This window comes from Bicyclus anynana, chromosome 20 (genome assembly GCF_947172395.1).
Source record: "Bicyclus anynana chromosome 20, ilBicAnyn1.1, whole genome shotgun sequence".
In the NCBI taxonomy this organism is placed as follows: domain Eukaryota; kingdom Metazoa; phylum Arthropoda; class Insecta; order Lepidoptera; family Nymphalidae; genus Bicyclus; species Bicyclus anynana.
In genome coordinates, this window is record NC_069102.1 from 3,782,220 (window position 1) to 3,884,049 (window position 101,830).

Here is a 101,830-nt window from a genome sequence, read left to right on the forward strand (position 1 = left end):
AATAACTTTCGTTGTTTAAAATGTGACTAAATGAAATTAAGACAATTATGCACATATGACTCCATCAGTTTTGATGCACTAGTGCCCTATCTCTAGTATAAAATATCGTTGCATAAACATAGATACTAGCGTGGTGGACTATTAGCCTAAACCCTCTAATTCTGAAAAGAGACTTGTGGTCAACAGTGAGCTGAATATGGGTTGTCAATGATGATAGTTATACATTACAGATCTAGAAGTATTAAGTGTGGTAATGCAAAAATAAATGCGATTCCTGTTGATAGTTGTAGAGATTAGCGCATTCAAACAAACAAACAAAACCATTTATTAAAACTACTATGTGTAATATGCTCCCGACCGACTTTTTTTTTTTTTTTTTTCGGTCACGGCGGCTAATCTCATGGTGAGATTAGCCATGTACGCAGGAGATATTATAGTGCACAAGTGTATGCGTAAGCACAGGTGCACTCTCTCTTCCCTCACTCCCGAAATCCGATGGGACGGCAGACCGACACGACCGGTGAGAGATCAGGCGCAGGACCGACGGCTATACGTGCTCTCCGAGGCACGGGGGTGTACTAACTCCGCCAACTTCCCAACTCTAGGCTGCTATTAAGATTTTCCTTGTAAAAAAAATCCCAATTTGTTTTTGTTGGCCTGACCCGGGATTCGAACCCTGGACCTCATTGTCCGTAGCCGAACTGGCTAACCACGGGACCAATGAGGCAGTTATGTTATACTATGTGTACATACTCTACGTATCAAAAAATCGTATTACGGTCCTGTGAAAATATCTTTGTAAAAAAAGTAAAACGTTCCTATTTGTGATGTTATGTTTTGTGTTCATCTGAGCGTCCTCTAGCGATTTCTGAAAGCTTTTACATGCAACAGCAATTAAAAAAAATAAAACGACTGGTCTTCACAAATTCCATGAATTGCTTACGCGAGGTAGATATAGAAAAGGACGTAACTTACATCCTGAATACACCACGAAACTAAACGGTAAAAAACACAGCCGAACGTAGAACCTCTTCCTTTTTGGAAGTCGGTTAATAAAAATATTCTTGTCTGGCATAAAATCTACATTAACGCGAGTGAAGTCGGAGGCAAAATCTATATATGAATTAAAAAGTAAATACATACAAATAATACAATTACAAGTTCTGTAATATAAGCATAAAGATGTGACGTAGGTGATTATTGAGTGTATAATTGTGTACTATAGAGATTTAGTGTTAGGTATTAAGTACATGATTCTGTACTAAATAATATAAAAACCCTAAAGCTTTAGTTCTGTACTATAGAGAATTCGTGTTAGGTATTAAGTGCATAATTCTGTACTACATAACGTAAAAATGCTAAAGCTAACGCTTTAGTTCTGTACTATAAAAAATATTGGTAGGTATTAAGTGCATAATTCTGTACTACATAACGTAAAAACTCTAAAGCTAACGCTTTATTTCTGTACTATAGAGATTTAGTGTTAGGTATTAAGTGCATAATTCTGTACTACATAACGTAAAAATGCTAAAGTTAACGCTTTAATTCTATATTATAGAGATTTGGTTTTAGGTATTAAGTGCATAATTCTGTACTACATAACATAAAAACGCTAAAGCTAACGCTTTAATTCTATATTATAGAGATTTAGTTTTAGGTATTAAGTACATAATTCTGTACTACATAATATAAAAACGCTAAAGCTAACGCTTTAATTCTATATTATGGAGATTTACTTTTAGGTATTAATTGCATAATTATGTACTACATAACGTAAAAACGCTAAAGCTAACGCTTTAGTTCTGTACTATAGAGATTTAGTGTTAGGTATTAAGTGCATAATTCTGTACTACACAACATAAAACCGCTAAAGCTAACGTTTAAGTTCTGTATTATAGAGATTTAGTGTTAGGTATTAGGTGCATAATTCTGTACTACATAACATAAAAACGCTAAAGCTAACGTTTAAGTTCTGTATTATAGAGATTTAATGTTAGGTATTAGGTGCATAATTCTGTACTAAATAACATAAAAATGCTAAAGCTAACGCTTTAGTTCTGTACTATATTATGTTTAGTGGTAGGTATTAAGTGCGTGATTACTGGTAAGTGTAGGTATTAAGTGCATAATTAAGCCCGAACGCCACCCCAAGTGTATTAAAGTCGGATTTTCTTGTGCCTGTGGGAATGATCTATAATGAAAAACGTAGCTGCATCGATGCCTGAGCTGGTTTTTTCATTAAAGCCCATTTTTCCCGCATCGTGAATACTGATCGGAACTAATCTGTGCCTACAATCTCGGGATCAGTACGGAGCAATACTTATATTTGTACGTATAATACCTGTATATTAATATTTTATACAGGTAAAGTATATTGTGAATTTGTGAGGTTGTTAGTAGGGTTGCCAACATTTTATAAAATATAGTATTTTTAAAATTTAGCTTTAAAAAATATACTACACTTTAAGAAAATAAAGTACCTATTTTACGGATTATGTGTTACAATACGTCTATTTTCATAAAACCTATATCAATTTGGATTAGTTGCATTTTTGGCTAAGTGTGTATATGCTATTATACATGCAATTTTTAAAATATTGAAAACCAAAAGCTCGTTTCTTTATCGTTTGCTTAAAGCACGAAACTCGATAATACATTGCATAGGATGTAATTATTCATATTTGTGATTTTTTTATTTGTTAAAATTTCATAGTTAACCATAAAAAGTAAATTACACGGACAACCACAATAATCACGAAGGTTCGAAGTTGGTCCATCTGCGAATAAACCTAAAATAACTTAATCTATAAAATTTTTTTATGGTTACAACTTACAACAATTCAAGACCATTTAATGAGTAATCAATAATAATTATATTAATAAGTTAATTAAAATGAATTATAATTAAAAATATTACTTAACGATATTAAGAAGATAATAAGATAAGAAGAACGATATTCATTAAATAATAAAAATTATTACATTGTAAATAAAAATGTCGACATCACCGTTCCATTTAAGGTGTTCCAAATTGAGACAATGAGTAATAAAATTCAAATGACTGTCAGCGAAAGAATAACGTGGCAAATATTCACAGCTTATTTGGCGACATGGCCAATGTCACAGGGACGCTTGGCCAGTCATCTCAGTCAGTCAGTCAGTCGGCAGCTTTTAGTCGCTCCAAGACGCGCTTGCGGGGCCCTTAGCTTACCCTTCAGTTTCAGTCGCGTTCGTTATTTCAGTAGAGTGAGACGCATTCTCGATTCCTGATAACCTAGTATGATAATTGATAAGGAATGATAAACTTTCATAACTAATGTGTTTTGAGTGTAATCATCGAGTTTCTCGCGTTTACCGTGTTTATGGACTTAAAGTTTCACTTTTTCGTAGAGTTTGGGTAAGTGAAAATGTTTGTATGTTTTTCGAAAAAGTTTTCTTTGTGGCGTATTTGAAAGTTTCATTTCAGCAGCTTTGTTTCCTTTTTGTTTAATATTTATGAGGTTACATGGAAGTTTTACTCTGAAAGTTAATTATGATTAATATTGTTTTTTAGCCGACTGCGGATTTGTTTGTTTTTCTTCAGATATGATTTATGCATAATAGCTATTTTTTTTTAGTTTATATTTAACGCAAGATTTATTTAAATATCTAGTTTTTTTTTGTGCTGTGCTTTTCCACCCAGAATGTACTTTGTCTCTATTATCAAAATCTCAGATTTTCCAAATTTGAATACAAACATGTTATATTAAAATAAACATTTATGCATTATATTAATATTTTAGAATAAAATAATATAAATTTCAATATTTTAATATGAATTTTATTCTACAAAATACGTATTGAAAAAGCCTAACCTTAATGCAACACAAACCACAGTTGGTTTTACAGATGATTAGATAATCTTTATTTCTGATTAGATTTTGTATTGCGTTTTAATGCAATCTTATATTTCGTATCTTCTTTTAATATCTATTTTAAAAAGATATGAAATATAAGATTGCATTAAAACGCAATACAAAATCTAATCAGAATTAAAGATACCTACTAATATTATAAAGAAAAGTTTGTGTTGTTGTATAAATAACTAACGACGAACTTTTTATTACAATTTAGCACAGCTGTAGCTTCGACAGACAGGGATTCGTTCAGAAATTAAGACTAATGTCCTGTAAGAGTGGTCCTGAACCAATACCCAACAGCTAAACTATTTTTAAAAGAAAGAGGCTATCAATATCCCTGGGTAGTATTAGCCATAGACAGTAGGTAATTTACTATTATCGTCGTTGTGGTTATCAACCCATATTCGGCTCACTGCTGAGCTCGAGTCTCCTCTCAGAACGAGAGGGGTTAGGCCAATAGTCCACCACGCAGGCCCAATGCGGATCGGCAGCAGAGAGTTAGGAAAATTCTCTGGTATGCAGGTTTCCACACGAAGTTTTCCTTCACCGTTTGAGACACGTGATATTTAATTTTTTAAAATGCACACGACAGAAAAGTTAAAGGTGCATGCCCCAGACCGGATTCGAACCACCACCCTCCGGAATTAGTCAGAGGTCATATCCACTAGGCTATTACGTATCTCTATAATTTATTATAGCCGTCTAATATTGAAAAACTTCACATAAAATATACGCGGTAGGCGTATCTAACTGACGATAAGTAGTAATGTAAATATTTATCAGGGATTTTTTGGGACGAATTAATTTGTATGCCGTTGACATTAGCTTGTAATCTATACTAATAATATAAAGAGGTAATGTTCTGAGAAGCTTCAGTACCTCAGTGGTACCTACAGGTGATATGAGAAATAGGCTCTTAATATTAATATTTTTGTTTTTTTTGGCACCGCCTTCAAACCGGTCATAGGGGCGATGTTATTTTTCGCTTTTTTCGCGTAATATTTGAAGTCGGTTAAATTTTATTGTTAAAATTGACTGTAAACTGTAAACACCACAGTATGGGCAATTTCGTTCACTTATTTCAGTTATTTTGATTTTCACACAAAATTACTAAACCAATTTTCGTGAAAATTAAATAGAACCAATTTGGAAGTAGACTCTTTGTAACAATAAAATAATTTTCAAAATTGGTTATTAAATGACGAAGTTATAAGGTAACAAAATACGAAAAACATACGCGTCGAATTCAGAACCTCCTCCTTTTTTTGAAGTCGGTTAATAAAGAGGGAAAGTTTTGAGAAACCTCAATAGCTCAATGATAGAGGCTGGATTTGTCACTGACAGTTCGTGGTTCGAATTCTGACTATTGACCCATTCTTAAATACAGTCGTTCTGATTGGGAATACTGGACATATTTAAACGAAAGACATGGTAAATATTCTTTATTAAAAACGTTTGTTAGTTCGTACAGAGTAATCTCTGGATCCAATTAACCGATTTTAAGCCCAAGCCAAGTAATGTAGGCGATATTTTATCCGGAACGGGAACTCCACGGGTGAAACCGCGCGCTGTCTACGCGGGCGAAACGCGATGTAATTTTTGAATGGAAAATAGTCACTTCAAATTATTTTTTTTTTAAAAGAAAGTTTACATTTACACCAAGACTGCCACTGAGAAACTCCTTGACATGATGAAATTTGAAAACTCCTTGACCTCCTCCTGTCAATATCAGTGTAAAAAATCTTAGACGTTAGAGTTTGGTTAATGAAAGTAGAGACTGAAATCGCCCGTCAAAGGAGGATGGCGAAAGTGGGAGTCACACTCAGAAGTGTTGTACACTCATACATTTGTATTAATTAAAACTATTATTTTATAAGATCCTTGTAAAAAAAATATTGAGATTTTACTAAACGGGAATCCAGATTACTTCTGTACTTAGCATAGTAAAATTGTTCAACATGTTGCCTACGACCGAAACGCCTTGTCGTATTTATAAAGCAATCACGCAGTTGAATGTCGGCGGCTGTGTTTTTTAGCATAAAATTCACATGTATTCGTCTGCATAGATAGGTTAAATTCTAATTTCAAGGTATATCCTTTTTCTCCCTGCTTTTGAAGATTGGTTACCATTTGTTTTGTTCTTAGTTTAATCACGATTAACAACTATTAATGAGTTTCCATTATGTACGTTACTTCTATCTGCTAGTCCCAAAATACACGTAACCTCGCCAAATCGCCTCGCCTTTAAATTATCATATAAATAAACTATAAAACATGCGTTTTCATAATTTGTTTACTTAATATACTTTTTGTTTGTGAGGCGGTGCGTGTCGGATCCCTGGTGGCTCTAATGAGCTATGACCTTAAGTCTCATCTTCTTGGCTTTCTCCTCAATCTTCACTGTTCATATTTTCAATTCCAGCTGATGATGATGATGGTGATGATGATGATGATGATGAAATAACAGATGGTGATGATAATATTACGAATATTGATGTATGATATCGAATATTATTACGTGCAAATGTATAGAGGTATTTTCTCTTACATTGGACTCGACGTTTTCATCCCTCGAGCTTAATCTTTCAAGTGATTAAGGAAAAAATATAGATACAGCTTTTCTCCTCGAGACTTGTCGTTTCACATTATTGTAATGTCTCTTTAATTTGTTGATGTAGGTACTAAATTGACATCAGAATATTGTATACTTGTTTATTATATGTACTTGTTTTTTTTTTTTTTATTCTTTACAAGTTAGCCCTTGACTACAATCTCACCTGATGGTAAGTGATGATGCAGTCTAAGATGGAAGCGGGCTAACTTGTTAGGAGGAGGATGAAAATCCACACCCCTTTCGGTTTCTACACGACATCGTACCGGAACGCTAAATCGCTTGGCGGTACGTCTTTGCCGGTAGGGTGGTAACTAGCCACGGCCGAAGCCTCCCACCAGCCAGACCTGAACAAATTAAGAAAATCTCAATCTGCCCAGCCGGGGATCGAACCCAGGACCTTCGTCTTGTAAATCCACCGCGCATACCACTGCGCCACGGAGGCCGTCAAAAATACCTGTTATGCAATTACGGTCATAAAAAAGGCTGTGAAGAGAAAAGAAATGACATGGTCAAGATTCGATCACCCTAGCAGTCATTGTGTCAATCTATCATTATAATAAAACTGATCGAATTCTGTACATTTATTCGCAATTTGGGATTTTACTTATTACCATTTGTAAAACCAAACGTTACCGTGGCATAACTGACGCCAGCGCCATCTAGAATCTATTCTTATAATACGAATTCTGTACATTTTGTACATTGAAGATATTTTGAACATTTTTGCTGGGAGGCATTATATAATCGATACTGAAGCTAAAAATATTTTTTTTGGCTTTTTGTCTGTCTGTCTGTCCGTGTTTTTTTTGTTATTCGGGCATCACACTGAAACTACTGAATGAATTCAAATCAAACTTGGCACGGTTTAAGACATTAATACGGAAAAGGTTATAGGATACTTTTTATTGCGAAAATAAAACAAGAAGGGGGTGAAATAGCGGTTGAAAGTTTGTATGGAAAGTCCTTTATTTTTAGAGTTACAGTTTTAAAAAATTGTTCATAAATCATAAAAAAATACGAAATATAATGGGATTCAAACATTTTTAAAATTCAAACTATAAAGTGGTGATATAGGGCTTGAAAGTTTACATTGATTTCGAATTCGCGGGCGTCCGCTAGTCGATAATATGGTCTATTGAGAAAACATACGAGTATAGTACCAAATCACATTCGCATTTATAGGTAACTAGCGAACGTCCATGACTTCTTCCGCGTGAAACCCTACCCTTACCGTAACCCTACCCTAAGTACCTATCGCTAGTTACCACCCTACCGGCAAAGACGTACCGCCAAGCGATTTAGCGCTCCGGTACGATGTCGTGTAGATACCAAAAAGGGGTGTGGATTTTCATCCTCCTCCTAACAAGTTAGCCCGCTTTCATCTTAGACTGCATCAACACTTACCATCAGGTGAGATTGTATAGTCAAGGGCTAACTTGTAAAGAATAAAAAAAAATATATAAATGTGAACATCATAGGTGAAAACATGTATTGCCTGACCTGGAATCGTATTTGTACTTGTATATGAGAAGGAGTTTCTCATTATATACGTATAATGCTTACTCTAGTTAAAACTTTCTGCATGCCACAGAGTACATTCACTTATCTGGTAAGCTATTGGAAATCTATTGTTATAATGTTGTTTTGTTAATATTTCCGTTTAACTGTAACTAAATATGTATTCAGCTATCATCTTATCTGCAATATATACAGGTGCATATTAACCAGGCAGTATATTAATCATTGTACAAACTAGGTAAAGTTTGTATAATGATAATAATCATTTACCTAAGTCTAGAATGCAATTCTTTAAATGTCTGTTTATATTCTTACAAAGTGATAGCCCAAAGGACCTCTGCCTTCGGTTCGAAGGGCGTAGGTTCGAATCCGGTCTAAGGCATGTACCTCCAAGTTTTCAGTTATGTGCATTTTAAGAAATTAAATATCATGTAACGGTAAAGAAAAAAACCGTGAGGAAACCTGCATATGAGGATTTTCTTAATTCTCTAAGTGTGTGAAGTCTGCCGATCCACATTGGGCCAGCGTAGTGGACTATTAGTCTAACCCCTCTCACTCTGAGAGGAGGCACGTGCTCAATAGTGAGCCAAATATGGGTTGTTAATGAATTAAGATATTGTTACAATACTCGTTTACAATTCCGAGTGTAAATTTTTCTACAATAACAAAATACACATTATGTTTGTATTTTGTTTTGCTCTTGTTCATTTGGAGGCCCATCAGGAGAGAAAAAACAAATATCCTGAGAAACCCAATTTTTTTTTCGTTACAAGGTAGGCCCTTGACTACAATCTCACCTGATGGTAAGTTAGGAGTAGGATTAAAATTCACACCCCTTTCGGTTTCTACACGACGTTTCTTTCATTTGGTTTCGGAGAATGAGGGCCTTGCTTCGGGTGAACCATGAAATAATGAACTTTTTTGTCCAAAAAGCTCAAGTTTAGACTATCACTTAAATATAAGAAAGTGGTGAAAACGGCACTAAAGCTTGCAAACCGAGACGGCCTCTGTGGCGCAGTGGCATGCGTGGTGAATTTAAAAGACGGAGGTCCTAGGTTTGATTCCCGGCTGAGCCGATTGAGGTTTTATTAATTGGTCCAGGTCTGGCTGGAGGGAGGCTTCGGTTGTGGCTAGTTACCACCCCACTACCACCTAGTGTAGAAACTGAAAGAGGTGTGGATTTTCATCCTCCTCCCAACAAGTTAGCCCGCTTCCATCTTAGATTGCATCCACTTACTATCAGGTGAGAATGTAGTCAAGAGCTAATCTGTATAGAAATAATAAAAAAAATCATATTTCTTCCACTTCCTATAGGTATTGATCAAATATAATACCTCCATCATTTGATGATATTATTTATATTTTACAATAATTTTGCTTTCTAATAAATATTCATACTTCGCAGATTAGTTAATTTGTCAATAATCTGTTTTATACAAAACCGCACTGAATTGCCTGTTTATTCACTTGAAATTATTGCAGGATTTTGTTTTATCCACGCACGGGCGTTCAAATAAATTTAACTATGTAAATAAACATTTTGAATACATACTCACGTTTTATGCGGTTTTAGTATTATTAGCGGGTAGTCGCTAAACTACAATATATTAACACCCTAACTTATTAACATATCATAAAAGTAAGGCCTCGACTCCACTAGCATTTTCTCGCTCCCGTCCGTAAAAAAAACTTTCGTACGAATGAGGGTAAGCCTATCGCGAGGTCCTGGGTTTGGTTCCTATCCTTTGGACTATTGTCATTTCCACTCCCATCAGGCTTTTCGTTTAGTTGAAGTGGAACTGTTTTTTTTGAAAAAAAATTCAAGATGATCTTTGTCGTCATAAATTTGGCAAATTTTAACAGCATGGTAATTTGATGTTTAAATTTACCTGCACTAAATTACCTTTAATAAGGAAAAACCAGTTTGATTAAGTTTAGCACGACTGTCTGATGCAATCACTCTCTAATAAACGGAAAATGTATAAATAAATATATCTGGTTGTTGTGAGTTAGTAGCAACGATATATTTTATACTATAAGTGTTTTTCAGATAGCATGGGTACGGTGACAGTTGTCATATGACGTTCATAATACGTAGGTACTATTATCGTGAATCGCGACAAACTTTCAAGAGTGAAACGGACTGTCACCCGCACGATGCTACGTGAACTGTAGTGTAGAATCACTGAAAAAGTGATCTTAATTTAGCTACTCTACTGAGCGCACAATTTTGCGACCCCTGCTTACGATCGTGGACCCCCATTTTTTGTCACGCCCAACGTAGACCCCCGTGGAGTTTCCCGTGGACCCCGTGCCCCGTAGGTCCACTTGAGACACTTTGGGAATCACTGGTCTAAATAACAACAAGCCATAATAAGATATTTCTATAAGCATGCATTTAATAAAAGCTTTGAATTTATAGTGAGAACCAAAACCATTACTCTAATTAAATGCGGTTTTTAATTATGGGTACGGCTTTGATTGGTCCATTTTCTTAGAAAGATGGTTATCATCTATCTAAGAAATTGGACCTGGTGACAACTCTCCAAGGAGCGCCGCAGTAAAAATGAATATCTGTGCAAAACCAAACACACATACACAAGACTTAGCAGACTCAGAAGTTGTTCACAAACAGTATAAAAACCATTGTCGAACAATGTTTATGATTTACAATATTTGTCAGGACCACTTAATTAACAAATCAAACTGTAACCAAAATAAGACCCTAGAATGGCCGAAAATTACCTTGAGTGGAGTCACGCACTTGTAAACGTTGTGTGTAGGGTTTAAGACGTCTTTGATAGTTAACCAACACTGCCCTTTTCCACTCAAGTCACTCTCGCATCCTATCCCAAGTAACCCATAAAGAATTACACAATAAGTAATGTGGGCGGCTCGAACGCCACGAGCACATTGAAGCCCCGTTACCGCCTACTGATCGCTTCCCCTCTCTAAATCCCTACTCTTTACGAAACAAGCCGCGGCACCTGACGTCATATCCGTCTCATACTACTATTTCCGACACAAGTTAATCGGTATCAACCCATATTCGGTCCACTGCAGAGCTCGAGTTTCCTCTCAGAGTGAGAGGGGTTAGGCCAATAGTCCACCACGTTGGCTCAATGCGGGTTGGCAGACTTCACATACGCAGAGAATTAAGAAAGTTTTCTGGTATGCAGGTTTCCTCACGATGTTTTCTTTCACCGTTTGAGACACGTGATATTTTAATTTCTTAACACCCTCCGGAATCGGAGGCATATCCACTGAGCTATCACGGCTCACATAAGTTAATAAAACGATTAAAAGCATACATAACAAGTCTTAGCATTTATATTGGATAACTCGGAGAAATGCGAGAAAATGTGTGCGATTTTATTTTAAATCAGTCCTTAGTTGGTATGATATTTCACGCTCTCGCGAACGTGGAGTTGTTTATTATGGAATATGAAATACTAATATCAAAGGGAAATGGATTTTTAGTGGCTCGTTTTAAATTCACAAATTCTGTTTGGCATATTTTTGTTTCCAAAGGTTTTTACATTGGCTTTAGAATTATAGAGCGGCAAATATGTGGATGTACTTGGCTTCAACAAGGTCAGTTAACGTGATATGTAGGTTTTTTTGTTCCAAGTTAGCCCTTGAATACAATCTCACCTAATGGTAAGTGATGATGCAATCTAAGATGGAAATGGATTAACTTGTTAGGCGTAGGATGAAAATCCACACCCATTTCGGTTTCTACACGATACCGGAACGAAATACGTACAGCCAAGCGATTTAGCGTTCCGGTACGATCTCGTGTATAAACCGAAAGGATTGTAGATCCTCAAACAACTCCTAAAAAGTTAGCCCGCTTCCATATTAGATTGCATCATCATTTACCAGATGAGGTTGTAGTCATGGACTTACTTCTAAACAATAAAAAGAAGGTCATGCTAAAGTCACGAGGGTAAATCACCACCAACTTCCCATATTTAATATATTTTGGATGGGTGGCCATGAAAGTGACATTATTTCTTTTTTCGTGACATTTATCTATCAGTTGCTTGTCTGTGGACATCTGTCAGTTGACAATATCTGAGAGAGCTTGCGGTAGATTTCAAGTTTATTCAGTTGAACGCTTTAGCTGGATCTAGTCAGTTTAGCAGTGAGTGAAGGAATTGGGTGAGCCAGTTATCCGTATACTGAGGCCATTACAACAATAACATTGCATTATTAGTTACTTGGCTGGGAGCCAACACGAGCGGGGATGGGCCCTTTAATCCAACTACTAGCGATTGCCAGTCCGTGATCCTGCTCGTGCTTGATTCTCTACTCTACAATAGTTAATCCTAGTTTACATCTGATAGTATCAGCGCTATACTTGATCTATATTGTAGTTAGAGGGTAGAACTGTATTAGTAAGTTAAGCGGTCGTTCCGGTAATGTTCGATAGTGTTACTTTGTGTATCTGCCATCCTTGACACGTACAGCTTAGAACCGGCTCTGAGGCTAAGGCTTCTCCGTTATCATAAATGGAGTTTAGTATGTTCTCCGTTATATATTTATTTATTTATTTAGATTTATACTCGTAGATAGAAAAATTGCTGAAGTTTTATTCGCAAACCAAAGGAATATACCCAGTGAGTATTTAAGTGGACATTCAAATACCATTCGAATACGAGTAGGTCACAATGCAGCTACAATTTCTTTTCAATATGTTACATACTTCACGAGTACTCAAGCACTTTAACCCTTACGAGTGGGTAAGTGATTCTTTGTTGAAACCGTTTGGTAGGAATACTGACAAGGGTTAAGACGGCTGACGGAACAGTGACCTCACTTACTTAGTTGTAACCTTTTTAAGAATATAATGGGAAACATAGTATTAATGAGGGTACAGGTATTTTGCCTGACGCCTCTTTGATAGCCTCACTACGAGTAACCTAATTTTTCCTGTTTTTGTGCCGGTAGTAGCCCAGTGGATACGAACTGCCTCCGATTCCGGAGAGTGTGGGTTTGAATCCTGGGGCGTGCAACTGCAACTTTTCAGTTGTGTTCATTTTAAGAAATTAAATATCACGTGTCTCAAACGGTGAAGGAAACCATCGTAAGGAAACCTGCATACCGGAGAATTTTTTTAAATCTCTGCGTGTGTGTAGTCTGCCAGTAGACTATTGGTCTAACCCCTCTTATTCTGAGAAGAGACTTGCGCTCAGCAGTGAGCCGAATATGGGTTGATAATGAATATACAACATTTTTCTTTTAATATTTCTGATTTCGTTAATTTAATGCTCTTTAAAAGTAATTCGCACTTTGCTTAAAAAATAATACTCATAATTGATAATTAAATTATTTTGAAGGTAAATAAACGAGGCAGGGACCAGTGGAATGGCTTTATTATCAGTAACATCATACCTGATATTACAAATGTCACGCATTCACACCATGCCACTGAAAATATCTACCTATTTATTTACTTATTGAAACGACATTTATTTCTGTGAGTTCGAATCATTTTCTTACAAACATTTCAGTTTACTTATTCACTGCTAAAGTGCTAAGTGCTAACCGAATGGAATTCTCGGCTTTAGAGTGGAGGTGTTGAGGCTAAAAAGTTGATTAAAAAAGGGCAATTACAGTAATATTTATCACCAAACAAGTCGTGGAATATCGTAGATCTGTGATCAATTAAGTAAAGCTCCGAAGTCACAATGATTAAGTCTAAAATCCCCACAATAGGATCGCAATGCAATTAGAACGGAATGAGGGAGATAACACTAAGAAAACTGCAATTGTATTGGGTCTACATTTACTCCCTATTGCTTGGGCTATTACTGTGTACTACCGAGTTTATTTTGGTTTAATGTAAAATAGTATTTTTTAAAATAACCACTTGTTTCCGGTCCTTGGGGAAAATGTCTGGGGTTTTGGTTGCTTTGCTTTGGTTTAGAAGGATTTTGATTTTCTGCCACCTGCGCCGTTCTACCACAGGACTGCTAGGCATCACATAGATCTGCATCGCTACGTTGTCGATATTTGTAAGATTAGTTACTGAACTATGGTCGTAAGGATAGATCTGGTCTGCGGCGTAGGATGAGTTATAGAAGGTCAAGTCAGAATGTGTTTGATGAAACAATGACTTTAATAAAGTACAGTGAAATTTAAGGAGTATTATTAGTGAGGAGTATTAGTACTAAGCGGTTTAGTTCCCCTTTTCTTTTATGCACTGCAAAGTTGTGGAATGCTCTTCCAGCTTCCGTTTTTCCCACCACCTACAATATGGGTACATACCTACAATATATCTTCAAGTCAAGAGTGATTCGGCATCTTCTAGGCAAGCGCGTTTCACCACAGGCTGTATCATCACTTACCATTAACGTGATTGCAGATAAGCGCTTGCTCCAAGGTTGGTGGTTGACAGTGATATTTGACTCTGAATTCTAAAAAGTATTACTGTCAAATGTAAATGTTTTAAGAACGGGTTTTAACTTCTCCGAGAGATAGCACCACTACATTTTAGTTCCTGGCTGCTAATGAGAATTTCTTAAAAGAAAAATAAAAGCAACAACTATCCAGACTATTATGAACCTGATACGAGTAGGTAGGTAGTATTATATTGTCCTAACATATTATAATAATGTCTTCGCCGACTCTCCAAGAATTTTCCGATAGTTAAGAGAGAGAGAGAACCTTCAAACTATGTGACATGCAAAACTTGCCGACGGAAATGATTGAAGTTACGCCATATCTAGGTACGTGTTTTGTTTTAGAAGGATTTGAATTTGTGGAATTCAGTTTTTAACAAATCCCGCAAGAACCATGGATTTTTCCGGGATGAAATTAGCCTATGTGTTAATTCAGAGTAAAATCTATTTCCATTTCAAATTTCAGCCAAATTGCTTCAGTAGCCGCAGCCTAAAAGAGGAACTAGCATACTTACACACTTACATACAAACTTTCGCCTTTATAATATTAGTGTGATGTGATTAATTATAAGTGTGATGGGACCATTTTCTGGGTTATGCCACACATCACAACGTCTCCAGTAGGTACATCAGGTCAGCCAGGACAATACCCTGCGATGTGTGGCATAACCCAGAAAATGGTCCCAGCTCAGCATAATGCTACGTGACCATTTGAATTAGGACAAGTAGCGCTGATTTTCAGTTGGAACCACAGATTGGGTAACGCCACGAAAACAGCCACGAACACAGTCGTATAAACTAAACTAATACCTACACAAACATTGAACTAAAAAATAAACTTAATAATAAATAACCAAAAGGAACCAAAATGAGTTAAACTGTAGACCTAAAACAATACGTGACTGTCGACATTTTTAATATACACACACACACATGCTAAATTACTGTTTTCTAATAGCAATAGCCTCTGTGAGGACGGACATGGGGAAACTATAAGGGTTCCTTGTTGACTACAGAACCCTAAAAATGGTAGATGTGCAAATACGAGTGCATTTTATAAAAGTGAGTTTTTTTTGCGGTTTTACGCAGAACGAATTTTGATGAGAATTTATAGTTACTTATTTAAGACTAATCCAATCCTAACCAATTATCGTTATTTTACATTTCGTGTGCAATTTCGTACCGTAATACTGGAGAATTAGGGTTAATTAGTGCCCAGGCTAAATCGCAAATTGACCGAGATACATAAGCTGAGGATAAAAGTTAGTAGAAGTACTTTTGCTTTCCACCAATGTCAGTAGTCAGCTAACTAACTTTATTGCTGATAGATTTTCTATCAAAGCCAAAGTTTATTTATTTCAATTAGGCTTAGTTTTCAAGGACTTTTCATCCGTCATCAGTTAATGGTGATAATTAATTAAATAATTCGAAAACTTAAAAATAAAGTTGGAACAAGGTTTCCAAATTTATTTTAAAGGGAGCAAATAACAGATGAGGGTGCATATTTTTTATGTCGGATCTCGTATATACTATTATACTATTATAAACATGTGTCTGCTTTCCTAAAGCTCTTTCAGTTTCACACCAAGATATTTTCAAAATCAATTAATAATCAAAATCACCGCAAAAAGTGAACCGAATTAGGCTCCACTGAGCGCATTTAGCACACATACTTATTATAGCTTAGCAAATTCGTTCGTAATACGCCCGATGGTCCGCGGGGGCCGGGAGGGGGTCCTTCGCAGTCCTTCTCCCCCCGTCGCCCGCATATCATGGGAGTATGTTCAACAAACTTGTCAAGCTATAGCCACATTTGCTCGCCTCTTGGTGTCATAGTGACAAATGTAATAGTATAAAATCTTCGGTTTCACACACATACGATTAAACACTTGTCTGCACACCTTACTGCTACAACTAAACCTAAACAGTCTTCCTAAAATAGAATATCTTTATACTTATTATTTGACAGTGTTGATACTGTATATAATTTTAACATCAGCTGTTAATGTATTTTTTTACAGAGAAAATGGACAGGTTTTCCTCGGTCCAATGAATTTAGAAATGAAAAAATATCCTTAATATGGAAAATAAACATGATAACAATTTGCCAAAGCAATTTCCACGGTCCAATGATTCTGTTTAGTGCCATTCGAACGAAAACTGATTCTTTTCGTTGTTATTTTTAGTTATCCAAACATATAACATTTTGTTAATGTTACTTTTTATGTACAAAAGTAATGAATATGATATTTTCTGTTCATTATATCATATAATTTTTTCAGATCATTGATTCTATTTTCGGACATAATAATCTTATAGTCTCAGAGCCTGGCTGGCTAGACCTTCATTTCATAGAACCTGAAAATTTCCCAGCTTATGTTCCATAATATGTTGTTTTCACATTTTCTTACTATAATAGAAATCAGGTCATCAATCGTCAGATATATATAGATAGCATTGCGGTAGGTAACTCGTTTTTAGAGACATTTAAAGTTAATCAACTGACTTCAAAAAACCGGACAAGTGCGAGTTGAACTCTCGTTACGAGGGTTCCGGACGAGGGTTAAACTATCATGTTTTTGAAAAATGACCTGAAATTGTACCTAATTATATAATTTTAAGGCTAAATCTAAATCTTCGATCTCGTATTATTATAATATGTAGTAGTATTTTTTTGACGGCCTCCGTGGCGCAGTGGTATGCGCGGTGGATTTACAAGACGGAGGTCCTGGGTTCGATCCCCGGCTGGGCAGAATGAGATTTTCTTAATTTGTCCAGGTCTGGCTGGTGGGAGGCTTCGGCCGTGGCTAGTTACCACCCTACCGGCAAAAACGTACCGCCAAGCGATTCAGCGTTCCGGTACGATGCCGTGTAGAAACCGAAAAAGGAGTGTGGATTTTCATCCTCCTCCTAACAAGTTAGCCCGCTTCCATCTTAGACTGCATCATCACTTACCATCAGGTGAGATTGTAGTCAAGGGCTAACTTGTAAAGAATAAAAAAAAAAAAAAAAAAAAAATTTAAGGAATTTAAATTTAACATTAGGTTAATTGATGAATACGTTTTATAATAATATGCAAAAGTATCCTGTAATGAACCTATAAGTATATATTTAATTATAAAATATATTTGAAACCATATTAACTAGCTATTTCATTTGAAATGCAGTTCACACAAAGCAGTTTACATTTTTTTTAAATTTCCATCTTGATCAAATCATCATTGCATCAAAAGTGAACACAATTTTCGTCGTTTTTTTAAATAACTTGGAAATTATTTATTTTAAAATTATAATCGGTTTTAGCGGTTTAGCCCTAAAAAGATAAACAGACTGTAAAGACAAAATAACTCACTTTCAGTAAAAATTGCATAATTCATACTAGTATTATAATAATATAATACTAGTATGAATTATGCAATTTTTACTGTTCGAATGGTATACTTCCAGTAGGTATACTTCCAGATTGGCTCCATGAAAAGTTCACGATAATGGGTACAGTAGTTTAGTTTGAAATAAAAATAACTGAATTAATTCCATGCAAGCGCGAAGTGTTTTTTTTTATTCTGTACAAGAACTAGAATCTCACCTGATGGATGGTGCAATCTAAGATGGAAGCGGGCTAACTTGTTAAGAGGAGGATGATGAATCCACACCCCTTTCGGTTTCTACACGACATCGTACCGGAACGCTAAATCGCTTGGCGGTCTATGTCGGTAGGGTGGTAACTAGCCTCAGCCGAAGCCTCCCACCAGCCAAAACATATATGCGTGGTATATACAGAAACTAAACCAGTCCTAACGAACCTCGTCTCTAACGTACTATAGGTTTGTGTTGACTATGAATTTCAGACAAAATGTCAATAGAAACCACGTCTTTGTATCTGATAGATCTAATAAAAGGCATTCACAGGGACCGCCACGTGCCTGTTTCTTACACAGGAGAAATGTAGGCTTCAGTGGTAATTGAAAATTCAATACGACAGCGTTGTTCGGAAAACCTGTTACAATAGGAATAGGCTAGGGATAGGGGTAAGTGGTTTAGTGAAACAAAAGGAAAACTTAACATGCTGAAAACACCTTATAATATCATAATAATACTCCGAAAAAGAGTCTAAAAATGTTTGCTTAGATTTTGCTTCTAATATTTATTTATGTTCCTGTTTTATTACGACTTTATTTTCTAGAAAAATCAATATAGACTGTTTGTTCACTTCAATTGTGATTTGTGTGTGATTGTGTTTCCTTCAAGACATGGGGTTTACTGTAATCTGGTAAATTTTCTTCGGGAATAAACTACAGAAAGAAAATAATGCTAGACATAGTCAGAGGCGTCTCTAGCTCACGTAGCGCTCGCAATCATCACTATAACGCCTTCCAGTACCTACGAGTTAGAGTGCTCAGCACAAAATGAAATGAAACTGTCTTTGTAGCAAACAAACACCTTGTAGGTACCTTTTTGCCTCTCTTTGCTAAAACTAGGCACATTTATTTAAGAACCAGATGTATATTTACGTAAGGTTACGATAAGTTATACCGCGCCCGGGCCCGCCATTAAATCCCGCGCAGCGAGTGGCACTCGGCCGCCCCTGAGATTTCGGCGCCCTTCTGCAATGCACCCCCTACACCATAGGTAAAGATCATCATCTCTCATAGTCTCTGGACATAGTCCTCAACCCACCGACGGAATTGCAGACTGTGACTATTTTAAGGTTGCATAAAAAAGTACTGTCAAGTATTGTACAAGTTTTGGGCCGTAAAAAACTATTCCGCGAGCGCGAGGACACATATGTCGGAAAAATAGTCAATAAGTGTCACAACCCATTAAAAAGTTTGGTGCTATCTGTTAATGTACGTCGGACCCAATAACGTGTCCCATTTATTTTCGCTCCATAGTTTCATTTGGGTTCGCATTTAGTTAGGGTTGCCATTGTTTATGCGAAAAAGGTTAATTGTTGTTAAAGTAGAAAAGTATCTTTTAAATGAGTAATGAATGTAATGTGATGTATGTAAACTATGCTGCAGAACCTCGTGGTTTGACCGGTTGACTTGCGTAGTTCCCCTACACATGGGAAAATGGAAAAAATATAACCTATGCTACTCCCTGATAATGTAGCTATGTGTAAAATCGGTCTCGTAGTTTTAAGTTTCTTCGTTACTTAAAAAAATACAAAATTATCCTCTTTATAATATTAGTGTAGATCATTTAGATATACGAGTAGTATATATAAAATTTAAATAACAAAATATTTTTTAATTTAACTATTAGCAGTTTTCAGCAAATTTTAGTTATCACTGAATTGTTCTCTCTAAAAATGCTGCTCATTAAATTTTATACACATTAATAATTGTTAGATTGTACGTACGTCGTACATTATAATTATCATGTAAAATAATATATCCAGAACTCTGGTGTCTAAACTATTTGGGCATATTAAAACCAAAATTCTAGTATTAGAAGCACCAAAACACAACAGCTCTTCTTATGTCTGGCTAAATCTTAAAAATATGCATATTATATTTCCAGTATTGTACTGATTCAGTCAAGCCAATGTTAGGGTATACCGATTAAAAATATTACAATAAAAAAAAATACAGTGTGGCAACCCTAGCTGTAAAGGAAATTTACTGGAATACCCAGAATGGCAGTTTTGTGTTTGTTTAGCTTAACAAGTACCTACACAAGTAAACACACGGAACTTAGGTAAACTAAAGTACCTAATTACAGTTTGACAGCAAAAATTAGTGCAAGTTAATTAACACGACTATCTAACCAGGTTAGTCGATTTAGGTTAGTGAAATGAAATAAAGTCTGTTAGAGATATAAACATTATCATCCTGAATCTGAGCTGATGTGGCAATCAGCGAGGCACATAGTTCGAAGAGCCGACGAACGTTGGGGTCCTAAAGTGCTGGAATGGCGACCCCGCACTACAAAGCGCAGTGTTGGTCCAGGTGAACTGACGATATCAAGCGAATCGCAGGGATTCGCTGGATGCAGGCGGCTCAGTATCGTGATGTTTGGAAGTCCCTACAGAAGGCCTATGTCCTGCAGTGGACGTCCATCGGCTGATATGATGATAATGATGATTCTGAGTCTGCCAACCCGTATTAGAACAGTAGGATGGGTCCAAGCTCCATGAGATCTTTTAGTTGGTAGTTTAAAAATACTGTAATAATGATTAATTTTATTGTTTTTGACTTTCGATTTGCTGCTTACAGCGGTAGTGTACTTTCTTGAAAGACCTTTGTCTTGAGGAGCTACTACTACTAAAATCACAGTCTGTATGAAACTCATTTAAAAATAGCAAGAATTTGCTTTGAGGGCAATATCAGAGTGAAGAGAACAGAAAAAAAGACTCGAGCTTTCGTTTTTTAATTAGGTCCAAGCAATTGCTACAAATCAGTAGAATCAAAATTGTTAGTCGCGTAGATTGTTATTTTTTTTTGTTATGCGTAAAGCTCGCGCTTGACTACGATCTCACCTGATGGTAAGTGTCGATGTAGCATTAGACGACGCGCTCGCTTACAAGTGTATGTTTGAAAGATAGACAAGTTGTAAGAATCAGAAAAAACAAACTTCGAGAGGCATTCCAGACCTTAGCCATGACCATGAGTAAGTTAAAAGTAGCTTATATACCTTAACCAGGTATCAGGTTCATATATGAGGTTTAATTTAGGATTTATTAACCATTATATTCTAAATCTGGCTTAAAGCTTTTGTTCTAGTTAAAAGGACCGCACTTTGCGGTCAACCCAAAGAGCAAGAGGCGGAATTTGTGATTAAGAATGTTGGAAACAAAGAAGGAATTTATATTAAAGCTTAATTTAAATCTAGCACTGCTTATTTATATCTGCATGCGAATTCACTAACTTTAACGTATCTAAGTTAGTTGACATTACACTACATATAAATACATTAAAGGGACTGTTACACATGCTCTAAAAAGCACCCTAAACGTGCTATTAAGTATGCTCCATACGAGTATGCTTAACATCAGTTTACATTTGCTAGCAATAAGCATGCTATTTTTAAGTATGCTCTTGAATAAGCATGCTCAAAGCAAACATTTTATTTATACATGCTAATTTGTATCTATCGCTCTCTATATATAGTATCGTGTTAGACAGGAAGAGATGAAGGTGAAAAGAATACAGAAAAGCAATGCTGATCGACTAGCATACTCAATAAGCAAACCTGTTTAGACGCGCTAAAAGCACGCTCCCTTCCATCCATGCAGCAAATAGCATGCTCATAAATCGCACGACTTTGATTATATATATAATATGGGGATAATATATAGCGTTGATTCTTGAGCAAGCTCGAAATAAGCATGCTCATTATAAGCAATGCTGCGATACACATGCTAATAAGTAGCAACTGCTCAATAGTAGCATCCTTTCGTGTTTGAAATGAGCATGTGTGACAGTAGCTTAAGATTCTATGTAACAAATGTCATCCAGTGCCTACTTACAACCTGCCGTGGATATCATACAGTAGTTAGATGTCATTTCTCACTTTATTTGATTTTTGTTATATTAGGTTGTTAAAAACGACCAAATTAGTGAATGTCATGGCCATATGCCAAAGTTTCAAAGGCCATGGTTTCTGACAGTTATCGTCTAATTAGGCTCTAAGGAATTATAGGAAGTGAATTTACTATAACATGTAAAAAAATTATATATACCAATATGAATGTAGCATAAGAACATTAGGTACGGACTTATATTTATCTAGATCCCGCATGTCGTCAGACTGCGCGAAAGTATTGCCAATTAAGCGTGTATTTGCTGCGCACTTATTTCAGATCGCGTTCGCGTTTTTTGTACGATATTTAAGAAGGCCCAGACACAAACGGAACGGTTGACGAAATACAGGCAACCCGCATCGTAACGTATCTAATTGTAAAGATGTACCTATTGTTCCCGAGGGTAGAAAAATAACTTAAATCTCAAATGCAACTTTTATAGAACTATTCAGTGTTTCTGGTATAAGTTGGGCGAAGCGGGAAACTTTAACAATATATTCGTGGATACTACAGCCGAGCTATTGTTAGGTTATATTAAAGTTTCCATCAACCAAGGCTTCCGTTTTGCAAACTTTCCAGATCCTGAATTCATGACGTAGGTACCTACTACAGCCTTTCTTGATGAGTACTGTTTAATAACAAATAAATTAGAAATGAAGGTAGGAAACACATGTCATTTCATAATTTATTTATATTATAGGACTCAAAAGTGATTACAAATATAAGAAAACTAACGTCGAACAAAGGTTAGTATTCACAACACTTTGCGGGACATCTTAATTAAAAAATTAAACTGTAACCAAAATAAGACCCTAGAATGGCAGAGAATGACCTTGAGTGATGTTACGTACTTGTGAACGATGTGTGTAGGGTTAAAGGTACCTTTGACTGTTAACAAACACTCCCCTTTTCCATTCAAGTCACTCTCCCCGCCTATCCCAAGTAGCCTATAAAGAATTACACAACAACAGGACGGCTCGAACGCTACGAGCACACTGAAGCCAACAAGAGATCGAGCGACGTCATGCCCGTCACAGACTACTATTTCCTACACTATTTATTAAAAACATGTAAATTTAAAAGCGGCTTTATTTTGTCACTAAATTTTAAATTAATTATGGTTTGTTTATAAAATGTTTTATAAAATATATTAACCATATCTAATTGTTCTAAGCTTATTAATCAAATTTATTTTCTTTAATTTAAGAACAAGTTAATTATAATTATTATTAGGTGTGAAATGACTAGTGATTTATACCCTCATTTTTAATTTGTTTGTTGGTAAACAGTACTCATCAAGAATACCTATAAGCAGCAAATCTGTCTTCGTCAAGTATTCCTCATTATGTCCTCATTCGCAAAAGAAAAATGTAATTCGATATGTACAAAACCACGGATAACTGCTAGTTAAATAAATGATAAGACGAATCTAACAATACGGTATTTTTACGAGCAATTTACTGTGTGCCAGTTATGATTACATCCGGAGATATTTCCGACAAAGCAATACACGAAAAGATTTTTTTTGTACAAACCAGATAGTTCTACGTACGACGAAAATGATGTTATTTATTTAACCTTTCGAACGAATATTTTTAGGATATCATTTTGGTATCACAATAGGTAGTTTTCATCAATGGACTGCGTGACACGTGCAGGGTTAGAACTTTTTGCAAATCCCACAGGAACCATGGATGTTTCTGGGATAAAAAGAAGCCTGTACGTTGCTCAATAACCTTCTCAGTTCCCGTTTAAATCGGTAATACCGTTTCAGAGATTTGCCCAGGCAAACAGACACAGGCAAAAATTTCAAGAAGTGTTTTTGGAGTTTACTCACACGACATATTAATGTAAACACTTGCCATCGCGTCATGACACGACACGTGGCGTCACGTCAGCCAAATGTAAATCCGCCAAGTACTATACTCAATATACGTCACTATATTATATACACTTACATTTTTGTAGTCAAGTGCTAACTTGTAAAGAATAAAAAAAAATACACTACTATAATACTACACTACAGTATAATAATACACTACAATAATAATATTATGTATATAAAATTCAGTAAATAAAGGCTTTTATTATTATTTATTATTATTATATATACTCTGTGATGTAGTCGACCTGGGAATTATAAACTTGCTTAAGCGTTTCCTATGTTCTGTGTGTTTGTAAAATATGAGTAAGTCTTTATTGTAACATCGATGTAAAATTAGAATTATTTTTTTATTCATATCGATGTTTATTTGTGTCCGCGAAAAATTTTATAACTATCAAATCAAAAGAAGAATGATGTGAATTGGAAATATGCATATTAAGATGGAATATGTTTCATGTACTATATTATATAATGATTTATTTATTTTGCTATCATCCGCGAAAATTCGGCGAACCCATGCGACAACGTCACCCAGGTCCGACAAAATACTCTCTACGTACGTTTCACCCCGAAACCGGAGCATCCTCAGGAGATGTTGACTCTACAACGTGCAATTGCAAAGTGTCGTTTTCGACCTTTGCTTCGTCTTTTATAGACCAAAAAGTAGGTGGGGCAAGAGGTGGGCGTTGCCAAGATACTCATAATATAAGCGATTTATCGTGCATCGCATTCAAACATTTTTATTAATGGTGACTTCGATAACTCTATTTGTTCATTTAATAGGGTAATTCCTGACTTATTATGTTTTATTATTTCTAATTGTTCCAAAACGCATAGTCGTAGGCCTTTATTGCAAGTGTGTAAAATGTCATACATATGATTATCTGCCAGCTTATGACCAGTATCTAGGAGATGCTTTGCAAAGTGCGACCTTTGTGGACGGTCATTTCGAACAGCGGATATGTGTTCCTTGTAACGTGTATCAAAATTCCGACCGGTTTGACCAATATATGTTGCATTACATTCAGAACATTGCAATTTATATACTCCCGATTTATGTTGCTTTTCTAGTTTATCTTTACCATTGCAAATATTTTTAAGAGAGTTATTTGTTCTGAAAGCCACATTTATATCATGCTTTCTAAGTGTTTTTGCAATACGTTCCGACACTGGACCAAAGTATGTTAGACTAGCTTTAAATTTTTTAGGTTTTTCTAATGGAATGCCATAAAGTTCTTTTCTAATCAACACCAACTGTTTCTTATTGATTATTCTATTCACAATATTCGGGTTGTATCCATACGAAATGGCCATGCGATATATTATATTTAATTCCTTGTTATACTGATCCCTAGTTAGAGGAATGGACATCAGTCTATGAACATAACTATGGAAAGCTGCTAATTTATGTTGCCATGGATGACAAGATGAAGCTGGTATGGTTATATCTGTATAAGTTGGCTTACGATAAATCCCAAAGTGATGTCTATTATTAACTCTAGTGATTGTTACATCAAGGAAATTTAAAGAATTATTCTGTTCTATTTCTAATTTAAATTTAATTTTTGGGTGCAAATTGTTTAATTTATCTACAAAGACATCCAATTGTCTGTCCGTTCCAGTCCAGCAAATAATTATATCGTCTACATATCGATAGTAATATAAAATGTGATTATTTTTAACAATATTTTTATTTTCAAAGTCATCCATAAATATGTCAGCCATTAAGGGACTCAAAGGTGATCCCATAGCTAGCCCTTCATTTTGCTGATAGTAATCATTATTAAATCTAAAATAATTTTGTTCCATACATATATGTGTTAACTCAATCAACTCTGCCATTTCAGTAGGATGCGTTTTATTTATTTCTAACAATTTATTTAAAATGTCCAGTGTTTCGTTTACTGGAACATTAGTAAATAAGCTATCGACATCTAATGATATTAATTTACAACAGTTAGGTAAATCTATATCCTTGATTTTGGTGACTAGTTCAACAGTGTTTTTAAGTGCAAATACTGGCCGAAAAGAGGTTTTTAGTTTAATTATATTATTTAATTGCTTTGCTAGTTCATATGCTGGCGCTCCAATATAGGAGACAACTGGACGCATTGGGATGTTATCCTTGTGAATTTTAGGTAAGCCATACAAAAGTGGGGCATGAGTATTCATTACAATAGCCTTTTGTTTAGATGTACATTTGGGGAATATAAATTCTGATTTATTTATAGCTAGTCTAACTATTGCAGCAAACTTTTTAGTTGGATCTGTTGATAATTGATGGAATTCGTCTCCAAGAAGTAAATCTTTTACTTTATCCACATACTCGTCCCGTTTCATTATTATAACTGTATTACCTTTATCAGCTTTAGAAATTACAATATTATCTCGTGCAATAGTGCTCTGTAACGATTTCAATATTTTCATGTCCTGATTAGGTATTGTGAGAGTGTGAGTGTTGTTTATATCGTGCGCTATAATATTTTTAACAATGTCCCCTTTCTTATGAAGTGTTATAGCTAATTCTGTATCTACTGCTAGTGTTTCAAGCGATTTTTTAGAGTTTACAGTTGGGATATTGAATTTTAAACCTTTCTCTAAAAGTGTCATCTCATGCTTTGAAAAAACCGTATCAGTAAGATTTTTAACACGAGGATAGAAATCGTGATCAGTGTTGTCAGTAACTGCATTGTCATCTATTACTAGTTGGGATCTAGAGTTACTAGTTTGTAAGAATTGTAATTTCTTTTGCTGAGTAATGTATTTTTTGTGGCATTCTATTGAGGCAAAATCCCTTGCTTTGCTATCTAACAGATCAAATTCTACGTTATGTAATTTGTATGTGAGTTCAGAGTACAATATTTTTAAATGTAGCTTCAAATTATCTCTAATTGTGAACCAACTACGTGATTCTTCATTAAGCCAAATTTTTTGAGCTTTTTTAATTGCAATATCGGCTGATCGGCTATGCATATTAGTTGAAATATTAATATATTTTGGTACTAAATTTAATTGTTTACATTGTTGATTAAACCAAACATTTTGGACTGCAAGTCGATGTAATTTGGTTAATTTTATATAGAGTCGTGCCTGCGTGGTTAAGCTAACCTCTTTTAAATATTGGATAGAAGCAGGCGTTACTTTGCGGAAGTTCATCATGATTATATAATGATTTATTTATTTTGCTATCATCCGCGAAAATTCGGCGAACCCATGCGACAACGTCACCCAGGTCCGACAAAATACTCTCTACGTACGTTTCACCCCGAAACCGGAGCATCCTCAGGAGATGTTGACTCTACAACGTGCAATTGCAAAGTGTCGTTTTCGACCTTTGCTTCGTCTTTTATAGACCAAAAAGTAGGTGGGGCAAGAGGTGGGCGTTGCCAAGATACTCATAATATAAGCGATTTATCGTGCATCGCATTCAAACATTTTTATTAATGGTGACTTCGATAACTCTATTTGTTCATTTAATAGGGTATGCGTTTTGGAACAATTAGAAATAATAAAACATAATAAGTCAGGAATTACCCTATTAAATGAACAAATAGAGTTATCGAAGTCACCATTAATAAAAATGTTTGAATGCGATGCACGATAAATCGCTTATATTATGAGTATCTTGGCAACGCCCACCTCTTGCCCCACCTACTTTTTGGTCTATAAAAGACGAAGCAAAGGTCGAAAACGACACTTTGCAATTGCACGTTGTAGAGTCAACATCTCCTGAGGATGCTCCGGTTTCGGGGTGAAACGTACGTAGAGAGTATTTTGTCGGACCTGGGTGACGTTGTCGCATGGGTTCGCCGAATTTTCGCGGATGATAGCAAAATAAATAAATCATTATATAATCATGATGAACTTCCGCAAAGTAACGCCTGCTTCTATCCAATATTTAAAAGAGGTTAGCTTAACCACGCAGGCACGACTCTATATAAAATTAACCAAATTACATCGACTTGCAGTCCAAAATGTTTGGTTTAATCAACAATGTAAACAATTAAATTTAGTACCAAAATATATTAATATTTCAACTAATATGCATAGCCGATCAGCCGATATTGCAATTAAAAAAGCTCAAAAAATTTGGCTTAATGAAGAATCACGTAGTTGGTTCACAATTAGAGATAATTTGAAGCTACATTTAAAAATATTGTACTCTGAACTCACATACAAATTACATAACGTAGAATTTGATCTGTTAGATAGCAAAGCAAGGGATTTTGCCTCAATAGAATGCCACAAAAAATACATTACTCAGCAAAAGAAATTACAATTCTTACAAACTAGTAACTCTAGATCCCAACTAGTAATAGATGACAATGCAGTTACTGACAACACTGATCACGATTTCTATCCTCGTGTTAAAAATCTTACTGATACGGTTTTTTCAAAGCATGAGATGACACTTTTAGAGAAAGGTTTAAAATTCAATATCCCAACTGTAAACTCTAAAAAATCGCTTGAAACACTAGCAGTAGATACAGAATTAGCTATAACACTTCATAAGAAAGGGGACATTGTTAAAAATATTATAGCGCACGATATAAACAACACTCACACTCTCACAATACCTAATCAGGACATGAAAATATTGAAATCGTTACAGAGCACTATTGCACGAGATAATATTGTAATTTCTAAAGCTGATAAAGGTAATACAGTTATAATAATGAAACGGGACGAGTATGTGGATAAAGTAAAAGATTTACTTCTTGGAGACGAATTCCATCAATTATCAACAGATCCAACTAAAAAGTTTGCTGCAATAGTTAGACTAGCTATAAATAAATCAGAATTTATATTCCCCAAATGTACATCTAAACAAAAGGCTATTGTAATGAATACTCATGCCCCACTTTTGTATGGCTTACCTAAAATTCACAAGGATAACATCCCAATGCGTCCAGTTGTCTCCTATATTGGAGCGCCAGCATATGAACTAGCAAAGCAATTAAATAATATAATTAAACTAAAAACCTCTTTTCGGCCAGTATTTGCACTTAAAAACACTGTTGAACTAGTCACCAAAATCAAGGATATAGATTTACCTAACTGTTGTAAATTAATATCATTAGATGTCGATAGCTTATTTACTAATGTTCCAGTAAACGAAACACTGGACATTTTAAATAAATTGTTAGAAATAAATAAAACGCATCCTACTGAAATGGCAGAGTTGATTGAGTTAACACATATATGTATGGAACAAAATTATTTTAGATTTAATAATGATTACTATCAGCAAAATGAAGGGCTAGCTATGGGATCACCTTTGAGTCCCTTAATGGCTGACATATTTATGGATGACTTTGAAAATAAAAATATTGTTAAAAATAATCACATTTTATATTACTATCGATATGTAGACGATATAATTATTTGCTGGACTGGAACGGACAGACAATTGGATGTCTTTGTAGATAAATTAAACAATTTGCACCCAAAAATTAAATTTAAATTAGAAATAGAACAGAATAATTCTTTAAATTTCCTTGATGTAACAATCACTAGAGTTAATAATAGACATCACTTTGGGATTTATCGTAAGCCAACTTATACAGATATAACCATACCAGCTTCATCTTGTCATCCATGGCAACATAAATTAGCAGCTTTCCATAGTTATGTTCATAGACTGATGTCCATTCCTCTAACTAGGGATCAGTATAACAAGGAATTAAATATAATATATCGCATGGCCATTTCGAATGGATACAACCCGAATATTGTGAATAGAATAATCAATAAGAAACAGTTGGTGTTGATTAGAAAAGAACTTTATGGCATTCCATTAGAAAAACCTAAAAAATTTAAAGCTAGTCTAACATACTTTGGTCCAGTGTCGGAACGTATTGCAAAAACACTTAGAAAGCATGATATAAATGTGGCTTTCAGAACAAATAACTCTCTTAAAAATATTTGCAATGGTAAAGATAAACTAGAAAAGCAACATAAATCGGGAGTATATAAATTGCAATGTTCTGAATGTAATGCAACATATATTGGTCAAACCGGTCGGAATTTTGATACACGTTACAAGGAACACATATCCGCTGTTCGAAATGACCGTCCACAAAGGTCGCACTTTGCAAAGCATCTCCTAGATACTGGTCATAAGCTGGCAGATAATCATATGTATGACATTTTACACACTTGCAATAAAGGCCTACGACTATGCGTTTTGGAACAATTAGAAATAATAAAACATAATAAGTCAGGAATTACCCTATTAAATGAACAAATAGAGTTATCGAAGTCACCATTAATAAAAATGTTTGAATGCGATGCACGATAAATCGCTTATATTATGAGTATCTTGGCAACGCCCACCTCTTGCCCCACCTACTTTTTGGTCTATAAAAGACGAAGCAAAGGTCGAAAACGACACTTTGCAATTGCACGTTGTAGAGTCAACATCTCCTGAGGATGCTCCGGTTTCGGGGTGAAACGTACGTAGAGAGTATTTTGTCGGACCTGGGTGACGTTGTCGCATGGGTTCGCCGAATTTTCGCGGATGATAGCAAAATAAATAAATCATTATATAATCATGATGAACTTCCGCAAAGTAACGCCTGCTTCTATCCAATATCATGTACTATAATCATATTTTCATTAATTATCATGGAAAGGAAAACAAGTCTAAAAATAGTCTTTTATGACGTGTTTTAATTATGTTGCCTCGTGAAGAATAAAGACCTAGTCACGTGGCTCCAGAGGTTCTAAGGAGTTTTATATTTAGATTGAGTAAACTATAGCGATATATCGATATTTGTAATGCTGGTTTAAGTATAAATTGATTTGATTTGATCAACCCATAATCGGCTCACTGCTGAGCTCGAGTCTCCTCTCAGAATGAGAGGGGTTAGGCTAATAGTCCACCACGCTGGCCCAATGCGGATTGGCAGATTTCACATACACAGAGAATTACGAAAATTCTTTGGTATGCAGGTTTCCTCACGATGTTTTTCCTTCACCGTTAGAAACACGTGATATTTAATTTCTTGCACACAACTGAAAAGTTGGAGGTGCATGCCCCGGACCGTAATCGAACCCACGCCTTCCGGAATCGGAGGCAGAGGTCATATCCACTGGGCTATCACGACTTAAAACTATAGTGATATATCGATATTTGTAATGCTGGTTTAAGTATAAATTGATTTTAATTCATAAAATTTATCTCAATCAAAATTGGAGATTGACCGCTAATTTGTAAATAGTCAAACCGGTTAACTACTAGAACTAAACTTTTGTTTAAAAAACCTTCTATCTCCACCTTTTAAGGACCCTTTTCACGAAAATATTAACATTCATTAAATGCAATCACGTTAAAATGTAGGTACATAAAAATCTTTTAAAAGCAAGATTCGTGTTAGAGAAAAAAGTTCTTTATTACATTAATAATGTCTCCTTTTACGTAAGCTCGCAGCTTTAGTGCTAAACGAGATAATAATATTGTGTTACTAGAATATATTGTTAGCAACGCTTCTACGAATAAGTAAGTAACATACTGGGTAGTTAATTTATTAAAATGTCTATGTTTTTAATACAAAATTATATCCTTAATTTGCTGCAAACTAGTTGACTAACCAGCTTTGTAAGCAAATATGTTGATGAAAAAATGGTTAAGTACCAATTCAATGTAGTGGGTAGAGTGTCATCACGTCAAAATCGAATATCTTTGAACTTCAAATGGCAACCATTTGTCTATTTGTCATCGATTCAGGAATTCGTTTTTATTTTATAAAAATAAAAATTTTAATAAAAAAAATTCAACCGACTTTCAACTCAAAAAATAACTTTAACTAAAAAGCAAAAAATAACATCCTACCTATGTGCTACCTTCTGATCAGTTTGAAGGCGGTGCCAAGCCAGTGATGTTTTAATTAAACACGTTTAAACTACAAAATTTCTGTGGTTCTTTCAGAAACAGCTTTAATTAAAACACGACACTGGCTTGGCACCGCCTTCAAACGGATCAGAAGGTAGCACATAGGTAAGATGTTATTTTTTGCTTTTTAGTTAAAGTTATTTTTTGAGTTGAAAGTCGGTTGAATTTTTTTTATTAAAATTTTTATTTTTTTATTTTTAGTGTTAGCATACCTACTGCGTGTGTACAGTCACAACCTATTTAAGTGGAAAGTTCTTATCAATACAAAATTATCAAGTCCAAACACAAGGTAGCTACTGTGAACCGTCGAGGAGTTCTCTTCACTGTCCCTCGTCTTCATCATCAGACCCTTAATACAGCCACAATCCATCTAGGTGGAAAGTTCTCATCAATACAAATTTATCAAGTCCAAACACAAGGTAGCTACTGTGAACCGTCGAGGAGTTCTCTTCACTGATCCTCGTCTTCATCATCAGACCCTTAATACAGTCACAATCCATATAGGTGGAAAGTACTCATGAATACAAATTAATCAAGCCCAAACAAAAGGTGACTGCTGTAAATCCTTGACGAGTTCCATCGTCTGTGTTTCGGCTCCATCATCAGACCAACTCCAAACCTTCATAAAATTGTAGTGGTTTAAAATACCTTATGGAAACACTAACAAACGCACTAGCCGTCTCTACAACTTTCGAAAGTTCCCCTCAATTTCTCCAGGATGCCATCATCATATCCTGACATGAAAAAAATGGGACCACCCTGGAAATAAACCCTTTAAAACAAAAAAAGAATTTTTAAAATCGGTCCATAATTGACGGAATTATCGCTGGACATACATAAAAAAAAAAAAAAAAAAAACATACATACAGCCGAACGTAGAACCTCCTCCTTTTTGGAAGTCGGTTAAAAAAACTGTTAAAATATTAAAAAAAACGTAGAAGTAGTCTACGGTCCTCTACAACTGTCTACGGCGTAGCAAAACTTACTATCTCGAGCTTAGAGCGTCAAATCGGGTAAACAAGTGTAATAGAAAAATTTTCCACCTCTTATTGCCCTTGTGTGTGTTAATGTATAAATGGATGCTTCTTACTATAGCTTGGCAACTTCGTACGTAACACTCCCGATGGTCCGCGCAGGCCGGGGGGCATGTAGCGATGAATGAAAAACGCACAACTGATGCACCTCACTTCCCCGCACGCACGATTTCACACCCGCGCAGTCTTTCCCCCCGTCGCCCGCATATCATGGGAGTGTCATCAACGAACTTGCCAGACTATATGTATTTAAAATAATTATTTAACCGTTTTTGAACATAACAGTGTTGAGGTTGTTAAAATACATTATATAAAAGCGAAAGGTCAGAAAACTCATCCTAAAATCTCCGAAAACATTTTATGTAGATATATGAAATTTGGCAGGAAGGTAGTTTATAATAACGGACTTTGCGACAGTGCCGGATTAAGGAAGTTCAAGGGCGAACGAAGTCGCGGGGGTCCGCTAATCTAAAGAACATAGGTAAATTCAGTCCAAATCGTAGGTAATTTAGTGTGCCCATTTTATATTTTCTCGCTTCTCGCTACCTTTTCCCTGTGAAGTCTAATGTAAATTAATTATTGTTTACTAGCAGACGCCCGTGATACCGTTCCCATAAAATTCCGTTTTTCACAAATCGTGGCAATTGGCATTTTTTTGGGATAATTTTTCTTTTACATATATTCAACACACACAAATGAAATAATTAAGAAAACTTTTTGTTTCCACGAAGTTACCCTAAGATTTGGGTAACTTTTTTCTCAACTCGCTTAAGTGGGTGGAATATGAAACTTTGACAATGCAGATACAAATTATTTTTAAGTACCATCAAACTTTTACAAGCAAAACTGCGCTGAATTCCGCCAACTTTTAGTAACAAAATTTTATATTCGAAAATCTACTTCTCACCCTAAATTTGGTAGGTATAAATATTTCTATATATGTATTTTCATAGGCTATTCTTGGGACTCCTAACATTTTTTTTTAATCTTTAATTTAAGAAACTGAGTCCATTTTGGACTATGCCGTTCCGTAAGGCCGCCTTTGTAACAATGCTAAACTTATAATTTAATTAATTTGCTTAAAATTTTATAACCGTGGTGGTTCCTGTCCCCAAAAACAAAACCGGTGACCTTTCTAGCCTCAAAAACTACAGACCGATTTCATTAGGAACTATTGTTGGAAAAATACTGGAGAGATTGATATATTCTGATGTAAATCAGAATATAAAGATTGATGATGCACAGTTTGGTTTTCGTCCTGGTCTTTCGACAGATTCTGCGATTTTTAGCCTCAAGTCAACGGTCAGCTACTATACAAATAGAGACACATCAATCTATGCATGTTTTTTAGATCTTAGCCGAGCTTTTGACCTGGTTAACTATCAGTTACTATGGCAAAAACTTATTAGGTCCAACGTACCGAAGAAAACCGTAGATTTGTTGAGATACTGGTACGAGAACCAAACAAATGTTGTGAAATGGGGCGACGCTACCTCTAATAATTTCAGATTAGAGTGTGGCGTGCGTCAAGGTGGGCTGACATCTCGGACCTTTTTAGTCTGTATGTCAATGACCTGATTGAGGAACTCAGAAGTGCTAAAGTAGGCTGTCACATAGGCACAACATGTGTAAATAACTTAAGTTATGCTGATGATATGGTACTTCTGAGTCCCTCAATCAGGGGACTTAGACACTTGCTGAACATCTGTGAACGGTATGCGAGGGATCACGGTCTTAAGTATAATGTCAAGAAAACACAGATATTGGTATTTCGGGCAGGTAAAGGTCCGGAAAATGTGCCTTCAGTGCTTCTAGATGGAACTCCTATAGAAAGGGTGAACAAATTCAGGTACTTGGGGCATATTTTAACTGAGGATTTGCGCTATAATGACGACATCGAGCGTGAACGCAGGGCTTTGGCTGTTCGGTGTAACATGCTCGCTCGCCGGTTTGCGAGGTGCAGTCCCGAAGCGAAGCTGACGCTGTTCAGAGCATACTGTCAATGCTTTTACACCAGTCAGCTTTGGGTTAATTGCACCTCAAGGGCACGTAGCAGCATCAGAGTGCAGTATAATAACGCATACCGCATTCTGATGAGACTGCCCAAGTACTGTAGCGCATCGGGTATGTTTGCCGACGCCAAAATACAAGACTATTTTGCGATCGTCAGATCGCGAATTGCGGCTTTTTGGGCCCGTATCCGGAATTCTCGTAATGAAATCCTCAGTGTATGCTCTGAGTGCCCTGAAAACCCTATCTTAAAGTATTGGCTTATCGTGCATCGCGATAGGAACAAGAATTGAAAAAAAAAAAATGTTTGCTTTCATAGAGAAATGATATATTGTAAATACCTAATTAATTAATATTTATATTATTAGGTACTTTATTATAAATTTATTATTTAATTATTATTTCTATATTATCTGTGTATTTTAAATGGGTGTATAACCTGAAATAAAGAATTATTATTATTATTATTATTATTATTTACTAGCGCCCTGGCCTCCTCTGACTGAGGATGTTCCAGTGCACTATTACAGCCGCCCATCTCTCTTTTAAAATAATAATGTTTTTTGTTAAAAATTCCACACTGTACATTTCCACACATACTGTAAGGACCCTCGTCCTTACTATAAGATATGCTAATCACTGGCTCATTCCTACACTGGTATGGCAAGCAGACCGCACACGACCACCCCGGTCAAGCGCCAGTGTCCAGTGTTGCCAGTTGGGTCTTGTGAGAAGTTACCAGAAATATTAAAAATTAATCTTTTTGTGTAAAAAATAACCTTTCATATTTTTTACTGGAAATATATTAAGAGTTGATAGAATAGTATGTTACTTGTATTGGCTTACAGAAACATCGACGACTTTTTGAGCACTTTCCCGCATTTTATTGATTTATTCATTTTGATATACATATAAGAGAAGTTAATAAAAATTTTAGTCCAGTAATAGTATGGTTGTTCATAAAGGTCTGCTGTGGTCCTACCGCCGACAAAGCATAGCAACATGACACATTCTGAAACGACGGGTCCGTTTCACTTATAAGAAAGTTTATTCTAAAAATTCCGTAAAAAACACACCTAAAAGTAATTTTTTTATTAGTATAACCTAAAAGTAACCAATGCAGTCAAAAAGTCACCTAAAAGGCAACACTGAGACTGCCCCATTGCCCCCACTACCAATGTACATGAGATAGTGTATGAAGTATTGTAGGTATCTATTTAGTATATACAAACACTACACATACCTAATTGGTATACAGTGACTTATTTACTAGGATACCCTGTCACGTGGAAATCATTTCTCCCATTACATGACTACATGCTACTTAAGAGCAGAAATAACATAAGCTACGACTATGCTTACTTTGAAGCTATAACTATAACCTTTTTTGTAATATTTGCCCAAATTGAGCCAAGTTTCATATGAATTCTTATAGTAGTTTCGGAGTAATACAATTTAAAAAATTGCTTATTTTAAACTTCTTTTGTGTGCTTTTTTAATAGGTTGGCTATTAGTAGGCTAATGTAGGTACTTGATAAAAATTAATGATATTTTTAATAAAACGAGCAATAAAACACAAGCAACAAAACTGGTAGGGTATAACAAAAGAATGGACCAACAAACCTCCTGCAATATGCAGAATCGTAATTTGCATGATTTTATGAGATCAAAACTGTAAACAGAATACGGTCCTCAAATTATGCAAACTCAATACCTCACAGCGCTCGGTCATATAGCGATATGTGTATTGTGAAAATATGTTTAATTATATCGTTTGTACTTAGTGTCTACAGTAGTTAAAAACTTTGTACACTTTAATAGTTTTACACTGTTGTACCGACATACACAGTTTTATAATGTTACCTAATGTACACCGCCCACATTATCTACTTAGCCCCCATTCGCACGTATGTTTTTTTTTATAACGGATGTTAAAAAAGCCATCAAATACAACAAATGCATTTCTAAGTATACAGGATGTGGCGTAAATTATGGATAGATTTTATTTTATTTATTCAAGTTTCGTCTTGAGAAAAATCACTTACTAATTTTGCTACAGTTACTACAAATTTTAGATTTTTTGCATTAATTTTTTTTTATAATACAGATAAAGAATTGTGCTATTGGTAATGATAAGGGATTTCCAGTTTGTTACTGTAGTTTTGAACATATGTTCACATGACAGCGTTTTAGAAACACGACGCTTTTTTATCGAGCAGCGTTGCATTTTCAATTTTGGGCGTTGGAAATTGACTTCATACTATATATACACTATGCCCGCCATTGCTAGGTTTTAACACATCGCTTTTTAACTCTCGTGTGAATGAGCCCTTATACGCGGGGGAGGTAAAATATCGCCCACACGTTGTCGGGGCGTTCGAGCGGAAATATCGTCTTCCATTATGTCATCCAACATGTTGCTTCTTAATTAAGGCGACATGTAATAATTTACCGCTAAACCAAAGGTGTTATATTTAAGATTTCTCAACTTATACGGTGAGATGATTTACTTTGAGGTGAACAACTAGGTGTCTGTTACAATGGGCTCTTTGTCATTTTATAGCTGAAAGTTTAGCCCATAATCCTACAATAGGTATGTATCTAAAGTAGGCCGATAATATGAAGGTTGGATTATGGTTTATTTGAGAGGTAGCAGCTAAACTGTTGGCTATGTTTCTAGCAATTAGCTCAAACATTACCCCAAGTTAACCACCAACCACCAAAAGTTTCTTTTTAACACGCTTATATTAGCTTCACTTGTAACGAACTATGTATGTAAGAAAATCTTGGAATCTTAATTTGATCCACTTCCCGGTCTTCCATTAGGATGAAATTTTGCACACGCTCTAATAATGACTTGTTAAGAAACGTCATTGCAAACCCAATATGGCGGCCTCCCCAAGAGAAGACTGGCTGTTTGAAATCCACCCCATGATATGGCTATAAAATGATAGGGTTTGCTATCAGGAATACGAAAAAAATAGTCACGTGACTTAAATCGATATGGCGGACGTTCAAGATGGCGGACAGGCTATTTTAAAGGGTTAAAGACATGCACGCTGTCATTAGGGTAGGGATACTTCAATAGGGATATTTCAATAGATTTTTCTTTCTTTCTTAGTTTATGTAACGATAATAAACATTGTGATTGTAAAAAAACACTGTTGAGTACTTTTATACCGGCTCTTCAGCAGCAGAATTTGCTTTCTGAACTAAACTAGATGTTTTAAAAGTGCTTGTAAACTAAGCTTACTTGAAATAAAACAATCTTTATTCTGATTTTGATTATGCGAACTAAATTTTTAAATAACATAATGTAAAAAATAATCTACAAAGCAGCCAAACCTGATGGTAGAAAATGTATTGTCTATAAACAGAGCATCACTTTTAAAATTCAATCGATAACTTTAAATCTTCAGCCGCCCTCCCTCAGATTAAGTCATAATTAACCTTGCACGTCATTCCATTGTTTCGAAGCGCCTCCTACTTAATCCTACTTGAAATGTTTTTAATTTGAGGATTACGGTGAACCAAAAGTCTTTTTAACTTTCTTAAGCAGTTTTATTTTATTAAAGCTGCTGACGAGGCAGTTGATGTTTACTGCCTCGTATTCCAGTATTTATCTTATGTGGATTTTGATTTCGAGGTTTTAGGTTCGACTCCTGAGTCGTGCTTTAGTAGATTTTTCTTTCATCTTGAGATATTTTCGGTAAAAATTGTCATCCTGGTGTTGGGAAGTCGGTGGTGTAACTTCCCCGTACCTTGGTCACTTCACTTTTAGTCTGGTCATTATCGTTAGCTGAGAGCCGTGATAGCCCAGTGGATATGACCTCTGCCTCGGTTTCCGGAGAGTATGGGTTCGAATTCCGTCCGGAGTATGCACTCCAACTTTTCAGTTGTGTGCATTTTAGGAAATTAAATGTCACGTGTCTCAAACGGTGCAGGAAAAACCTCGTGAGGAAACCTGCATACCAGAGAATTTTCTTAATTCTCTGCGTGTGTGAAGTCTGCCAATCCGCATTGGGCCAGCGTGGTGGACTATTGTCCTAACCCCTCTCATTCTGAGAGGAGACTCGAGCTCAGCAGTGAGCCGAATATGGGTTGATGACGACGAAATGTCACGTGTCTCAAACGGTGAAGGAAAAACCTCGTGAGGAAACCTGCATACCAGAGAATTTTCTTAATTCTCTGCGTGTGTAACGTCTGTCAATCACGGATATGATGACAAAGAAGTTTAATTTAAGTTCATATACTAATATATTTATCAACACCCATATTACCATAATACTCAGGTGTCTAGATTTTTTTTGGTGGTAGGCTTTATGGCAGGAACACCAAACGTCTAGAAGGTAGGAGGAGTTTTTAGCCGGTAAGAGTCCGGCACTACCCATGTGTCCATGAGGATTTTCCCCCCTACGAAAAAAAAGGTGTCTAGATTTTCTTGAAGTGTACCTAATTAATAAAATAAACTTATTTGTTGTTGAAAATTCTGATTCACCTTACTAATTAGTTTATAAATCTAGTTACCTTAAGTAGGTAGAGCGTGGGAAGATAACTTAATAAAGTTCAACGTAGAGTATATTTTGAAGTGCAAAAAGTATTTCTTAATTATAATAGATACCTACTCCTGTAGAAGTAGGTAGATGTATCAACATATCAATAAAACTGACGGAAGCCCGCGACGTCATCTGCGTGGAATTTAGTTTTTCACAAATACCGCAGAAACCATGGATTTTACCGGGATGAAAATAGGCTATATGTTAAACCAGAGTAAAATCTACTTCTATTCCAAATTTCACCAAAGTCGCTTCAGTAACCGCAGCACAAAGGAGATTTTCCATCATCATATATTTTATCCTCATGGGGGTTGAATTTATCAAAATCCTTTCTTAACGAATGCCTGCGTCATAACATCTACCTGCATGCCAAATTTCAGCTCGATCCGTCCAGTGGTTTGGGCTGTGCGATAGATCACTATGTCAGTCAGTCAGTCAGTCAGTCAGTCAGTCAGTCAGTCGCCCTTGAGTTATATATATTTAGATACACGCGATTTTAAAATAACTGTTTTCTCAAGTCAAAATAGTTTATTTATCACACACATACAAAATAAAGATCATATAAAATGAATGGTGGTTAGGTTAGGTTGCTTCACCACGCTGCTTCACCACAAGCAGCGTGGTGAAGCAGCGTCATGCGTCTCCTTGACATCCCCATATAAAAACTTTTTCATAATTTGTGTGTATATTATTATTAATTAATATATATACACACTAATCACACTGGAAGAATTGAAGATTGAGCAACATATAAGCTACATTTTTTCCGAATAGTCCATGTTCCTGCGGATTTTATGAAAAACAGAAAGTCACTGCCATCTGTAAATTTAAATACTAAATATTTTGTATTTACGATTTTACCTGTACTGTTAAAGTATTTTTTAAGAACTTGCCTTTTCCTTTTGAGAGATTTGAAACATTAAAGGCTTCCTTTAGAATTCCACCGTGTAGAGACTTATTTTGTGAACATATCCTTCACATCCTTTGATACAAAACGTATATTACGAATTTTTAAGCTACGGACTCCTACATATATAATAATGTTAATAGGCATACCTGCTCCACCTTTAATAATTGAAACGATTTTCTGTAAACGGTGACTTTTTATCTGGAATATTATGGCCTTACCTTTTTTATTTGACGGCCTCCGTGGCGCATTGGTATGCGCTGTGGATTTACAAAACGGAGGTCCTGGGTTCGATCCCCGGCTGGGCAGATTGAGATTTTCTAAATTGGTCCCAGGTCTGGCTGAGGGCAGGCTTCGGCCGTGGCTAATTACCACCCTACCGGCAAAGACGTACCGCCAAGCGATTTAGCGTTCCGGTACGATGCCGTGTAGAAACCGAAAGGGGTGTGGATTTTCATCCTCCTCCTAACAAGTTAGCCCGCTTCCATCTAAGACTACATCATCACTTACCATCAGGTGAGATTGTAGTCAAGGGCTATCTTGTAAAGAATTAAAAAAATATATACCTAGATGTGAAAATGTATAAGAAAATGAAATAACTTTTCTGTTATTAACAGTAGGTTTATACTATAACTGTGACTGTGAAAATTCTCCATCATTTGTTAAAAAAAAAGCCTTAATAGCTCAACGGTAAGTGCGGTCGGACTCATCACCGAGGGGTGGTGATTCGATCCCCGCCCCGTTGGTCTATTGTCGTACCCACTCCTAGCACAGTTTTACCCGACTAGTTGGAGGGAAATGAGAATATTGGTCATATTATAAAAGATATGGCATATATTCTTTTATAAAAAAAACCTATATCCTTTCGGAGTCTAACCCTTTAACAGTATAGGTAGCTAATCACGCTTATTTAATTTTAAAAGCCAGTGTTTCGAATCAGCATATATATAATTTGAATTTGAATTTAAAATTAAAATAGTTCCGGTTTCCGTTTTAATACGGGGTTATAATATAGTCTATAATACTCACAAAAATCAGCTTTCTACAAATAAAAGAATCTTCAAAATCAGTTCAGTAAATGCAAATATTACGCGTAAACACACAGACTACCTCTTTAGTATTCGTAGAGTCGTTATAGCCCCTGCCTTCGATTCGGAGGGCGTAAGTAATAGGTTCGAATCCGGTCCGGGGCATGTACCTATAAATTTTCAGTTATGTGCATTTTAAGAAATTAAAATCAAATATCGTGAGGAAACCTGCATACCTGAGATTTTTTTTTATCCTCTACGTGTGTGAAGTCTGCTAATCCGCATTGGACTATTAGCCTAACCTCTCTCATTCTGAGAGGATACTCATGCTGAACAGTGAGCCAAAAATGGATTGCTATTGTTGAATATTCGTAAATGTATTTAAATGTATTGTGTACTTTGTAATCTGCTCTTTTGTGTAGGCTTACAATAATTTCAAATTTCTGATGGAATCAAAGACAGATTATAGAGCCTTAATCTACTTTAATTTAATCAAAAACTTCGATTGAAAATAATTTGAATCGTTCGGGCGACAAAGCAATTCATTCTCTGAAATGTTCATGATTTTATTTTGGCCTTAATCACAAATAACTTTTTGTAGGATTTTAAAAATACCTACTAAGATTTTTATTAATTGTACCTATTATTGGGAGAAAATGCGTCAAAAAGCAAAAAGTTATTTTTATTTTTTTTTATTCTTAACAAGTTAGCCCTTGACTACAATCTCACCTGATGGTAAGTGATGATGCAATCTAAGATGGAAGCGGGCTAACTTGTCAGGAGGAGGATGAAAACCCACACTCCTTTCGGTTTCTACACGCCATCGTACCGGAACGCTAAACCGCTTGGCGGTACGTCTTTGTCGGTTGGCTTGTAACTAACCACGGCTAAAGTCTCCCACCAGCCAGACCTGGACCAATTGAGAAAACTTAAATCGGCACAGCTGGAGATCGAACCCAGGACCTCCGTCTTGTAAATGAAATAACAATAAATAGGTATTTATAAGTAATAAGTAAGTATATAGAATTTATACATCCACATGCTCTTTATTATGTAGATAACTGAAATATATGTTTTGATGATAGAGATTTGCCTTTCAGTGTATTCCCGTATGTATTCAGCAAATTCTGATATTTGATTGCGGTCATTGGAATTGGAATGAGACACGGAAATTGACAAAGTAATCACTTTAATTATACGAAATCTCAAGCTTTAACCCTCAGGGCACACAATCTATATGTATGCAGGTTTGTATAAAACGTAGATAGGTATGATAATTACATTCCTATTATACATAATAAGAAATTAAATATCACGTGTCTCAAACGGTGAAGGAAAACATCGGGAGGAAACCTGCACACCAGAGAATTTCTTAATTCTCTGCTTGTATGAAGTCTGCCAATCCGCATTGGGCCAGCGTGGTGGACTATTGGCCTAACCCCTTTCATTCTGAAAGGAGACTCGAGCTCAGCAGTTAGCCGTATATAGGTTGATAACGACAATACATAGTAATTAAATATCCATATGTAAATACTAATACTAGCTGGCTACGCTACCCTTACCCCTCATCATCATCATCATAATCTGCCGATGGACGTCCACTGCAGGACATAGGCCTTTTGTAGGGACTTCCAAACATCATGATACTGAGCCACCTGCGTCCAGCGAATCCCTGCGATTCGCTTGATGTCGACAGTCCACCTGGTGGGGTGTCGATCAACACCGCGCTTACTAGTGCCATTCCAGCACTTTGGGACCCCAACGTCCATCGGCTCATCGAACTATGTGCCCCGCTCATTGCCACTTCAGCTTCGCAACTCATTGAGCTATGTCAGTGACTTTGGTTCTTCTGCGGATCTCCTCAGTCTGATTCAATCACGAAGAGATACTCCTAACATAGCTCGTTCCATCGCCCGCTGTGTGACTCTGAGCCTTCTTATGAGGCCTATAGCTAGCGACCAAGTCTCGGAACCATAGGTCATCACTGACAACACGCACTGTTCGAAGACTTTTGTCTTCAGCCCACTACCTCTGCCTCTCTACCTCACCCCTACCCCTACCTCTACCTTATTCCTACCCTACACTTATTTAGAATATAAGTACCTATATAAATATATGTATTTAGAACAACGCGAGTCTTTTTATAAATCTCTTTGTAAGAATGGTAATACCAGATTGAACGAGATGCTACGTGCGAGTAGTTGGATAGTAATCTCTTCCGTGGCTTGAAAATGACAAGCTACACAAACAAGCCACGCTCCTACATTAGCATAAAACGACCTAAATAACAGCGCAGTGCAAGAAATACATGATAGCTTTACAAAACTAGTTGTTGCCCACGACATCATTTGCCTATTAGTTAGGTAAAGTCGTTTGATAACATAAAAATCTTGAAGATTCGCAAGAGGATCTAGAAGATTGAGAAGAGGTTTTTATCCGACTATGGCGAAGCCAAAAGGAAGGGTATTGATTTTGGCAGTCTATGTATGTATTTTTAGACAGTTTTTTCCTATGGTTATTTCAAAAAAGGTTTTAATAACACGCCACTGGTTTGACATTGTCTCCAAATTAGAAGGTAGCACTTACGATGTTATTTTTTAATTATATTACTTAACTTTGTCTTGTTTTTTGGGTGCTTATACCCGAATCTGTGCTTACGTTTTTCTTTTCCACACTGGTTGTCTGTAAGAGATCGCTCATTAGCGATAAGGCCGCCGTTTCTACATTAGTTTCTAAGTCTTATTATAAGTTATTGTTTATTTTTGTTTTAAGTGTACAATAAAGTATATTTGTTCTTCTTCTTCTACTTTTTAGTTTACACTAAAAAGTACACTTTTAATGGACTTCCATTATTTTTATTAGAACCAAGCGCTTCAATCTTAGAATCCTTAGTCTGTAGCCATGTGGCACGTTGATTCTCTTTCTACAATCGAAAGCGCTTCGAAAACTAAAAAATGACTGGGAAAGACATTCGTTATTGACAGGTCACGTGAAGTTATCGATCGAATCAATCATTCCCATACATTATTTTTTGGTTATCGAAGCGTTAGCGTTTGTAGAAAGAAAATCGACTAGCCACAAGGCTACCCTTCTCTTTCTTGGTATTCAATACACGCGACAAACAACAATATTGCAGTCTTAAAAAAATCGGTTGTTTGTAAAGGTATACTAGCTGACGATAGTTAAACGTGACAATACTGATGAAATTTCATTTTTTAAAAGAAAATGTTTGCTTTTCTAAAATACTGTGTAATAATCTTCATATACCAGAATAAAGTTGGCAATCCATCGAATTATAAGACGTTGTCACGTCAAAAAAGAACTATTGATATTTTATACAAAGTCTGGTACAATATTGATTGAATAGTAAAACTTAGTACTTTTCTCTTAGCTTGGCGTTGAATACAACAAAACATCTTCAGTTTCTATTCAAATAAACGGCGTGGGCGTTGCTTCTCTTGTTTTGCTAAAGGTTGTTTATTCATTGTCTGAATATAAAGATTAAATTTAAACTCAACTGTTTGACCTGTTCTCTTTATCTTCCGGAAATTTGGGAAACTTAACTTGTTAATGTAACTTCAGCCATTTTGGTCAAATAATTTATTTTAAGGAAAACGAAGCACCTTCTTTTTTTGTGAATTATAAAAATCTTGGTTTGAACATGCTTTGCAATAATTAAAACCCCATACAAAATGAATCAGTGACATTGGAGAAAATACATAACTACGGATTGTATAGCTATTGAATTTTGTTTTTATAGATAAATAGGTACTTATATAAAATTCATGCTATTTAAAAAAAATATCGCACACTTGCGATTGACATCTCGGGCTGTGGATTCGATAACTGAAAAATATTGGAGTGATTAACATCTTTCCTATTGTCTGGAAGGTTTATATGTATATGTTATGCTCAAGGATTGAAAACGTTCTGTGAGCGAAAAAATAGCTCACAACACAACACAAGCGTTGTGGTTACACTAATCCACATTCATTCATTCACACGAAATTCGTGTTATGACTCTAAAGAAAACGCGCACGACGCGTTGTGACAATCACAGAGAGACCAAATAGCGAAATTTGTGTCGTGGCTGACATGTTATTCGATCTCAAAGCGTTGTGGCAATGAAGAAAAGCCACGACGCGTAGAGATCGAACAGCAAGTCGGCCACGACACGTTTTCGCTACTTTCGAAGTAAGCAAGGGTTTATCAATACAGTATTTTTGCAGTAAACAGTGCAAGTGTCGCTCCAAGAATATAATATGCAACTCAAAATGCTACAGTAGTTCCTGCAAAAATAAATAGCAATCAAATACATTTGCCCCTATTATCCTATCAAAAACCCCGTGGGCGAAGGCCGGGGTATAATTAAGCGCGCGGCCGGAGGCTCGAATTCTCCACGATTCCATCATCAGATTTGTACATGATGATTATGGAACCACTTCAAATGAAAACAAAATAATCATCCAAATCGGTTCAGGCATCTTCGAGTAATCGATGAACATTCACAAAATAAAAGATTTCGACGAATTCACTACCTTCTTCTTTTTTAAAGTCGGTTAACAATGACACAAATTTTAACCTTTTTCAACCCTTTCACATTCTAACGATAGTCAATGTATCTATTACCTTAAACAAAATTTGAGAAATGACAAACATTCATAAAAAAAATTCAACCCTTATTTTGTAGGTATAATTTACGCTATGTTACTTTAGGCCCTAATGGCTGAATTGTGTATTCATTTGAGTATTAATAACACATATTGTACAACTGTTTCATAATCTGTTTCAGCTTATTACTTCTGTAACGATTTCGAAAACTTCGAAATATCTTATTCAAGTGAGTAAGTAAAGTCTAACTAAGAGAGTACTCAATGTGAACTCAATGTGAATGTGAACATTGTTCTAAGCTCGACTAGATAAATTGTAATTACAACTTGTACGAGTGCGAAAGTTTCTAAAGACTCCCCAAACAGTAGGAGCACTTATCGTCACCAATAACAGTTAAGTACTGCCAGCTCTTCATGTCGGCAAACAAACTTTGCTTTGACTACGTTAGCTTTATTTTGTTAAGCCGTGTCTACATTTGCATCGTTCATCTGATCGTGAATTCGTATCGTCGAGGCGTATAATCATTACCATTATGAGTCTATGTGAATGGCGCGTTATAAGGCCGGGCCTCCCTCTTTATAGGAGAGGGGATTTGGAGCTTAAACCTAATACAGTTCCAGTGTGAGTTGGCTACCTTCATTTTTTTTTTTTAAATAATGTTTGACATATTTTTTATAATATGATCAATATTCCCATTCCCCTCCAACTAGTCGGGAAAGACTGTGCTAGGAGTGGGTACGACAATAGACCAACGGGGTGAGGAATGAACCACTAGCCCTCGGTGATGAGTCCAACCGCTTTACCGTTGAGCTATTGAGGCTTTAAAATTGATAATATTTGATTCTTAAACGATTACCCTGAGATGCTAATGACAGGACCGACGTACTCTTTGAAGTATGGAATGGGTGTACGAAAATTACTTAACATTATCCAATCAGTAAACATCACTTATCGGTAACAATAACAGTTTTATGCTACCAGCTGGCAAAATGTTGACAAAACAAACTTTGCTTTGATTAAGTTAGCTTTGTAACTGAAAGGTGTCCACAATGAGATACTCTCTCACCGTATCTATTGTATATACAAAGTTTTATAATAATGTACAAAGAATGATAATAATGTACAAAGAATGATACGGTGATATAGTCTAGTATCATTAGTCTAGTATCGATCCGGGGATCATTTTTACAATTTATTACTATTGTCGTTATTTTGTCAAATTAATTTTCCATGAGCAGCTTCATCTTAATGAGACTTCAGAGAATTTGATAGATATCATTTGTAAAAATGCTCCCCGAATCCTGGACTAATACGGATCCGGTGAACGTATCGTGAAAACGATACAAATATGGACCCGGCTTTACATAAAACGCTTGTTGCCTCAAGGCTCAATCTTTTTGTTACACTGTAATAAAGTATAGGTTAGAAGTTGTTTACGAGCAGTGACAATGAAATTAAACCGCAACAAAGAAGGAACGTTATTAATTTATGGCATAAAAAATGTAATCACAGTTGAAAAAAATATTAACTCTTGTCGTTATTTTGTTATCATATTCCGTAGAAATACAATACCTACTAAGATATTCTTTTTAATATAAACATGGAACCGACTTCAAGGACGTATTCCAGTTATTTTGATTTTAACACAAAAATACAAAACTGATTTTCATGAAAATGAAATGGGACCAATCTGGAAGTATACTTTTTCAAACATAAAAATATTTTTCAAAAATTGGTTATAAAATGACGAAATTATGTAAACATTAAAAAAACATACGCGTCGAATGTTTTTTTTTTGTAAAGTTAAGGTTCTCAATGGAATAATTTAGTAAATATCTTAAAAATAAATCTACTTATTTGTAATAGAGCTTGTCTGGATGTGTATTCAATGTGATGCTTATTTCTGGTGCAAGTGGAAGTACTGCTAGGCTATGCTCTAACGATATTTTTATAACTCGCAAGTGCGAGTTTCGAATTCACCTTCTATCTCTCTCTGTTTAACACGATACAAGAGAATGAGAAAGGTAGCGGTGAATTCGAAACTCGCACTTGCGAGTTATACAAAACATCGTTAGAGAATAGCCGTGCTGTGTTACGGATACTGAAGGGTATAGTTACCCGAGTACACAGGCATTTATGAAGCTTAACAGTTTTACACCTACTCATAATATGTGGGTTGTATACAGGTTGGGCACAAAGCAACGTAAATAAAGACGTATTTCTAGCGAGTGAAATGAAAAGACATTTTAGAAGCAAATGTACTCCAACGATATTTTATATATACTCAGAGGCACAATTATGCGCCCAATTTAATATGACGCGAGTAATTAAAGTGGGCGGGTAATTGTGCCTCTGAGTATAATATTTATATCGTGGATGTGCTCCAACTAAGACTTGTGCCCCTTTTATTCTGTCATGATTTTATTTATATTAATACTATAGACGCCCACTACTTCGTTTTTGTGAATATCAATGTAAACTTTCAACCCCTACTTCAGCCCCTTCTATTTATTATATATATTTATATTTATATCTTCTATTTATTTCTTCTATTTATAATATATATTTATATTTTTGCATGTTTTATTAATAAATATTTCAATAACTTTACATAAATATAAATCAAAACATAAACGATTTATATTTAAAAAAAAATTAACCCTTTCAACCAATTCTTAAATGACATTTCTATTGGTGAAAGAGTTTCAAATCTTTCCAGTAGTTTTGAGTTTATCCGTTACACACTAAAATACATTTTTTTTCTTTTTATGATACCTACTAGTGAATGATTTGTCAAAGAAATTACGTGACTTAACTTTCTACCGCTTCTCTTGGTAAAGAAAATAAATTATACCTAAATGCCTTTAAATATAATCGAATATTCAACAAAATCCCGAATTCAGAGCAAATTCAACCTTAAAGATTGAGTTAAAGGTTTAATTAGCAAATGCGACTACTCGAATTGAGTGCCAAGAAGTTGTGTTTGGCACTCATTAAGGAGGGGACGTATTTTGGTCGCTGATTGTGCATCCACTTTTTAATAGGAGATCGATGGTCACATTATATAATGGCGATAATATCGAGAATGTTATTTCGCTGAAACGAAAATAAGAAAACGATGTTTTGAAGCGTACGCGCGCTACAAATTCACCCCACAGATCTCTTAAATTCGTTCGTTCACCGAGTAATTAATTCACTTTGTGTTTTGTTCATTTTTACAATGCGCATTGATCGCTGATTTTGAGGATAGGATATCGAAAATTTATGGCCAATGTCCTAAAATAGATTTCCTAAAGGAATCTCTGCTACGGCGGTCATTTTCACTGGAATCTGGCTCACAAGTTGGACGGGTAGGTAATCCGACATGACAGGAGAGAGATCAGAGATACGGCCGAGGCCTTACTAGCTGTCCGGGCCAGAGATGTAACATCGCCAACTTTGTGAAACCAACTACTGACAAGTTGAGCTGCCGTTAGATCAAGAATGGAAACAGGAATAAATTTACTTTGGTTTATGTAAATCATATATGATAAGCAGACTCAGACAATAAGACCCTAAAATGACAGAGAATGACCTTGAGTGAAGTCACGCACTTGTGAACGTTGTTTGTAGGGTTAAAGGTACCTTTGACTGTTTGAAGGTAACAAACACTCCCCTTTTCCAATTACACAACAAGAGATGTGGACGGCTCGAATGCCACGAGCATACTGAAGTCGTCCGTACTGCAAGTCGTTGCAACGCGGCGATAACAATAATAATATCATTATCATCATCACAGTCGCAGGGATTCGCTGGAGCCGGCGGCTCAGCCCCTGTAGACAAGTGGCACGTCGATTCTCTTTCAACGATCGCAAACGCTTCGAAAACTAGAAAAATGTATGGGAATGACATTAGCTATCGACAGGTCTCAACGTGATCAAGATCTGTCATTCCCATACATTTTTCTAGGCAATGAAGAAAAGCCATGACAGGTATGGAATATTATTTCATTACGATCATTGAATTACTATGTACTACGCAGTACATAGTAATTCAATGATTACGACGTACACTACTTTCCGATATGGTGCGCCGAGATAGAATAGCATGTCAGCCACGACACGAATTTCGCTATTTGGTCTTTCTGTGATTGCCACAACGCGTCGTGCGCGTTTTCATTAGAGTCATAACACGAATTTCGCCATGTGGATGTTTTACTGTGACCACAACGCGTTGTGAGCTATTTTTCCGCTCACTGAGCGTTTTCGATCTTTGAGCGTAACATATATATACTTTTTACACTTCCTAACGAGTCAACACAAGTCGACGTTGTAGACGATATTTAGGTATTATGTGATTAAATAACTTTCGTTGTTTATTAAGCCACTAAATGAAATTAAGACAAATCTACATCTATCTATATACTAATGTATAAAGCTGTAGAGTTTGTTTGATTGAACGCGCTAATCTCAGGAACTACTGGTCCGATTTAAAAATTTCTTTCAGTGTTAGACAGCCCATTTATCGAAGAAGGTTATATGCTATATATTATCCCCGTTTTCCTACGGGAACGGGAACTACGCGGGTAAAATCGCGCGGCGTCAGCTAGTTATGCATATTTGTCCGCCTCAGTTTTTAAGCGCTAATATCTCCAGCATAAAATATCGTTAGTTTAACCCCCATGTTATTCGTCGCTATCGGTAATTGACGCTTGTAAATTACAAGTACATACTCTTAAGCGACATGTTGATAAAACACACAATAATTTGCTGTTTCTACGTAAGTTTCTCACACTCTGCAAACACTTCGGAACACTTATAGGCGTTAATAACTAATTAAACACTTAAGTAACTAAACTGGTTTGATATTACACTTGAGAGTATCCACTTAACTTGATTATTTTCTCGTGATGTTTTTATAATTATCTTCATTACGAGTACTTCGTCTAAAAATGCTTAAAAAGAAAAAAACATGGAAGCAATTTAGATTTATGTCCGAAGATTATGAAAAACGTATTTTTTTTTATTCTTTATAAGTTAGCACTTGACTACAATCTCACCCGATGGTAAGTGATGTTATAATCTAAGATGGACGCGGGCTAGCTAGCTAGGTGCCACCAACGAAAAAATCTAAATTTTTGACCTAAATGGCACATGTGAACGAGACTATAGATTTAACGAGTTATGTCACAATTTCTAGAGCAGTTTTAATTAATAATGTGAACGTGTTGTTTAACAAAGGTTATATTTTATTTGTACCCTCATACATCTGTGTATCACGTACCTACATATTATGCTCTTTGATCTTTGACGTACCCTACCTCTATGTTTTAGAAAGCAGAATTTTTTGCTCTCATTTGTTGAAAAGCTTTACTTATTAATATTCTTTGAAGTTTTACTTACCCTAGTGAAATAAAACACTACAGCAAATATGATACAAAGCAAGTTTGTACAGTCATGCTGTAAGATCTGTGATTTGTGAATACCAAGAATAATCGTCAAGAAATCGGCACCTTTAAAAAATATATCACGTGATATTTTACCACTAGTGGATGACCGCGTCTTCGTTTGCCCTTAGACTTCTTTAATCCGGCCCTATCGCGTTCTTCGTTCTTATACACTGTTACTTTAATAAGTGTTAACTTTTAAGTTTAATCTGAGCATTTTAGAATTTAAACTATCGGGAGTGTTATTCATATTAATAACACGGCTAAACCTCACGTGAAATTAGGTCGGGGTATGCCCGACTAGTTTCGAATCCAAACAAGTTAGGGTCGTGCCGCGTTGCAAGAACCAGCTCATGCCTAAAGCCCTGTATGGGTTTCGAACCCATACTAGTCGGGCATACTCCGACCTAATTTCACGTGAGTTTATCTGAGCAAGTGGTGACTTGTCTTTGATAATGTAATTGATGTAGCTGTTTATCCCGCTGGTGTCTGAGAGTAGTGTGATACGGATGGTTTGGGCGCATCATTCGTCTTCGTCAATATAAAGCTATAAATAACCGCTTTTGGTAGTTCAACTTATACGTGTTAGCTTTTATTTGTAACCATTTCCAAAAAGGAGTTGTATTCGACTGTATGTAACTATGATTTTATTTTGCGAGTGTTAATCTATATACTAATATTATAAAGACGTAAATTACTTACTGGATCGAGTGAAACGATTTTTTCAATTATTTTACCATTAGAAAGCCACATAAATAAAGTGGCTTTCTTGTGGCGTATATAACGTGGCGTTCTTGTTAAAAAAAATTTGGAAAAATGGCGTCTAATAAACAGTTTTTTGACAATATCTCGTTTCCGACTAATTTTACGATCAAAATAGTTATATAATAAATAAAACAAGAGAAAGTTTCCTAAAATTTAACTCCCAGAAAACTTTTCAGGTAAAACTACCAAATGATTTTATTACTAGGTACTTAGCTCGAAAAGAAACATTCACTTATCAGTTTATTAGATAAAAGTATTTTATATCAATGATAACAATATATTACAAGTAGGTTGCCTAAAAATCTCTTGTGGGGGGTCGACCAACACTGCGTTTTGTAGTGCGGGGTCGCGATTCCAGCACTTTGGGACACCAACGTCCATCGGCTCTTCGAACTATGTGCCCCGTCCATTGCCACTTCAGGCTCGCTGCTCGTTGAGCTATGTTCGATTACGCAGAGATACTCCGAGCATTTATTTTTTTTTTTTTAATGCAGATAGGCTCGCGTTTGACTATGATCTAACCTGATGGTAAGTGTAAATACAGTCTAAGATGGGACACGCTTGCCTAGAAGGTGCATATTCACTTTTGTTTTGAAGCATAGCTCGTTCCATCACCCGCTGTGTGACTGTGCGCCTTATTATGGCCCATAGTGAGCGACCAAGTCTCGGAACTATAGGTCATCACTGGCAGCATGCACTGTTTGAAGACTTTTGTTTTCAGGCGCTTTGGAATTTCGGACATCAAGCGAGTCGCAGTGATTCGCTGGACCCAGGCGGCTCAGGATCGTGATGTTTGGAAGTTCCTATAAAAGGCCTATGTCCTGCAGTGGACGTCCATCGGCTGATATGATGACGATGATGATGATAAACAACCTTATTGATAATGTTTTTAACATAGATACTTACTTTTATGAGTATACTAGCGGACGCCCGCGACTTCGTCCGCGTGCAATAAAATTTTTCATAAATCCCGCGGGAACCATGGATTTTTTCCGGGATGAAAAGTAGCCTATGTATTTATCCAGAGTAAAATCTATTTCCATTTCAAATTTCAGCCAAATCGCGTAAAAGAGGAACAAATATACTTGCACACTTAGACGCTTACACACTTACACACAAACTTTCGCCTTTATAATATTAGTGTGACAGATACAAATATTTTTCGTTCGTTTTTCTAATTAAAAAGAATACCTATAAAAGTATAATCCATAATCCTAACATACAATATCCGTATCTTACTAACAATCTATTCTTGTTAATTACACAGTAGTCAGAAGTACTATTATGCAATAAAGAAAATTTAGCAAAATATGAAATTTATTATTAATACAGGAAAATTATAAACGGAAATTCTTTGATGTTAAATGAGTGGCATATTTTTTTTGATATTATTTGTTTTGCAGAGTAGACAGCTTGGCGTGTGGCCAGAGCAATCAAATTGCGTTTTTATAGGCCGCCATTCGGTACTATCAAGTGATATTCGATGGACCCATTAATGGGTTTGCTTCATTTTAATATTCCTTGTCGTCGTCTCAATACCAAATTAATGATTTCATAGCGGTTTGCTACTTCAGCAAATCCAAGAATGCTATAGGGTATAGAATGCTACTATTATTCTAATGGGGATGATGACTAGGTTTGAATATACTGAGTTTTTGAGGCATTCGGGTCAATAAGGTCATATTAACTTATAATTATCGTACGTATTACTTTAAAAAACAAAGATTATCTGGATGATTGCAAAATAAATAAGATTATAAAATTTCGAAATCTATAATAAATCTTTTATTAGAAGAAAATTCATAGATTTTTAGTTTCCTTACATTAAACTTGACATTTTTCAATAATTAAACTATAAACATAAGTGCACAAATAACAAAGATTTCTAATTTCGTTTGAACACCCATACAAATCTAATGATCCTTAATTATTTTAGTCATTAATTTGTGCACTTTATTTTTTAGGGATCCGTGGCATTGCCGCAAATATGACCCTTTATATTTCTGTAGCTCCGAAAGTAATAATCGCAGATATCCTGTTACTTTTACAAAATTGCTTTACTATTGGCATACTTTTAATTTATATAAAATTAAAAAGAAACTGTAATCCCTATTAACAAACATAGGGTTTGTTAATAGTAGTAAATTAATACATAGTACTAATTGTAATTTGTCACTCATTATAACTCATGTATAATAAAACCAAGTTATTTAATTTCAGTCATAATTAGTTATACCTAAATTATTAATAGATAGAGTGGTTAAGAATTTTTCGATAGATATTTTCAAACTAATGTATATTATTATATATTAAATAATTTGTATTCCTAAATCTGTTGTTAATTTTTATTGAGATTTTGTTCATTATTATACCTAGGTCATTCTATCAAATAATTAGTTTCAATTCCACCTCTTTGGGTTATATCATAAGACAAATATCTTTAAAAGTACATTTTATTTTCAGATTTCTGGCGCCGGCACCTAATGGACCAATTGATTTCACATTACGACATATTGTCCAACTGAAGGCACCGCAAGATGTCGAACAAATCGCAAACTCTAATGGAAATATTCCAAGAAATCCTAGCGGCTTCTGGAAACTCATCGGACAGTAAGAGTATAAACGAGACGAGAATCTTAACAGCTCTCAAGGAGCAGGCGTTTAAGGAAAGGAAAGAAAACATCGGCTCAGTACTCGTCAAGGTGGTGAGCGACGCTCAGAGCAAACTCAATCTCACTATCAAACCGGAGGCCTGTAACTATTGTGAAGGGGACTTCAGAGATGTGGTTGAGGCGTACAACGGTATACACGGATATGTCAGTCTTATGGTACGTACCTTCTTTATAATTATTATTATTATCAGATATTCTCTCATTTACTTATTTCTACTTTTTTTTTAATTTTTAAAATGTTATACATGTTACGGTCAGCCATGACACGAATTTCGCTATTTGATCTTTCTGTGATTGTCACAACGCGTCGTGTGGGTTTTCATTAGAGTTTTACTGTGACCACAACGCGTTGTGAGCTATTTTTCCACTTGCTGAGCATTTTCGATCTTTGAGCGTAACATATTTAAAATACAAAATATAACATATTTAAAATACAAAATATATAAAATACTATTAAAAACAAACGGGACATTTGGGTGCCCAAGCAACCGGCGGTCAGGGCTCCAGAGTGAGGAACCTCCTCACAATACGCGCCGTCTCAAGAATCACTGTCTTCTTTATCCGACTCTTGATCCAACAGTTAAGCAAAAGCTTCTTAAGGTGTTGGTCGAAGCTTTTCGCCATTAGACCATTGACTGAAACAACTATCGGAACAATAATAGTTGATTATCGTAACAATAATAGTTGTCAGCCTATTTTATTATTATTAACCCTTTTAATAATTATATTTTATGATATTACTAAAGCGAGGATTATTTAATATGTCAATCTAAAGAAAAGACGTGAAAAAAGTTGAAAAATGGAAATGTTATTTTTAAATATTAACTATTAAGAGAGTTTTTACTAATAACTAGAATAATCCTGGCTAAAGTCTCGACTTCTTCGAGTTTAATAAAAACAAGAACTTAATTTGTAAAATGGAATACGACAATCATTTCGGCAGAATGAGTGCAGTAGAGATTACTTTTTATAATTGAACTATTTTCATCAAGACTTTAACTTTAATTACAATAGTTTCTTCTTTTATTCAATACTAGCAGACGCATCCTGGTTTCCCACCCGTTCCCGTGGGAGTATGGGCATAAAGCCTAGATGCTAATTAGTGAAGATAATAAAAAATCTAACAATGAAGGAATTATTAAAATCGGTCGAGTTGTTTTCAATTAAATCTTAACAAAAAATCGGTTATCGGTTTAGTCGGTTTACTGACGATAGTTGAACGTGACGTAATAAGAAAATACTGATGTAATAGTTGCATTTTTCAAAAGAAAATGTTCGTTTTTCTAAAATAGGTACTGTTTAATAATCTTCATAGACTAGAATATACTTTATTTCTTGTAAAAATAGGCAACCCTAGAGCGAGGGAACGACGTATGACGTAAATTTTTTCGAGTGTGCAGTCGGCTCCATCGAATTATAAGACGTTAATACAAAAAAATAAATCTGAACTCTTTTCAATATTAGTTTAAATTTAGATCATTTGAATCTCTATTTTAGTAATAAACATAGTATCAAAAGCAGTCAATAAAAGCAAATTAAAAGTACGCTTTGTAGCTTTGCAATATCACGGTAGACTGTTAGTCAACAGTCACCTATATTTATCAAAGCGAGACAATGTTACATGTGTCCGTGCTGTGGTGTCAAATAGACCCACGCTTTTATAATTTCCTGCCCTTTCAACTGTTTAAAGCGTGGCCTACGAGTTACCGCATGGATGCGTAAACAGAATGATCGACTGCATAAGTAGACGCGTTTTTACGAAGGCAAAGTATAATACGCAATTGACATTTCGTTATAATTGCCAGTAGTCAAAATTGAGCTATTTACATTTAAAAATAATAAACTAGAATATAGAAATCTTTTCAAAATACATAATACTAAAATACGAATGTTTTATGAAAAGGTAAAATAAATTAGCCGTGATAGCCCAGTGGGTTCGACCTCTGTCTCCGATTCCGGAGGGTGTGGGGCATGCACCTCCAACTTTTTAGTTGTGTGCATTTAAAAAAAATAAATATCACGTGTCTCAAACGGTGAAGGAAAACATCGTGAGGAAAACCTGCACACGCAGAGAATTTATTAATTATTTGCGTGTGTGAAGTCTGCCAATCCGCATTGGGCCAGCGTGGTGGATTATTGGCCTAACCCCTCTCATCCTGAGAGGATACTCGAGCTCAACAGTGAGCCGTAAGGGTTGATAACGGACGACGACGACTGTTATGATCTTTGTATTAATGATGATATTACTTTCGATTCGGGAAAGCATACTTTGCAGAGATGAATCGATAAGAAACTCTACAGTAGCTCTTGTCAAAAAATGTTGGTTACAAATTGTTTTTTTCCAATATCGACTTATCTCACGATTAGCTCAAAAGTGAATGATCGACTGCATAAGTACCCGCGTTTTTACGAAGGAAAAATATGATAAGCAATTGACATTTCGTTATAATTGCCAGTAGTCAAATTGAGCTATTCACATTTAAAAATAATAAAGTAGAATATAAAAATCTTTTCAAAATACATAATACTAAAATATGAAAAATAAATAATATTATTTTGTACAAATTTTAAGATTTTTGTAAGTCATTGAGATATCTACTAATACTTTAAACTATAATTTGATTACAAAACACAACAACACGTAGAAAATTTAACTTATTTCTTCCAAAATATAGTTCTTCCATAACTTATTTTTACAAGCTAACATATGAAACTAATATTAGAGAGAGAAAATATTTATATTTTTGTATGAACTTAAAAACTACTGGACCAATTAGAAAAATTCTTTTACCAATCGAAAGCTACATTATCAGGGAGTAACGTAGTCTATATTTTATCCCCGTATTCCCACGGGAATGGGAACTACGCGAGTGAAACCACGAGGTTTTGCTAGTCTACACCAATTTTAATTTGAAATCGTTATGAAGCAAAAATGTACAATGAAGATTACAAGATTTTCATTTCTTTCTTTGATTTTTATTATACTTGGTTCGTATTGAACTGAACTACCATTTCAGGAGTACATTTCCGAATTTCTGGATTACGTGCTTGGAAACTGGTTTGTCGGATTAGAAGTTTTCAGTAGTCGAGAGTACCTAGTAGCAAAACGGTCATTGACCTGCATTTCAATTTATACGTGAAATTTCTTTTCGAATAAAAGCTGGGCCTGGTTATTCATAGTATACTGGTGTAGGTATTTTACAGGGAGTATTTTCCAATAGAATACGACCAATGCTGTCGTATATGTATTTGTCAGCGAGTGAGTTATTTGATCGGTAACCAAATTTACGTTAATTATTGTGATAATTACAATAGGTTTTCAAGTAATTGGGATTTAATTATTTACTGTTTAAATAAATAAGACTGTAAAAGATTGATAACGTGACTCTTGTCCAATAGCATTGCGTCCAAAACGGTGCGTGGCCGATACGCTTGACAGGTAAATTTCCTTATTTGCCTGTGAATGGTCTGAACTGTGAATTCGCCTGTGGTTTTTATTATGTTGACGCTCTTTATTAGGCGCATTGCTGTCAATTTACTATTATATCCAAACAAAAGAATGAAACAAATAAAAAAGTGTGTCAGCTCCGTCGCACGAATGGAGTTTACTCTTTTCAATAGCAACGCCTGAAAAGTGAAAGGTGCGCAACCGAGGTGCAGCGCTGCGTGCGGATTTTTCTCATACCGGGCACCTTATATATAAAAAATCGATTCTTAAGGAGTAAACTCCAATAAACTCCAAAAAAGAAAAAAAAAGAAAAGAAAAATCAGAGCATCCTTAGTACATAACGTTACTTACTCATAATAGTTTTATAATTATATACATTTTACATACTTTACTGAATTTATTAACATCAAATATCTTACTTGAAAACCAAAGATTTTATTATAGTATTAGGTATGTCATTAGCACATCGAAACTGAAGCGAACAAAAGTAGTAAATTGTATTAATTTCTTTATATTCCTGACCAAGATTCCATTATTCTATTCTATTTAAAATATTTGAATATAAAACTATACTTCTCAAATTTTAACCTATTTGCGATCGATGTGGATGTTCTGAGGTTCTCTGTCTACGCTCCTCGACTTCAGTGACTTCTGTGGTAGAGGTAGCTTGAGCGGTCAGCGCCGACATATATACATAAATGTATAATGTAAGTAAAAACAAAACTGTGCATGTGTGCGCTCAATGGAGTAGCTAATTTCGATTCACTAGCGCTGATTTTGTTGGCACGTAACATTTTTAATAGTATACAATATTTGTTAAAACTAATAAACTTAATGTAGGAACGTTTTACGTTACGGTACGTACGTTAATTAATAAGGACATCATAGGTAGATTGATGACGATCCACGAGTGATACGAGTATGTGTCGTAATGACAAATGACGGCCATTCATCACTTTCAATGCTGTTTTATGTTGCAAATTGGTTGCAAATGATAAACTTCTAATGCATTATGCAAATGTAAACTATAATCAAGAGACAAGAAACTTGTTTTAGCAGAATCAAAGGTGACTACAAACATAAGAAAACTAATGTCGAACAAAGGTTATGATTCACAACATTTGTCAGGACAACTAAATTAACAAATCAAACTGTAACCAAAATAAGACCCTAGAATTACAGAGAATGAAGTCACGCACTTGTGAACGATGTGTGTAGGGTTAAAGGCGCCTTTGACAGATATCTAACACTCCTTTTTTCCACTCAAGTGACTCTTCCCGCTTATCCCAAATAACCCATAAAGAATTACACAACAAGAGATGTGAACGGCTCGAGCGCCACGAGCACACTGAAGCCGTCCGTACCGCAAGTCGTTGCAACGGATCGATAACATTTTTACGTTGAATGAAATGTGGTGATAAAAAGAGAATATAGAGCAGATTTATACATTATTATTTTTATTTTTTCGACATTTATTTTTAATCATCTATAACACTATAACAAAGCCGTACATAAATAATAATTAGTCGTAATTCATCATTTTGTAACTGAGAAATTCCATTCACTCGCGTAGTCACCTGTACCGCTCAGAAGTGACGGCATAGTGCTCAGAGTTATTTTCTGATATAGTAACAGCCTCCTAAGCGTCATTCACGTTGGTTCATTACAGGTAAAATTTATTCAAGGGCATGTAGTCTATTAGTAATAAAACATACTTGCAAATAAATGATTTGATTTGATAAATATAGATAAAAGTTATTATTTTATACCTATGTTGCGAATTTATTCCGTGCTTTTACAAAATCCGTAAGATTTAACTAAAACAACGTAGATCACAGATTAATATTTAATAGGCAGATGGAGCGTACGGAACACGACGGTGTCGTAGCCGCTCCAAATATAAAATCAAAAACGGATACATTCTGAAGTCAATACGACACGAAGCGTCGCATGGCGTCGTAAAATGGCGTCTTATTTTTTTAAATATTTTAAAAACTGTTCACAAAAAATTAAGAAATATGATGAAAAGAGTATTGGTTTATTGGTAATTATTATTGATTATTATATTAATTTACGTAATTGTTGTTAGTGTTAAATTTTGTTAATACAAATTATTAAAGAAGTTTCTTTAAGCGGATGTCAAGGAGACGCGTGACGATGAGGGTTTTTATTTGTTTCACCGGCTTCGCCACGCTGCTTGTAAAGACTCACTCTGTATCATCTTTACTCTGTGGCGTAGATAAATCAATTATTTTATAAGAGCAACAACTGTGAAATTACGGAGGCGACGCCGCGTCGATTTCACGGCCGGTCGGTTTTTCAATAAAATTATTAATAGATTCGACGTGAATGGAGATTAACTACCTACCTAGCATTTTGTTCAGGTAGTTCTTCAAATTATTATTTCTATCTATACTTCTATACTAATATTATAAAGAGGGAAACTTTGTTTGTATGTTTGTTTGATTGTGATGAATAGGCTCAAAAACTACTGGACCACTTTTAAAAATTCTTTTACCATTCGAAAGCTACACTATCCACAAGTAACATAGGCTAACTTTTATTAAGAAAAAAATAAGTTTCCGTAAGATATTTGGGTTTTCCGGACACAAGGTGTAGAAAATCAACCAGAAAAGTTACTTATTTTGCGTACGTTGCCTAAATTATAAAAGATAGAACCATAAAATGTTCTAATTAATTGTAGATCTAATAAATATCTACAAAAGGGTAGACAGGGGTAGGGTAGGGATAGCGTGGGGTAGGATAGGGGTAGTTGAAAGTTTACATAGTTTCACGCGGACGAAGTCGCGGGCGTCCGCTAGTTAGAGATATAAACATATGACGACCTAATAAGGTTGTTAAAGGATATATGATGACTGTTAGGAAACTAACAAATAGGTTTTATTAAGACCTACTTCCTATAAGTATGACACTGCTACAATGTGGGTTTGCTTTTATAATGTTTGCACCATGAAAATTCATTCAGTAGTTTTTGCGAGAAGATGCACAGACACGGCAGAGGACTTGCGACAAATCATACATATTCCATACTTGCTGGAGCCATTCCAGCACCTTGGGACCCCGACGTCCATCGGCTCTTCGAACTATGTGACCTGCCCATTACCACTTCAGCTTCTTGATTTGCTGAGCTATGTCAGTGACTTTGGTTCGTCTGCGGATCTCCTCAATTCTGATTCGATCACGCATAGAAACTTCAAGCATAGCTCGCTCCATCGATTCAGTAGATCCAAAGATTACCCCATACAACACCACAAATCTTTATAATATTAGTATAGAAGAATCTATAGGTACATTGTTTACACGAATATGACAAAAAGCAAGCCTTTGTTCCTTGTCATAGAATCCTGCACGTCCGCTTCCATTAATCATTTGATTACCGATCTTCCCTCGGTTTATTTTATATTTACCTATTACATGCTTTTATTGACGAGAATTGATGATACGCCCCAACATTTAGAGCTTATTCGCACTAGAGTTTTTTAACGGACGTTAAAACGGGGTTTAAATACAATAAACGCATTGGTTACAATAAACACGACAGTGTTTTTAAAACGACGCGTTTTTATCAGGCAGTGTTAAATTTTCAATTTTGGTCGTTTGAAATTCCTTCATTTAGCCTTGTCCAGAAGGGGCGAATTCGTCGCGAATCGTATCGCGCGAATTCATAAGCGTATTGTCGAAGTATTAAATATCAATACATCGCGTCCACAAGCATCGCGCGAATTCTAAATACGCGCGTAAATCGCGTGCACTACGCACGTAATTTGCGTGTATTGCGAGTCGAGATTCCTCCCGAAATGCTTGCGCGTTGCTACGCACACAATTCGCCATTTCTGGACTGAGCCTTAATTTCATACTGTATTTGAACGACGTTAAAAACGTCAACGTCCGTTAAAAAAGCTGTCGTGCGAATGAGGGCTTATAGAGTTACACAATAATTTTCACAACATCGCAATTTTAATGGATATTTTAATAAAGATTAAAACTTCCATTACAATTGCGATGTTTCATTCTGAAAGTGGAGAGAGACGTTTATTTATAGAGTTCCGTAGCCAAAGGGTAAAACGGGACTTTATTATAGCTTGGAAACTTCGTTTGTAACTCTCCCGATGGTCCGCGCGGGCCAGGGGGCGTGTAGCGAGGAACGAAAAACATGTGCATGTGCATCAGTCGCGGGTGTCGTGGGTTCGAGCCCACACGGGGCCCTTAGTCATGAGCTGGTCACGTTGCATGAACCTGGGTTCGAAACTAGTCGGGCATACTCCGACGTAGTATCGCGTGAGTTTTAGCCGTGTTTTTTTTACATTCTTCACAAGTTAGCCCTTGACTACAATCCCACCTGATGGTAAGTGATGATGTAATCTAAGATGGAAGCAGGCTAACTTGTTTGGAAGAGGATGAAAATCTACACTCCTTTCGGTTTCTACACGACATCGTACGGAACGCTAAATCGCTTGGCGGTACGTCTTTGTCGGTAGGGTGGTAACTAGCCACGGCCGAAGCCTCCCACCAGCTAGACCTGGACCAATTAAGAAAACCTCATAATATATATAAATAAATTAATATTTCATGAAGCTATTTATAAAATGCATATTTCCTTGATACTGTGTTTATAAGACGATTCAGTTATGACGATTTTTATGAGCTATTAAAACGTCAATTTTTAGTTTTTTTTTATTGATATTGCGGTAAATTTTATGGGAGCTTTTGTATTTTAGAACAATGTTCTGGTAAAATATGTTTAATAGTTTGTTCACTGTATCAGCTAAAGTGGGTTTCCTTTATTATAACTAGCCGACGTCCGCGAATTCGTCCGCATGGAAATCGATAGACCCCCTTCTATTTATAGTTTTGCATGTTTATATGTATATACATATAATAAATAGTCCACTTATAATTTTCCAAAAATATAACTGAAAACATGAACAATTTACAAAAAAATTTAAACAACATTATTTTTAGATTTTTTTTGTTAGTACATGTACCAATTTTTACAAATGTAACTTGAAAAATTAAGGACTTTTCATAAAAATTCAACACCAAACAGGTGTTGAATTTTCATCCCCTTCTAATTTGATTTTAGCGACGTAAAGTACCCTACAACCTTCTACAAATAATAGTTTCAAATCGTGCTAAGTTTCATTTAAATTCATTCAATAGTTTTTTTAGCGTGATGTCTTGCTTGGTCAACACGGGCAGACAGACTGACAAAAATTTTTAAAAAAGTATATATTTTTACAGTATCTATATAATGACCTCCAACTAAAATATGTTTATACGAGTATATATTCAATGTACATAATTTGACCTGTTACAGTTTTATTATATGAATAGATAGATAGATAAATAATACGTTCGTTGGCTGAACAACAGATTGTCCATCTGATTTAAAGTGGAAAGCCATTCCCTATGCGAAATTTACTCTATAAGGGCTATATAGTAAATTTCACAGAATTTGCTAGGATAACGTCGTACAGTGCTCTGCAGATTATCTACTACCCTTCGATTTGGAGGGCGTAGGTTCGATTCCGGTCCGAGCATGCACTTTTCAGTTATGTGCATTTCAAGAAATTAAATATCACGTGTCTCAAACGGTAAAGGAAAAGCATTGTGAGAAAACCTATATCTGAGAATAATCTTGATTCTCTACGTGTTTGAAGTCTGCTAATCCGCATTGGGCCAGCTTGTTAGACTATTAGCCTAAGCCCCTCTCATTCTTAGGTGAGACTTTTGCTCAACAGTGAGCCGAATGTGGGTTAATGATCTACCACTACTACTCCGATATATAGAGCTCTTATACCATTAATAAATTATAGTGTTATCGTATTCAGAGGGCCAAACAAAGGCTTTACAAAAATCGTAACGGAAAACGAAAAATAGAAGGCTAATATAATTATCTTGACAACGATCGTAATTAAAAAGTTTTAAGTGCCGTAAACAATTTTTGTACGGTCTTCGTTGATACATAATGTAAAAGGTAAAAAAGAAAAAAGCTACGAAATTTCATTTGTATTTTTAAATAATGATGCAGTACAGTTAAACGTAGTTTAAAACACAAAAGTAATCAAGTAGCTATGATAATCCACAAATAGCATGCTCTTCAGTAAAGCCTTCATCGTCATCAACCCATATTCGGCTCACTGCTGAGCTCGAGTCTCCTCTCAGAATGAGAGGGGCAAGCCACCACGCTGGCCTAATGCGGATTGGCAGACTTCACACACGCACAGAAAATTCTCTGGTGTGCAGGTTTCCTCACGATGTTTTCCTTCACCGATTGAGGCACGTGATATTAAATTTCTTAAAATGCGCACAACTGAAAAGTTGGAGGTGCATGCCCCGGACCGGATTCGAACCCACACCCTCCGGAATCGGAGGCAGAGGTCTATCACGGCTCAGTAAGGCCTTATTGATTTCGATTTGCCTTTGTGCATTGCCTTACTGAGAAAGAACGTTTATTATTATCACCGACAGGTATTTTTGTACCCTTGAGACTTGAGAACGTGCAATAATTGTACACTATTCTATATCATCATCATCATCATCATTATCATCACCATTATCATCATCATTAACAGCCGATGGTTGTCCCCTGCTCGACATAGGCCTCTTGCATGGACTTCCAAACAAAACGGTCTCGAGCCGCGAGCATCCAGCTGCTTTCTGCAACCCGCTTGATGTTCTCGGTCCACCTAGTGGGGGGTCGACCAACATTGCGTTTTCCGGTGCGGGGTCGCCATTCCAGACTATTGTTCTATTCTATATAAATTACGATAATCTGATAAAAGCTGAAAAGCTAAATATATAATATTATGGACTTCAATACAAAGCCAAAAGAGCTAATCAAACAAGGAGAATCGAAAAAGAAGAATTGCGGTTCATCGCACCTACTAAAATATTTTTTACTAGCCGACGCCTGACGCCCCGGTGTTTCACCCGTGTAGATCCCGTGAGTATTTGGGCATAAAATATACCCTATAACGCGTAAGTAACGTGGCTCTCTAGTGGTAAAAGTATTTTCAAAATCGGTTCTGTAGATCCAGAGATCCTCAAACTGTACCTCTTCATAATACTAGAATTATGTGAATTAACTTGTGATAAAGTAGCCATGTGGCATTTTGATTCTCTTTCTACAAACGCTAACGCTTCGCAAACTAACAAAATGTATGGGAATGACAGATCCGATCGACAACTTGATAACGTGACCTGCCGATAGCAAATGTTTTTTTTTTAAATTTTCGAAGCGTTTGCGATTGTAGAAAGTGAATCGACGTGCCACATGGTTACTCAAGCCCAGTTTATTTTAATATAAATAATAATAATTAACATTATGTTTACCCTGTAATATTATGTTCTATAAAATAAGGCCTCAGGGAGATTGAGTGCTAACAGATGTAGAATCGCCACAGGTAATTAATTTCGTACGAACAATCAATGTTGAAATATATCCAATCTTTCACATGGATTTGTCGACAAATGAACTATGAACTATAATGTAATCTTCCTGAGTTTATAATATTTATTTGCTTCAGAATTGGGATATTGTTTTAATATTCTTACATTTGGATTCTCGCATGCACTTGTAATATGAGTTAATTTAATAGATGTTTTATAAAAAACGTTCATTGAAGCCTAAAATATTTTAAATCCCTTACCTAAAAACTGAGACTACTAGCCCCGATCTCCCCTATACATTATAGATAGGTACGTCCAAGTATTACAATATTATAAAGAGGAAAAGTTTGTGGTGTTGTAGGAGTTATTATATGGTTTTACTGAACCGATTTTGAAAAGCATTTTACCACTAGAAAGCCACGTTATTTGTGAGTATCTTAGGCTGTATTTAATCATTGTATTCTCATGGGGACGGGAACTACGCGTGTGAAATCGCATGGCGTTGGTTATCAGTTTATAAATCAAAAAGTACTTAAAATCATTATCAAACATTAAATGTTAATTATGTGAATTTCATTAATTGAACGTTAATTAATAATTTTCTATTAAGCGTGATATTCAGTGGTGGAATTAATTATTCGATGTAGGTAAACAACTTTATAATCCAGCTTTTGTTCGATTCAATTTAAAGTAAATAAAAAGTGAGAAATGTTAATTTATGAATTCCCACTGTAGAGGTGTTTCAATGAATAATAATTATCGTGCCTTCACTCAGGCACTAATAATTTACTTTGCTATAATGAAATACTAGCAGACGACCGCGGTTTTGTCCGCGTGGAATTCAGTTTTTCACAAATCCCTTAGGAAGTATTGCATTTGCCGGGATGCATAGTAGCCTATGTGTTAATTCAGAGTATTGTCTATATTCGTATTAAATTTCAGTCAAATTGGTTCAGTAGTTGCGGCGTTAAAGAGTAACAAATATCCAAACAAACATCCATACAAACTTTCTCGTTTATAATATTAGTAGGAGTAGGATTGGAATATTAATTTTTTTGTTTTTCGCTTTCGACGAGTAAAGTTATACATACAACGACATCTACAAAGACTATCAATAGGTACAAACCTTCGACCATCAGGACCTGCCTCGCTAACCGTTACCCCTCTGGCAAAGATCAAAAATCAATGATCAAACGCATTTATAAAAACTGTTGCTAAAGAATCGATGTTTCATTGTTGTAGTCGTTTTCGTCGTGTATACATATATATTCTGTGGATAGTCTAAGCGAAGTATTTGTTACTCCGTGTAAAAATTACGCGTGTATTGCGTGTCAAATTTATAGTTGTGTGTAATGTATGAACATGGAATATATTTAATGGTGTTAAATATATTCGATGTGTTAGTTTACCTCGTCCCCCTCAAAAAACGACAGACTTTTTTATTGGTGAATTTGGGTGCAAAACAGGTCCATAGTCTAAATAGTCAAAGGTACAAACACATACATTGACTGAAAAACATAACCTTTCCTTTGACATCGTCGTAGTCGGGTAAAATATTAAATCACGGCAGCGTCATTCCGATTGCGATTTCGTGATTTAACCTAGAATCTAGACCATTAAATCTGCACATTTGCCTCGTCGCTTTTCTGGAAAATGTTTCAAGAGCGACTGCAGAGATGAAAATGATCGAATTCGCTGAGCCATATAAATGTGCATTTCCTTTACATTTTCGGATACGTAGTTTCTATTGTAATAACTAGTAGACCCGTTTGTATTTATCTTACTAGCAGACGCCGCACGGTATTACCCGTATGGTTCCCGTTCCCGTAGTAATACGGGGATGAAATATAGCCTATAGCACTTGGAGTTATTGTAGCTTCCCAACAGTGAAAGAATTTTTCAAATCGGTTCAGTCATAGCCTATTCAATGCAAACAGAGAAACAATAAAAGCTACAGTAAATAAATCTGACGGCCTCCGTGGCGCAGTGGTTTGCGCAGTGGATTCACAAAAACGGAGGTCCTGGGTTCGATCCCCGGCTGGGCAGATTGAGATTTTCTTAATTTGTCCAGGTCTGGCTGGTGGGAGGCTTCGGCCGTGGCTAGTTACCACTAGCTAGCTACCGGCAAAGACGTACCGCTAAGCGATTTAGCGTTCCGGTACGATGCCGTGTAGAAACCGAAAGGGGTGTGGATTTTCATCCTCCTCCTAACAAGTTAGCCCGCTTCCGTCTTAGACTGAATCATCACTTACCATCAGGTGAGATTGTAGTCAAGGGCTAACTTGTAAAGAATAAAAAAAAAGCTTTCGTCTTTATTATTAAAAGCTTTTATTTAACTTGCAATCTATGTAGGTACTACTCTGTATGTTATGGTGAAATCTTTGCACTCAATTTTGAAACATTTGTAAAAAACTCAATTACATCTACATGTAATTAGTATTTAGTATTTGTGAGCCGTGATAGCCCAGTAGATATGACCTCTGCCTCCGATTCAGAAGGTTTGAATCTGTTCCGGGGCATGCACCTCCAACTTTTCAGTTGTGCGCATTTTAAGAAATTAAATATCACGTGTCTCAAACGGTGAAGGAAAACATCGTGAAGAAACCAGCATACCAGGAAATTTTCTTAATTCTCTGCGTGTGAAGTATGCCAATCCGCATTGGACCTAATACCTCTCATTCTGAGAGGAGACTCGAGCTCAACAGTGAGTCGAATATGGGTTGATAGCCCAGTGGATATGACCTCTGCCTCCGATTCAGAAGGTTTGAATCTGGTCCGGGGCATGCACGTCCAACTTTCAGTTGTGCGCATTTTAAGAAATTAAATATCACGTGTCTCAAACGGTGAAGGAAAGCCATCGTGAGGAAACCTGCATACCAAAGAATTTTCCCCTTTAATTCTGAAAGGAGACTCGAGTTCAGCAGTGAGCCGAATATGGGTTGATAATGATATATAAAAAAAACCAAAATTCTGAAATATATTTTTTACACAAAAATCAAAGTGATGCGAGACGAGGCACAATTAAACGCGCCGTGCCGAGTACATCGTTGGCAGTTGGCACTAAACATATAGTTGAGAGCAACTTCACTAGCGCACTGTGACATGTGCACGAGAGGGAATCAAGTTACGAGTAGAAAGCTTTGTTCAGCGTTGCAATTAGTTATGCAAAGCTTTTTTTACATTTGTTTAGGATATATTCAACGATATTTTATACTATAGACGTGCCTACAAAATCATCATAAAAAGTGATCCGAATTTAGCTACTCCACTGAACGCATAATTTTGTGTTTTTACTTAAAATATTGTATACTAGCTGATGCCGCGCGATTTTACCCGCGTGGTTTCCGTTCCTGTGGGAATACGGGATTAATAATTACCCTATAACCTTCCTCGATAAATGGGCTATCTAACACTAAAAGATTTTTTTGAACACGAGTTCAATCAATCAACTTATATTAATAAAGTATTGGATAGAAGCAGGCGTTACTTTGCGGAATATACTATTTTGTCGGACCTGGGTGATGTTGTCGCATGGGTTCGTCGACTTTTCGCGGATAATAGCAAAATAAATAAATCATTATATAATATTAATAAAGATTTATGTAAATGTAGTTTTTACACTTCCTGAACATACAATATTTATGTATTATTTGTTAAATAACTTTCGTTGTTTACTATGCGACTATATGAAATTGAAACTATTAGCCACCTTTGTTCACCGCAGTTCTAACGCGTTAGTGACGTATCTTATAGTATAAAATCATTGGGTTATAGTATAAAATCATTATTAGATTCAGGTCTAATAGTCATTTGTAATGCAAGTGAGTGAATGAAGCAAGCGAAGAATTCTGAAAATGAACCAACGCAAAGCGAGGTGTAGCAAAGAGAAGAGCAAAACTACTTTGTATCCCGATTTGACCGAGCAAAAGAAAGTTTTCCGTGCCGCAGAGACCAGCTGGCTTCAGGCGATTCTGAAATGTTAGTTCCTTTAAAAGGCCCATGTCCATTGTCCAGTTTATATCCAAAGCTAATGTGATTTGGTTAAATAGATATAGTGTTCTTTTCCTTTCTTTTCTTTTCTTTTCTTTTCTTATCTTTTCTTTCTTATCTTTTCTTTTCTTTTCTTTTCTTTTCTTTTCTTTTCTTTTCTTTTCTTTTCTTTTCTTTTCTTTTCTTTTCTTTTCTTTTCTTTTCTTTTCTTTTCTTTTCTTTTCTTTTCTTTTCTTTTCTTTTCTTTTCTTTTCTTTCCTTTTCTTTTCTTTTCTTTTCTTTTCTTTTTTAATACGATTTCGCAGGGACCCAACTATAAACGCGGCTTAGACGAGAAAGCGTAATATACGGGATATGGGTGAGGGATAGAGAAAAATATAACGACTAATGTACACATACTTATAACGACTAATGTACTCATATATAGTTATAAATATATTTTACTTTTTATTTTTATTTATTTGGTGTAAAGACTATCTACTTATGCTATTTAAAGTACCTAATCACTTACACTACCACTTACACTTATTTTGGTATGACAAAAAGATTTTGATGCATTAGCAATAACGAAATTTTCAATTAAATTTTACTTTTGCAGTGCGTCTTCAAAATTTTCAGTTTTGAATCGCATCATGTCAAGGGTCGTTTGCTGTCAGGGTCTTACAGTTCTTTAAGATATTAAGATATGGATATCACGTATTAGACTTGTCCTGCAACCTTGTTTAAGGACTTTTATGATGAAGAAGAAGAAGAAATATACTTTATTGTACATTAAAACAAAAATAAACAATAACTTATAACTCTTAGAAACGATACACACAAAAAATAAGACAAAGTTAAGTAATTTAAATACATAAATAATATGCAATAATACATAATAATAATACAAACAGACTATACTTAACTACATACGTATATACATATATACATACACACATACATACATAAATACATAGATGTCCAGATCTATCTGTTGTACTTTATTTGTCGCATTTGGAATTTCACACATGTGACATGTAGGCGTATTAAACGGGATGACGAATCGTATTAAGCGTTAGGAAATGTATGAAAACATGTCTCAAGTTGTAGGGACTGGTGTAAAATTACGTATTATGCGATAAATTGTCTTAAAGGGGTTTTACTGTACTTTTCTTGTTGTGTGATTGTACCCTAACTGGAGACCCTTTTAGGATCACATCATGCAAGTTGCAATGTATTTTAATTATGTTTTTTTTCTCTCTTTCCTTTGTATGATGTGTATTCTGAATAAACTATTCTTTCTTTCTTTCTTTCTAAAGGTCTTATTTTGCGGCAGGTTTGCACAATCGGCGTGCTTGCCAACACAATGAACGTGGCGGTTCTGACGCGGCGGGACATGGCAGCGGCGCCCATCAACCGCCTGCTCAAGTGGCTGGCTGTGGCTGACGTGTTCGTCATGCTGGAGTACGTGCCCTTCGCCATATATAAGTACTTGGTAAGTTCGTTGGACAAGTGGTTAGCCTTAGGTCCTGGGTTCGAGCCCTATGAGATGAGCTGTGAAATATGTTGATAATTATGGAAAACATATTATGGTCCATATTATTTTAATATATTATTTTGGCTGGTGGGAAGCTTCGGCCGTGGTTAGTTACCCTACCAGCAAAGACGTACCGCCAAGCGATTTAGCGTTCCGGTACGATGCCGGGTAGAAACCGAAAGGAGTGTGGATTTTCATCCTCCTCCTAACAAGTTAGCCCGCTTCCATCTTAGACTGCATCATCACTTACCATAGGGTGAGATTGTAGTCATGGGATAACTTGTAAAGAATAAAAAAAAAAAACATGATTTTAATTAGGCCTTTGTGACGCAGTGGACTTTTTTATTCTTTACGCCCGCGACGTCGTCCGCGTGAAACTCAATGTAAACTTTCAACTACCCCTACCATACCCCTACCTCTACCCCCTTAATTTTTTTCTGTCATAAGAAACTTTTCCTGACAACAAACACATAAAAAAAATAGTCAAATCGATCCAGCTGTTCACGCGCGATGGCGTGACCAAGGGATATATGGATAATTTTTTAACCGACTTCCAAAAAGGAGGAGGTTCTACGTTCGGCTGTATGTATGTTTTTTTTTTTTTTATGTATGTCCAGCGATAATTCCGTCAATTCGATCCGATGGCATCCTGGAGAAATTGAGGGGAACTTTCGAAAGTTGTACAAACGGCTAGTGCGTTTGTTAGTGTTTCCATAAGGTATTTTAAACCACTACAACTTTATGAAGGTTTGGAGTTGGTCTGATGATGGAGCCGAAACACAGACGATGGAACTCGTCAAGGATTTACAGCAGTCACCTTTTGTTTGGGCTTGATTAATTTGTATTCATGAGTACTTTCCACCTATATGGGTTGTGACTGTATTAAGGGTCTGGTGATGAAGACGAGGGACAGTGAAGAGAACTCCTCGACGGTTCACAGTAGCTACCTTGTGTTTGGACTTGATAAATTTGTATTGATGAGAACTTTCCACCTAGATGGATTGTGACTGTACACACGCAGTAGGTATGCTAACACTAAAAATAAAAAAATAAAAATTTTAATAAAAAAAATTCAACCGACTTCCAACTCAAAAATTAACTTTAACTAAAAAGCAAAAAATAACATCCTACCTATGTGCTACCTTCTGATCAGTTTGAAGGCGGTGCCAAGCCAGTGATGTTTTAATTCAAGCCGTTTAAATTACACAATTTCTGTGGTTCTTTCAGAAACGGCTTTAATTAAAACATGACACTGGATTGGCACCGCCTTCAAACTGATCAGAAGGTAGCACATAGGTAGGATGTTATTTTTTGCTTTTTAGTTAAAGTTAATTTATGAGTTGGAAGTCGGTTGAATTTTTTTTATTAAAATTTTTTTATATATATATATATATATTAGTTACCCCTTGAGTGCAATCTCACCTGATGGTAAGTGGTGATGATATAAGATGGTAGCGGGCTAACTTGTTAGGCGTAAGATGAAATTCCACACCCTTTTTGCTTTCAACACGACACCGAACCTACCGGAACGCTAAATCGCTTGGCGGTACGTCTGAGCCGGTAGGGTAGTAAAAACGTCTTAGTCTTACACGTCCTCGCTTCGTTGGAGGTTTATATCTTAAATCGCTTAAATTAAAAAAAAAACCAACAAGCAAAGACATAGCACGTAGACGTAGTACAAGTGTAGCATTTTGCTTATTCCGTCTAATTAGATGTCAAATTCTGAGAACATCAATTCCTCAATTGATTTGGAAAACGAATCCAGGACCTCCCGTAATATATGTTATCAACATACTATTACCTTACCTTACCTTATCAGCCGATAGACGTCCACTGCTGGACATAGGCCTCTTGCATGGACAAGCACAACGGTCTCGAGCCGCCAGCATCCAGCAGCTCCCTGCAACCCGCTTGATATCCTCGGTCCACCTAGTGAAGGGTCTCATAATGGATAACCGCAAAATGGATAACACCAATTCACTAACTATTGCGCCTCATAAATTATTCTGCAATCTATACTAATATTATAAAGCTGATGAGTTTGTTTGTTTGTATAATTGTTTGTTTGATTGAGCGCGCTAATCTCAGGAACTACTGGTCCGATTTGAAAAATTCTTTCAGTGTTAAATAGCTCATTTATCGAGGAAGGCTATAGGCATATTCCTACGGGAACGGGAACCACGCGGGTGAAACCCCGCGGCGTCAGCTAGTTATTTATATACAAAATTGGCGTCGTCAATTTGAAAAGGGATTCAACCGAAGGAGTTGAGCAGAATTTAATCGAAACTCAGTGGTCGTTGTTTGCGAAGCTATTATACGCTACATACTATAGGAAGCTATAGAAAGCTCGGCTTTGCGATCTATAAATAGGCTCAAGTTCTGATTTAAATCCCTACGAATACCTACATTGCCTTAAACAAATCTACAACTACCTAAAAAGTGAGGGGGAGAATTTAAATTCGAATATCAATTTACATGTCTAAAATCGGAATTTAAATTGGGTATTGGACTTCCTTTGAATTATATTTTAGTGTGTGTGTGTGTGTGTTCCGGAGGGTGTGGGTTCGAATCCGGTCCGGGGCATGCACCTCCAACTTTTCAGTTGAGTGCATTTTAAGAAATTAAATATCACGTGTCTCATCGGTGAAGGAAAACATCGTGAGGAAACCTGCATACCAGAGAATTTCTTAATTCTCTGCGTGTGTGAAGTCTACCAATCCGCATTGGGCCAGCGTGGTGGACTATCGGCCTAACCCCTCTCATTCTGAGAGGAGACTCGAGCTCAGCAGTGAGCCGTATATGGGTTGATAACGACGACGACGACGATATTTTAGTGTATGTGAGTTTATTTGTTACGCACTAAAATACAAATCTAACGTTAAATTGTAATCAATAGTTTCAGTTCACAATATGGCGGTAGATTATAATATCACGAGTCAGATTATAAACTAACGTATTTTACAATTTAACGGTGACTTATAAGATAAGATAAGATAAATATACTTTATTTGCACACCACAAAGACAAAAACAAGTGAAATAAAAAACAAATTAGGAAGAGATCAGCATACAAAAGGCGGCCTTATCGCTAATTATATACTTCAACTTCATAGATACTTCGTAAGTGTGATGTAGGTTTTTCGTTGTTAATGTTCCAAGAAGTATGTATACGGATTCTTTACTTTCTTTAAATTATGTATCTTAAAGTACGCATTTATAATGGTGTTCATTAGATTTTACAAGAAAACGGTTATTGGATTTTCAAAAATATGCAAATTATTAGTGTTTTTGCTTATTTTCAAGTTATTTGTCTAAAATTAAATAAAATATCAATCTGAATCTTCGATTTGAGAATAATCTTTATAGCTATAATAATATTATAGAGCGGAAAGATTTGATTGTTTGTTTGCATCGAATAGGCTCCAAAACTAATGAACCGCTTTCAAAAATTCTTTCATAGTTGGGAAGTTACACTATCCCCGGGTGCTACTAAGCTATATTTTATCCCCGTATTCCTACGGGAACGGGAACTACGCGTGAAACCGCGTTGCGTCTTCTAGTATACAATAAACTGAGATAAATCAGTTTTGTGTAGTTAAAATCAAACCTGTATCCTTATTCATAAACTTGTTAGCTGGAAGTTTAGACTCAGACCTGTATCCTTATTAATAAGCTTGTTAGTTATTAAACTCTATTAGGAGATATGAAGCTTATGCCGTGCGAGTAAAAATAGACAGATAATGATGATGCTTACTAACATTTTGTAACAAAGACATGGCTGCCTATCATTTTATGAATGTCATTGACACGACGAGATAAGGCAGCGGTGCTGATCAATCCACTATTGAAGTGGCTTACTTACGTCACACTTTGTCTTATACTAGAGACTTCGTTCGTTTGAAATTCTGTTTTTCACAAATCTCGCGGGAACCATGGTTTATTCCAGGATAAAATGTAGCCTTTGTGTTAATAATAATATCATCATCATCATCATATAGGCCAATAGACGTCCACTGCAGGACATAGGCCTTTTGTAGGTACTTCCAAACATCACGATACTGACCCACCTGCATCCAGCGAATCCCTGCGACTCGCTTGATGTCGTCAGTCCATCTGGTGGGGGGTTGGACGACCACACTGCGCTTACTGGTGCGGGGTCGCCATTCCAGCACTTTGAGACCCCAACGTCCATCGGCTCTTCGAACTATGTGTCCCGCCAATTTCCATTTCAGCTTCGCCACTCGTTGAGCTATGTCGGTGACTTTGGTTTTTCTGCGGATCTCCTCATTTCTGATTCGATCACGCAGAGTTACTCCTGACATAGTTATAATCCTACTAATATTATAAACGCGAAAGTTTGTATGGATGTTTGGATATTTGTTACTCTTTAACGTGCTACTACTGAAGCGATTTGGCTGAAATTTGGAATGGAAATAGATTTTACTCTGGATTAACACATAGGCTTTTTATCCCGGAAAAATCTATGGTTTCCCGATGTTTGCGAAAACTGATGATTTTGATGATATGATTGTTACTCTTTCACGCCTCGACTACTGAACCGAATTAGCTGAAATTTTGTATTAAGATATATTATAGCCTGGATTAACACATAGGCTACTTTTTATCCCGGAAAAATCCATGGTTTCCGAGGGATTTGTGAAAAACTAAATTCAACGTTAATTTAACCTCAGTTTTATTTATAGGTGCTGCCAGAGACCCTGGATTTCCGGTACTCGTGGGCTATGTACTTGCTGTTCCACATGCATTTCGCTCAAATACTGCACACGGCGTCCATATGCCTCACCCTCTCCTTGGCGATATGGAGATACATCGCTATAAAGTGAGTATTTTATTATTTAGGGTTCCGTGCCTCAAAAGGAAAACGGAACCCTTATAGGATAACTTTGGTGTCTGTCTATCTGTCAGTGAAAACCATTTATTTCGGGATTGCGCGGAGGTATTGAATTAAAATTAAAACTACATTTCTACTCACAAAAAATCAAACTTCAAAGGTAACGTAGTGTCGTTACCTTTGAAGTTTGATTTTAAATATAAAGGTCGTTTAATAAACGTATATTTCCTACTAACATACAACAATGTTACCACTCGTGCTCATAATCAAGACCCTGAGTACTTTCAACTAGAACTGCAGAACCGCTTCGATTGCCTAGCAAACTGCGAAACTGTGGATGATCTAAACAACAGGTTCGTGGAAACTGTCCATTCCGTTGGATGTAAGTTCTATAAGACTCACCGTACGAAAAGAACCCAAGAAGAAAAAGTTCTTTAAAATCTAAAATACACAAACATTTGTAATTAAATCACAAAACTGCAAAGAACGGCGATCCATTTGAATTGAGTGATTGAGATCCGTGAAATCAAAATTTATGTTGTCCGATTTACGGTGAAGAATAATTTAGACGGAACCCTCGGTGGGCGAGTCCAGCTCGCACACACTATTATACGTTCCATATTGATAGAACATAAAAAGGCTGTAAAAAAAGAATAAAATTTATAGACGATGCCATTTAATAAACCCTCTTACAAAAGTGCTGACATTCGAAATCCTTTAATTAATAGGAAGACGTCTGTAAAATTGCCGATATGACTTAATATCAATATTTATTTTGGTTAAAGATATTTATTTTCCTCAAAAAAACGTTTATTTGAGACTTTTTTTGAGGTTCTGGCTTGACTTAGTTTATCTAATAAAATGTGTTGACTGGAAGTTTTGGAATTGAATTGCTAATATAATAAATTCAACTGTTACAATTTTTCCAGAATATGCATGACTAATTTCTATTTCGAAGGTTCTTAATCATAAGCAGCTATTTCAATTAGGTGCTTAGGTGGTTAATAGCGATATTTGTTTTCTATTATTTTTATCGATAAGACCTCTTTTTCTCATTAACTTTAGTAGTTATATAGGTTATTTTGGTAGATATATACGAGTATATCTGTTTGGTGTAATAAAAAATTACGAACTACGGCAATATAAATTGTTTGCTTGCATATTTTTATAATAGTGTAATTCATGTCACTTATAAAATGGCACTGACGAATATGAATACGATTGTGGACGTGCAAAATATTGCCGAAAATTGGATATATTTCATGTTAAAATTTTCCTTTACAAAGAATTTTCCATGTTTGCGAAAATTGTTTTGTTGGATGGGTGGCAGCTTCCGAAACTTTTAATTTGTGTTATTCCTCTTTAACAATGCTTTTGTTATTGTTATTCCCTTATGTAATCTTTCAAAGCGATCTTAAATATTTTACTTCTTCTAAATCAACGTTTGTGATTGTTTTGTTTTGATAACATTAATTAAATTTGTTTATTTTTAGGTATTCAGACAGGAGCCACATTTTGTGTACTGAAAGGCGATGTAGTGTCGCTATATTGACCAGTTTCTTATTACCGCCCATTTTGTGTATTCCCACGTTTATGGTGAGTGATATATTGTTTGTAATAGGCTATAGTCTGGCAAGTTCGTTGATGACACTCCTATGATATGCGGGTGAAAAGGGGAAAGACTGCGCGGGTGTAAAATCGTGCGTGCGGGGAAGTGAGGTGCGTCAGGCGTGGGTTTTTCGTTCATCGCTACACGCCCCCCGGCCCGCTCTTGCATAGGGAGTGCTACGAACGAAGTTGCCAAGCTATAGTTGGCACTTTTTTTAAATGTTAACTATGTTTATTAGCGTTCTACAATCTAGTAAAAAAAACATTATTAATTTAAAAAAAAAATTTCATTATTAAATATTTTTTGACAATACGAGCCAATACACTGTCGGCCATGATGGTCTATATTTTAACTGTTTTATGACGTCACGTAAACATTACACCTTAACCAAACGGAGTGTTCGACAATTCGAATAAAATAATAATTAGTTTGACGTTTATTCCTTTAGTGACATCAAGTAACATTGTGACGTCAGAGAATGGACGACAGAGTTTTTGACGTTTGGAAAAATTTATTAAATAAGTACTTAATATTTAAATCAAGTTATCTATTTTTATATATCGATATCAATAATGATATCGATATATTTCGGACTTTTATTCTATGTGCTAGGTACACAAAATTAATATTCTGTATATTAAATTTAATATTAGTCTACTATCCTATTGTTGCGAATATGCTAATGATTACATTATATTTGTTGAATTACTCTTCAGTCTAATACCAACAGATACATTGCTACTTGTTACAAATTCCGCCAATATTCAAATAACCAATATCAATAATGTTCCAACCCAAAATACGTACATTCTGTCATGCAAATTTCATACTCCCATTGTTATGTACTGATTGCATTGTCTGCATAAACAGACATTGCACCCACTTTCCATACAATGTGAATTATCATCGAATGCTTACAAATGTTTTACGTTTTAGGTGTTTGATATCCACACAAAGAATGTGAGTGATGTACCAGGGGACATTGCATATCACGTGGATTCAGACAACCAGGGCAAACTGTACCAAATCAATTTCTGGGTGCACGCAGTCGCGATAAAACTGTTGCCTTGCTCAATATTGACAGTAATCATTCTATGGCTGATACGAGCTTTGTACAGTGCCAATCAGCATCAAAAGAATCTGCGGAATTATAGCGCTTGTCCAGCTGCGGAGAAAATGGTAAAAAGACAACACAAGGCCGACAAAAGGACGGACAGAACAACAAAAATGTTACTGGCTGTGTTACTCCTGTTTCTAGTCACGGAATTACCTCAGGGAATACTCGGTTTGATGAGCGGATTACTCGGGAAGTGCTTCTTCGATCGATGTTATAACTTATTCGGTGAGCTGATGGACTTTTTGGCACTTTTGAATGGAGCGATCAACTTCATCCTGTACTGTTCGATGTCTAAGCAGTTCAGACAGACATTTAGAGCGTTGCTTCTGCAGAGGCACCTCGCTCGATTCCTTCCCCCTACTGCGTCGCACTCGGACTCTCACAACCAGAATACGTGAGTACATTATTTGAAGTTATTATTGTTTATTTTGAGTTTGTTTGGATGATTGTTTGTATTAGATTGAAATAATTACACATAATTAGATATTAAGGCGAATATTCAGTGACTTACACTTTAAAAATTGTAATAAATACTTTTTATTACCTAAACGAGTATTTTGATCTTGAGTATTTTGATTTTTTTTCTGAGAAAATTTTTTCAATATTTCTTTGCTGAATATTCGCTTTAGTGGTTCCTATTGTTATTTGGTGTATATTGATTCGATCAGTCAATATATACCAAATCCACAAAACTGAGACAAAGCGTTAGCCCCCATTCGTATGAGCGTTTTTTAACGGACGTTTAAATAGAACAAATGCATTCCCAAGAATATATTCACACGTCAGCGTTTTAAAAACGCGACGTTTATTTATTTGAGCTGTGTTGGATTTTCAATTTTGGGCGTTGGAAATAACCCTTCATTTAACTTCATACTTACGAATGGGAACTTAAAGCTAACTCTTTACGTGAATTAATCATTTTTGAAAACGTAATAGGTCACTAATTTTGAGGGCATATTACAATATCCTATTTAACATTACTAACTTTTGAAATGAATTAACGATAATTTGTAATAATTGAGTTTATAAGTTAACTATATATAGAAAACTAAATGAATTTCCTATCATAATGATTACATTTAAAACACTTATAATGTACGAAACTTTTGTATTGTTCTGACTTCGAGTCAGCATCGTTTCTTTAAAAAAAAAAGAAAGGCATGAAATTATTTTCTCCCTACAGGTGCACAGAAAAGATAAAAAGATAACCGCTGCAGAGCGTCAGTAAAGTATGAATTGCTTACGTGAGTATCCATGTTGAAAATTGTTGTCCCATTCACGATACTAAAACTATGCTGAGGGCCTTTACTGAGGTTTCGAGTGTACGAACTATTTGTAATTTGAGTTACTCTCAATTCGCCTCGTCGAGATATATCGTATATATATCGTCGAGATGATATATGCGAATAGTTTTTGCGCAGTTGTAGAAACGTAATGAAAATGTTTTTTTTATTTTATTTTATTTTATTGAGGGCTTACAAACAACATCATGGTACATAATCATATTATCATAATAGTAATATAAATAAAAATTATAACTATGACACCAGCTTCGAAAACCACAGATTACAATACTATAAAGTAGACTACTACGTACCTAAATATTTTATATAAAATTATTACAAACAAATTTTCAAAAAAATTAAAATAAAAAGTGAATAAAAAAAATAGATGAAAGAAAAGACTAAAGACTAAAACTACATTATTAATTAACTAATAGCTATAAACTCTGTAAGCGTTTTATAACCAACCTCTTGAAGGTACCTACACGTGTAGAAAAAATATTATTACCGTGTAGTAGGTAGTATATATACTCAGAGGCACATTTATCCGCCCACTTTAATATACTCGCGTCATAGTAAAGTGGGCGGATAATTGTGTCTCTGAGTATATTTACTGGTAATATCAGGACCAGGTCGTCATCAGCATTATTATCATATCAGTGGTATGCGTGGTAGATTTACAAGGCGGAGGTCGTAGATTCGATCCCCGGCTAGGCCGATTGAGGTTTTTCTTAATTGGTCCAGGTCTGGGTGGTAGGAGGCATCAGCCGTGGCTAGTTACCACCCTACTGGCGAAGGCGTACCCTAAGTGTTTTAGCAAACCGGTACGATGTCGTGTAGAAACCGAAAAGGAGTGTGGATTTTCATCCACCTCCTAAAAAGTTAGCCCGCTTCCATCTTACATTGCATCATCACTTACCATCAGGTGAGACTGTAGTCAAAGGCTAACTTGTAAGGAATAAAAAAATGGCCTATAACGATGTTTGGCGGTCATATGCTATGATTATACATAATGTAAAGTTTTTCTATCTTTACTGTGGTTAGTTGAGTCTCCGGACTGATTCACTCACGACCCTCCCGAATGACCCTCTAAGCCGAGATCCGAGTCTCATAGGAGAAGCCCTTAGAGAGTCCTTACGTCCTCTATCTTTATTTCAGCCTTCGAGTCTCATCAGGCGATGCTTCTGCGATCGCCCAAACCCTTCGGTGTCGCCGTAGTCGTTAAAAAAAAGTCGAGTCTCTTCCACTCTAATGTCGTCCAACCATTTCGCCTTTGTCGACCGGATGCTCTCTCGCCCATTAGCTTTTATTCCAAGCTTAATCTTGGAAACGAAAACTGAGCTTCTCTTTGTATGTGGTCTAATAAGCTCATTCAACATAAGGAAGCTCATTCAACATAAGTTTTCCTATTTTGTTAACAAGTAGTATTAGTCTGAAGCTGTTCCAAGAAATGTTAAGCTCCTCCTGTAAGTATCGTCGTTATCAACCCATATTCGGTTCACTGTTGAGTCTCCTCTCAGAATGAGAGGGGTTAAGTCAATAGCTACCACGCTGACCCAATGCGGATTGGAAGGCTTCACACACGCAGAGAATTAGGAAAATTCTCTTGTATACAGGTTTCCTTACGATGTTTTCCTTCACCGTTTGAGCCTCGTTATATTTAATTTCTTAAAATGCACACAACTCAAAAGTTGGAGGAGCATGCCTCGGACCGGATCCAAACTCACGCCCTTCGGAATCGGAGGCAGAGGTCATATCCACTGGGCTATCATGGCTCGTACACCACGCCTGTAAGTAGGTATACCCGCACCTTACTATTGCACAGAAAGCCAAATCGTATTTCAAAATTAAAAAGACAATAATTCAGAAAAGAGGTCAAACAAAAGCGTCACATTGTTTTTACTTAAACAGCCCTCCTAGCTAAGTGGCACGTCTTTCTACGATCGCTAACGCTTCGAAAACTAGAAAAATATATAGGAATGACGATCGTCGATAGCAAATGTCTATTCCTATAAGTCTTTCTAGTCTTCGAAGCGTTAGCGATCGTAGAAAGAGAATCAACGTGTCACTTGGCTAGGGAGGCAGTTTACATCCAAAAGTTAAACTTGGTTTGTGTGAGAAATCGTAAATTTTGCTCGTTGTCGACGCTCTGTCGCGAAATAAAGTATGCTATTCTGGGAGTTCGCTACGTCGCAGTTTGGTGTTCTAAATTGTTTTATTTTCATCGCTTTTAATAAAAAAGTTTCAGTCCTAAGTGAAAAATATCCGCATATTTTTCTTGTTCTTTAATATATCTATACTAATGTAGACCCGTGATTCCGGAGGGTGTGGATTTGAATTCGGTCCGGGGCATCCACCTCCAACTTTTTAGTTGTGTGCATTTTAAGAAACTTGATATTTATTTCTTAATCCTTTAACACATCGTTCACAAGTGCGTGACTCCACTCAAGGTCATTCTCTGACATTCTAGGGTCTTATTTTGGTTACAGTTTAATTTATTAATTAAGTTGTTCTGACAAGTGTTGTGAATCATAACCTTTTCGACATTAGTTTTTTTATATTTGTAATCACTTTTTAGTCCTATAATAAATCCAAGATGAAAGTGAGCTAACTTGTTAGGAGTAGGATGAAAATCCACACCCCTTTCAGTTTCCGCTCGACATCGTATACGCTAAATTGCTTGGCAGTACGTCATTGCCGGTAGGGTGGTAACTAGCCACAGCCGAAGCCTTCTAGCCAATAGCTACGTTAGTTGTAAGTGTCATATGCTATATTTTATCTTTACCCCATTATTCTTACAGGAAGGGTGAAACGGCGGGGCTAGTAATGAAATAAACCATTTGTAGAATATTTATTAATTTTTAATTATTCTTATTTTAACCAAATGAAGTACTCCTAGCTCGCAAAGTACCTCATGAATATAAAGGGAACTTTAATCGGCTCTTAAAAATACATTTTAATTTGGAAATGTCCTTCAATATTGTTTCTGAGGTCAAACAAGGGTCCCTAAGCTTCACCCGAAACAATTTTGTTTAAAGGGTTGAGTTTGTTTTCTTAGAGAATCGTTAAATTCTGGACATTTTTGTTGATCAACCGTGACATAATTCAATTTATGAAGTTATATTTTATTTAACCACTAGCAGACGGCCGCGACTTCGCCTGCGATAGATATCCAATCTCGTATTTTTTTTATATCCTACTAGCGGATCCGGTCAAGTTTCGCTTTGACTTATGTGCACTTCTTCCCTATCCCTACCCTACACTACCATATCCCTACCCCTACCCTACCCCCACCCTACCCCTACCATACCACTGAATTCGTCGTCATCAACCCATGTTCGGCTCACTACTGAGCTCGAGTCTCCTCTCAGAAATAGAGGGGTAAGGCCAATAGTCCACCACGCTGGCCCAATGCGAATTGGCAGACTTCATACACGCAGAGAATTAAGATATTTCTCTGGTATGCAGGTTTCCTCACGATGTTTTCCTTCACCGATTGACACACGTGATATTTAATTTCTTAAAATGCACACAACTGAAGAGGTGGAGGTGCATGCCCCGGTCCAGATTCGAACCCACACCCTCCGAAATCGGAACCGCCTGCCCCTGAATTCATTTGTTACAAAAAATGTGATATATGAAGAACCGCTTGACCGATTTTGTGCAAACTTCACATTAACCATCTACTAAATAGTCCGAACAAAGCCTAAATATTTGGTTTGGATAGGTGAGCCCGTTCTTGAGTTATAAAATTACAACGAAATGTGGCATTTATTTTAAATATATACTTACTAGCGGACGCCCGCGACTTCGTACGCGTGGAATTTAGTTTTTCACAAATCCCTCGGGAACCATGGATTTTTCCGGGATAAAAAATAGTCTATGTGTTAATCCAGGCTATAATATATTTTAATTCAGCTAATTCGGTTCAGGCGTGAAAGGGTAACAAACATTCATATCATCAAAATCGTCAGTTTTAGCAAATCTCGGGAAACCATGGATTTTTTCGGGATAAAAAGTATGTTAGCCTATGTGTTCATCCAGAGTAAAATCTATTTCCATTCCAAATTTCAACTAAATCGTTTCAGTAGTAGCGGCGTTATAGAGTACCTAACAAACATCCAAACATCCAAACATACATCCAAACATCCATACAAACTTTCGCGTTTATAATATTAGTAGGATAGTAGGATACATATATAAGTAGAGAGAAGGGAAGAAGGAATTAGGTACGGGGATATTTATAAAAAGGGATTACTTTAAAACTTTCTAGATTTTCCTAATATTGTATTATTAAAAAAATAGTGCCAATTACCTAACTTTGTGTGATTTGTATGTAGATTTTGAATATGATTGAAAATTTACTGAAAAATTTTACTTGCCTTACACATTGGTAATTTTAAATCTTTATGTGTCTTTATCAGTATAAGACAAAAGTTGATACTTACACTGGTCTCAACATATCTTTTACTTTTTTTTTAAAAGAAAATGGAGTCATTTGCAAGAATAAAACATTTTCTTCAAAGTGAAAATAACGTTGCGTTCCATTGTGACGTGTGACAGTTCCGTTTCGCTCTCATTTCAGTAATACCGTACATTTTGTACCTACTCGTACATGCTGACTACAAAATAGCAGCTAGATAAATAGATAGATATATTCTTTATTGAACATACAATTAAAACTAGCGGACGCCAGCGACTCCGTCCGCGTGAAACTCGATGTGAGCTTTCTACTACCCCTATCCTACCCCTACCCTAACCACAATTAATTAGAACATTTTATGGTTCTATCTTTTATCTTTTATAATTTAGGCAGCGTACGCAAAATAAGTAACTTTTCTGATTGATTTTTTACACCTTGTGTCCGAAAAACCCAAATATCTTACGGAACTCTATTTTTTTCCAAAATAAAATTTAGCCTATGTTACTTGTGGATAATGTAGCTTTCGAATGGTGAAAGAATTTTTAAAATCGGTCCAGCAGTTTTTGAGCCTATTCATTACAAACAAACAAACAAACATACAAACAAAGTTTTCCTCTTTATAATATTAATATAGAAGTATAGACTACAATTATCATCATTATCAGCCGATGGACGTCCACTGCTGGGCATAGGCCTCTTGCACGGACTTCCAAACAAAACGGTCTCGAGCCGCCAGCATCCAGCGGCTCCCTGCAACCCGCTTGATGTCTTCGGTCCACCCAGTGGGCAGTTGACCAACACTGCGCTTTCCGGTCCTTGGGACCCCAACGTCTATCGGCTCTTCGAACTATGTAGCCTCCCATTGCTACTTCAGCTTCGCGACTCGCTGAGCTATGTCAGTGACTTTGGTTCGTCTGCGGATCTTCTCATTTCTGATCCGACCACGCAGAGAAACCCCAAGCATAGCTCGCTCCATCGCCCGCTCAGTGACTTTGAGCCTTTTTATGAGGGCCTCAGTTAGCGACCAGGTCTCGGATCTGTAAGTCATCACTGGCAACAGGCACTGTTCGAAGACTTTCGTTTTCGGGCACTCAGTTTTGGCGCGCTAGTACCTAGCATATCTAATATCTGTACCCAGTATATAATCATTGATTATAAGCAAACTAGCTGACGCCGCGCGGTTTCACCCGCGTGGTTCCCGTTCCCGTAGGAATACGGGGATAATATATAGCATTCCTCGATAAATGGGCTATCTAACACTGAAAGAACTTTTCAAATCGGACCAGTAGTTCCTGTGATTAGCGCGTTCAAACAAACAGACAAACAAACAAACTCTTCAACTTTATAATATTAGTATAGATATGATTGATGAAGGATAATAAGAAAACATATACCTATTACTATTGAAAACTAGCGGACGCCCGCAACTTTGTTCGCGTGAAATTTAGTTTTTCATAAACCCCTCGGGAACCATGGATTTTTCCGGGATAAAAGTTTCCTACATGTTAATCCATGCTATAATATGTCTCAATACCAAATTTCAGCTAATTCGGTTTAGTAGTCGAGGCGTGAAAGAGTAACAAACGTTCATATCATCAAAATCATCAGTTTTCGCAAATCTCGGGAAAACATGGTTTTAATGCAGAGTAAAACCTATTTCCATTCCAAATTTCAGCCAAATCGCTTCAGTAGTAGCGGCGGTAAAAAGTAACAAACATCCTAACAAACATCCATACAAACTTTCGCGTTTATAATATTAGTAGGATGGCTGCTAGAAATAAAAGCACTAATATCTCAAGCTTTTAACTATAATATACTGTACAGTAAGATGTTGATGTATAACCGTCCTTGCTCTTTCTCGCATTAGGTCATCCATCATAATCTGGCTGAATGGAGCGCAGATTCTTTTCTTACCATATATTTACAATCTTTTTCAAGACCCGCTTTTGTTAATCTACATAGAAAATTCCTTTCATAATGAAAGTAACATGTTACGGTACGGGAAGATTCCGTAAATGCGGTTAGTGAATACCCTCATAAAACATTAACCCTCTTTATGATTTCCTTCATTTCGTACTCCGATCGTTGCCGAAGCTTTGAAATTGAAGTCACGGCGTACTTTTTTTCATTTCGTCTTTTTGTTAATGCGACTAAAGTCTTTTCACGAGTTTGATCTTCAAAAGTTGTAATATATATCTTCCTTTTTACTGACTGACTTCAAAAAAGGAGGAGGTTTTCAATTTGGTGAGAGATAATTTAAGCCGTTTTCGAGAGAACTACATGAAAGAATACTAAAAAAACTTAAATCTATACTAATATAACAAAGCTGAAGAGTTTGTTTGGTTGAACGCGCTAATCTCAAAAACTACTAGTCCGATTTGAAAAATTCTTTCAGTTATAGATAGCTCATTTATCGAGGAAGGCTATAGGCTATATATTATCCCCGTATTCTTACGGGAACGGAAACCACGCGGGTGAAACCGCGCGGCGTTAGGTAGTCTTTTTGATATTCTTACATGGCTTGAATTTATACATCATCGGGTTCGTAGCCCCTTTAAACTGATCAGTAAGTAATATAATACCTAATGATACTGGAACATAATAATATGATGTTATTTTTCGCTTTTTAGTTTAGTCGGTACGTTATATGTGTTTGAAGTCAGTTGAATTTATTTCATTTATTTTTATTTTACCATTTTTCTAGTAGGTTACCTTTTAGAATGATTCAAGTTTTTATAAGTTCAAGTTTATGTTATTGTTCATCTGCAGACGCACAAAAAATGTCAGCAAAAAACCCTTTGCGATGTTGCTACTGTATTTACGAGTATTAGTTTAACTATTAATATCGAGACGTGGTAGCCCAGTGGATATGAACTCTGCCTTCGAATCGGAGGGCGTAGGTTCGAATCCGGTCCAGGGCAAGCAACTCCAATTTTTCAGTTGTGTGCATTATAAGAAATTAAATATCACGTGTCTCAAACGGTGAATGAAAAACGTCGTGAGGAAACCTGCTTACCGGAGAACTTTCTCAATGTCAAAGGTCTGCCATTCTGCATTGGGCTAGCGTGGTGGACAAAGTTAGTCCCAGCAGTGGTGTTCTGTAAAGATGTTTTAAGTAACTCTACAGTAATTTCAGTCTCGAATTCATCCAACTACAATCACACTGATAATATATAGGCGAAAGTTTGTGTGTGTAAGTGTGTATGTTTGTTCTTCTTTTATGCTGTAGCATAAAAGAAGCGATTTGGCTGAAATTTTAAATGGAAATAGATTTTACTCTGGATTAACACTCATACTGACGTAACATATATTGGGGGTTCACGACTCTCAAGTTGGGATTCACGAAAATGTATCTAGTTTTGTACTAAAAGATTTCTAAATAAAATAATTTGTCATTCTTATCACATTTTTGTCGAGTTTCGAATAGGAAATTAGCAGGGGGTCCACCAAGTTAAATTAGAAAGTGGTCTATGAGAAAAAAAAGTTTGGAAAAACCTCTGGTCTAGCACGATACTAGAGATAGAGACGAATTTGAGTTTGCAATTTCCAATTTTAATAATGTTGTTTGTTTCAGAGCAAAAACTTCAGTGCCGTGAGGGCGGATCGCGAAGGGGGTGCCACCCATTGTGTGTGAACAATTTCTGTGACGATCTAGATCGTTGAAATGATCAGTGTAAACGTGTTTTTGTACCTCAATGTTAGCCTGACTGGAAAAAACGTCACCGTGTTGCGGAAAATAGTAACAATTAACCGACTTCAAAAAAAGAAGGAGGTTTTCGCTACGCGTATGTTTTTTTTAATAGTTGTTACTGTAGTATATGTCAACAGCCTAGGCTCTCAATAGATGAGTCTATAAATACAAGCCTCGGACAAGATGGAGCAGTTACACTTTGGTGCTACAGCAGTACGTACCACGAGGTACCAAGTAGATACAGTGTTCCACCAACTGGAAGTGATAAGCCGAGTGATCAACTGATCACCCAGAGAGTGTGTGCATACACTACAGTTCCCTCATAACTTCGTTTTTTAGTAACCAATTTTGAAAATTCTTTTTTTGTTTGAAAGAGTATACTTCCAGATCGATTCCATTTCAATTTCATGTAAATCGGTTAAGTAATTTTGTGTTAAAATCAAAATAACTGAAATACGTATTTGCAGTCGGTCATGTTTATGTTAAAGAAAAAGGCTATTTTTACTCGTTTTTTCGGCTGTGAGTTCGGACCCATTTGAACTAATATCCCTATACCACAGAGTAACCAGAGTGAGTCTTTACGAGCAACGTACTGAAGCCGGTGACACCTATTAAAAAACAAACGTCACGCGTCTCCTTTACAACCGCATATACAAATTTTTTCATAATTTGTATTTCAAATTTTAATACTAACAACAATTACGTAAATTAATAAGATAATCGATAATTACCAATAAAATATACTCCATCTTATTTCTTTAGTTTTTGTAAACAGTTTTTAAGATATTTAAAAAAACATGACGCCATTATTCTTGATTAATATTGGAAATTACTGATACGACGGTTCGTGTCGTACTGACTCGAGAATGTATTACTTTTTGAATTTTGTATTTGGAGCGGCTACGACACCGTCGTGTTCCGTACGCGCCGTCTGTATATTATTGATTAATCTGTGCCCTATACGTACTAAGCACAGTTTGCTAAAAATACTTGTGGCACAATTTAGGTATATTAGATTTCTGGTCAGGTTCTACTTGGTTTTAGGAGTTGTTAACCGTAATTTACTGCATATTTTTAATCCAATATGCTTAATTAAATGTTGTAAATCTAAGGTCGTAGATAGCTAATATGAATGTTAATATTTTTTTTTATTTTGTCCATTAATTTCTTTTAAAGAAATTTAATGTTAGTGTTAGTTAGTTTAGTAAGATACATATTGTATAATGAAAAAAGGCGTTGGACATTTTTGGAAAGAAAGTTTTATTGCGTTTTTGATTTGATGAAAGATATTGCAGAATATGCATATGCATAATAATATTAGAATATACCGAATAATATTAGTGTTAATTAAGCCAGAAATAATATTTCGTGATATTTGTTAAATAGGTGGATACTGCTCAAAGCACAATTATGTATAATACATTATTATAAAACAGTCTTCCGCTACATGCTGTTACAAGAGGCAAACCTAAACAGCTGTTTATAAAAATAAAAAGTCTGTTTTCTACAGAAAATTCAATATCCTCTGCCTGTCTCTTTGATAAACATAATACTTTCATACTTTGTTTACTCTTTCATTATTCGTGATACATATACAATATATGCTATTTCATGACATGATCTTCCTATTAACGTCTTTGTTTCCCTATCACGAGTTCCATAACGCTTCTCAAATTACGACAGCTTATCATATTGCTACATAGTAACATTGTGTGTGGCTTTTTATAACCGACTTCCAAAAAGGAGGAGAATATATTTGTTTTGTTTTTGTTCGATAGACGATGAGCAGAAGAATTGTAGGGAGATTTGGCGGTTAGAAGCAACTTTCCCCAGCGGTAGAAGCTCCATATAGGTATATGTATGTCATATGTGGCTTTGAATCAAGAATTTGCCGTCTTTTCAAGCGTCTATATGTATGTTATTGTTCCTTTGTATTCATAGAATTAATAATTATGTATCAGCTGAGACATTAGTTTTTGTTATTGATGGTAATAGTATGCTCCCAACCAAATCGTATGTTTTTCGACCACGGCGTCTTACCATATTCTTGAGATTAACCATGTCATCATCATCATCATCATTATCAACCCATATTCGGCTCACTGCTGAGCTCGAGTCTCCTCTCAGAATGAAAGAAGTTAGGCCAGTCCAATAGTCCAGACTTCACACACGCAGAGAATTAAGAAAATTCTCTAGTGTGCAGGTTTCCTCACTATATTTTTCCTTCACCGTTTGAGACTCGTGATATTTAAATTCTTAAAATGCACACAACTGAATAGTTGTGTGCATTTTAAGAATTTAGTGCATGCCCCGGACCGGATTCAAACCTACACCCTCCGGAGTCGGAGGCAGAGGTCAAATCCACTGAGCCACCACGTCACTCAACTCCGTCCTTCCTGTAGTATAAACCCACCACGCTGATCCAGATGTAACTCTTTAATTAACGATCACTTTCAGATGATAGTTATAATTATTATCGGGACTGAGGACTCAACGTACTCTGCGTTGCTCGGGGCTGTTGGAAAGTTTTATAGACAACTAGTTGACGTCTCGCGGTTTCACCCGCGTGGTTTCCGTTCCCGTATGAATACGAGGATAATATATAATCTATAGCCTTCCTCGAAAAATGGACTATGTAACACTGAAAGGATCTTTCAAATCGAACCAGTAATTCCTGAGATTAACGCGTTCAAGCAAACAAAAACAAACTCTCCAGCTTTATAGAATTACTATAGATTTCTAGATAGAATGAAATGCTTGATATTGTATAAACTGACCCAGGACTCGAACCTTGAAAATCACAAGCCACATACTTTAACCACTGGACTATCAAGGTAGTTAGTCATCGGTATTTTGTGCTGGGAGGTAAACAGTCTTGAATTCCCATTTTTAAATTATCATTTTATGTTTGAATTAATTTTATCTGATTGCATATAGTTTTTGTTATTCGTTTTTGAAAAAAGTAAGATTACGAATGGAAATTCCAGTTTGTCTTTTAAATAATATATTTATTTACGTAGGTATAATTTATAATAATTTGTATGGTACGTTGGTACGTACAGTTGCTTTTTATTGTACCTAAGTAGTACGTATATGGTTACATGTACTTATGCTATTTTTTAGCTATTCACGTATAAGTCGCTGAACTAATTTTGTTGAAAATTAATATAAAAAAAATTGTAACTTGAAGGAGAACTTTACTTTTTATCCCTGATAAATCCCACGGGAATTTCAAGATATGACATGGCATTTGATTTGAAAAGAAAACGGAGTAGGTACCTATCTTTTAAAGCACTTTTTCAGAAGGTATTCAAGTCCTAGCTCGGGTAAAATATGAAGCTCTTGATGATTTCACGATTTTCATAAAAAAACTGTTTTTATGAAAATCGTGAAATCTATAGTAATTTGTAATGAAAATTATATTTATATACAAATTACTATAGATTTCACGATTTTCATAAAAACAGTTTTTGCTTTGTGTTTGCCAAATTCACCAACTCGTAGGTATTTTATTTTCTCGTGTCCTAACACACAATATAAGTTTTATAGCTTTTCTGTCAATATTGGCACTGCACTTGTTTTAGCTTTTTCTATATATTATTTTATTGAGAAAACTTTGTTAACTTATCAAGATAGTTTTATTAGGATTTTTAGCACTAAACGTTGAATTTTATTGTATTTTGTATTTTCAAGTTTTATATAAACTTGAGCCAAAGGTTAAAAATAAGTAATCTAGCTATATAAAATGTAATTACTAGTAAAATATCCATCATTGGAAACAAATAAGTTTTATAATTTGATGACCACATATTAAACTTTTACATACCCATAAATTTAAACTTCGTCTTAATTTTTACTAGAAATCTTTTGCCTATTTGAAATTGTCGATTTTGATGGTAATAATTTAGGTCCTTCCAATGGCAATCCAAAGGCAATGAAATGACAATTTTCCAGTATCTGAATTGCGTGATGGTTATATAAAACCAATTTTCGTCGGTTCCATGTCTCTTCGGACAGGCAGGGATCGAATTTCGGATAAAGCAGCATCGAGGGACAACGAATGCTTAGTCTAGGGTTACTAAATTAAGAGTATAGAAACATTTGTCACGTTTTAACCGTCAGTTCCTATCAATGTCACGATATTCCCTAAGCACATTAAAAAACTCATCACACCAATAATAAAAAAGGCAAAAGTTTGTGTGTAAGTTTGTTTGTTTCTTTGGGACGGCTTATCTTCTTCAAAATTTCATCCTTCGCCACTGATAGCTACTAGTAGGTATGTAGGTGAAGATGTATTACGAAATCAACAATGTTCCAATTTGCCAGTTAAGCAAATTGGAACATTGTTGATTTCATAGTTCTCTTTATTTGCTTAGTAAACCACAAGACGGAGTTAAGCGAAACATTTTGTACTAAGTATTTGTGTACTAGTTAGATGTTGATTTGTATTTAACTAAACGTTTACTTCAGTGTTATATTTATTGCGAATTACTTGACTTGTAAGTAATTCTTATAAAACATTAAAATAATTCTTTTATATATAAGTTTATGTGTAAGTATGGTTATTGCTCCTTTGCGCTGCGGCTATTGAAGCGATTTGGCTGAAATTTAGAATAAAAATAGATTTTACTCTGGATTAACACATAGGCTACTTTTCATCCGAGAAAAATCCATGGTTCTCGCAGGGTTAGTGAAAAACTGAATTCCACGCGGACGAAGTGGCGAGCGTCCGCTAGTTTTATTATAATAATTGAATTATAAAAAAGGCTCACTTTAGTGGAAACATATACCTATACTATAGGTTTTACTGATGAATACTGTTTACCAACAAAGTAATTAGAAATGAAGGTAGAAAATGCATGCCATTTCATAACTTATTTATTTAAAATTATGTATGGTTTGTGTATAAAAGGTTATCTAAAATATATTAAACCCGGCTGGGCCGATTGAGATTTTCTTAATTGGTCCAGGTCTGGCTGGTGGGAGGCTTCGGCCGTGGCTAGTTACCACCCTACCGATAAAGACGTACCGCCAAGCGATTTAGCGTTCTGGTGCGATGTCGTGTAGAAACCAAAAAGGGGTGTGGATTTGCATCCTCCTCCTAACAAGTTAGCCCGCTTCCATCTTAGACTGCATCATCACTTACTTCGGCTGGGCAGCATACGGGAAGCTCCGCAATATCGTTCAGAGACTTGGTCGCTAACTATGGGCTTCATAAGAAGGCTCAGAGTCACACAGCGGGCGATGGAACGAGCTATGCTTGGAGTATCTCTGGGTGTTCGAATCAGAAATGAGGAGATCCGCAGAAGAACCAAAGTCACAAAAAAAAGTAAATTCATACCGCTTGGTACGAACTCCGGCTTTTCATAAATCCATACATACAAGTATACATTTATTAATTACAATAATGATTTTTAAACGGTAACCCGCCGGGAATCGGCGTGTATGGACTCTTTGCCGCTGGTACATACATAAAACAAAGTTTGGTACGACATTATTAATACTTCTCAAACAGATCTAGATGAGGCTATATGATTTTGGCTGGTGGGAGGCTTTGGCTGTGGCTAGTTACCAACCTACTGACAAAGACGTACCGCCAAGCGATTTAGCGTTCTGGTAGGATGTCGTGTAAAACCAAAAAGGGGTGTGGATTTGCATCCTCCTCCTAACAAGTTAGCCCGCTTCCATCTTAGACTGCATCATCACTTACCATCAGGTGAGATTGTAGTCAAGGGCTAACTTGTAAAGAATAATAAAAAAAATAAAAAAACCATATCTAATTGTTCTAAGCGTATTTATCAAATTTATTTTAATTAATTTAAGAACAAGTTAATTATAATTATTATTAGGTGTGAAATGACTAGTGATTTATACCCTAATTTTAAATTTGTTTGTTAGTAAACAGTACTCATCAAGAAAGGCTGTAGTATAGAGAACCTAACACTTTGCAAGGTATGCAACGCACGTCATACAAAATGCTGCCGCTTTTGTTTCTTTAACTACCCATAGCTGGCTCACTGTTGAGCACGAGTCTCTTCTCAGAATTTGAGGAGTTAGGCTAATAGCCCTCCACGCTGGTCCAATGTGGAGAAAATCTTCGGGAAGCAACAAAAACAAAACTTTTGTCTCAGTATCAAAGGTAAATCATGTATGTATGTAAAATATATATATATATATATATATATGATTACTTGGCTAACCCACTGTGATTGAATACACAAGATAGCAAGGGCATACTTAATCCTGAACATCATTAAACTTTCTCTAATCTATGATTTATCACCTCACCATCAAGTTTATCTAGCTTTGCCATATATACAGATAGGAACACAATGATTATTACGAAAATAGTTTAAATTTAACACATAATAAATAAAAGTGATAGCCCAGTTTTCATTTGTGTACATTTAAAAAAATAAAAATATCAAATGCCTCAAATGTCTGCGGGAGCCCTTACACTTAGGCTAATATTCGATAATATTAGAATCTCGACTAATTATAGTTAATTATACTTTTATACGACACTTACGTGGTATTTTTTTGTGTCTATAGAAAAATCTTTGACTATGTTTGTGCCATATTTTTTTCCTATCAGGTTAGCCCTTGACTACAATCTCACCTAATTGTAAGTGATGATGCAATCTAAAATGGAAGCGGGCTAACTTGTTAGGAGGATGATGAAAATCCACACCCCTTTCGGATTTTACACGACATCCTACCAGAACGCTAAATCGCTTGGCGGTACGTCTTTGTCAGTAGGTTGGTAACTAGCCACAGCCAAAGCCTCCCACCAGCCAAAATCATATAGCCTCATCTAGATCTGTTTGAGAAGTATTAATAATGTCGTACCAAACTTTGTTTTATGTATGTACCAGCGGCGAAGAGTCCATACACGCCGATTCCCGGCGGGTTACCGTTTAAAAATCATTATTGTAATTAATAAATGTATACTTGTATGTATGGATTTATGAAAAGCCGGAGTTCGTACCAAGCGGTATGAATTTACTTTTTTTTGGGACGGCTTATCTTCCTCAAAATTTCATCCTTCGCCACTGGTACCTACTAGTAGGTATGAAGTATTATGAAATCAACAATGTTCCAATTTGCCAGCTAAGCAAATTGGAACATTGTTGATTTCATAGTTCACTTTATTTGCTTAGTAAACTACAAGACGGAGTTAAGCGAAACATTTTGTACTAAGTATTTGTGTACTAGTTAAATGCTGATTTGTATTTAATTAAACGTTTACTTCAGTGTTATATTTATTGCGAATTACTTGACTTGTAAGTAATACTTGTAAAAGGTTATAATATTTCTCTTATACAGGGTGCTCGGGAGTATTTTCCATATCTTCAAGGTGTTGACGAGTCCACTTATAGGAACCGTACTGCATAACTATTTTTTTTAACAAAAAAAAAACTATCCTTGTAGCAAACGCCTTTAGGTAAAATTAAAAGAAATATTTTTTTTATTCATTGACAAGTTAAGACGATGATGACACTATTTGACTAGATTTTTGACAAAAGCGACGACGTCTGTGGTGCAGTGATTTTCTAGATTACTTGAGGACAAGCCTAAGCCAGGCCCTTGCACCTTCTGATAGTGTTATTGATGCAGCCTGTATCAGACTTTGTCGATATCGACGACATAGTTGCAACTGGCACTTCGTACTTCACTAATGCTACTTCGTGATATTTGTCAATGAATAAGTTTCGCTACGTCGTGCATAAAAAAGGGACGCATTATAAGATTTATTTAAAAAATAAATATTAGGTATTTACTTCGAAAATATTCATTTTAGAACTTCTTCTTCTTCCTTGGACATATTTTATTATTTTTTCTTATAGAATATAAACCTAGAGTTATGGAAAATACTCCCGAGCACCCTGTATATATAAGTAATTCTTGTAAAAGGTATGTTTAGAGTAAGAAAAGTTTTGCTTTGATTTATTAGTAAGCCAGTCAGTAATTTATATTGTAAATATAGCATTTTAAACATCACGAAATTTGTCCATTAAATAAAAAAATCCTAGAAGTAAATTTGTATAGTTTTGTAGGTTTGTATTATATGAATGTTGAACAAAACAATTAAAAAAAAATGTCTGATTAATAATTTGTTTTTAACAGCGTTCTATATATTCTATTTATATTTTTATTCTGGTCTGTATTCTAGTCTTAAGCAATTTTAATGTAAATGTAATCATTAAAAGATTTTTTTAATAAATAAAGCGTATTGCAAAAATACTTATTAGTTTCTTTTTTAAATAATTTCATCAAATTACTAATACTTGGAATTATTAATATACAAAACAGTTGTAAGACCTGACGTGCTATATGGATAAGAATGTTGGTTGGTAAAAGAGACGGATAGTAGGAGAATGCATACGAACGAAATGCGTATGTTGAGATGGATGTGTGGTGTGACAAGAATAGATAAAATAAGGAATGAGTATTTAAATCGGCTGGACAGCATTCGGGAAACTCCGCGACATCGTTCCGAGACTTGGTCGCTAACTATGGGCTTCATAAGAAGGCTCAGTCACACAGCGGGCGATGGAACGAGCTGTGCTTGGAGTGTGATCGAATCAGAAATGAGGAGATCCGCAGAAGAACCAAAGTCACTGACATAGCTCAGCGAGTTGGAAGCTGAAGTAGCAATGGGCGGGGCACATAGTTTGCCGATGGACGTTGGGGTTCCAAGGTGCTAGAATGTCGACCCCGCACTAGCGCAGCACTTGAAGCGCAGTGTTGGCCGACCCCCCACCAGGTAGCCTGATGACATCAAGCGAGTAGCACGGATTCGCTGGATGCAGGCAGCTCAGGATCGTGATGTTTGGAAGTCCTTACAAAAGGCCTATGTCCTGCAGTGGACGTCCATCGGCTGATTAGATGATGATGATGATTTAAGAGGAAATCTGAAAATGGCGTCAGTGACAGAAAATTTGAGGAGTAAAAGGTTAGCTTGCTAGCACGTAATGCGGAGCGGTAATAGATATTGATAGAATAATGTTGAAATTAAAATTTAAAAAAAATTATCAGACGTCAAGCGTACGTGCAATGTCGTGGGCGCGCAAGGACGAGTCGTTAGATAACTATATAATATTATTATGGCCCGACGACTCAGTTTATAACGCGCTTACTATGCCTGCCGCTGCCAAAATTCGGTCGGGAGATTATTATTATTGATTGCTTCGTAATAGCCTTCTAAGTCGAGGATTAGGATGTAGGTACAATGGTTGTTGGGTCGTTGAATCGTTGAGTTATTCACAATCCAGCCGAACCCTCGAGTAATGCATGAATAATAACGGTCTTCAGAAGAAGAAGAGCCGTGATAGCCCAGTGGATATGACCTCTGCCTCCGATTCCGGAGGGTGTGGGTTCGAATCCGGTCCGGGGCATGCACCTCCAACTTTTCAGTTGTGTGTATTTTAAGAAATTAAATATCACGTGTCTCAATCGGTGAAGGAAAACATCGTGAGGAAACCTGCATACCAGAGAATTACCTTAATTCTCTGCGTGTGTAAAGTCTGCCAATCCGCATTGGGCCAGCGTGGTGGACTATTGGCCTAATCCCTCTCATTCTGAGAGGAGACTCGAGCTCAGCAGTGAGCCGAATATGGGTTGATGACGACGAATAACGGTCTTCAACATCATTCAATAAGATTTGAAACTAAAGCAAACGTATTTCTTCACTACAATGGAAAAGAAAAGAATAAAATATAAATATTATTAAAAAAACAAAAAAAACCCGACTGCTTAAGCGTAATGAACTGAAAAGAAAAATACAAGTATCACAATAACTATATAAAGTTCTGACTAAATTCCTTATGTTACCGCATTCTCCCACCGAGAGGCCATAGGTTCGATTTCCACCCTGATAGACTGTTGTCGTACATACTTCTATCAGTCTTACCGAATACTTGAAATGTAAATATTGGTCATATTATTAAAATATGGCAATTATAATGGCAAATGTTCTTTAAAGAAAAACACTTATACTCGTAGTGTTAAGTGGTAGCATAGTATTAAGGACAAAAGTTTTAGTTCTTTTTTCACTATACCCTACTCGTCGCTTAACGCTGCACTTACAGCTCAATAAATATGTGACTTTATTACATTAGTTGGGGACGCAATAATTTCAGCTTTTTAGATTAAGGAAAATGTGAAACGTGACCTTGTGACCTTTCTTAAAAAAACAACGGAGACCTCTTTACTTATATTGGCAACAAGTGCCATAAATATCTCATTGAAATTATCAACCTTAATGAACCTCTAAGCAGAATTTGCCGGTGGTAGACCAGTTCGGAAGGCAGTACGAAACTAATATTATAAAGAGTAAAGATTGGTATTTTTGCATGTAACTCAAAAAGTAATGGACCGATTTAAAAAATTCTTTTACCAATAGAAAGCTACACTAACAGAGACTAATATAGGATATATTGTATCCCCATGTACCTACGAGGAACTACACGTAGCGTGCCTTAGAGAGGCCCTGTATCAAAATTAGTTGGGGGGCCCAATAAACAAGCGGCAAATCCCGAAAAATCTCTTAGGTTTTTTCCCCAAATTCCTTTAGTTACAAAGTATTGCTTTTTTACTTTTGTAATTTCTGCAGTATTTTCATGTTTTTTCTTTGGGAAGATTAAGTAATATTGTAAATTACTTGTTACTAATTTTTACTTTCATACGTAAGGGGCCGCTGTAGTCCGGGGGCCCCGTATAATTGATACGGCAGATACGGCGGTAGCTACGTCCCTGAACGCGAGTGAAACCGGGATGTTCTGCTAATAATCAAACATGACGTTTCAAGAGTGCCTGTAAACAAAGCTTTCTTGAAACAAATGAATGTTGACCGGCATGTCCACAATGAATGGACATCGTACGACCATGTTGGTTGGTTCCGGGTAGTTATCTAATCATCGACTGTAACGTTTACATAACGAGGGCTTGCGACAGCCAGACACACCGCATAATAATCAGTGAAACTTTGGCAGTCCATGCGTTTACCATAAGCAGGCACTGTAGATATATAGATAGATAGATATTATTTATTTGCACACCACAAAGACAAATACAAGTGAAATAAAAACATATTAGGAAGAGATCAGCATACAAAAGGCGGCCTTATCGCTAAGTAGCGATTTCTTCCAGGCAACCTTCGGTTTAGGAAAACTTAAGGACATCAGCAGGTGGCGTAAAACAAAAATAATTATAGTATTAGTAATACACATACATACAAATAATTTACGGTAAAATACCGTAGGCAATAGGCTAGTTGACACTTTTTTTTTAAATGGTCTTAAGTAGTTCATTATCGTTGTACTAGATTACAAAAAGAACATATTGTTTTCGAGACGTGATTACATGAAAATTTTAGTTTTTAAATATGTTTTTGACAATACGAGCCAAAACGCCTGTCGGCCATAATGGTCTGTCTGTTTCATGACGTCACCATAACAAATCCCTTACACCTAACTTTAAGTTATGATGAAAATAAATAAATAAATAAACTTAACGATTAGTTTGACGTTTGAGAAATTAATAATGTTTATATTGAATTTGATATGAGTCAACTACCCTATTATGAAATTTTCGCGTTGAACCATGGGCTTTGGAAAGCAGGTTTCAAGGGACTAAATCCATTAATCAATTAAACTGTCGAAGTATAATGTTAGGCGTCCACTGATCCGTATCGTACGTATCGGACGCATCGCATTAAATGGCTTTTTATAATTTTACAGTAGATAATAATCCGTCCGATACGATGCGGAGTAGTTAACGCCACCACAAAACACTATTTTTAAAGTAATAACTTCTTATGGGAGGGTAAACCGCTGGGTAACGTAACGCGTTACGGCCACTCTGTCTGGCTTCCTTTTCTCTCACTAATATGGCAGCAGGTTTAAGTTATCACTTCTGTCTAGTGTCCCGAGACGCACAGCTTTTTTATATTAAATTATGTTTTGCGAAGGCCGAATAATGAAATTATGTCGTGAAAATTATGCCGAGGAAAAAATACGCTTTTTACTTGGACACTCTCTAACGGTGAAGGAAAATCATCGTCAGGAAACCTGCACACTTCAGAATTTTCTTAAATCTCTACGTGTGTGAAGTCTGTCAAATCCGCATTTTTCGCATTCCTCGGTGATGAGTTCAACCGCTCTTACCGTTGAGGTATTGAGGCTCATGTAGCATTGGGCCAGCGTGGTGGACCTAATTCCTCTCATTGTGACAGCCTAACCCCTCTAATTTTGAGAGAAGATTCGTACTTAATAGATTAGATGAATAAAGACTGGACACTTGAAGGTCAGCACTGTTGGTAGATGTCGTGTCGTGCGAATTATGCTGAGGAAAAAGTACGCCTTTAATTTAGACGCTCTCTAACGATGAAGGATAATCACAGTTAGGAAACTTCTTCTTCTTAAGTTAGGACTTCACGCACCTCAGAATTTTCTCAATTCTTTAAGTGTGTGAAGTCTGCTAATCCGCATTGGGCCAGCGAGGCGGACCTAGCCTCTCTCATTCTGAGAGGAGACTCGTACTTAACATAGAGCCGAATATGGATTGTTAATGATGCATGATGATTTGGACGCTTGAGGGTCGGCATCCTTGAAACCTTTGTGTTGGTAGCAAACTTCTAAGGCCACCACAGTTTAATCTTCAATATTCGCTACGGCCTTTACATGACAAACTATGGTCTGGCAAGTTCGTTGATGACACTCCCATGATATGCGGGCGACGGGGGGAAAGACTGCGCGAGTGTGAAATCGTGCGTGCGAGGAAGTGCGGTGCATCAGTTGTGGGTTTTTCATTCATCGCTACACGCCCCCCGGCTCGACCATTGGCAGTGTTAAGAACGAAGTTGCCAAACTACACGAGTATATGCCTTCATACAATGAGGGATATCTGGCAATTGCAGGCATATCATCTTGTGAGATACGCTAGAACAAGAGACATTTTGTGCCTGTAATTAATGGTCAACAATAAATTTAATACCAGCAAGCGATGTTTCTTGGTGGAAAAAAGCGCACTGGTATAGAACTTTTGTTTTATGGTTAAGGATCGAGTTACAATGTAGTAGTAAGATGAGATGAGTTCGTTATAGCCTTCGATTCCGGTGTAGGTTCGAATCCGGTCCGGGGCATGCACCTCCAACTTTTTAATTATGTGCTTTTAAGAAATTAAATATGACGTGTCCCAAACGGTGAAGGAAAAACAGGTGAGCCGAATATGTGTTGATGACTCAAACCAATTATAGAAGGACCTGTATCGCACTCATAGTCACGAACAAAATTGTCTGTAATTTTCTGAGGAAAACGAGCTTAGATTTTGTATATATCTTATACTAAACTAGAAGTTTTTGCCCGTTTTTTACACAATTCAATTACACAAAAAGGCATTTTTACGAAGCTTTTTAACCGACAAACACGATTACAACTATTTAACATCGATTCTATAGAGACAGTTTTTATAATCGCATTAGATCGTTGATCATATACTTTGACAGAAAAGTAACGTCTAGCGAGGCAGGTCCTATACAATAATTGGTCTGAGGTTGATGATGATGATGAGTAAGGACAAGCGTGTTTGTGTGTGTAAGCTGAAGGAACGTCAGCAAAGCAGAAATGCATTTTAATTATGATGCTCATACAGGACGTATGACATTGATTAGCAACAACGCGTTACACACAACCCACCTGTTACATCATATTTTTAACAGAATTCAAAAAAGAGGACGT

General features: G+C 36.0%; 1 protein-coding gene across 3 annotated transcripts; it reads left to right on the forward strand.

The window, feature by feature from the left end:
• The first annotated feature begins 3,174 nt into the window (after positions 1 to 3,174).
• LOC112056877 (G-protein coupled receptor dmsr-1-like) lies at positions 3,175 to 88,164 on the forward strand. Of its 3 annotated transcripts, none has more exons than XM_052887758.1 (8): positions 3,175 to 3,397; positions 54,542 to 54,906; positions 70,917 to 71,075; positions 75,820 to 75,956; positions 77,462 to 77,564; positions 78,514 to 79,088; positions 79,878 to 79,938; positions 87,975 to 88,164. In XM_052887758.1, the coding sequence occupies exons 2-7, from the start codon at positions 54,616 to 54,618 to the stop codon at positions 79,900 to 79,902; spliced, it is 1,290 nt and encodes a 429-aa protein (XP_052743718.1). In that variant the 5' UTR covers positions 3,175 to 3,397; positions 54,542 to 54,615; the 3' UTR covers positions 79,903 to 79,938; positions 87,975 to 88,164. The 3 variants fall into 3 exon arrangements, with proteins under 3 accessions (XP_052743718.1, XP_052743719.1, XP_052743720.1); XM_052887759.1 differs by lacking the exon at positions 87,975 to 88,164 and adding an exon at positions 82,779 to 83,027; XM_052887760.1 differs by lacking the exon at positions 79,878 to 79,938.
• The last annotated feature ends 13,666 nt before the right edge of the window (positions 88,165 to 101,830 follow it).

Excerpts from the sequence above, each read along its gene's own strand:
- LOC112056877 (XM_052887758.1), top strand. The coding sequence starts at position 54,616 with ATGTCGAACAAATCGCAAACTCTAATGGAAATATTCCAAGAAATCCTA. Across the intron at positions 75,957-77,461 it reads TGGAGATACATCGCTATAAA|GTATTCAGACAGGAGCCACA; the intron begins GTGAGTATTTTA and ends GTTTATTTTTAG. Across the intron at positions 79,089-79,877 it reads GACTCTCACAACCAGAATAC|GTGCACAGAAAAGATAAAAA; the intron begins GTGAGTACATTA and ends TTCTCCCTACAG.